Genomic DNA, 144,179 nt, shown 5'->3' with positions numbered 1-144,179 from the left:
GCAAAAGACATCAACATGAGTTAATGGAAAAATAAAGAAGAAACAGAGCTTATCAGGATCAAGGAAAAAATCAATAGAAATGATCAATATGAGGGTTGGAGTGACAGTACAACAGGTAGGGTGTGTTTGCCTTGCACACAAACAGTCTAAATTCTAATCCCTAAACCCTATATTGTTACTTCAGCACAGAGTCAGATGCATACCTTAAATATGGAAGTGACCCCAAAAAACTATGAATATATTTATAAAAATATGGAAATATATAGTCTCTAAGACAAGAACAAGCTTGAGGTTGGAGATAGTGCAAAAGATTGGAGCACTTGCTTTACATGCAGGAAGCCCAGGTTCCATCCTTCACACCACCTGTTCCCACAGGTACCACTGGGGGTCATCCTTAAGCACTGAGCAGAAATAGCTAGCGAGTACTGCTATAGTGTGGCTGAAAACAAAAAATATATAAACAAAATTAAAAGAAGGAAGGTAGTAACCTGGGGGGAGGAGAGAGAGAGAGAGAGAATCAAAGTATCTTTTTATTCCCAACCTGCAGTGTGAAGTCTGCTTCTGCTGGGGGTTATCTGAGAGAGATAGGTAAATAGGTGGATAGAGGCAGGCCTATAGATCCCTGTTTGAGAAACATAGAATAAGATAGGGAAAAAGACAAAGCAGCATGTCCTAATGCTTTTATCTTCTGCCACCTGAGGATTGGCAGGTTCTGCTTCAGACTCTACCCTGCCCCCACCTATCAAAGGTTTTCCTTATATACCAGCCATTACAGGGGGACATGTCCAAGTCCAATTACCATTACAATGAAGAACAAAATAACTTTGTAAATTTAAAAATCTGACAGCCAATTTTTTTCTTTTCAGTTTTTGGGTTATACTCAGCCATTCTCAGGACTTACTCTGGGCTTTATGCTCAGAAATCCTAGGGAATTCCCTAGAATTCCTAGGGAATTCAGAGAAAGATACATGATACCAAGAGTTAAATGCAGGTCAGCTGCTTGCAAGGCAAGCATCCTACCTATTACACTATCTGTCTGGCTCCATAATCAAATATTTTTGAAAATAGGTATGTGATGAAAATAAAGTTAAAAAATATCTCCCAAATAGTTCTATTTTTTTTAAGGCATGAGAAAACAAAGTAAGTTAAGTTGTTGCTGGAACTGCAACAGCAAAATACTCAGATCCTTCACCCCCCATAAAGGACAAAATGAGTAGAAAGAAAATAAGACGTAGAAAGTTATCATAGAGAAAAAGAGCATTGAACTACAGGCCTGGTTCGCCAAGAAGAGCAGGATGGGATGTTTTGGGCTGAACAGGACAGGGATGAGAAGGTGTCCCCTGAACACTGTACTGCTTGGAGACCACCGTCCTTCTTAAAACACACACACACACACATACACATATATATGTATATATACATACATACATACATACACACTAATACCCAAAGACATAGAAGAAAAGTTTCTTGGATTCAAGTGACCAGTTCTCCAACTCTGGGTCTAGTGAATGCTCATGGCAATAAATCTTTACACCTGACAACCTACAACCTTCAGAATTAAAGATAAAATAAAATCTGAACATTTCATGAAGATCAGAACACAAAAAACATGGACTAATGATCTAAGTGATTATTATTCAGACTTCTAATGAGCCACTCTGGTAACAAGAAACAAATGAACACAACTTAAAAAATCTGAATAAAAGTAATTTTTAAATTCAGTAATCAAGACCTAGTCAAATTATCAAATGTGAAACTGAACTAAAGTCTTGGTGTACGTGGCCTGAAACTAGCAGCAAAAGCTCTATTCCATGCTACTTGCTGCTAACAATGGAGGTCTAAAGTTCGCATGACCCACTTCACGGTGAGCAAAATGAAATAACAGAAACTCTTGTGAGACAATGTCTTATCATCTTTGAACCAGACCAAACACTTATAAATAGCAGAACTTGTTTGAGGATTTTTTTCTTGATAGGGGGAGTGGTGTGACTGTTCAAGTCAGACCTGCCTGATGCAAGGGCAGCTCAGTTCTTACAACTCTCACTCCTGGACTCAGGTTATGGTAAATGCAACCATCTTTTTCACTGAAAGCAACATGAGTCTTGTCCTTGAACCTGAACCTCCATTCTCCACAAACCTCACTCTCCACAACTACTTTTAGGTTGGGGAACCCTGGGAAATAGTTCTGCTACTCTTCACCATTCCAGAAAGCTCTGGCTTCCTCCCCTATTTACTGCAAAGGTTTGAGGCCAGATCACAAATCTGGGCAGTCTATGGCCTGAGATAACCCCACCAAGAAAAAAAAATAGTCCAAAAGAAGAAATGGCAAATATTTATAGTGGCTGAGTTAACTAAGTGGTGGTGACATTATAGATTTATTGTATTGTTGTTTCTTTTATTTGTATTTCATTCGTGGGTTGTTGGATTTTTTCTTTTTTTTCTGGCTCTTGCTAAAGGTTGGTAAGCTTTGGGTAAGGCAGTAAGAACCCTGATCCCTGGGGCTGACCACTGCAGGCATGATCAGGAACTATGTTGCTCTGGCTCCCATCACTTGTATTATTGAGAAAATAAATAGTTGTTTGTTTGGTTTTTTTTTCATTTTTGCAAGTGAATGGGGCTTTTTAGGCCATATCCAAAAATGCTCAAAGCTTATTCTTGCCACTGTGCTCAGGGATCACTCCTTTCAATACATGGTAATGCCTAAAATCACACTGGAATCACACTTTCAAGACAAGTTCCTTAACCCTTGCCATATCTCTCATCCCCCAAAACTTAGTTATTTACATGTAATCTGCAGAGATGCTGAATAATTTACCAAATATCAAGGATGGAATCATTTCTATAGGATTTTTTTAGGATTATAGCCCTATTAAAATCTTTTCCTGTGGGTGCCCTTCCTGCAGGGACACCCCAGTTAAGATGTGGGTATTCTTTCTTGGAGGGAGATGCAAACACAAAGACACAAAGACAGACATGACGACAGACAGACGAAGACAGACAAAACTGGGAAAAGGATTTCAGCTAAGACTGAACCCAATTCCATTTATTGAAACTCAAGGCCTGACTTAAATACTATTTTGTGGGCACAGCTCTGCTCGTAAATATGTCAATAAAAGGTAGATATATTAAACAAGACGAATAACAGGATCCATTGGCAGGTGAGATGAAATGTGCAGATAATGAGCTCTATCTCCATCAGGTCTGGGATGTACTGATAATGGAACCTATCTCCACAGGTGGAATATACAGATAAAGGGATCATAAATGTTTACATTTACTTCTCGAGGCTTCCTGCTTTATGGCTCTCTGTTTGGTGCCCTTAAGTCTTGAATGGTTAACAATCAATTCTCAAATCTGCCTGCTTTAGCAAAATTCTATGCCTGCATTTTAATCCTGTATTTTCTGTTTGTTCTTAAAGGGGCTCCTTACATTTTCCCTAGAAAATATCTCATGACTTTTCTGTACACAGTGAAACAGTTACCAAAATGGGTGGTGAGTTTTAATCCGAACAGCCTTGCCCTTTGGGAAACATGTTTAAAACACAAAGAAATGGGGGCCAGTGAGGTGGCGCTAGAGGTAAGGCCTTGCAAGCGCTAGCCAAGGAAGGACCACGGTTTGATCCCCCAGCATCCCATATGGTCCCCCCCAAGCCAGGGGCAATTCTGAGCGCTTAGCTAGGAGTAACCCCTGAGCATCAAACAGGTGTGGCCTAAAAATACCAAAAAAAAAAAAAAAACCCACAAAAAAATTAAACATAGTTCTTCCCTTCTGTCCACAGGGATATATTTCAAGGCCTCTAGTGAATATTCCAGAAATAGAAATATGTTTAATCCCACATATACTTTTCTCATTCATACAGACCTGTAATAGTTTCACTTACAACTTAATTACATTAAGGCATGACTTATAATTAAAATAGATATAACAACATACTTAATAAATGTTTTAAGACCATAGTCTCTCTCTTTCTCATAATATTTTATAGACAAATATTTTCAAACTATAATTGACCAAGGTGGGAAACTGAAAACATCAAAAATGAAATGGTGGAGAATAGTGATTAAAAAATATATGAACATAATTTTCTTTTCTTTCTTTTTTTTTTTTTTTTTTGGTTTTTGGGCCACACCTGGTGATGCTCAGGGGTTACTCCTGGCTATCTGCTCAGGAATAGCTCCTGGCAGGCACAGGGGACCATATGGGACCCCGGGATTTGAACCAACCACTTTTGGTCCTGGGACAGCTGCTTGCAAGGCAAATGCCACTGTGCTATCTCTCCGGCCCCTGAACATAATTTTCAAAAGAGCAGATATAAGAAAATTTATAAGGAAGAACTAAATATCAACATACTCCTTAAAACCAAACTTTAAATAAATTGTATTTTAATGTTTCACTTGGGGAGGAAACTGGAGACTGGATATGCTGATTTGTGCTTTCAGTCACAATTACTCCTTAAAATCCAGCCCACTTTTCTAGCATTCTATGAAATCCTCTAAGGTCAATTAGGATCTACTAAAAAAAACCCTTAGGGTTTGTTACTATTGATAAGTATCAAGACATCAACATGTTCAGTTAATTCAAGATAGAATCTGCTCTGGCTGGGAGGCGGACAGGGGAAAAAAAAAAAAAAAAGAATCTGCTCTGGCTGCGTAGTTGGAAAAATGATGCGCCAGTGAATCTACATGGAGTGTGTCACTGAAGAGATTCTAAGATAATGAATTATCCACTGGTGTTGAGAAATGTTTTTACACCAAAAAACTGCATCAAATTATAGCAAAAAAGTCACAAACTCCATAAAATATATGGTCCATTCAGTAAAGCCATGGAAACTTAATGAGAACAATTCCCAGGATAGATCTAATTTCAAAATGGACTTGATCATATTCTCCCCACAGATTTACCATATCATGAATATAGAATATGGACAGTAGATGAACTTTCAACCATGTATATGATCTAAACAAAACAAAGACAAACTACTATTAGAAAGTTCTCCTAAAGTATGTGATCTGTAAAATGCAGTGGCAAAACTAGTCATTTGAGAGGTCACACCCAGTGGTGCTTAGCGCTTATTCCTGGCCGCACACTCAAGGATCATTTCTGACAAACTCAGGGATTATAAGTAGTGTCAAAACTTGAATCTGAGTCACCTGTGTACAAGGCAAACCCCTTAGCCACTATACTATCTCTCCAGCCCTCAAAAGAGTGCATATTAATTCAAATTTTGGTCACATGCCTTATTCAAGCAGTACCCATGTTCTTCCATAGAGAATTTCTTGAGTGACACTGATTTTTTTTTTTATATTTTTGGTTTTTGGGTCACACCCAGCAGCACTCAGGGGTTACTCCTGGGTCTACGCTCAAATCACTCCTGGCAGGCTTGGGGACTATATGGGATGCCGGTATTCGAACCACCGACTTTCTGCATGCAAAGCAAATGCCCTACCTCCATGCCATATCTCTGCCCCAACACTGATTATTTTAAGTGCGATTCACAAGGGACCAGAGAGACAGCTCACAAGTTAAGAATTTGCTTAGAATGTGGCTGAGATCACAATTGTAGTGAATCCTTGCACTGCCAGACATGTTCCTAAGAACCACTGAATGTGGCCCAAAAAGCAAAAGATATTAAGTATATTCTACAAATTTGTTTTACTCATATGATTTTATATGAACTATAGCCTCCTTGCATTTGATGCATATGGTTGATATCTACATTTTCATCACATTTAATAACGGTTCAAGATGTCATTTAGATGTGCTTGTAAATGTTAACATTGAAAACTATCAGTCTTTTCATCTATACAATAGAACTCAAATACTATAGAGATTTAATAGCACCAATATCTATTTTAAAGACATATGTATAAAATATTTTATAGTCATATGTCATATTATTTAATTTATTTATTTATTTTGCTACACCCAGTGACACTCAGGAGTTACTCCTGGCTATGCGCTCAGAAATCGTTGTTGGCTTGGGGGACCATATGGGACGCTGGGGGATCCAACCATGGTCTGTCCTTGGTTTAGCACGTGCAAGGCAGATGCCCTACCACTTATGCCACAGCTCTGGCACCCACATTATTTAAATACCCCAACTCTTTACCGTCAAAGTTTTCCATTTCTTTTTTTTTTTTTTTAGTTTTTGGGTCACACCCAGCAGCACTCAGAGGTTACTTCTGGCTCTATGCTCAGAAATCGCTCCTGACAGGCTTGAGGGGACCATAATGAGATGCCAGGATTCAAACCACCATTCTTTTGCATGCAAGGCAAATGCCCTACCTCCATGCTATCTCTCTGGCCCCAGTTTTCCATTTCTTGACTAGAGAAATTAACATATGTAAGTAGAAATGTTCATGTTTTTGTTTCCTGGGATCATTGTACTCTAAGTGTTAATATTCTTTCCTCGGGTTTAATGACCTTTTCATGAAATAGCACATACTTTCAATCAAAGCAGCACAAAATTTTTTTCAAATTGTAATAACTATAATCCTGAAAATAAAGTTGCATTGAAAGTGCATCATTTAACAAAATAAATGTGACTATTTTATTGTTAAATTAATTATCCTTAAGATAAATTCATTTTGGGGCTGGAGAGATAGCATGGAGGTAAGGCGGTTTGCCTTGCATGCAGAAGGTTGGTGGTTCAAATCCTGACATCCCATATGGTCCCCTGAGCCTGCCAGGAGCGTATTCTAAGCATAGAGCCAGGCGTAACCTCTGAGTGCTGCCGGGTGTGACCCAAAAACCAAAAAAAAAAAAAGGGGGGGGGGTCGGGAATGGGCGCTAGAGGTAAGGTGCCTGCCTTGCCTGCGCTAGCCTTGGACAGACCATGGTTCAATCCCCCGGCGTCCCATATGGTCCCCCAAGCCAGGAGCAACTTCTGAGCGTACAGCCAGGAGTAACCCCTGAGCGTTACCGGGTGTGGCCCAAAAACCAAAAAAAAAAAAAAAGATAAATTCATTTTAACTGAACACATATCAGCACCTTGCCACTTGCTATTTTTCTTATTAAAGGTATAAGCAAGAAAAATACTTCATTTACATGGAAATAGAAGATATTTCATTATCACAATGTTATTCAAGTCTTTGAATAGCCTTGGACAAATATGTCATGAACATCAAAGTTACCTCTATCAGCTAAAATATCAATTCAATAGTTCTCATTTTTCTTAGATCTCTTAAAACATATTATCCAGATGTTATAGTCCAGCCAGATGCCAATCTATGGGGCTCTTCTTTCATTGGTTTCTCCCAGAGGTGTTTTGCACTTGTGGAATCTGTATAGATGAGTGGAAGACTACTATCAGTGGTAGCTAGCTGCTTCCTCTGCAGGATTTCGAGGGGGAAAAAAAAAGACAAAAATCAAGGAAACATAAAAGAATTCCCTGAAAAATTATCTGGCAAAAATCCTTACACTTTCAATTGGACCTTGAGCACTATATCCTGCAGTCTGAGAACTACTGGTCAATAATTCGGAACTGCAGGTTCCTGTAGGATAACAGCCTGCTAAGAAACACTGTTTAGATAGGATGCTTGAAGAGACTTGGATGCGATCCATCTCTCCAGATGGGGTTCCCAGACCACCTGCATCCAATGTGACCTGAATGTTTATTTAATATGTTTATATGAAGATTCCTAGATGCTGTCCAGGCCAAGTGTATATTTACTGAGAGGAACCCATGAAGCTGTTTGTTTAACCAGCAGTCTGTGTTTCCTAAGCACACTAAGGTTTGAGAAAAATAGTTGTGGTAATCTGCTTTGCTTTAGGAATCTAATTGAACTGGCAGAAGGGTGGTTAATTTTATTTTAATCTGCATCTTAATGATCACTTATTAACATTTTGACCATACCTGTCATTACTTAGTTTTTATTTTTTGTCCTGGTATTTTGTAAAAGTCCCCAACGGATAAATACCTGGTTCATTATGTTTATGTTTATCAAAATGGCATTGCGCATATTGGTATTTAGATCAGTATCTCCTACTACAAGAATGCTTAGGAAGTTTATTTTATAAAATTAGGTCTAGAAGCATAGTCTTTCCATATTGATGTGGTATGAGAATGGTTACACATTGCAGTGACATTTACGCTGATCCTGATTTTCCTTTTGTTTTGCCAGAAGCTCATAAACTAATTTTGTTTTGCTTTTGGAAAAGCCAAACCTGATACTGCTCAGGGCTTCCTCCTGGCTCTGAGCTTAGGAATTACACCTGGCAAAGCTCAGGAAACCTTATGTGCTACTGGAGATTAAACATTTCTGCATGAAAGACAAGAGTTTTAACCACTGTACTAACTCTCTAGGCCTGATTTAAGTTTTAATCACAACATCTAGGTTAAATATTTTCATAAAAATTTATATTCTCATTTTTATAAATCCTGACCTAATTTTAAAAAGTTGAAGAGACAATGCTTTTCTAATATGCTATACTTAAATCTCAATCATTGATGTAATTTCTGCAAGCAACTTAGGCCAGAAATTTCAATGATATTTTTTGATATTGTATTTAATTTATTTGTTTGTAGATTCACATAATCTAGGCTAACTTATATAATTTTATAACATTTGATAAACATTTAATAAAGAACTAACCTAGAATTTACTATTTTAAAAATAGTCATAGCTAATATTTTGTTTTTATATATGCAGATATATTCATAAATATATAAAGTTCATTTACAAAATTTGAATAATACTGTGCACTTAATTTTAAATTCTGCGGTTACTTAACATGATATCTATTAAAGTCATTAAATAGTCTTGATAGATACTATTTTTTAATTCCTTTTGGGTATGTCAAAACTTTATATCTTTTGGTCATTTCTACTTGCTTTTTAGAAATATTCTGATAAGCATATCAATCTTTTTATACTTATTTATTATTACATTGGAAAAGCTTGTAGACATAAAAATGACTGGATCAATGGGTAGAAAGACTCAAATGCTCCTGTGATATTTAACTAATATTTATTAATATTTTATTAATGTTCTCTAAATCTATTCACTCTCCTTCTGCCCACCCTCAATTCATGCCCTACATCAGTTTCCTTCCCCAATCTCCTTTTCAAACCCTGACGTGCTCATTGAAGTCCTGGCATCTCTTACCTTGGCGGGCAGGAACATTCCCCAGCCTATGGTCTTCCTCTCCTCTTCTCTTCCTGTTTCATTCATTCCCTTTTTCTCCTCTTCTTTCCTCTTCTATCTTTCTTTTTCCCCTTCTCCATGGAGATGGTATCTTTTTTAGCATTTGTACCTGCCATGCCATAAATAAACTTAAGGGGAATTTAGCCTACCAGATGTATCCCCAGATTTCCCTGGTGTAGAGAGCTGAAATAACCCCCAAGGGGCTCCTCAAAAGGCCCACTGTGGATGCTTCTTCTGAGGGGACAGTTGAGGAATTCTGAAAGAGATATTTTTAAAGTTCATGATATGGTATCGACATTACATTTTCTGTAATGTTTGGCTATCTCTCCCCTGACAAATCTCAGGCAAATTTATGGCCTAATCAAGTAATTTGGCTCAGAAATTCCAGCACCAAAGATTACTAAGAGAACCCATTTTCTGGATAATATTTAGCACCAAAATCAAAGACAATATTTTTTCTCTTTTTCAAGTACATCCATGTTGCTTCGGTGACTGGTAATTAAGGGTATAGCCAGAATGCAGATCTTGAGCTATTGATTCTTCCCAGAAAATGTGAACTACACCTCAGTGGATTTAGCTCTTTTCTTTCCTTTACCTCTAAAACAATGGAGCCATGTCAGCGAAGATCATGTTCCTAGATTTTTTTCTACTTCTTAATAATCCCTTATTTTGCATTTGAAGTTAGCTTGTAAGGAGCTGCCTTAAGTTGTGACCTTCTCCTTCGTAACTCAGAATTTTTATGGCTCATACCATAGCTTAAATATTGTCTACTGTTAAACTTTGCTTTGTGATTGTAAACATTCTTCTCAATATCTATAACTAGTTTTATCCCTTATAAAATCCCCTGCTTAAAAATTAAACTTGTAGCACATTTGCCAGACGTGAGTTCCCATACTTCGTGTGAAGTAATTATTTCTTCAATATCTTTTCTTGTGCCGGCCCGGGGAACCCACTCTCCCTGAAGTGGATTCATTGAAATCCCACTGGCGCTGTAGGACAGAAGGTACCTTCAGCATGCATTTTCCTTTGCTCATCTTATCCTTTCACTCTTCTTTGTCATTCCATGGGTTATGCTTTTCGGAGCAATTTACTATGATAAGCAACATTATATGTTTCTAATTTAAAATGTTCCTATTCTTTCCATTACTGAGTAATAATTTTGAGTTTGTCTGTTGGTCCTTGTTCCCTAGAGTTGTTTCTATTATAGATAAACATAAATCCATGTTTAGTGCATGCACACACAAAGTAGAATTGTGTATCTTTTTTCATAGATATAGTCTTCTAAAACTTGCTTGAAAACATTGCAGAACTAACCAGAGTCTCCCAGACCTATTTGATCTACTTTCCTTTTCCTAGACACAGAAAAAAAAATTACTCATTACTAGGGCTAGAAAGATAATACAAGAGGCATTTATCTTGTATGCAGTAGACCTTGGTTCAAATATGCAGCATCAAGCATTGGTCCTATAGTACCACCAGGAGTCACCCCTGAGCACAAAACTGTAAATGGCACTCGAGTATGCCCACCCTCTCCACCCTTCAAAATTTGTTGTGGCCCCTGGAAATGTACCTTATTTAAGTAAACAGAATTGCCCCCCATTGTTCCAGAGGCGATTACCATCATCCTGCTAGAAGCATCAGGACCACAAAAATCATTCCTTAGTCTCACTTCAAGTGTCCTTTCATTTGATCTGCCTCCTGAAGACCTGCCTTGATCAGTGAACACAACTGGTCTTGCTGAAAAGGTTCCCAGTCTAATTTCAACCTTTGATTCATCTTTCCTTTATGATTTTATTCTTTGATTTACCTTTCTTTTAGTTCAAATTCTACATATATTTCAACATCAGCTTAGAAAACAGCCCTCCTCTTCTTAGAAGCAATTGCTTTTGTCATCAGCACTCATAGAATCCTGTATTTTAATGTTTCAAAATGTATTCCCCTGCCTCTTGCACAATTCTGGTGAACCCTGAAAATAAAGGAACAAGATTTGTATCTCAGCCTTTGCAGCCATGTCCTAGGTGAGGGACTAGCATATACTCAGGCTCAACAAGTATGTGCTATATGAATGAAGTAATGCTAAGTGGAGACACAAAATAAAGATGAAGGGAAGGGTAGTTGAAAGTACCAGCCCCCTAACAGAGTTACCACTCAATTTTATACCTATTGAGGTAGCCTTCATGTCATGCCTGTCAGATTTTAGATGCCATTTGTTTCTTAAAATTATGAACTAGTGGTCTGAGCGATAGCACATCAGGTAGGGCATTTGCTTTGCATGTGGCCAAACCAGATTCAATCTCCGGTATCCCATATGGTCTCCCACACCTGACAGGAGTGATTTCTGAGCGCAAAGCCATTAGTAACCTTTGAATGCTGCTGGGTGTGGCCAAAAAAAAAACCAAAATAAAATAAAATAATGTACTAAAGGGTTTACAGTGGGAAAGGCAGATTTATAGCATATATGACTGCTAGACCTTCAGTATAGGGAACTGTGAGATACTAAGACGGAATACTTGAAAACATATTTGCTGAGGACTATGTGACCTACTTAGAAACAGGGCCAATAATTTAGAAATATTTGTTGAGAGATTGGAGAATTTAAAATATATGATCCACATTTGGAAAAACTTCCTACTACCTTAGAGGAGAAGTAGAAATCTCATGGAAGAACAAAATTCCTGTTAATTTGCAACTCAAGTTCTCCATGCTCAAGGTCTTGGAATTCACCTTACGTCTTAAACTAGGATTAAACTAAATCTTAGTATAGGATTAAACTAAAATATCCAAGTGATCTTTTGGACAACTCATGAGCAGCTGAAAATACCAGTGCAAGAATGTTACTCATCTCAGTGAGAAGAGCATATACCTGAACGCAGACAAGGGACGCAGAAAATCTCGTCATTGCTAATAATAACCAGCAGGTGGCGCAGCAAAACTCAACACTCAATAGTTCATTCAGTAGGGCAAACCCACACCTTGCTAAAATGAATTCCAGCATCGATATCAGTGACTTCCACCTCAATTTTCACTTCATTATTTATTTTATTTTACTTTATTTTATTTTATTGGGGGGGGGTAGTCCACACCCTGCGGCGCTCAAAAATTACTCTTGACTGTGCTCAGTTATCGCCCCTGGCAGGCTCGAAGGACCATATGGGATACTGGGAATCGAACCAAGGTCCATCCAGGATCGGCCGCATGCAAGGCAAACTCCTTCTACGACTGTGCTATTACTCGAGCCCCCCATCTTCAACTTTTAAAGTTATAATGATATTATATAAATTTAAAAATAGGTAGATTATATTTAAAACAATGCTCATGCATTCTCTGAACGTATTGCTGTTTAACTGATATAAATGCTGTGTAATAAGGTATTACAATAAGTTTCTTCCAAACATCATGAAGTTCAATTTAACAACATCAATTTAATTTGAAATTGATCAGAGGAGTAAAATTTACACTACGGAAATTAGTAAATACTACAAATCAGTACTGCAGGGAGCTATTGCTACAAACATTCACCAAATGCTAGAAGACAGAGGAAGGGGAGCCTTCCTTTAAATTACACAGGAGGCAGAAAGTTAGATCGCCACCATTTCAATTGGCCTTTAAGTATAATGTAGACAACAGCAGTATGCAGTAACTAAAAGAAAATGCACTTTGTCCTTAGCACTGAGTCTGAATAGATGCTCTTCAATTTATTAGATATAGATTTTGGGACGACTCATGGTGTCTGTTTATTTGTCAAATAATATGTTTTTAAAGAATACCTACTTCATATGACTATTGTAAGGATTAAACAAATTTATATATGTACATCACCATAACAAGCTATAGTGAGTTGGCTGTTATTATTGCTAAAAGGTTGTGTGGGGTATAGGAGAGATAATACAGCAAGTCAGGCACTTGCCTTGCATCAACTGACCTAGGATTGATGTCCAGTATCCCCATGTGGCCCCACACACTGCTAAGTGATCTCCGAGTATAGAACCAGGAATAAGTCTTGAGCACATCTAGATGTGGCAAAAATTATTAAGTACTTAAACAAATAAATAAATCTTAGATGGTGGGAATATAATGCTCATGAGAGAGGTATAATACCGATGAGAGAGGTTTGATAAATAACAAATATCTACATGAATTCTAAGATTTTGAACCCTTTATTAGTCATACTATTCTTTTTTGGGGGGGAGGTCATACCCGGTAGCACTCAGGGGCTACTCCTGACTCTACACTCAGAAATTGTCGCCGGAAGGCTCAGGGGACCATATGGGATGCCGGGATTCAAACCACCGTCTTTCTGCATGCAAGGCAAACACCTTACCTCCATGGTATCTCTCCGACCCCCCATACTATTCTTTTAAAGTTATTTGCACTTTAATTTAAATTTTATTACATATAACTTAAGGAGATTGACTATTGTCTACATATCATTTTTTACTAGTTAATATTGTGTAGAAATTTTGATGCAACTAATTGTTAATAAGAGAAAGATACAGGAAATGAAATAATAAAGTCTATAAAATTTAAAAATGTTTATTTTCACATAAATAATGACAGATTTTATTATATTTTGATACAAAATAACAAGTGTGTACTGCTATACATTCCTTTGGGAAATAAATCATCATTTTATTTAATTTTTTTAAATTTCCAAGATTTTTTACCCTGACTTCTTTTTGTTTTTTGTTTGTTTGTTTTGTTTTTTGGGGGGTCACACCCAGCAGCGCTCAGGGGTTACTCCTGGCTTTATGCTCAGAAGTTGCCCCCTGCAGGCTCAGGGATCATATGTGATGCCGAGATTCGAACCACCGTCTTTCTGCAAATGCCCTACCGCTGTGCAATCTTTCCGGCCCCGATCCTGACTTCTTAAATGTTTTTGTAGGTATCAGGAAAAAAAAAATCAATTGATAATTCCTATAGAGCATAGTATTTAATACAAGCATATGTTGACTTGTTTGACTCAAACAGATTGTTACTTTGTTCATCTAAGGTTAGGAATTTCCCCCTATATTTGATTAACATGGTTTTAGAATAAATTCAGGGAATGATCTCTCAGCGTGGCATAAAGGAATGAGAAACATCTAAAATAATGAGATGTGTGATTCATTCAGAAAACATGAGCTAAACGCCCAGAGTTGATGTATTAGGAAGGTCTTGATCTGTTGGATCTAAACTTGGAGTTATACATAATTTAGGGTGTTTACTGTTTTCTTCTTTCTTTCTTTCTTTCTTTCTTTCTTTCTTTCTTTCTTTCTTTCTTTCTTTCTTTCTTTCTTTCTTTCTTTCTTTCTTTCTTTCTTTCTTTCTTTCTTTCTTTCTTTCTTTCTTTCTTTCTTTCTTTCTTTCTTTCTTTCTTTCTTTCTTTCTTTCCCTTTCTCTTTCTTCTTTCTTTCTTTCTTTCTTCTTCCTTCCTTCCTCCCTTCCTTCCTTCCTTTTCTTCCTTCCTTCCTTCCTTCCTTCCTTCCTTCCTTCCTTCCTTCCTTCCTTCCTTCCTTCCTTCCTTCCTTCCTTCCTTCCTTCCTTTCTTTCTTTCTTTCTTTCTTTCTTTCTTTCCTTCTTTCTTTCTTTCTTTCTTTCTTTCTTTCTTTTTCTTTCTTTCTTTCTTCCTTCCTTCCTTTTCTTCCTTCCTTCCTTCCTTCCTTCCTTTCTTCCTTCCTTCCATCCTTCCTTTCTTTCTTTCTTTCTTTCTTTCTTTCTTTCTTTCTTTCTTTCTTTCTTTCTTTCTTTCTTTCTTTCTTTCTTTCTTTCTTTCTTTCTTTCTTTCTTTCTTTCTTTCTTTCCTTCCTTCCTTCCTTCCTTCCTTCCTTTCTTTCTTTCTTTCTTTCTTTCTTCCTTCCTTCCTTCCTTCCTTCCTTCCTTCCTTCCTTCCTTCCTTCCTTTCTTTCTTTCTTTCTTTCTTCCTTTCTTAATCTTTCTTTCTTTCTTTCTTTCTTCTTCCTTCCTTCCATCCTTCCTTCCTTCATCCTTTCTTTCTTCTTCCTTCCTTCCTTTCATCCGTTTTTTCTTTCTTTCTTCTTCTTTGTTCCTCCCTTTCTACCTCCCTCCTTCCTTCCTTCCTTCCTTCTTTCCTTCCTTCCTTCCTTCCTTCCTTCCTTCCTTCCTTCCTTCCTTCCTTCCTTCCTTCCTTCCTTCCTTCCTTCCTTCCTTCCTTTCTTTCTTTCTTTCTTTCTTTCTTTCTTTCTTTCTTTCTTTCTTTCTTTCTTTCTTTCTTTCTTTCTTCCTTCCTTCCTTCCTTCCTTCCTTCCTTCCTTTCTTTCTTTCTTTCTTTCTTTCTTTCTTTCTTTCTTCCTTCCTTCCTTCTCTTCCTTCCTTTTCTTCCTTCCTTCCTTCCTTCCTACCTTCCTTCCTTCCTTCCTTTCTTCCTTTCTTCCTTCCTTCCTTCCTTCCTTCCTTCCTTCCTTTCTTTCTTTCTTTCTTTCTTTCTTTTTTTCTTCCTTTTTTTAAATTATGCAGTCAAGTTTTCCACATTTGGGGAAATCGCAGGGGTCAGAACATCCAGGGTGCAATGGATAAGCCTCACCCTGGGAAAACCACCTTCATGATCACGGTATCTCCCCTGCCAGATAAGTATTACTGTTTTATTTTTTAATGTTTTGGGGTTTTTTTTGGGGGGTCATACCTGGGTTGTTTGGGGACTAACTCATGGATTTACACTTGGGAGTTACTTCCAGAGATACTCAAAGGACCATAAGATGCTAAGGATTGGATAGGGGTTGGTAGGGTGAAAGGTAAATGTCCTATCTGCAAATACCCTTATCTACCTATGGCTCCAACACCTCTTTTTAAGTTTCAAGTTGCCAAGTATTTTCTGGAAGTTTGACAGAACACAGGAAAGGCTCCCCTCCATGATCCTTTCTCTTAAATAATTTCCTGCCTGAGGTCAGAGAAAAACTCAATGACCCACTAATGCATTTATAGCTGCAGAAAGCTTTGGAGCTCTGAAGGTGATTGGTCAGGGATGGACAAGACATACACTAGGGAGAACTCTAAAACTGGACACAGGTTCTCTACTTATTCACCAACTTTTAATTCATTCCTTAATTATAAACATGGGTTAATACCTATTGTTTTTTATCTATGCTTTACATTGTAGGTAGTACTAATGAAACTTTATTTTAAAAGCTAAAGGAAGGGTCAGACTCAGGGCTTAGAGTATATGCTTTGTATATGTAAGGTATATCCATAGTACCATCAGAGTGGCCCTGGCAGGCCACACAGCCCTGGTGGGGCAGCAACCGCATCTTTCTTAACCTGGCCAAATATCTCTGGGAGTGATTCCCCCAGGACCCCTGGGCACTAATTGGGAGGTAAACCCATCCAAAATTAATATTTAAAAATAAAAAGAAATGAATACCTAGATACCTCAAAATTAAGCAGCCATGAGGCAATCTATCATAAATAATAGTTTGCATGAACAAATCAAGTGACTAGCAACAGAGATACTCTGCCAGCTGATCACTGATGTTCCAAGTTCAGCAGAAAGCGCATTGCCATTTTTAGAATTCCTCTGTCATACAATATCTTTGTTGCCTCAGGGGAAAAACATGTGATACTCATAGTCATTTGAGACTACAGCTGCCTGACTGCCCAGTTCCATTCAGAACTATTTTGGCATTGCCACAGCTGTGGTTGGGCCCAGATGGTTAGAAACTTGTGGAGTCATAAGAATACAGCCAAAGACTAACACAAACTGACAAAGAGACTGTCAAACTTAACTGAGTGCTTCCTTCCCCTACTCCTAAACTAGCACCACACCTCAGGCTCTTACAGATGTAAATAAATGCATTTTATCACACACTCTCACAGCTGTCTGTGCTATTGTAAAATGTAAACGCATTAAAACACTCATTTTATTTTTGTTTTGGTTTGGTTTTTGAGCCTCAGGACCTACTCTGGCTTTGTGCTCACAAGTAATTCCTGGAGGGGGTAGGGGAAAGGGCAGTGCGTGTTGGGGTAAAATATAGGGTGCTGAGGATCAAACATGGTCAGACACATGCAAGACAAATACCCTAAACCTAATCTTTCTTTTTTTTATTTATTTTTATTTTTTTTTAATTTATTTAAACACCTTAATTACATACATGATTGTGTTTGGGTTTCAGTCATGTAAAGAACACCACCCATCACCAGTGCAACATTCCCATCACCAATGTCCCAAGTCTCCCTCCTCCCCACCCGACCCCCGCCTGCACTCTAGACAGGCTCTCCATTTTCCTCATACATTCTCGTTTAATTTTTTATTTTTAATTATGAGAAAAATCATGCAAAGAGGACAAGGTAAAGTTACAGTGAAAGGACAATCGCCCATAAACAGAGTTCTCAGAAGAAATCCCCTTGCCTAGATATTGAACTTACAGTAAAAGAACATTAAGAAAAATAAGGCAGAACCCATGTACAATTACTTTGTCCACAAGTCCCCAGATTGTAGTACATTATAACATTTCTTAGCAGTACACAAAGCAACCTAAAACCATGAGATTTTTGTGACTCCTTAAACATTGAAGGCATAGTATTTTTTAATATTTTCATGCGCATACATATTAGTTTAAGTTAACATCAAAAGTTTAAGAGGTTTTTTTTTTAAGGGTTGGTCAAAAGGGCACAGTAAAAACGGTGTTAGAGTGGCAAATATTCTTTGCATAGGCCCACCAAAATATGGGGACATGGAAAGGAAAAGCCTTGATCTAAATACAAGGAGACATCTACCCCTGAAGTTTCCTGGCATAAGACCAACTTTAGGCTCCAGGAAAACTAGTTTATTCAATCCAAGTCATTGTCTGTAGAGCCAATACAGTTTTATTTTTCATGCAGTCCTATTGTTGGCATCAGGTTTCTGTATTAAAGATCCTGGAATCTGCACATCCTACATTGAAGTCAGGCTGGTGTGGAGTATCCTCTAGTTTCACCTCTCAATTAAGGGGCAATACAGAAAGCCCTAAACCTAATCTTCCAATATGCAAATCCACCATCAAGATAAAAAAAAATCTAAACTTTCTTCATACATATTTCTCCTCAAGGATTTTTTTCCTGCTTTTTATATTGCGTTTTAAGAAATGGTTTCAGGTTTTCAAAAGTTGCAGAGATGGTACAAATAATTACATTGGGGCTGGGTAGTACAGCAGGTTGCCTTGCTCATGGCCAACCTGGGTTCAGTTTTTGGCATCCCACATGGTTTCCTGAGCACCACCAGGAGTGATTAAAAAAACAAAGCCAGGAATAAACCCTGAGAATTACTGGGTTTGGCCTCAAAACAATAAAATCAACAGTAACAACAAAAAAAAAAAAAAAAAAAAAAAAACCCACAAGGCATTCTTCATTCAGATTACCAAAATATTAACATTTTTCATTTTTGCTTCACTCCCTTTCTTAAATGCATATTATCTTTTCTATCAATTGTCTCAGAAAAAATATATTTATACAAACTAATGTCAACTAGACTAATGTCTCATATCCAAATACTTTTTCTTATATTTTGACAAGTCATATCAGCACTGTACAATGAACTATGATGTTATTGTATAATTCAATCTCTAGAACTTCTTTTTTTCCTTCAACTGTCTCCCAATTGCTTCTTTAGCACAAGAAAAACATCTGCATAAAAAAAATCAACATATATTTACTCTCTCAGAAACTTTAATTTGGGTAAAATTTTAGTCTTTTTTCCTCTGGCTGTGGTGTTTTTGTCAAATATTTCAGGCCAATTATTTTGTCACCATGTTTCTGAGTGTATTATTTTTTAACTTATGATAGGATTCAGAGTATGCTTCTTAGACAGTAAAAGCAAGGTAGTGAAGCAGAACTTTCTTCTTTGTTCTTGTTTGGTTTAGGTTTTAGGCCATACACAGTGATACCTAGGAGTGACTTCCGGATTCTGCACTCAGGAATTACTCCTGGTGGTGTTCAGGGAACCATCTGGGATGCTGGGGGTCAGTGTGCAAGTCAATCATCCTATCCACTGTACTCCAGACCAGCAATACTTTTCTCTAACAGCATGAAATTAGGGGTACCTAATGTTGTGTATAACTGGCACTATTGGTGATGGTGTGGCTTACTTTCATGGCCATGTCTGGTGGCACAAGGTGTCCACTTGGGGCTCAGCAATTGTTCATGGTAGTGCATGGGAGAGCATGCAGTGCCAGGGATTAAAATTGGAGCTCCATAATGAAAAATTTATGCATTAAGAATGTTAACAGGGGGCCAGAGAGATAGCATGGAGGTAAGGCGTTTGCCTTTCATGCAGAAGGACGGTGGTTCAAATCCCGGCATCCCATATGGTCCCCTGTACCTGCCAGGGGTGATTTCTGAGCATAGAACCAGGAGTAACCCCTGAGCACTGCTGGATGTGACCCAAAAACCAAAAAAAAAAAAAAAAAGAATGTTAACAGGTGCTATCTATCATGTGTAAAATATAAATATTACCATTTTACTCTTTGCAGTTAAAAACTCTTATGGGGAGATAACTTAGATGTTATGTAAATACCCTATTAATCTTTAAAAGTTGTCTGTAATCTTTAGCATCTCTTGAGGTTTTTTTCCTAATTCGTAACTATTATTTACTTGAGAGAGGTTTCCTCGTAGTATTTTGGGGCTTTTCTTGGTTCTGTGACCCCAGAATGTGCCGGGGGGGTGGGGAGGGGATCTTATATAGTGCTAGAGATTCAAACCTGGGTGAGGATGATACAAGGTAAACACCTTAATCCCTTTTCGGTCTCCAGTTTTTAATCTATTATTATGATGATGATTACAAAATAAGACTTTTTTCTTTTCTATTTTTGCACACACATATAAGATTTGTGCTTTCACACTTAGTCGTATCCCAGACCCCAAGTGACAAATTTATAATTCTGCCATTTTTTATTCTAATTTAGAGAAGTACCTTTTTACTTTCCCTTTTACTTATTCCTAATTCCATCACTCTCTAGTCAGGGATTCTCATTAAGTTATACTTTGTTGTTCTCTTTGCTTTGAAGCTCACAAAGTCCACAGTTGATCAGTGGAGCCCTACAAGCTGATTCCGGTCTATGTATGTCCCCAGTTTTCTCTGGAGTATTTTCTTTTTTACCAACAAGGTGCTCCAGCCTTGCAAAGAGCCGCTTCTCCAGAGAACTCTAGCTGCTATTTGTGGGGAGTGGTATTTAAATCCTAGATATGGGAACTGAATGTATTCATTGCTACAGAGTTGTCTTTATTTTTATTTTTATACACTCTCCACAAACAGCCCCAGGATATATCTTTGTGTCATGAGATCATGTTGATTTCTATATATTTAAAAACCATCTCTTGATACTAATATCACCACAGGCTATGTTCTGTCTCTGTGCTTGCATAATGGTAATTTTCTTTAATAGTGAGAAACATAAATCCCATTGTTTGCTTAATCCAAGAATGCCTATACTTTTTCTTTGAATTTGCTAACATATGGAACTATGCAAAACAATCTACTACAATCATTGTTTATACTTTTTGTCTTTAGCCTGAGGGTAGAAATTCAGATTACTGTGTCCAAAAATTACTTGGTAGATCTACCCAGGTCTCTTTCTGTGTAACTGTTGTTTATTTTAAATGCTATTAGAATGGTTTAAGTTCACATGCTATTTGTCTTTTTTACCCCATATCCTCTGATTCTATTTCTTCATGTGTTAGTTTATTTATGCTTTGAGTATGTGAACATGATTCTAAAAGTTAGAGCTATAGTCAAAGCTTATTCAGAAAGAATTGCTCCAAGCCAGAGGAGTTATTCAACAAGCTGGAGCACTTGCTTTTCATGTAGGAGGCCCAGAATAAAACAAACACATGAACAAACAAACAAAACTGTTATTCCACCCATTCACTTCACTCTGTTTCCAGCCATGTGCCCTGAAGGTGAACACTTTTGCTTATTTCTTATTTATATTTTTAGTAATTCTTTTTGCACAAACAAGCACATAAATGAGTAGTTGATTTTAATTCTTTCATGTACAAAAGGTAGTAAATATTACATACCTTCACCCCAGGTCTTCCAATAATGTCACTTGGTATTGCATTGACACTGGATAATTTATTCTCATCAAAAATATTCAGAAATATTGGTGTTCAAGAATGTGCAGTGTAAGACAGTATAATTGACCTGCTGGCTGTAGGTATTAGCAGTAATATTAGGGCCCTTAAAGGTAATCTATTCTTTCCTCCCTTTCTTGCTGAGTTATACTCCAGGGTAAGGGTGTGTAGCATTATTCAGTGGTAGGCAAGCCGTGGCTTGCGAGTCACATGCGGCTCTTTACACTTTTTTTTTTTAATTTTTATTGTGACTGAAGTTCATTACACAAAATTATTTATGGTACATAGTGACAAGGAATGAAGGGCATTGCCACCACCAATGTTGTCCTCCCTCCACTCCCATTCCCAGCATGTCTCCCATATCCCCCTCCTTTCCCCCCCCCCCCCCCGAGAATACTACTGTAACTGGTCTCCACTTACAGCTTGTTGTAGGTTGGGTATCTATTCTGTTTGGTGTTCCAGTCTGGTCATTTTTTTTATTTATACTACATGTTCATATGACTGGTCCTGGTATCATCCTTTTCCCCCCTCAATTTATGTTTATGGTGTTTCTTAGTCTATTCAAGCTGATATAACAAAATATCCAGTTTGGGTGGGTTATAAAAGAGTATGAAAGTACTATGTACTTGCCTTGCATACTGCCACCTTCAACACCCAGAACTACTATGGTCCTCTAAGCACCACCAGGAGGCACTCCAGGACACAGAATAGCCCCTGAACCCTGGGCTCACATAAAAAAAGAATATAAAAAATACAGATTTAATGTGGTCCCTCTAAAAATACCCATGACATTTTTCAAAGAAGTGGATCAAACACTTATGAAGTTCATCTGGAACAATAAACACCCTCGAATAGCTAAAGCACTCCTAGAGAAAAGGAAAATGGGAGGCATTACTTTCCCCAACTTTAAACTGTACTACAAAGCAATAGTTGTCAAAACAGCATGATATTGGAATAAAGACAGACCCTCAGATCAGTGGAATAGGCTTGAGTTCTCAGACAATGTTCCCAAGACATACAATCACCTTATTTTTGACAAAGGAGCAAGAAATACTAAGTGGAGTAGGGAAAACCTCTTCAACAAGTGGTGCTGGCAGAACTGGTTAGCCACTTGCAAAAAAGCGAACATAGACCCCCAGTTAACATCATGTACGAAGGTAAAATTCCAATGGATTAAAGACCTTGGTATCAGACCTGATACCATAAGGTATAAAGAACAACATGTAGGTAAAACACTTCATGACATTGAGATTAAAGGCATCTTCAAGGAGGAAACTGCACTTTCCAAGCAAGTGGAAGCAGAGATAAACAGATGAGAATACATTAAGCTGAGAAGCTTCTGTACCTCAAAAGAAACAGTGCCCAGGATACAAGAGCCACCCACATTGTGGGAGAAACTATTCACCCAACACTCATCAGATAAGGGGCTAATATCCAAAATATATAGGGCACTGACAGAACTTTACAAGTAAAAAACATCTAATCCCATCAAAAAATGGGGAGAAGAAATGAACAGATGCTTTGGTAAAAAAGAAATACAAATGGCCAAAAGGCACATGAAAAAATGCTCCTCATCACTTATCATTAGGGAGATGCAAATCCAAACAATGATGAGATACCATCTCACACCACAGAGATTGGCATACATCACAAAGAATGAGAATAATCAGTGCTGGTGGGGATGTGGAGAAAAAGGGACTCTTATCCACTGCTGGTGGGAATGCCATCTAGTCCAACTTCTATGGAAACAGATATGGAGATTCCTCCAAAATCTGGAAATTGAGCTCCCATTCGACCCAGCTATTCCACTCCTAGGGATATACCCTAAGAACACAAGAATAAAACACAAACACCCCTTCCTCACACCTATATTTATTACAGCACTATTCACAATAGCCAGGCTCTGGAAACAACCAAGATGCCCTTCAACAGATGAATGGCTAAAGAAACTGTGGTACATATACACAATGGAATATTATGCAGCCGTCAGGAGAGATGAAGTCATGAAATTTTCCCATACATGGATGTACATGGAATCTATCATACTGAGTGAAATAAGTCAGAGGGAGAGAGAGACACACACAGATAGTCTCACTCATCTATGGATTTTAAGAAAAATAAAAGTCATTTTTGCAACAATCCTCAGAGACAATGAGAGGAGGGCTGGAACTTCCAGCTCACTTCATGAAGCTCACCACAAAGAGTGGTATGTGCAGTTATAGAAATAACTACACTGAGAACTACCATAACCATGTGAATGAATGAGGGAACTGGAAAGCCTGTCTAGAGAACAAGTGGGGGTGGGGTGAGATGGAGGGATATTTGGGACATTGGTGGTGGAAATGTTGCACTGGGGTGTTCTTTACATGACTGAAACCTAATCACAATCATATTTGTAATCAAGATGTTTAAATAAAGATATTATAAAAAAAAGAATAGAATTTTCTTTCTCACAGTTCTGAAGGCTTAGATATTCAAGATCAAGTTGTCAGCAGATCATTTTTCTAGGGCGAATCCAGTCCTGTATAGTTCACAGGCAGTTCTTTTCTAGAGGAACCCTAGGTGGCAGAAGGGACAAGGTGACTGAGTCTCATAAGGATGCTAATTTCATTCCTCAGGGCTCCTCTCTCTGGAGCAAGAATGTTTTTTCAAGACTAAAACAAATGCATTTACTTATGCCTTTAAAAATACAGAATGTCAAAAGTATTTTTTGAATGAAGTAAACAGATTCCTGCACAGTCCTAACTTGAAAAAAGGGTAATAAAATATAAGGAACCAACCAATCACTGAGAAAATTCATTCCCACTTCTATTTGTAAATGAAATAAATCTAGCTGTGTTAACAAATATTTGTCCAGAATCCAAGTAGGATTTAAACATATGCAAATAAATATGTCATTTTCTTATAGTATATGTAAATTAGTTTATTATAAAGCAAATAAACGATAAAGAAAGGGATCTAAGAATTAGTACAGCAGGTAGGGTACATATCTTGCACACAATCAATTGAAATTTGATTCCTGGTGCCCCATATGGGCCTCTGAGCCTATCAGGAATGATTCCTGAATGCAAAACCAGAAGTAAACTCTGATATGATCAGGTGTTATCCAGAACCCACAGCCCTTACTTCAAAAGCAAAGAAAATACTAACCTTTACCCTCTTCAAAGTGTTCTCAGTGCATTTTTATACATATCCCTCAATTAGGAAGTTAAAAATAAAAACTTTTTTTTTCCCATTTTGAGGCTACACCTGGCAGTGCTCAAGATTTAGTCCTGGGTTTGTGCTCTGGATCACTTCTGGTAGTGCTTGGGGAACCAAATGTAGTGTTAGAGATGGAATATGAGTTGGCTGCATAGAACGAAAGTACCTTAACCCATATTCTCTCTAACCCCAAATTCATATAAATGCAGTATATTCAGAAAGATTAGAAACTATATAAAAGTATTACAGTGATAGTAACACCAGAAATTATTTTATTATTCAGAGATGTTAATAACCTGAATACTATCCTACCAGACTCAGAATGTGTCTTTTCATATGGGTTTTTTTTATAAATTTTATATTTTATTTTATTTTTATATTATTTATTTATTTTTTTGGTTTTTGGGTCACACACCACACTGCTCAGAAATAGCTCCTGGCAGGCACGGGGGACCATATGGGACACCGGGATTCGAACCAACCACCTTTGGTCCTGGATCGGCCACCTGCAAGGTAAATGCAGCTGTGCTATCTCTCCGGGCCCCATTATATTTTATTTTTATTTATTTATTTTTGAGACCTCAGACCCCTCTGATCTGTGATTTCATCCCCAGTTTTAGCATTTCCAGTGTGATTTTTCCCTCTGCTGTGTCACTTGCTAAGTACATTTGGGATTATCCCCTAAGAAGAAGTTTGGGGGAAAATATTTTGCACTATACATGACCCAAAAACCTAGGGTTTAAAGTTTCTTCTTTAGTTTTCTTAGTGCTATCTTGACTTCTCTTAGAATGGATAATTTTAAGGGCTAAAATGCTTGAAGCATCCTTGAGTTTGGAACTGGGCCCATCTAATCTGTTTATGTCTTGGGTGCTGCTTAGAATATTAATAGCCATCCATAAATGCTCAACCCTTTGTGTTATGTTGTTATCTCCAAAGAAATCACTTGAAAATAGATTGGCTACTATGCACCTGGCCTCAGAGTTTGCCATTAAACCTCTACTATGCCTGTGGCCTTTGTAATCCCCAGAAAAAAAGTGAATTCTGAGGCTTTGAACTTCTCATTTTTGTAAGTATCTGATGAGAAAAGGGGACAGTAGTGAGATGAGTAGAGGGACAAGGCAGCCTCAAAAGAGTCAGGGAGGACCAGCTAAGGGGTACTCATTAATTTTTTCAATGATAATATGAGCTCAAAATAATGCTTAAGAAAGTTAAATAAAATGTTAAGAGAGAATGTAGTCACTTAATGCTTCCAAACCAAAGTTTTTTCCCTTAGCATTTGGTCTTATGTAGTCTTATCCATTTACCTTCATATCTGCTGTAAAGAATGTTTTTGACAGGGCCCGAGTGATGGTGCAACAGTAAGGCATTTGCCTTGCACGCAGCTAATCCAGGATGAACTGCAGTTTGATTCCCTGGTGTCTTATATGGTTCCCCAAGCCAGGAGAGATTTTCTGAGAGCATAGCCAGAACTTAAGAACTTAAGCATCACTGGGTGTGGCCCCAAATCCAAAACAAAAAAACAAACAAACAAAAATGCTCGGGAGCCGGAGAAATAGCATGGAGGTAAAGCATTTGCCTTTCATGCAGAAGGATGGTGGTTTGAATTCCAGCATCCCATATGGCCCCCAGTGCCTGCCAGGGGTGATTTCTGAGCATAGAGCCAGGAGTAACCCCTCAGTGGTGCTGGGTGTGACCCAAAAACCAAAAAAAAAAAAAAAAAAAAAAAAAAAAGCTCTTTGTAAGATTTTCAATCTTATTTTACCCTTTAAAATTGCAACAAAAATGCCATTTTATAGATTATAAAATATTCTTAGAACTATCATTTTAATATTTCTCCTCTTATAGTTTTTCCTTACTGATTTATTTCTTCTTTGTAGATTTACATTTTGTTCTAGAAATACTCTACACCGTTTGTTTTATGAGCATACCTTTCTGATATTGGGATGCATTTCCAAAGGTAAAGTTGCCTTTGGTTATATCTGGTAATTATTTCCTATTGCTTTCCAGAGAAGTCTAACACTCACTATCATGTCCTCTTTCTTGGAGTGCAAAAAACTGCATGCAACTCCATACCTTGGTATCTCTCATAGCTCTAGGAGGGACAAGGTGTAAAGAATCAGGTGCAATGATTCATTAACATGGACCCTCACCATGTCTTCAATTTCCAAACTCAATAGTGCAACACAAGCCCATTGCTGAGAGTCTGGCTTCAGAAACACCTCTCATTATGCCAGTTTCAAGATCTTGAGTTCCAAAATTAGAGTTCTAGAGCTGCTCTTGGGTTAGGGGTACGGTGGGCAGGTAGGGATGTGTGAACATTTCTGGCAATGCTAGATTGAGTTTTTCTTTTTGCTGTGTTGAAGATCTTCTTCATTTTGAGAAGGGATCATTCCCTCACAGAAATACATCACTCATCCAACCTCTCCACTTAAGAACTTGAACATTCAGTTCTTTTCACTTGGGTTTAAAAATAATACTGTGATTTAAAAAAAAAAGTCCTTGAAGGCCAGTGATCACATGAATTGGTTTATTCACTGTTAGACTTTGCTGCTAAGGAAACAGCAGTCCTAGACTCCGTGCCTTGATACCATGTATGGGTAAAAAGACAAGCATCACAGTTTGCCAAATCCCATTACCGGGGGCCCCCAGGGTGACGGACTGAGGCTGAGTCACAAGGAAAAGCAGGTCAGTAATATGTGGATCAGCACAGTTAGAGCAATGACCCTAACATTGATGGGTCAGCTCTAGTCATATTGTAGGTGTGGGACAACAGTCTAATGATCTGGCAGAGTTTCAATAAAAGTGCAGAAGGAAATGAAGCAATTGAGAATTGAGCATAGAAATTGTTAATTGAAGGCCTAAAGGAAGCATGTCCCTGGGGACATGCTTGAGGTTTCATGGATAGAAGGTTCTTGTCTGATCTTCAACCAGGTCTCCTGAGTTTTTTGGCCCCAAACCTGAAGGTGCTCACAACTTACTTCTAGCTCTGGGCTCAAGGATGCAATCACTCCTAGTGATGCTTGTGGAATCATATGTGGTGCCAAAGATAGAACGTAGGTGGAGCATGTACAAGGCAAAGCCCTTCCTACTGTACTATCACTCCAGTCTCTAGGCCTTATGATTCTAACCTTAGTGCTTTTTGTACAACTATGTATCAGCTTGGGTCCATACCTTTGGAAATCTTGGTAAGGTCAACAGGGCTCAAAAGAACTGGAATGAGAGGAAGAAGCTTGGATAAATGAGAAGAGAAATGTTATTATTATTATTATTATTAATTATAATTATTATTACTAGAAGTACTATCATTATCATCATCACCATCATCATTATCATGTTTATAATTGCTATTATTGCCATTATTATTTTGGTTTTTAGGCCACACCCAACATTGCTCAGGGCTTGCTGTTGATTGAGCTCAGCGACTCCTCCTGGTAGTGCTCAGGGGACCATATGTGGTGCAGCAGATCAAACCAGAGTTGCTCTTGTGCAAGGCAAGCATCTTAACCTTTATATTATCTCCCTGGCCAAGAAATCTTATTATTATTTATGCCACCCAGCATATTGGCAATAGAATCTTTCGATGGCAATCTTCATAGTCATTGCTAAGGAAGTAATAAGATGTGCTTAGGAATTAATTTCCTCAGACCCTTATTGCTAGTAAGCTCCCTTTTAATCAAGCATTATTTTCAAATCAAGATTATTTTCTGTTAAGCTACAAATGAAGCTGCTGTGAAGCCTGTAACCAGGGAACTATAATTCCTGACTGTGTTATCATGAGTCCTGGGCAATGCTATCATCACATGAACTTGTGTTGTGTTATTGCATAATCATGGTGATGCTAGCTCAAAGCACTCAGACGCATTTATTATGTCTCCTTCCTAATTGGGTAACACTGACTACAGGCTAGGGCTGAAACATGACTTGCTCAGCTGAGAAGAAAAGGGGATCTGGATTGGCTAAAAGGCCATTATATTAGAATTTAGAGGCACTTTACTTTTAATTTTACACCCAAGTGTTAAGGAGATAATGAGGAATTGGTGGCTAGGTGTGTGGATGTGGAGGCAGGAAATAATGGACAGAGTTATCTGCTCACTTCTCCCTTCCTACTACTGAATGCATTTTCATTAAAGGGATCTCATGTGGAAGGTTCAGAGATTGGCCTTTAGAGAGAGGAGAAATTGGGTTCATTTTCTGTTCTAAAGGAGTGTAAAAGATGATACAGATTTCTAACTTTAACAATGAGACAACAGACAGAGATATCTTGATGGTCACAAAAGGAGTAAAAATGGTTACAAAAAAGAAGGTCCAGCTCATGACATGAAGTTCACCACAAAGAGTGATGAGTGCTGTTAGAGAAATAACTACATTGAGAACTATCGTAACAATGTGAATGAATGAGGGAAGTAGAAAGCCTGTCTAGAGTACAGGCGGGGTGGGGTGGGGAGGAGGGAGATTTGGGGCATTGGTGATGGGAATGTTGCACTGGTGAAGGGGGGGGGGTGTTTTTTACATGATTGAAACCCAACACTACAATCATATTTGTAATCACAATATTTAAATAAAGATATTAAAAAAAAAGAAAACTTATTTTCCCTGAGAGATTGTGGAAGGCCCCAAGCAGGGGAAATCTTTGAGTTGGTTCTGGAAGGAAAATAGTAGATAGCAAGAGAAAATAATCATATAAAAAAGAACCACTGCTCAAAGTGAGTCGAAGTCATATGGCCAGTGGTTGAAAAGAGCAAGGCACAGGACTGGAGTGAATCATCCAAAGTGAATACTGAACATTATATCTCTGGTCAGAGGAAAGTCAACTCTATGTAGAGACCTGTACTATCTTGACTAGTATTGAGTCTACTGTGCTTCAAATGCCACTCAGTACATATGGCATGGGCAACAGTTGAGTAGAGGAAGAGATTGCTGGTAGAGAGGTATTGCTTCAGCCTGGCTTATTTTTATAAACATTCTGGTATCTATTTAGAATGTACCTAACAGAAGGTAATGAATAATCCATTCCCCTCTAGGGAAGTGGGTTATTTAAAAAGGTATTTGGAAATGAAATTATACAATGTGCTGCTATATGGTGGATCTGGAGGGATCATGCTGAATGAAATCAATCAGAGAGAGACAGATACAGAATGATCTCTAATGTGGGATATAACGAGACATAGTATGGAATAACAAATGGTCAAAAACAACAGAATATGAGAACTGGTTTGCAGAACTGAGCTTACTAGAGTAGGGAGGCTGGGTGTTGGTTGGAAAAGACCCCTGGGACAATGGAGAAGGAAGTGGATACTCTGGTGGAGGGAATGGTGTTGGAATTCTGTAGGCACAAAATCCAATCATTAGTATGCCATGAATCATGGTCCTTCAAATAAAAATAATAGAGTCACTATCAGTTTGCGTGTTGCTTCACCAAGATCTCTGTTCCAACTTGACATCACTTAAATTGTGGTAGATTGTGTGCAAGGTCAATCCCTTCACCCCTTAATTTTTCTCTGAATCCCAAAAGTCAAGCCTATTTATTTTTATTATTTTTCTTTTTAGAGGGCAAAGGTTTTTTTTTTTTTTTTTTTTGGCCCATATTATAGTGGTACTCAGTTTGGGAGATGATCCCTTTCATGCTTGGCAGTACAGATGATACTGGGGGGGCCATCACACCAATATTTGACACAGTTTCTCTGGCCCTAAAGTGCTCAATCTTGTGTGACTCTGTTTGACATTTGAAAAAACTGTCACACTGTTTTCCAAAGCATCTTTTCCATTTAAAATCAGAAATGCATTGGGAAACCTAATTTATCAGACCTTCACCTACATTTATCTTGTCTTTTTGTTGTTGTTATTGTTGTTGTAGCCATCATAGTGTGTATATATTGCATGTAGTATTTTAGGTCCCTCATAACTAATGATGTCCCCTCTTCATGTGCTTATTAAACACTTCTGAAGAAATGTCTACTCAGATCCTCTCCACACTTTACTTTTATTTATTTTGTTTTGTTTGGGGGCCATGACCAGCTATATTCAGAGCTTACTTATTCCTTGCTATGTGTTTAAAGATCACTCCATGAAGTGCTCCAGAAATCATATGGATACAGTGGATAGAACTCAGTTAAGCCTCATGTGAGACAAGTGCTTTATCTAGGCCCTTCTTTTCCCATTTTTAAAATAAGTGTTTTAAACATTCTTTATTACTACTACTACTATTACTACTACTACTACTATTATTATTATTATTATTACTATTACTTTGGTTTATGGGACACTCTTGGCTCTGCTTAGAGATTAGTCCTAACTCTGTATTAGGAGATTAGTGTAGTGTCAGGGATTAAACATAGGTTGGGCATATGCAAGGCAAGCACCCTATGCACTGTTTATTTATTTGTTATTCCTGAATTATAAGAGTTCTTAACATAAATCAGACATCTTGGGTATCTGATTTATAATTTTTCCCTCATTTTGTGAGTCATACTTTCTATTTGTTTAGAACTTAGTTTGCTTTCCTCCACCAAATTTCTTAAGGTGAAGATTGTTATTAATTTGAGATCTTTGTACATAATATAGGCTTTTACTGCTCTAAATTTCTCTTTGTATTGCCTTAGCTGCATCCTAAAAGTTTTGGAATATTGTTTCACTTTCAAATATCTTGAAGTATTTTCTAATTTCCCTTGTCTTTTCTTCTTTGATCCGTAGTTACTTAGTATTATGAGGTTAATCTTTACTAAGTTGTTCATTTCTCAAATTTCCTGTTCTTCCTGATGGATTGACCAATTTCCATAATGAAATGTCCTCTTTATTTCTAGAAACACTTAAATTATTAATCTCTACTTGGTTTTACATAGCCATCCCATCTCTATTACAGTTAGTTTAGTTTTTGCGCAGCACATCTTATTCTGTCTAATTGTATCTTTAACTTTAAAAAATGTCTCAGTAGAGAGAATGTTTTTAATATAATCAGATAATCAGTAATCTCTTTTTATTGTATTGTATGATCTGTTCCTTTAATGTTATTGATATTTAGTTTCATCTGCCACATTAATTTTTGTTCTTATATGTAATGTCCTTCTTGTTCCTCTATTCCTCCTTTGTTGTGTACGTTTTCATTAAGTGGCTTATTTTAATGTACTATTTAAATTCTCTGTTCACTCCTGACAGGGCTCTCTCTGCCCTAGTATTGCACAGCCTCTGACTGTCAAGACTGAGTTTAACAGTCTCAAGCCAGTCTCTCTAGATACAGCTCCCATATGGGTTGTTCACAGGCTGTTATTGAGCTGCCGTACCAGTTAAGCTTCTGCCCTGTGATGATGGGTCTGTGTATGTCTTGGGGTGCTTCCTTGTCCTACTCTGATTACATCTGGGAGCAACCCAAGCATCTCCACACCTCTCTTATCCCAGAGGAGGTTTCTTGGTTCTTTTCCTGGCTGCATTTTTGGCAGCTCTGCTACGGTACTAGGGTTACAGGAAAACTAGCCTTTCCTCTGGACAATTCCTGTACTCCCTGCCCTGGAACTGAGGACAAGCACCCTCTTTTTCTAGAAATATCATCTATGCTCTGTCAGTCGGCACTAAGGGAGAAGCAATTATTTGTTTTCAGGGCTTGCTTCTCCCAAGGTGGTAGCTACACTCAAATGTAACATTACGGGCTAAGTAGGCAACCTAATTCCCATATTCTTGGTTATCCCTATAAGTTGAAAGTGAACAATTCTCTCTGGCACTCTTCTGAAAAAAGAAACTTATGCTAGAAAATAGTGGGAAAGATGAGACTTGCAAACAGGTCCTCTTTCTCAAGGGCTGCTGAAGACTTAGACACAGAGTGGAAGGGAGAGAAGATTTCCATTTCGGAACCATCTCTGCTCAGAGCAGGGAGTCTGGGAGCATTCAGAGCAGAAAGCTGTCAGCGAAAATGCTGACTCCAGGGCACAGAATGGCAGATCTAATATTTACTAGCTTTGCTTGAATGGGCATTTCTCCACTTGCTGTATATCCTTAATTTTCAGAGATTCGAAATGATAGTTTGTGTTTTACTGTCTTTAAATTCCCGAGTGAAATTCTTTTTCTGGGGAGGGTGGGATTTCTACTGAGCTCCTTTCTCTAGCTTACTAGAAGTATCACTCATCTGCCATCATGACATGTTTTTTGGGGTTAAAGAAACAAGACAGAATATTTGCATCTTGAGGGCATGAGGTCTGCTCCTGGATACTGCCAGGCACATGATCTGTACATAGCTGATTTCTGGACTATGATTTCTCAGGTAATAAGGGACTAGAAGACAAACCCAGCCAATGCCTTATCTCCTGTGTGTTCCAAACTGGTGGGAAGGCTATGCTTGCTGTATGAGATGTGTAAACACGTAGTTTCAGTCTAAGTTCAGTAAATATTCAGAGATGAAGTGTTATTAAAGCTATTTCCATGAAATATAACACTGATACAATGTCTATTATCACATTGAAATCGTAAGGTTAGATTTAAAAAGTCTATGGCCACAGTAAGACATAAAGGAATTAAAAAGTTGGTGCCTAGAAGATATTACAGTGGTTAGGCCATGTTTTTATCATGGATCCTTGGCATCATATGGGCACCCGAGTGCTTCTGGACTTGGTTGTGCCTGGAGGTCCTGAGCAGTGCCAAAGTGAGGGGCAGTCCTCAGCACCACAGCATCAAATCTGCCTCAGCAGAAGTGCCCTCTTCTGCCTTTGGCAGAGACCCCTGAACCACCCGTAAACAAAAATGATCTTAAGTATTTCATTTAAAGATATTTTAAAATAATACAAAAATTCTTCAATAATTTTCCAATATTTTTCTGCAAAAAATCATAAATTAAAACAAGTATCTTTTTTAAAGCTTTGGAGGTTCTCAGCCATATGAAAACATTCAGACGTCCCTCCATGACTGTGCTCACTTATGATGGACCTATGCCGTGCATTCATCTTTTCTGTTGTATCTGTATACTCTATACATAGTCACTAATACATTTCTATTGTTTTTTTGCATTCATTTTTAGTTCTTAATTTATTTTGAAAACTTGGTTATAGAATCTAGTTATTTAGTTATAGGGGTTAAACTGTGGCCAACCCTGATTCAATCCCCAGCTTTGCATGGTCCTCTAATCATCTGTGGGAACATCACCAGGAGTAGCCCCTAAATATAGTTGAGTGTATTTAATGTATTTTAACACTCCCCCAGTTGTTAAAAGTATTCTTAGTCATGTAGGTCAACTTGGTGATGATGAGGTGCTGAGAACCAAACTCAGGATGCCACATATGCAAGACATGAGTTCTTGACTCCCTTTTCTCCTCCTAAACATTTTCATTTTTAAAGCAAACATTTCATTACCAGTGCAAGAAACTAAGTATAATGAAACTAAATATAATAAAAATAAAATTTTCTAAATTCCAGCTACATACTATGAAAGATTAGAGCTGGAGGTGAACTTTTTCAGTAAAAAACGGGGGACAAGAGAGAGAGAGAGAGAGAGAGAGAGAGAGAGAGAGAGAGAGAGAGAGACAGGGAGAGAGAGAGAGACAGGGAGAGAGAGGGAGAGAGAGACCTAAGCTGTATTTGAGCTGTATTTATTAGTACTTGCCATGCCAGGTATTGTCATAGCATTTTACATGTAGTGACTTATGACATGCTCCTAATAGCAGTATGAGGCATCACAATTCCTCCATGATATGTGAGAAATCCTTGGTACTAGCTGATCAGATGAAGGAGCCAGGAGTACAGAGGCGAGGCTGAGCTTGGTGCTGTGCACATGGGCTCTGTCTCCTCTTGGCACTGAGGATGCACAGAGAAGAGAGTCCATCTGACACTGGGCTGGTCTCCCACTACATACATACATACATACATACATACATACATACATACATACATACATACATACAAGCAGGGGGTCTCAAGGGTTAGTCTGCACCCCCTGAAATGCTGCCCATCCTTTGTGTCCACTGGGTATTTACTATTTCTATCTTAGAGGCTTTCAGAGTCCCATAGCGAGAGATTTTTTTTTTTTTTGGATTGAATTACAATATTCCTTGAATTAAACAAAAATAAATTTCAGGAAAGGGCATTTTTAAATGTGTTAATGTGTTGAAAGATAAATGTTCCAGGCAGCAGTTTAGTAAACACTGAAAATGTATTTATTTAATAGGGGGTAAGGGCTGGTTCACTCCATGATGCTCAGGGCTCACTCTGGATTGTACTCAAGGATCACTTCTGATGGATCTCGGGAGACTGTAAAGGGTGCCAGGCATCCAACCAGGGTAGTTTCTCCAGCCCTTTAGTTAATATTTAGAATGAAATTCCTTTGAAAGATGAATGAAAACTATATGAAAACTGGGAGATATATTTCTTACTTGGCTTAAAGTTTCATATAGTTTCTTTTTTTTTTTTTTTTTTTTTTGGTTTTTGGGCCACACCCGGTAACGCTCAGGGGTTACTCCTGGCTATGTGCTCAGAAGTTGCTCCTGGCTTGGGGGACCATATGGGACACCGGGGATCGAACCTCGGTCTAGCGCAGGCAAGGCAGGCACCTTACCTTTAGCGCCACCGCCCGGCCCCTCATATAGTTTCTAATACCAGTTAGACTTGCTCATGTTTCTCAAATCTTGTAGCTTCAAAGGGTCACCTTAAAACCCTTTTCAGAACCCCAATTCCCCTCCCTATTGAGGACCTCGGCCATTGGCATTTCTCCAGATGGACCCTTTCTGATTTTGGGGACCAGAGTTATAATAAGATTCACAGACACAAGAAACCCTGGGCTTCTGAGTTGAGAGAGTGAATAGCCATCCTGGGACCAGGCACTTGGTACTCAGTCAACTTTTCCGGCGTATAAAACGGCCTTTTAAACTGAAAATCTGAGTCATCTTATCCGCTGAGTATATTCCAAAAAACATTTCAATATGCCGCTAAATGAAAATGGTCTGGATATTGCCACAAAACGAATTTTCCAACTCGATCCTGCACCAATCACTGCAAGGCTGCTTGGACCGCCTCTCTAACTTAGCCAATCCAAGCAGGCTTTTGATGCATGCAAATTAGACAATGTTCTGGACCGGAATCTACACTGTCAAAAGCCTGCTCAGATTGGCCAGAGTCAGAGAGGAAGTCTAGTACAGTATAACCTTTGAACCTTTGCTTGTTGTGATTGGCTCACTATGGTACATACAGTTGCAGCACAGGAACGTTCTGTCTGATACAGCGAATATAGGCCTAAACCTATGTTTTAACTGTAAAATTAGGGGATCGTCTTATATGCCCGGTCGTTTTATATGCTGGAAAATATGGTAAATGTTCTTCAGCCTCCTGAGGGAATGAAATTCAAACTCAGTAACGCCCTTCTCTGTCAACAGCAACACTTGCTTCACTGTGACTTGCTCAGCACATTATAAAAATCTCACTCATCTGTGGGCCATAAGAAAAATAAAAGACAGTGTGGGGATGATATTCAGAAACAACAGAGATGAGGATGAGGAGGACGAATCTATGGTAGGAAGCTTGTCTCCAAAAGCAGAGAGTGCAATTAGAGAAGGGTCTACTATGAAAGGGACATGCATGGCACCCCTTCATCTAACAGTAGTACAAATCACAATAGCAAAAAGAAAAGAGGAGAGGGAGCTAGAGAAAGAGAAAAAGAAAGAGAAAGAGAGAGAAAGGGAAAGAAGTAAAATGCCTGCCAGAAGCAGATGAGGGAGTTTAGGTAGGAAGGAAGAGGGCATCAGTGAGGGTGATTAGGAAACTGTTGACATTGGGGATGGGAAATGCACACTGGTAAAGGTTGTTGTACATTTATGGCTGTAATTCAATCATAAGAAAACTTTATCTATGGGGAAAAAAAACTGTAGTATGAACAGCCTTATAACCACAGTGTTCAAATTAAAAAAAAAAATACCAGCAGTTTCCTGTTAAAGAAGAACTCCACTCCTGGGGGTGACCTTGATTCCTCAGCTCTGCCACTACAGATATCACATCCTTATCTTCTTTCTGCCTTACCGGGCCCCACACTGAGGGGTAGGGGCAGGGAAAGGAGCAGTGTTGCTAAGTAGAGTTCACATGTTTTTCCTGAAACTCCTGCAGTTCCTATGATGTGGTCTGCTGCCAGCAGAGCTATGTTTGAATTCCAGGAATTCAAACAGCACCTGCTGTTCCCGCACACCGTCTGCAGTCTTACCTGTGGCTCTGTTGGATCAAGTGTCTTTTGAGAAAGGCACAGCTAGAGAATCTCAGGTCTTAATCCTGGCTTTGCACTCAGGGATCACTCAAGGCAGTCCTCAAGGAACCTTACAAGATGTCCGGGATCAAACCTGGGTCAGTTGTGTGCAAGGGAAGTGCTCAGCCCATTATCCTGTCTTTTTGTAAGTACCCAGCTGCAGTCCTATCTCTTCTTTGTTTCAATATCTGGGGCAAAAGTCTATCGATCCTTTTGCAGAAGTTGTTTTCCTGCACAGAGCTATCACATCCTTTTTCTTTCTTAGTTTTCAGTGATCCTTTTGAAATGACAAGAGGATTGGGACACAGGACCTGACATTGCAAAGCCCCTCATTTCAGCTTGGATCAGTCTCTTCCCCTTGACTTCAGATAGATTGACGGGATTTTTCAGCCATCTGGACACGAGGGCACCCACTCCCTAGAGGAGCTGGGCAGCCTTAACAAGCTCAGGTGCCCAGTCAGCACTTTCCAGCTACTCTATTTTCCACTGACAATGCGTTTAGCAGGAAGGTGATTCCTTCCTAACTGTATTTACTTGCTGTTGACAAGGACTTCTACCAAGAATCTTGGGGGGAAGGGGATGTGTGACTTTAAACCTATCATTAATTAAGGGTTGTTTTTTTTGGTTGTTGTTTGTTTTGTTTTGGGGCCATACCCAGTGATGCTCAGGGATTACTCCTGGCATGGGGGACCATAAGGGACACTGGGTATTGAACCCAGATCCATCCTGTGTCAGCCGTGTGCAAGGCAAATGCCCTACCACTGTGCTATTGCTCTGGCCCCTAATTAAGGTTTTGACAGAGAAGTGCAGCAGGTAACTAAAAAAGAAAAAGTTTTATTTTCAGTAATGCTATTCAAGAGTAGAATTCCCAGGTGCAGAAACAGAGACAGGGTTTTAAACTGAGACCACTTTAGTTTAAATCTGGGGATTCATCCCCAAACAAAGCTGCCACCCCTCACCTCTTATTGCTCAAAAGCAGCATGAAAACTGAAAAGGTAAAACTGTGACTGATCTTTAACTTAGGGATGGGCAATGCCTGGCCATAGAAGGCTTGTGAAATCCTGGGTCTGGACTTGGTCCAGGAGGATAGACATGAAAGCTCCTCATCGTTGCTCTTGGCCTGTCTGTATTGTGCGACCTGCAAATGATGTTATAAACCTCATGATTGCCCTTGACATAAAAAAGATTCCCCATCCTTGTTCTGCTAAAACTGCAACAGAAATCAACAACAATAACAACAACAACAACAACAACAGAATGGAACAGAAATAACTAAACCCTGGGAACATAGCTACATGTCTTTGTATTTTTATTCAACTTTTGAAGTTCCTCTTTTAAAAATTTCTGCCTGATTATGACAAGTAAATGAAAAACCACAATTACAATTGACAAATAGTGGCATGAAAAAGAACACATACTCCATGAGGAATTACACCAAACCCTTTCCTTTTTATTCATTCGAAAGAGTCCAAGACACAAGTGTCAAATATGATCACTGTAATTTTTTTTCATAGAAGGGGAAAACATTTATTTTGGCTGCACTTTTACAATTCTGGAAGTGGTTTTGATAAGTTGCAGATATAGAAACCATAACAAACTTGGAGGGCGTCTGTGAGGTAAGGGACTATTTGATTGGAAAAGACTCCTTTTGTGCTTAATGAATTGCTTGCCAGCTTCAGTGAGTTGTATCTTCCCAGGTATTCAAAGGGAAAAATTTATTTTCCTGCATCAACAGAATTCCTCTGGAAAGGAGTTTCCTGTGTCTCTTATACTCCCCCATCTCTCATCCTGAGGCTGTTCTGGAGCTCTCTGGGTCCCAGAACCCCTGTTATGATGAATTTTCTGCTAAAGCACACACAATACCATAAGCTCTTTTTCCACTGCTTCTCTAAGGTTCAGATGGCAGCACAAAATGTCACTTGTTAAAAGAAAAGAGCAAATACCAAAAACTTGGGCATGTATATCCTAACAAGGGTAGATCTTTTAAAGGGTATTTCACCCCAAGGAGCATTTTTGTTCTCATTTAATTGACTTGCCTGGGGAGTCTGAAGTCAAACACAGATGAACGGGTCTTTCCAAAAGATGGGGCAAAGTCAGTGAGTTGAAGGGTTTAGAAAATGCTTTATGCCAATTGAAACACCTTTATGCCCAACAATTCAATGGTCCATAATCAAATGTTACCATTCTATTTATACATACACACACGCATGCACACGCACGCAAACACATGAGAACTGTGACAAAAGGGACCACCAGATACAATTCTATGAATGTGTTCTAAAAAGAAAATGAAATACCAAAGTTGAGGCATTGTAGCCCAGTACCCCAAGTGGCAAAACTCATCTTCTCCCTGGTGATTTTATGAGGAGAGAAATGAGACTTATTTAAGTAAGGGTTCTGGGGTCTGGGAAGACTTCTGGGGCATACAACACTCTACCCAAAATGAGTCGTGATGTTTTGCAATGCAGCCTAAATTGGTAGTTGTTGTTGTTTTGTGGGGTAGGATTTTGGAACCACACTCAACAGTACTCAAAGCTTACTTCTGGCTCTGTGCTCAGGAACCATTCCTGGAGATGCTCAGGGTACCTGGTGTGGTGCCAGGGATTGCAACAGGGTCAGCTGCATGCAAGGCAGGTGCCTAAACCTCTATACTCTTTCTCAGGACCTTCCTAGTTGATTCTTTGCTTAAGAAACATGTTGTGACTCTCTTGTGACATTCTAAGAGTTAATACTTTCCAAGAGACTGTGAAAATAATACCAGCTGACTCCTGTTTCTTGTATTAAACTGGTGAGGAACAACTTTACTCGGTTTCCATCAGCACTCGTGGAGCTGGCAGGTGTAAAGAGGGGCTTTTCATTCTCTGGAGAATGTGTTACTACAGCAGCAGATGCTGTTCAGCCCCAATTAAGAGACTGGAGAGATTTTACTTCATGGAGATGCCAAAGCCAGGGTTTGCCCAGAGGTGGCAAGAAGCAGTCCTATTGAAGAGTCAGCATTTATAAACCACCTGGGTGGGATTATGAGCTCCAAGGAGGTCATCCCCTTGTTTAGGTACTGACAGATGTGGAGAGACTTCAAAGTGCTCTGCTAAATTTCAGACATTGGAGGGGAAGGGCTTCCTGGCAAAGCTCCCGTATGCCTAAGCCTCACTTCTGTCTGTCCTCACTACCAAGACTTGACACCTCAAGGACAATTTGATTCATTCCTGGGGAGAATCCTAGCCCATGATCAATGCCAATATGTCACTCCAGAGAGACTCCAGAATTTACTCCTGGCTCTGTGCTCAGAGATCACTCAAGGTGGAGCATGGAGGATGATATGCAATGCTGGTATTGGCCACATACCAGGGAAGTGCCTTTCACCCTGGAATATGTCTCTGGCCCCTGAAGTGCACATCTGAAGTGTTAGCTGACTATTGTAACCTCTGAATTAACACTTAATCCACTGGTTGAGTGCATGCTGGATGCATAGCTTTTTGTTTTGTTTTAATCTAAAAAAGAAAGAATAAAGGGAAAACCAAGAGGTCTTCTGCTAAATCACCCCACCTTGGCACAGTTCTCATGCAAAATATTGCACCCAGTGTTCACTAATGCTAGAAGCTTCCCAAGGTATAAATTTAAATGTATTTGCATATTATAAAAATAAAGATAAACATATACATATTTTACACTCATTATGGAACAGCGATGGACGGTCAGTCAATCCCTCTTTCACATTGAACAGAACTGAAATCTGAGTGCTCTCAATACTGCCACCTGGACCAGAGCTATGGCTATATGTGCACAGAAAACAAAATCCCTGAGAAGCCATTCGACTTTTGTTTTGCTTTTCTTCAAGTAGCGCTCTCCTTGGAGGATCACAGTTCTGAGGTTCAGGTTGTAAAACATTTGCTCCATATTCTCTTCCCTGATCCCCTGCCCAAACCCATTCCCCCCACCCAACTCAGTGTGCTCCCTCCCCGAAAGCACTGAACAAATGGACGATTCTTCCCTCGGGTCCCTGCAGGTTACAGGTCACTCTGGGGGCAGGGAGGGGGCAGCGGTAATGCAGAGGGGTCCAGGCTTCTCTCCAGCTCTCTTCTCCATGGAGATGGCCCTGTCTGGCCAGTCACTGGTTCCGGTGCTTCTCACCCACGTTCTTCCTGGAGGGCAGAGAGAAAGAAGACATAGAAATAACAAAGGGCAGGAGGGAAGGGGAGTCTCCAGGAATAGAAGGGGCAGAGGTAACTGCTCTAGAGTTTGTGCACAGGTTTTCATTTCTACCCCTAGAACTCTTGGATGTGTCCATGGCTGGCCACTAATGTTTCTACAGAGAAACATGTCTTTTAGCTAAGAACTTGCTAGAGTTTCAGAGGGGATGTATGCTAATTATCACATGGATTAACTAGTTCCTGGTTAAGAGCCTAAACTTTTTGTTTGTTTCTGAGTCACACCCCGGCTATGCTCCTGGCTCTGTGCTCTTATCAAATCCTGTTGCCCTAGAAACTGCACACTGTGCTGGTGGTTCTCAGCTTTTTTTCCTATGGTGGCTCCTTTCTGATCCTGCTCCCTTCCTGTGCCCCCCACACTTTAGTCTTCTGCTATGGTTCTCTATTTATATGATTTTACACCAGTGGCCCCCTTGGAACAACATTGGCAAACACTGCATTAAGCAACTGTCCTAGAGTTGGAGGAAGTACTAAGAGGTGAGGATGCACTCGGCTGGCATTGGATGGATATAAAATAAGAAACAGCTGCATTTCTAGGTACTTAAACCAAGCGGCAAAAACCAATTCAGACAAAATAGAGCACAGGAATAGAAAATAGCCCTCCCCTCATTTCAATTTTCTAATAATGCCATGAGATCATTTTCAAATAGTCTCAGCAACATTTTTTTAAAGACAATAAGGCCAAGAATATGATCTAGTGGTAAAAGACATGTTTCATTTCTGTAAGGCCCTGTGCAGGATTCTCTGAACAGAAAAAGCAAAGAAAAAGAAACAGAGGTGAAGTGATCTAGCAAAAGACCTGTAAAAAGATGTCTAGCACGAGGGGCCAGAATGGTGGCACAAGCAATAAGACATCTGCCTTGCCCATGCTAGCCTAGGACAGACCATGTTTCAATCCCCTGGCATCCCATATGATCCCCCAAGCCAGGAGCGATTTCTGAGCGCATAGCGAGGAGTAACCCTTGAGCGTCACCAGGTATGGCCAAAAAGAAAAAAGAAAAAAAATGTTTAACATAAGTTTCCATTTCAAGAGTGTGGCAGACTGATATCTGCCTTGCTATGATAACCAGCTGTTCCAGGCAGGCACCAGAGGCCCCACCTTTACTCCATTCTGCCCCACAGTTCCTAAAACTGGCCAGGGCACCCCTGCCTAAGCAATACGGCCCAGCAAAATTACACACATTCAATGCTTTTGCCACTCACATTTCCTAGAATTGGTCACACTACTCCCTTCCTGGGATAGGATAAAATTATTCTATGTACATTTTATTATTGTTATATGATTGGCTCCAAACATTATGTAGTTGGTAAAATTATTACGTATGTATTTCTTATCAATGTTATGTAACTGGCTTAGAATATTTGATAAGCAATTTACTTTCTCCCCTAATGTTGGCCCCAGAGTCCTGCTGACCTGCTCCCAGGACTGACTTATCTATAGAAAGCAGATGTTTCCCACTGAAAGCATGCAAACATTATGCTGTAAGTATCCCCTTAAAATGCCAGGCAGATCTCTCTCTTTGGAGACCTCCATTGTCTTCTTTGAAACTGTGCTATATCCTCTCAAGAAATTTGCTTTGCTCTTGTTTAAATGGTCTCACTCTTGGTAAATTCTTGCACCAAGAATTCTGTGGCTCAGACCCAGTGGGGCCTGAATTCGAGTACCTCCACCCAATCCTTCTAAGGCCACTTGCTCTTACAGAAAAGGCAAGTTAGGATCCATGTCTGCATCTCATCAGTCTGCAAGAACTGTTGCAGCACCATATCCAGAACCATATGGTCAAAAAATGCACTTTCTACTTCTTAGCTATAGACTTTCTATAAACCAGAATGACACCTCTCCATGAGCACATCATTTGATTAATCCTAGTGACTAACAAGCTACCAGGTAATCCCCATCTTACTGTGCATTTTACTGAGAAAGAAAGATTCCAAGAAGAGTTTCCCTGAGGTCACATTCTCCTGTGTGGAGTCAGACTTTGCCAGACTCCACAGAAGGCTTAATGGAGAAAAATGAGGTTGGAATGTTTCAGGCTGAGGTCAATGCCACATTTTCATGGCACTTTGCCAGGAGGCTTTTCTGAAAGCATATTCATGTAGGAACCTTCTCAGCAGACAAGGCTAAGAGCCTGACTTCAAGTTCAGATAATTGACCAAAAAGTCTAATAGGGCAGCCAGGGGCCACCAGGCAGGCCAGTGTGTGGTATGAGGTGGAGCCACTGGGGCTGGCACAGGAGATGGAGTGTCCCCATTTCTCACTGATGCTGTCATTCCTGTGAAATGCACTTTTTGTTTTCCAGCCACACTGTTATTTTACACAAGCAGTAGCTACACAGCCATAGGAAATGAAGCAAAGTGGAGGTGAGTGAGGGACTCAGGCCTTCTCCTCTGTTCTATGACCAAGGCAGAAAATAAAAATATCCTTCCCTTAGACTCACCAATGCCACATTCTCTCAAAGAAACCCACTGTATTTGAAAACCTTCAGGTGGTCAAAAATCTCAGTGCTCTGGAGGGGAGTGAACTATTCTTCCCTCAGGGACCCCAAGCTAGGGAAAGCTAAGATACATAGACACCTTCTTTCTTCAGGCACCAGAGTGAAGCTACTTCTAATGAAGAGAGAAAGACTCACCAGCTTGAACTCTGGTCCCAAGGTTGACACTTTTCATATTTGAATTATTAGGAAAGAGCTGAGCAACCAATGTGCCAACATTATCTAATTCTGTGTCTTAAGAAGCTTATTCTCTCACCTGCCATGGTGTACCTCAAAGTACCACCTGACATACCTCAGGGAGGGGCACCAAATAGCTCAGGATGGTGCCTGAATACCAGAGCCAGCTGCTCACACAGGGTGGTCTAGGGCAAAGGGGTGAGGGTAGTGAAGGGAGCAGCTCAGTGGCAAAAGTGCCTGCTTTGAGAGTATCATCCCTGCTGTGCCCACATGCACTGAGCATAAACCTTGGTCTCTGCTGTTTTGGACCCCAGTGCACAACAGACAGCTATGTGTCTCCCACAACAGATTTGTGTGTAATCCATAGTAATCCAATAACAACTATGGAAAGGGAGAGAGAAAAAAGTCAAGCTAGCCAATCTAAAACCTGCTCAGTCTACTCTGCCCATAACCCTGGTAAAAACCCCATAAAAATCATCATGCATGGCTGCTAAAAATCACTCCTCCTCCTCTTCCCAAACACTTACCTGCATGTTCCCTGCCCCCAACAGAAGAATGTTCCCTATGTGGGAACTATAAGAAATTATTTGGTAGCTGGTTCCTGATCTTCTAGTCTGACCATAGCTCCAAATTTCTCATTCATCCCTGTTTTTCCTAATTTGTAGACCCAGGCCCTGCAATGTAACATTAATGTTATCTGTCAGTACATGACAATACCTGTCAACTACTACAGGGGAAAAGGGCATGGCCAAGAGTGAGTGATCTGAGCTAGCCAACTTACAAGGTTCTTAGGGGTTCACAAGGGCCAAGGGATTTATGCGGAGGGTATGGGCAGGCAAGGAAGGTGTCTATGACCCAAGGAAAGAACTGACCCCTTCTGTAGCTGCATGTAAGCCCCCTTTGCACTTCATGGCAGTGAAGAGAAGCCAGCATTCCCTCCACCTGTCCTGTACTCACCATTACTGTCCACTGCAGATACCTCTATGAAGCTAAATGTTGCTAGGGAATCTGGGAGTAGATTTTACTCTACTAAAATTTTATTTTGCATTTTAAAAATAAGATTACTATCTCTAAAGGTCATTTATCATGTACATTACTATTACTTCTAGTGTAGGTAAGAGTACCCAAATGTATTAAGTGTTAATCTAAGGAGCAGTGCTAAATGCTCTGCCAAGCCCATGGGCCTCAGCCAGTCTGAATCTGCACATGACATGCTGATGACAGCACTCACATCCTTAAAGATTAAGCTCAGAAACTAACTCCCGATGATCAAACTGCATTGAAAAATACATGCAAACACTTTTTTATTTTTTCAAAAGCAATCACTCACTTAGTCAATGCAAGGTTTTCCTGATGTATTCATGGATGAAATTAGAATACATTGTTTTGAATAACTTCTTTCTATTAACAGAAATCAACAGTCCCTCATATGTGCAAAATTACAGTCACTTAGCAAAAGAATCAGCATTTTTCTTATTTTATTTTTGATTTGTTTGAGGGCCACACCCATGGTGCTCAGGAATCACTCCTGGAGGGGTTTAGGATTGAATCAAACCAGGATCAGCCATGTGCAAGGAACGCTCCCTACTTCTTTTGTGTGTGTGTGTGTGTGTGTGTGTGTGTGTGTGTGTGTGTTTTGGGTCACACCCGGCAGTGCTCAGTGGCTCCAGGCTCAGAAATTACTCCTGGCAGGTATGGGGGACCATATGAGACGCTGGGATTCGAACTGATGACCTCCTGCATGAAAGGCAAAAGCCTTACCTCCATGCTATCTCTCCGGCCCGAAAGCTCCCTACTTCTAAACTGTTTTTTATGTTTTCCTATTCTTTTTTTTCTGTGTGTGTGGTTTTTGGGTCACACGCGGCAGCACCCAGGGGTTACTCCTGGCTCTATGCTCAGATATTGCTCCTGGCAGGCTCGGGGGACTATATGGGATGCCGGGATTTGAGCCACCGACCTTCTGCATGCAAGGCAAACGCTTTACCTCCATGCTATCTCTCCAGCCCATTTCCTTATTCATAATCTCCAAATGTGTCTTGATTCGGAATAGGAATAAGAAAAAGACTCATAATTTTTCTCCATCTTGCACATTTTCAAGATGAAGATGGCTTCATCTCCAACTCTGCCCCACTTCTTAAGCTATTCTCCCCATCCTCCAGCGTGCTATAACTGTGAGAACACTTTTTCTTCCCAGAGACTTACCCTTAAAACTTGGTGCTCCTAAAGTCACAGATTGAGAACAGTAAAAATGATGGCATTAGGGAAAGAAGCACTATCTTTTCCACTTAATTTTCCAAGAAAGTATGGAGATACCTAAGCAGAGAGGGAACAAATTCCAGTGTCAATGTGGCTGATGGGAGACTAGATAATGAAAGAAACAGTCTTCCTCCCAGCCTTTAAAGGCTACACTGCCTCATCCTCAAAAGAACCAATGAGTGCCCTCAATAGGTTCCACCCCTTAGGCAAGCTCCATGCTGAGCCCCCACACTCTGAAGTATATTTTTCCCCACTTCATGTTTCAAAATTCTAGGGTCCATGAAATTCTAGGGTCTCTATTGTGATTAAGCTCAATTCAACTCGCTATATTGCTTTAAGAAAATGCCATCCTGTCAGTACTAATCTGAAAGTAGTCAAATATACTTGTCTGAATAGCCTCATGCCAAACAATGTCACTGCCCAAACTCCTAGGGGGTAGAATCCCTGAAACTTTCTGGAAACTTGCTTGAGTGAAAAGATTACAGAATATAGGTACTACCGAACGTTGGAAAGGCAACTTAGAAACCAACAGTCTTAGATTTGCCTTTTCTTGGTAGTTGTGGTTTCTGGGAATGGTAGAAAATGGTTCGCCACTTAGCACACCTGCTCTGTTTTCTGATTCTGCATCACAAGATCTGTTCAAATTAATTTCCTGTTTCAGCCCCAGGCATTTGGAAGAATTTGCCTATGTGCAGACATGAGAAATGTCAAATGTCAGGAAGTAAGCATGACATATTTCCATTTCCTGTAGTTTAAAAGTTTGGTTCATAAAAAAACCCACAGGGAAAAATGTGGGTTGCATTCCAGGATGCCTCACAGTAAAATATTTTTATGTGCTAACCTGTTGAGTCCTCTCTTTTCAATAAAAATCAGTAAATGCTTTAGATTATATGGCACCTGACCAGAGTGGACACTTTAATTAGTGGGGAAGGAAGTTGGTCTAAAGCAATTTGGAAATAAATGTTTTCCAGCAAACTGAAAAAGAAAAATGGTGATTTGCCAAACAACATTCCACAATTCCTTTTTAAATTAGAATATTAAGTATTTCTACCTGCAAAACAACAGGAGGAAGCAGGAATCCACAGATTTTTTAAATATATTTTAAAAATCATCCTTCTACTCTCTCCTTTTCCCACTGAAGGTATATATTCCCTCATGATTCCTAATGTCCAAGGCCTAATGTCCACCACCTTCTTTACTATCAGTGAACCCAGTAGACAGCCACAAAGAAGTCTTGAAGGATAAATGTGGGAGGTGATGGATATGTTAACATTCCCATGTCAGATCACAACTGCCTTTCCTTTAGATCAACCACAATCTTGCTAATTACAAATCACAACAAGGCAAAAGGGGAAAAGATCAGTGGCTGTCAAAGGCAAAGATGGAAGGAAGAGAAGCCAGAGGATTTCCAGGACAATGGAAACAATGTGGATCGTATTATGGATGATAGGAGCACCATTATATATGTACACAAATTTATGGAATACTCAACATCAAAAACACTGTGTGCTGTGAGTGCTAATGTTGTATGCATGTACAGAAATTAACAAATGTGTGCTGGGGCAGAAGAAGGGGAGGGGAGGTTATAAAGCTAAGCATAAGAAGGGTCATGGGTAGACAGAAAGTCTCTACCATTTCAATTTTGTAAACCTTAAAGCCTATGTGTGTGTGTGAGTGTTATTTTTAAAATCACAACCTATGCTTTAAAAAATATTTAAAGCACTGCCTTTTTTTTTTAAAAAAATGAATGAGGCTGCTCTCTCCCCAACCAGCTCCACCCATCTGTTGCTTAGTAAGTGAGGTGCTGGCAGAGAGTGGGGAAGGAGGGAGCAAAGAGCAAAGTTGAGCAAAGTCGAGCAAAGTCAAATGCAGAGAACTCTACCTACTCTAGAGAATGACTACCTACTCTAGGCTAGTGATAACATGCATTTGGAAGAATTTCATAAAACTTAGCCATCTGGGGCTGCAATGATAATATAGTGGGTAGAGCATTTACTTTTTTTTTTTTTTTTTTTTGGTTTTTGGGCCACACCTGGTGATGCTCAAGGGTTACTCCTGGCTATGCGCTCAGAAGTCGCTCCTGGCTTGGGGGACCATATGGGACACCGGAGGATCGAACAGCGGTCCATCCTAGGCTAGTGCAGGCAAGGCAGGCACCTTACTTCTAGCGCCACCACGCTGGCCCCAGAGCATTTACTTTGCCCAAGGCTGATCCTTGATATCCCATATGGTCCCCTGAGCCTACTAGGAGTAATTCTTGAGCAAAGAGTCAGGAGTAACCTCTGAACACTGCTGGGGGTGGCCCCAAAACCAAAATAAAAAACAAACAACCTCCAAAGCTTCTAGCAATCTGTTTAATAGCAGAATGCTGGGTAGCAAAATCATTCCTGAAAGGGATATGGAAAATATTCATTGGCTGCATGGAACTGGGTTTTGTATTGGATGGTGACACAAGATTATAAATGGGCTCACTATAAATGTGGGGTGGGGAGGACAATGAAAATGTTCTAAAGTTAGACTGAGGGCCTTTTCACAGTTGTGTACAAACATGAACAATACCAAATGATGCTCTAGAAAATGTAGCAGACAAAAATCTGTACCCTCAGTGAATTTGAAATTTTATAAAGCAATCCAGAAAATTTACTACTATATTCATCTCTATTTTGAAATGGTTGAAAATCACCCCAGGATAAGCAAAGTACTGAAATTTTTAGAAATTTCTAGAATTTCTATCTGATAACCAGCAGAAAGGACCAGAAGGCACTCAGCTCCTTGGAGGGTGAAGCAGTGGGACAGTAATGGAGGGAGGGACCAATACTTATCTTTATTCTGTTTCTCCCCAGAGGTCAATAATATACTTAGAAATACTTTCAATGCAAAAGAGGAAAGTGTGAAACTCAGAAGGAAGAGCCAAGCAAATAACAATCATTGGCAGTTTCTCTTTGTTACCATGTACATGGTGCAAAGAGGGGTACTCAAATGCCAGATCTCTGACTAGATCAATATAGGAAAGGGGCAAAGTAGTTAAAAAAAGAGTTTGAATGGGGCCGAAGATAGCACAGAGGTAGGGTATTTGCCTTGCACACTGCCAACATAGGACGGACCCCAGGTTGATTCTGGCTTCCCATATGGTACCCTGGGTTTGCCAGGAGTGATTTCTGAGCGCAGAGCCAGGAGTAACCCCTGAGCACCATTGCTGCTGGGTGTGACCCAAAACCAAAACAAACCAAAAAATATAATAAAAAGAGTTTGGAATATCTTTGTTAAAACTAGCACAAGATCAATGCTCAGGAATACCCTGGTTTATTCTCACATGCCTGGACAGGTCTGGCTGATGCGTGTTGACCTGGCAACATTGAGTCTTTCTATCGCTTTAAGTCCTTTTCTGATTGAAGCAATTAAGTGTTCATTTAAAAAGGTAAACTGAGAGGCCACTGAGGTGGCGCTAGAGGTAAGGTGTCTGCCTTGCAAGTGCTAGGAATGATCGCGGTCGATCCCCCGGCATCCCATATGGTTCCCCCAAAACCAGGGGCAATTTCTGAGCACTTAGCCAGGAGTAACCCCTGAGTATCAAATGGGTGTGCCCCCCCCCCAAAAAAAAACAAAATAAAATAAAATAAAAAGGTAAACTGAGGGTGCAAGGGGTTGTATTGATCTGTGTAGCATTTATCAGGTTTTTTTTGTTGTTGTTGTTCTGTTTTTTTTGTTTGTTTTGTTTTTGGGTCACACCTGGTGATGCTCAGGGGTTACTCCTGGCTATGTGCTCAGAAATCGCTCCTGGCTTGGGGGACCATATGGGATGCCAGGATTTGAACCACCATCAGTCCTGGATCAGCTGCATGCAAAGCAAATGCCCTTCAACAGTGCTATCACTCTGACCTCAGCATTGATCAGTTTTACAAGGTGTTCTGAATAGGTTATAGACCAGAAAAAAGTCCTAGACCCAAAGATCCTTTGTAACCTGAGGAATTTGAGAGATTCAATAGACACAGAATCAACTTGGCTGCTAGTGTGTCCTGGCCCTGGGGATCCTGATATTCATGGTCATCTACCTGATGTTTATGCGATGATAAGAAAGACAAAGATAATCTGCAGTACCCAGTTGAAGTGGCAAATCTAGGGAGACCTCTCTCTACCTCCCATTCTACTGGAGGGATCCCAAGTCTAACTCTTCGACACAGATCTTAGCTGAACTGATATAGCAATCTTCCCTGATGACAGTTTCTTTCAAATCCCTTAGTTCCATTACTGAATCCACCTGGACTCAGCTCAGTGGCCACTGGTTTTCAGAGCCATGAACTGTGCGTGCTTGGGCAAGTAGTCTGTTCCTGTCAGACTGGATGCCAGGAATAAGAACATCAAGTTCGAGTGTACTTTTTCATAAATAAGAACAATGGACACAAGTTTTGCCTTGCTTCTCTATTTTTTTTTAAAAGGACAATTCCTAAGAAAAGTCTTGATTGATATGCAAAATCTCCTATTTAAAGTGTCCTCCTTCATTTCAAATTGTCACTTAAAATCCAAACCTGACTTCCACTTGAAGAGAGGCTTCTTTATTTTTCCTTCTCCATTTCAAAATAAAGCAATTCACACCAACAAGACAAAGCAATTTAATACCAGGCCACCTTGGAGCTCTGCAGAAGAGCACTTGCCTTGCATGTAGGAGGTTTTGTGTTCATTTGCAGTACAGAAAAAAAGTTCAATTCCTAGAAGTTTCCTTTAGCATGTTTGTGTCTGAGGCCATGAGGCTCTGATTACGCAAGATTTTAAAAGTTGCTTGTTTCTTTAGGGGTAAATTAAGTCTGTGAGGGCTGTGATCACACTTTTTCCAGGCTGGTATAAATGTCTTTCTTCAGTGGGTGCAACAAGAAACCGCTGAGAACACGCTGATCAAGCTGGCTCGCTGCCACTGTGGTCTCTTGTGCAAAGGGATATTCTCATTCCTACCTCTAGCTCGCCTATTAAAAGGCACGTGTCTTTGGCAAAACAATAGATTAATGTCTTTCCTGGCTTAGGAAAATCTATGCCAATACAGAGGGTACTAAACAATGGTCTCCCCCACTCCATTCTTTACTCCACAGTGTCCAGAATATTTCCTTGTCTTTATTTTCCATGAATTTGAAAGAAAGAGATCCATGTACTCCAATGCAAAGAGAAGCAGCATTTCTGTCATTTGATCCATTCATAACCTGGGGTGTGTATGTGGGGTGGGGGAGGGAATCTTCTGGGTAACAGGAAGTTGCTATGTAAGTCAACATTAATATTTAAGAAGTAATGTACAATGTCACCATGTCTGAGGGGCCCATCAGTGAGGGACTGAACTACATGCAAGTTCACTAGAATAGCCTGCTGCTGAGCCTAAGAGCTTGAGATAAGTATTTCCCTAGGGTGTGCATTGATATTTTCCAGCACCAGCAGATTAGGAATATCCTAATGAGTCTCGAGGCTGGAAGGAAACTCTTCTGATGAGGCTGCTAATGAACTGGAGGGTCCCCTCAAATCTCTGTGGAGAGCACACAGAGGACAGGCACTGAGGCCGATCCCAAGAGGGGAAGCCAAGGAGTAAGATTCTCAAGATGAAATGACAGCTCACCAGAGTCCAAATGCAAAAAACACCCCGACCTCCCAATACAAGCTTATACACAAAATCGACCTCTAATCAATCTATCAGCCTGCCTCACTTCCTCCATGCTCGGGGCTGTGTGGGGGCCCTGAGCACCATTATAAGACCTGCTCCAAGAAGATCTCTGGTTGCCACTTGCCAAAGTTGTAGGCTAAAAAGGATCTTTTCTGCTTAGGAGTGGCCTGTTTGGTTCTTACGACCACAAAACAATATAATACACATTATAATAAACAATACATCAAGATGTGTTTTTACTAGATAAAATATAGTAAACTTAAGTTTACTAGATAAAATATAGTAAATCTAAACACCCAATTCAAAAGTTTAGTTCATAGTCTCTGTGTCTGAGTCCATTTGGATGAAGGACGGGAGCCCACGCCACAGAGCCCAGATACCAGAAACGGACAGAGAAGCCAGTTAATCTGCTACAGATTTCCTGCAGTTTCCTTTCTTTAAAGGGCCCTGGATTGTTCTAAGAGGGATAGACAAAAACTCACCACACAAAAGCTTCTATATGGTTGCATAAATGTCATACTTTACAGGAAGGAATGACATTGTATATTTATTATATCATAGCAAAGTTGTCTGTTCTCCTGAGTCTACAGGGTTTGATTCCTGAGTGCAGTGACAAGGAATAACTCCTGAGCACCTCTGGTTATGGCCCTCAAACAAAACCAAGATTTTTAAAAAATGTTCTTTTGGGGGGCTGAAGCAATAGCACAACAATGGGTAGGGCATTTGCCTTCCACAGGCAATCTGGGTTTAATCCCTGGCATCCCATTCCTGAGAACCCTCAGTAATGTCCCCTGAACACAGAGACAGGGGTAATCCCTGATCACTAGCAGGTGTGGCTCCCTTAAAAATAATCTCTTTTGCCAGCAAATGTTCAAAATAATGATGATTGATGATGATGATGATGATGATGATAATAATAATAATAATAATAATAATAATGAAATATTTCTAGTTTGTGTGTAAATAAGCTAATGGAGTAAGTCTATTACTCCAATAGCAGGGGTGTCTGTCCTAGGGGACTGGGAGCTGCTCATGTTTTTTTTTTTCTGAGATGTACTTTAACTAAAACTTTAGTAATCCCAATGATGGAGACATGATCCAATGATGGGGTGAATGCCATATTCCAAACTTACTTTGAACAGGGGCTGATCACAGTTGGTGTTGGTGGGTAAACCAAGGCAACATTCACTCGCTCGCTGCCATTCTTGGGGCAGATGATCTCGGCTACTCCTTCTGGTCTCGGCTGGCTCAGCAACTCTCCTAAAAGCGAGAAAAAAATACATTCATGAGATCTGCCTTCAAAAGCAGTAGACAGAGAAATGTAGCTCATAAGATGGGAAAACAGAAAGGTCATGGACTGAGTAAAAAAAGGGGGTACCAGCCCATAGGGCTAAAAAACAATGTTCCCTACCTGCAACCTCACCTGCATCTAAGGAAAAAAAAAGAAAAGGCTACTGCAAGAAGGCCATCATTGGACAAGGACAAAGACAACATCTGCCACTAGTCCCTGACATCCTTCCTTCCCGCAGGCACACAGGCTCCAAGATCTTTATCTAGCTGTCATGCAAATTGAGCCAGGATCCCTAGAGCCCAGAGAAGCAAGGTTGCTGGGAGGTATTCATAATTAGGATTCAGGGCAGAACACAGCACTCAGCAGCCTTTCTACAAAGCCCTGAGCAAAAGCAGACTAAAGGTGTTATCAAGATAAAAGTTCCTACTGGCAAGGTGTCCTAAATTGCTGGGTCCACAGATTTGAACACAACAAAGTAACTCTATCTTGTGAACAAGGGGTTCAAATAAGAGAGATACTTAATGTTCTACCATAATACACTACTCAGCATGCCCCAGGTATCTCTTATCTCCAACTAGATCATGAAATCCCCAGGAGTAAGATAACTTCCAAGTCCGAGTTTCAATCCCCCAAAGTGCTTACAGTGGGGCCCAGTCCTTCTGTTCTTGCAGCCAGCACTGGCTCTAGTTCACAGAGCATTTAATCAAAGGCTCTTGCTAATGATGGCACATGGTTCCCCAGTTCCACCTACTTATAACTAGAAGGTAAACAAACCAAAGCAAGGGAGCAAGATATGACAAAGGGGGGAAAGAGGTGGTGTAAACTGTCACCCAGAGCCCAAAGTATGTGCCAACATATAATGATGCACCAAACCAAACCAAAGGCAAAACAAAGGAGACAAAATGCCTCAAAACAGTACTTAGAAATGCCTTCATTTTAGCAAGAGTCCCTGCTGATAGAGAATGCCCATGTGCCAGTGTGAAACTGAACTTTAACTGTATATCCATTTCATGTACTTTGCAGTCTTGACAATAGCCCAATGAGGATTATTCCTATTTTACAAATGAGCAAGCTCAGGGAAGAGCTGGGGATATACCCAGAGCCAAGAGCTGACAAGGAACAGACTCAGATGTGACCTTCAGGTGACCTCAGGGACCCATCTCTGAGGCACTTTGACCATGTCTCTAGTAAATCCCCAAATGAAAACTGCTACTTTATACCACAAGACATCATCTCTAAGGAGCCAGCTAAAAATATGATTTTTAAATTGGAAAGCTTAGCATTGACCTATTTGTATTTTGATGAAAGACTGGTTTTATGTCAGGCTTTGGTTATCTTCATTTGGCTTTGCCCAACAGGAAACAAATGTCACTGGAACTCCTTCAGAGATAGCGGTAAACATGAACCATTGTAAAAGTTCAGTTAAGCATCATTAATGTCTGTAGAATGAAGGTATCAGAACTGTACTCTGACACCGGCTAGGAAAAGATCCCACAAAAAATAATTAAAAATAAAAACCACGTGAGTTAAAATTGCAAACAGTAAATGTCATCTAAGGAATAAAATGAACCCAAGTCAGTGTGCGAGAGTGCACAAGGTCTTGGAAGCTATCCAATCCAAATGCCACCGGGTAAGCCAGAAGCTCTGATTTCAACAGCTCGGCTCATACCCCTCCCAGAGCTGTGCACCTCTAAACAAACTCACCATCCAAATTCCAGGGCTAGCACCAATGAGCAAGTTCTCTGAACACCCCATCTTGATGACACCCGGTCCCTGGACTGCCCTTCCTTTTCTCCTCCCCAGCTCTTTATTTCTAAGATCTGTCCTAATATTAACCCCAAGGCCTGAGCACAGACTACCCTTTTCTGATTTTCCCTGAGAATTCAGTCCTGGTTGGAATTTCCTGGCTGTGCTGGGTTTTCGTGCAGCAGCCTGGGTGTCTGAAATGATTACTGCCAATCCAGCACAGGCCCCAGCTCAGCATGATTAGTTTAATGTTCTGGATCTGTGGTAGGCTGCAGAGACCAGGTTGTCTGAGAATTTGAAATAATGGGCAGTTTACCAGAAAACATCACCTATTCCTATGAAATCTCTGCTGGTGCTTCCCAGGATCATACAGGAGGAGCAAAAAAAGTGAATTACTTTGGCTATTCTGCTGCCAGCCAAAGAAACAGCACACTGGTTGAAGCACCAACAATTTTAGACATCTAAAGAGTCACTTGATGTTTAAGGATTTTAAGCAGTAAGTAGTAGAAATGTCATCCGTCCTCTTATAAGACTGCAATGGCCTATAGCATTGTGTCAGTCTTTTTGGATTTAAAAAACACAAGAGTTGTTGGATAAGAAAAATAGGAGAGATTCCCCTCTCAAACATCATTTTTAGGACTAGAGTAATAGATAGTAGAGCAGGGAGGATGTTTGCCTTGCACACAGCTGACCTGGGTTCAATCTCCAGTATTCATTGGTTCCCTGAGACCACAAAGCTTGAATCCTAAGTATAGACCCAGGAGTTAACATTAATCACTGCCAGGTGTGCCCTTCCCCCCCCAAAAAAAATTTCTCTCTCAGCACAAATAGGAAAAGTGATGTAAAATATATATTATTTACTAAAATAGAAGCAGTCATTTAAAATACCCTTAATGCAAAGGGTATTGATCTCCAGAATACAGCATAGTTAGGCATCTAATTGTGGTGGTAGCACTAATGTGTGAGGCACTGTGGGACAGAAGTACCAGAGTGGAGGGTCTCATATCCCAGAAGACTTGATTTCATATCCAAGAGTGCAAAGAAGACTTGCAGGTTGGATGCCCCCAAAATGAGCTACATGAGTGAAGAGCAGATAAATGTTGATCTATAAGACTGGAAAGATTTCAAAGACTACAGAATATTTTTGGGGTTCCTCACTGGAAGTTCTCAGAGGCCCAAGGAGGCTCCAATGGCAATTCTTGGTCAACGTAGCCAGTGGTTCACTGCAAAAGCCAAGGATAATGGGTCACCCATTATACTCAGTGGAATATGTGGCGTTAGGCACTGACACTAGGTCAAAAGCATGCTAGTTGTATGCTCTAAGAATGCCCGAGGAGTGTGGAAATTGACTTTAAAGACCCAGTAACATTTATTACCAGTATGAACACCAGCAGCACATGCACTAGACTTCCCCAGCTGCTGTGATGTGTGTTGAACTCAGCACCACACCCAAACTAACCCCAGAAGAAAAAATGATGAGCGCAGCCACAGTGAACATCTATTGGCAGTTATGTGCTTTTACTAGAATGTGTGGTCCTAGTCCTCATGACAATCCTGTGAAGTAGATTCAGCGATTGTCTTATTAGACAGGGATAAAAGTGAAGCACAGAGCATGAAGTGATTCATTCAGGTTCACACGGAGGTGATGGCAGCACCAGAGTCTGACCCAGTATCACTCCTGGTGGTAGTTGCTGCCACTCCTTTGTGAACACTGCCACTCTCCTTTGCAGGCATCTCCTAGCCCATTGCTGTCTACACTACACCCACCTGCACAAGACAAAGGGATCTGACATGGTGAACCTTTGTTAAATGTGCAGAAGCTAAATCAGGCAGCTGAGGTTTCCTCATTCCCTTACTATAGAAAAAATTGCTCTAAAAACCTGAGACTCAGAAATCTATTTGGCAAACACATCACTGTTTTCTCTCCTGCCCAGGAACATAAGTTCAGCTTTTCGGATTGTGTTCATTAACCAAACATAAGTGCAATGCTTCCACCAACCAACTATTCAACTTCTTTTTATTTTATTTTATATTTTATTTTATTATATTAAAACTATTGTGATTTACAAAGTCCTTCATAGTTGGGTTTCAGACATACAATGAATGCGGAACATGGTCAGCAAATTCTAAAAGTGGATCTGGCTAATAGCCCACACCACAATATTCAAAGTGCCCAATTTTTCTAACAGCGGAGGACAAAGAAAGCTCACCTTCCCGATTACATGTAAAGATCTGTTACAACAAATATTCCTCAAAGCAGCATAGGTTGTCTGGAAATGAAATCATTTTTAGAGTAAACAAGTGCATACTTTCTATGAAATAAGGAACTACCTGGCTATCTTCTAGATTAATTTTTTTTTAAATAATTTTTAATTCAAGGTTGAGTTTAACTCCAATTTTCTAAAATTCATCCTGCTCCTCCAGTCCAAGGTCACAGCTACATTTGGATTGCATGAGGGACCACAGTAAGATACAGCCAGGTCTGTCTGTCAGTCCCCTCAGGGTAAAGGCTCTGAAAGTACTGAGCTGAAAGTTGCTACTCTGCAAATACCCTCAGGTGGCCAGAGACAGGAGGACATTACCACTGGTCCATAGAAGAGGACAGCCAGATGGAAAGTATATGTCACCTTGTCTCAAAGGAACCAAGTCCAGGAAACAGATGGAGAAAAAAAGACCTAACATAAATGTGTTCTTTTTGCTTGTTTGTTTGTTTGCTTTGTTTTTGTTTTTGTACCACATTGAGCAGTCCTCAGGGATTACTCTTGGCTCTGCATTCAGAAATCATCCCTGGTGGGATCAGGGGACCCATATAGGGTGTTAGGGATCTAACCAGGGTTAGATCCAGCACCTACCTGCTGTATTATCTCTCCAACTCCTAACAGGTTCTTAGGAAAGAGGCAAGCTCTCAATTTCTGTTCCTTATAAGTTGTGAAAACACAACCATTGGTGTCTTTAGTGTGTATAACCCATGCCCATGTGGGATGGGTAGCCTGATTCAGGGCCAGCCAGTATCTAAAGTCAAGCACTTGCTTGGGCACTGCTCAGAAGAAGGAAATTATATACAGCACATGTTCTTATGTGTAGTCTAGACTTAGGAAAAGAAATTCCCAAAAGATCTGGGGAGAGCTAAGTTGTGGGCCTGCCTGTCAGGTTAGAGACCTCAAGTTGGACTTAGTCCCAGCCTCCAAGTGTTGCTGTATGGGATCCCTAGTACTTCTGGTACACCACAACCAAGTTTATGCCCCCCCCCCCCGCAACAGCACAGCTGAGTGAGCCCCTATATTGTAACAACAAAGAGTTTCAATTTATAAAATGACTTTGCTTTCAGCCCTTTTAATACAAAGCATGTAACTGTGGGTCTAAGGGTGTGTGTTGGGTGTGCAAGTGAGTGAATGAAAAAGGATGAATGACAGGCGTGGAAGCCAAAGAAGAGACAGGAGCCAAGGACAAATTCTGGAAGGAAATACAGTGACATGCTATTCAGAGAAGACAAATAGAGTGGAAGTTACCCTTCCAAGGAGGGTGTGGGCTGAGAAAGCTATCTTGCCCAGTCCTCTCCACTATAAAAAGGGGGGGGGGCAAAATTATATGTCTGCTATTCAAACTATATCTTTTTAACAACTGTAAAAGCTGTCTAGAACATTCAAATCACACTAATCAAGGAACATTCAAATCATAGTTATCAACAGAAAATATGTGGAATTGCAACTCATAGAGTAATAATAAAACAGAATTTGAGGCTGGGAGAGAGGGAAGCAGTAGAGTAAAAACCTAGCATGCTGGCCCTGAGTCTAATCCCTGCAGCTGGAAGGCTTTCTGAGCAATGCCAGGTGTAACACAGAACAGTCAAGCACACACTGCACACTGGCCTCAGCCCATCAAGAATGGACCCTGAAGGTAAATACATAAGTAAAAAGCCTCTTGAAGTTGGGGTCTCAGTGTCAATCCTGGGTAAGATTTACTGCTCTGGGACTGAAGCGATAGTACAACAGGTATAGAACTTCTTTTGCATGTGGATGACCTGAATTTTTTCCCAATCACCACATATGGTACCCCTGAAACCACCAGAAGTGATCCCTGAGCACAAAGCCAGACGCGCACCACTGGGGCTTACAGTACAAAACAAAACAAAACAAAAAATTCAGTGGTCTGTGGGTCTGTCAGTCTAGCTAGGAGATGGAAATTACCATAAAACTTGAAACTAGACAGGAAGGGTGAATATAATAAATTATACAGCAACCAGAAAGATAACATAGCAGGTATGGAACTTGATTTGCACACACCAGACTGGGGTCTGGTCCCCAGTATTCCATAAAGTTCCATAAGACCAACAAGGAGTGAGTCTTGGGTACAAAGCCAGTACTGAGCCCCAAGTCTTGCCCAACCCTATATAATCTACTATTTACAGGGAACAAACTACTAGGTGCATAGAGGCATAAATTCTAAGAGAAACTATAAGGTGAAGGAGAATATTCTGAAGGAAAAACTTGGACATCAACCTGGAGGAACAGGGCAGGGGCTCAGAGCAACTGCTTTGCAAGAGGATGGTCATGAGTTCAAATCCCAGTATCCCACACATGCCGAGCACTATCCTTGTAGCTCTGTGATCTGTGATCCTTGGCACTGAGTGGATTCTGGCCTCAATGCAGCCTGGAGTTTGTATACACCAAAGAAAGGAATATGATTCTACAACTTGAAAGATGAAAGCCTCTAGAAGGACTCCGCCCATTTCCGGAGTATCTGATTCTTTTATTTATTTTTTTTCCTCCAGGTTATTACTTTTCTCTTCTTCAAACAAAACGCATAACTTGAACTATCTAGTTCTGCCTCCCAATTGGGGAGGGAGATAAGGGAGGTACCAAGACCAAATAGGTGAAGACCACTAAGTAGTAAGCTAGGCACAGAGGGGACCACTTATTCTAGCAGCCCCGGGGGAAAGGGAAGAGGATATGGGAAGAAGGACAGGAATGCAGATGGAGGGAGGACAATTCAGTGATGGAAATTCCCCTGATTTTATGTTAATATGTACCTAAAATATTATCAATGATATGTAAGCCATTATGATTAAAATAAAAATTGTATTTAATAAAAAAAAGAGAAAGATGCCTGAGTGCAATAGGCAAGCATTCATGCCACATGAAACACTTGATTTCAATACTTTGTTTCCATTGCTTCTCAATCTGGTCAAAGTGATGGCACAGGCAGCAGGACGAGGCTGCAGAATAGCCATACTTGCTGGCTCTGCTCTGCAAGTCCCACCATGACTCTAATAACATGGCCTCAATCCTCCTGGAACAGGGATGCTGGTAGTAGTGGCCTTGCAGGATCCTGTGATTTATTATTGATGGCTGGGGCTCTACCCAGGGCCAAAAAGCTCAACTCTTCTGCTCCCTTCTACCTCCTGACATAATAGTATATATGATGGTATGTAGTATATACCATGTAGCCTCATAGTAGTCAGACTGAGTGCTGTTTGAGCTCAGAGAAACCCACCAAAGCAGCCAATAGTCCTGAGTTTCCTTTGAGATCAGAAAAGGGTGACCCCAGATTATCTTGCCCAGGACAGAGTTCAGCTAAGGAAAAAGGATTGTGGACAGGATTTTTTTCTCAGCTCTCCACCAGCTCTTTGCCACTTCCCACACAATATACGTTAAGTTAGAGCTTCCATTTTCTAACATTTTTTTCCTTTTTAATCACACAGATCATCTTCTCCTTCCCATTTGGCATTCAGGAATTCCTTTTTCTACACCTCTCAATTCTATCAATCACTTGCTATGGAGCAAAGGTCCTCTCCCTTCTCCAAGCTCCCTTCTGCCTAGACTTTCTCCATTTGCTGAAAAATCTCAGTGTTCTCCAAGCTACCAGACTGAGTTCCTGAGTTAAGTTCCTTCCTCTCAGTGGTCAGTCTCAGTGTGGAGACAACACGGCTCATAAAAATTTCTGGAAGTTTCCACTTTAAAGCACAAGATGCTGACAGACAAAAAAAATTATTCCTGATGCTGAGCATAAACATCCCAAGACAGCAGGTGAGCTTGGTTCATGGGATATGTATTAATATGTACGAGAAATGACTCAGAGAAGTTGCAGGAAGTTAGAGCGCCTGCTAGGAACGCAGTTAAAATAACAATTAAGGAGCCAGAGCAATGGGACTGTGGATAGAGCATTTGCTTTGCATGAAGCAGACACAAATTCGATACCTGAAATTCCATATTGTTCCCAGGGCACTGCCAGGAGAAATTCCCGAGTACAGAATTAGAAATAACCCTTAAGGTGGTGTTTTTGAGAAGATAGTAAGTGCTCATGAAAAATTCACTATTCTGAAACTGGAAAGATAGTATAGGTTCTGGCACTTGCCTTATATGAGGCAAACCCTGGTTCAATCTCCAGCACTGAGTATGGTCCTGTGATCACCATCAGGAGTGAGACCGAATTACAAAGCCATGAGTATGCCCTGTGAACAGCTAGGTGTGACCCAAAATACAAAGAAGAAACTTATGCTCCAAGAAGTGGCACAGTCTCCTCAAAACAGTGCAAATTCCAATTGATAGACAGTGAGGCACAGTCTTGAGAAGGCCTAGGGTGAAGACAATGAATGGCTTTCACATCAGGACTCTCACAGAAAAAAAAAAAAAAATGAAATAAAGCACCCGTGCTGGCAGGGATGTGCTAAGAAAGAAGCCTTCCCTCACTGTTGGAGGGATCAGTGTCTCACTCAGGCTCTGTGGATAACAGTATGGAGATGTAATCAAAATGTCAATCTAGAGCTTTCCTATGACCCAGAAATCCCATTTTCTGGCCCAAGGACACAAAAATATTAATTCAATATGACATACTATGCACACCTATGTGCCCACAAAGCACATTTTTTTTCAATAGTCAAGGTCTGGAAACAACATGAATGGCCAATAGTAGATGAGTGGATAAAGAAGCTGTGATACATGCATACAATAGAACATTTCTCAGTTATGAGAAAAGATGAAATTTGGCCTTTTGCTACAGCTTGGATGGAACTAGAGAGGGTGGTGTTCAGTGAAATAAGTTGGACGCAGAGGACAGTGCTGGATCTCAGTCAAGCTGGGTGTATGAAGAAGCAAAGAAACGAACTGGACAATTGTAAAAACAAACTCTTAAACTCTGACAAGGGCACCAAGTTAGGGGGAGGGTGGTACAAAAGTGGACAGGAGAAGGAGCAGGCACTATCAACACAATAGTAGAAACAGATAAATATTATCCTTTCAAAAAAAGGAGACAGCAAAGGAATCATTCACAGGCAGACACACATCTTCTGCAGTATTTTCTATATCCTGGAGTTAACACAGGAGTTTGTGGGTGCACTGGCTTCGTGTGCACTGAGAACTGCCTTGCCTAGATTCAGACTTTTGAGAAAACAATTCTACAAAGGTTTGCCATGGTCAGGCCCAGACCCCAGGCTGACAGGACTGAAGAAACCTGCCTTATTCCACCATCCACTCACCCAATTCCTTTCTCTTGCAGGCGTGCACTGCCACTTGGCCCCATTTTCATCACCAAGGGTTTATATAAATACAAATCCACCCAAGAAAGGAAAACTATTTCCCCTTTCCTGCTCTGGATAAAGTTCCAGCAGACTTGGCTGAGGATTAGACATGCTTCACAGATCAAAGTGTGTTTGGGGGATTGAGGTGGGGGGGAACAGAACCCAAATCCAATGCGGCCTTCCCTCTCTCCAAAGGCATCAGGATTATAAAAAGCCTCGCTGCTGTGCTGAAGTGCTTTCAAAAAGTTCCTCTTTAGATGGATGGCCTATCACCTACTCTGCAATGCAAAGGGCCTAGGCTCAGGGATGGGAACACAATCACCTTCAGTCTCCAACTTCCTTCTTTCTCCTATTCTTCCAGATTAAAAAAAAAAAAGTCCCTTTAGAAATGGTGTACAAATCTGGAACCCTGTCCCTTGGAGCAAAACAGACTTGGAGGGCAACTGGCATTCCCAAAAAACAGAAAACTGCTCCACAAAACCAATTTGGGGAGCTTTGTGTAGACGGGAGGGGAGTTTGGGACACAGATGAAGAGAAGTGGTCTCTGGTGGTGGGTGCAATTTTGAAGGGGTGTATGCAAGACACCATCATTACTAGCTCTGCAAGAGACAGGCCTCCATACAGATGGGATTGGGGACTAGAAACCAGAGTATTTCTATTCTCCCAACAAGAACAATAGCAAGAATTTCTGTAAACTCTTTTCTCTCTGAGTTTTTGAAGGAGCAGGATTCTGGATTCCAGGTCAAGAGGAGGGGTCAGGAAGAGGGGGTGCCAACATTGACAGAGTTCCATTTCTTATGTCACAGGATGACATCTTCCTTGAACACAACCCCACCCAACCCAAGTTCCATTCCCCAAAGACCCAGCCTCTGGAAGTGAGGCCTGTGAAACAAGAGGTTTTTCTGAGGCTCCCTAAAGCACTGAGCTACATAGACAATGTTAACCCAGTACCCTTTAACCACTCTTCTCATTCGTTTTTATTTTTTAATATTCTAGTATTATTTGGAAAGGGTTTGGAGCCATACACTGAATGTGCAGGGTGGTTTTCACTGGTGTTTGGGGAACAAACAAGAGCTGACCACATGCAAAGCAAGTGCTATAAACTCTGAACCATTAATCCAATTTGTTCCCTTTTGAAAAATTGTATTGTGAGCAGAAAAGAACTCTGGGTTTCAATAGATTGCCACGTGCAAGCTGAGGTAGCAGGTGATACCAGAGAACAACGCCAATAGCATTGGCATTAAAGTTCAAACTGTGCTCTCAAAATATCACCCCCTGACTCTGTTGGCGTTGATATTGATTAGGATGATGGGTGGTAATGAGACTACACCTGCTTGGCCGTGATGCCTGATGCTTGCTGGGGCCTGTACTTCTGGCTGTAGTGATTGCACACTCATGGTGCTGATGGGGTAGGGGAAAGTCATCATCGTTAGGTGTGCTATTTGAGCCAATTCTGGTGTTCTGCTTGGCAAGGATCATTACAGTGTTTTCTAGGGGACCATAATATGTGATGCAGCATTCCATTTTTCAGGGATACTGCTTGCCAGACATCTCAGTCTTCACATTGTCCACACACCTGGATGTGGAGAACAGATATTGCTTCTGGTGCCTGGGGTCACAAATAGGCACACTGACATATAAAGTCACACACATACACAATCACATATACACTGGGATAGGAACTCATAATTCTGCATCTGCTAGGCAAGTGTTCTAGTTATTGTACAGCTCCCGTCAAATATCTCACTGTGGATCAGGCTGATAATGCAGGTATAGAGAATATGCCTAGATTTGATCTCAGGCACCTCATGCATGACCTTCTGAGCATTGCAGGTCATCATTTAGAGGACTCTTGGGCATATCTGAGGTGCTCCTGAGGGCCTCCAGTACCACATGACTTGAAAATAAAAATGGCCTGCAGGCCCTCTCATTAAACCACTAGTGAGTGGCTCCTAGAACCCCTGAGCACTGCTTTGATGACTCTCAACACACTACAATCAAATAGACAAAAACCAACCCCAAGTAGTAGTGACCTTAGGTCATGGTAACCTTAGAAGTCCAAGTCTTGGATAAGGAAGATCTTGGAAAAGGAAGATCTTGGAAAAGGAACAAGAGACAGTCAACACATTCCACCCAACTTCCAGGAGAAAATAAAACAAAGTACAAGAATAAAAAAGGCAGAAGACTCCTCCTGTATTGAAGCACAAAGTAATCCAATATCTGACTGACAAAATTAGTGCAACAGAGTATCACCACTTGTCTCCACCTAAATATAACATCATTTCTGATAAAGCAAACCTTTTTGGGGATGGGAGAGAGAGATTTCGGTCACACCCAGTGATGCTTAGGGCTTACTCCAAGCTCTGTGCTCAAGAATCACTTCCAGAAGGCTCTGGGAATATTTGGGGTCCTGGGGATAAAACTTGCATTGTCTGTGTGCTAGGTAAGTGCCTTACTGTACACTGAAGAATCTTTCCGTCCCAAATCTTGATCTCAGAAAAGATACCAAATTATATCTATGCTCTTTAATTGAAGTCTATTTGCATAGAGGCTGAGAAAGTCACATGAGGCAGAACAACAGACAACTGGCAATCTCAATCTGCAAGCATGTGCTTTCAAAGTTACAAATGGACTTGTCCCTCTAACCGGCTCTGACACAAAGGTCAACGGCCCCTGATGACCTTCCATTCTGGATCCCCACATGCAGCATCACTGCAGCCCTACACCTAGACTCCATTCCTCCCACTGACGGGAGCTCTGGTCTTTCCTGTCTCTTCCCATATCCTCAATGGATCGATCCTATTAGTCACAGTACCACTGAGTACCAAGGAAGGTCATTTAGCAGGATATTTCTAGATCACAAGGTTGAGTGAGTTTAGTGGATCATCCTGGATGCCCAATTAATACTCAAGCTATTGCTACTCCCACACTGCCTTCTCCTTCTGAGTTAGTGGACAAAACAGAACATTTTGGAACACAGCCCTTTGTGGTAAAAAGATAATCCATAGAATCTAAAAGCAAATGTTCTCTTTCTACCTCTATTAAGTTCTGAGATACAAGCGATGCCCCAGACTGAGGGCTTCTCTGTCTGGTTCATGCACTCCCAAATGGCCCCACAGGCAAGAGCAGCAGAAATTTCCCAAGAAGGAGTAAGTTTCAGAGATTCTTAGTACAATGACAGTCTGAGGGTTGGCTCAGCCAACACCCACCTCAGGGATTTCCTTGTCTCTTTGAGCCTCACAGTTTTTACTGTGCACTGGGACCCAAAAGCACCAGGAGAATGAACTAAATGCTGAGCTTTGGACTTTCCCTAACCCTGTGCCTGGCACAGAAGAGCGACTCATGGAATAGTTATTTCTTTTTCACACCCTTATTGATCTGAAAGATAAAAACCAAAAGTTAGTGGGAGAAAAAGTCTACTATGAAAAGCCAATTGGAAAAAAATCAATTCAAAGTCCCTAAATTTTCAAATGTTTCTCTTAAAAGTCCCTACTGCTTCTGTTCTATATTCAACCTCCAAGGCAACCTTGCTTTTAGGAAACCCTGCTGCTACTTACATTTCTGAAGGAGAGTTCAATCTTGAATCATTTCTTTGGAGGGAAATTGGCAATTAGAATTCAAGATATTTACTCTCTGGTCATATCCACAGATGTCAAAGGATATAGTTATAGGTATCTATTTTGTTATTATTTTACAAAGCAAGTCAAATGCTCATCAGTGGAAGTCTGGATCTACTTGCTTTGCACACAGTTAACATTGGTCTGTGTTATGCACCCCAATACTGAATATAGATTCCCCTAAATGCTACCAGGAAAGATCCCTGAGGACAGAGCCAGGAGTATCTCCTTAAATCTACCAGGTAATGCCAAAGGATCCACTCCCACCCCAAGATAAAATAATAGAAGCCTAGGTAAACAGGACTAGCCTATAAAATGCCAGACCATGCAACAAATAAAAATGAATCTCAGCTGTATCTAGGCATCAACAAGTTCAGGTAATATTTCTAGCTTAAAAAAAGAAAATTGTTGGGCCTAGAGTGGTGACACGAGTGGTAGGGCATTTGCCTTGCACGTGCTAACCTAGGACAGACTGCAGTTTGATCTCCCGGCATCCCATATGGTCCCCCAAGCCAGGAGCACATTGATTTCTGAGCACATAGCCAGGAATAACCCCTGAGCATCATCGGGTGTGCCCCCCTCACAAAAGAAAAAAGAAAACACACACACAGAAGAGAGTGTCCTCACTCTCCAAGAATCTAGGTTATAGAACGTACATAGGTTAGTGTGTGCAAGACAAATTCCCTATCGCTTGTGCCACTGTTCCAGCCCAGATATGATCTTCTGAGTCACACATATCAACACATATTTGTAAAAAACTGTATGCAGGGGCTGGAGTGGTGGTGTGGAGCAGTAAGGTGTCTTCCTTGCTGGAGCTAGCCTAGGATGGAACATGGTTCGATCCCCAGGCATCCCATATGGTACCCCCAAGCCAGGAATGATTTCTGAGAGCAAATCCAGGAGTAACCCCTGAGCATCACAGGGTGTGGCCTAAAAGATCCAGAAAAAAAAATAACTATGCAAGGATCCCTAAGAATCTGGCAAAACTGGATGCCTACAGGAGGAGGGAAAGAATGGAGCAGGGGATGTCCTGTGGGCAAGAGGAAGAAATTTCTTTTTCCCTATAACCTTTGTATCTTTTAAGCTTTTTAAAAATATAATTATTTAAGCACCATGATTACAAACATTTTTGTAGTTGTGTTTCAGTTATAAAAAAATGAAAACCCCCCGTTTACCAGTGCAACCTTCCACCACCAATAACCCAATCTCTCTCCTCCCTCACCCCTTGCCTGTATAAGAGAAAGGCATACTACTTCTCTCACTCACTACCATTGTCATGATAGTTGTCAGTATAGTTATTTCTCTAACTGTACTCACCCTTTTATCGTGGTCTGTCCTTCTAGCCCTCATCTCTATTATCTCTGGATGTTATTACAATAATAATGTCTTCTATTTTTCTTAAAACCCATAGATGAGTGAGACTATTCTGTGTGTATTTCTCTCCCTCTGACTTATTTCATTCAGAATAATAGTTCCCATATCCATACATATATAGGAAAATTTCATGACTTCATTTTTCCTGATGGCTGCATAGTATTATCCTTTAAGTTTTTTTTTTTTTTACTATTTACTATCCATTAAACACAAAACTTAAATATCTACGCTAATGAAAAGTTAAGGTTTCTCTCCTTTTCTTCTTAACTCTATTTTTCAACAATGAAAGTTAATATGTGCTTTCAATAAGTGAATGAACAGAAAATGTGTGTAGAGGAGGCACTATCACTCAGCCCATTCCTCCCTTCCCTGCCATATACTCAGGATCAAAATAGGGGGGTGTTGTCTCATGCACTTCCTGTTTAGGCATAGCTAGATCCTCAGGAAGGCTCTTCTACCAGAAAGATCCTGCCACAAGCATTGGAGCATTGCATAGTCCTGTGTGCTTCCACCTGACTAAACATTACGAGTGAGAGCTTTATTTCCTGTGCTCATCTAAACTCAATGTTTGCCCATGCCTGCCCATCCTGTGATAACATGGTTTTACATAGATGTTCACATGTTTTAAGGGATCCTGTTTAGTTTTTGCACCTCCCCTTACCCAGCTTCCCAGTATCCTGGGAAAGATAAGCTCAGGGGCCTGAGAGGTAGTAGAAGAATAAAGCACCTTTCTTGCATGCATGGATCTCTGACACCCAGCAGGAGTGATCTATGAGCCTAGAATGGGAGGGTGGGTGGAGAAGAGAGGGGGGGAGGTGGTGGAGGTCTCTTACAAAGCCTGTAGGCTGGTTCTGGAATTAAGAGCACCCTGGCATCAGCTGCAGCCCAAGGGGTCCCACAGGGAAAGTGGGATTCCTGATCTAGGTCCAGAGGTGCTAGTGTTGCAGGCTGTTCCATCCCCAGCACCTCTTAGGGTACCAGGAGCCAGGGGTCACTGCTGAACACAGAGCTGGGAATAAGCCTATGAGCACTGCAAGTTATGGCCTGCCACCTCCACCATCAAACAAACACTGGACTCAACAAGGTAAGTGAGGATGGAGGTGGGTGAGTGAGGGGAGGAGGCTGATGACTCCTAGGGCTGAAGCTCATTAAGGGAGGGCTAGGTTCTATCCCCGTTTTTATAGGTCCCCCCAACACTGGGAGGAAACATCATCAAGCACAATGAGGTGTGCTCAGAAAGAAACACAGGGGGAGAGAGAGAGAGAGAGAGAGAGAGAGAGAGAGAGAGAGAGAGAGAGAGAGAGAGAGAGAGAGAGAGAGAGAGAGAAGAAAACAGAGAAACAGAAACAGAGAGAAACAGAGAGAGAAACAGAGAGAAACAGAAACAGAGAGAGAGAGAGAGAAGGAGAGGAGAGAGAGAGATATGGATGAGCAAGCACCTGTGTCAGGCGAGTTGTCTGGGTCCTGGGTCTGAGTCACACAGTCACATTGGCCACCTGCCTACTGGGGTCCCAGGCCACTCCTCACAGGCCTCAGCTGTGGCTGAGATGGCTGGCTGGCTGGCTGGGAGATTAGCAGCTTCTGTGCAAAGCTCCTGGATGCCTCTGTGGCCTCTGTGAGGCAAGAGGGCAGAGGAACAAGGAGGGGCTGGAAATGGGAGGTCATTCCCGACTAAGCCTCTTTCCATCCCGATTTTCTTGGTACTTAGATTTTATCCCAGCAAATTTCACGGGATGCCAGAGTAAGTCCTTCCAGTCTGCTGGGCAAAGAGGCAAGGCCTGAAACTTGAGCTCTTCCACTACCATCCTCAGAGCTACACAGACTTCTACTGATGCTGGGGAAGGAAAGTCGAAGTCTCTCTTTGATTGACTGAGTGGTGAGTGACTTGGTTGCACTGCCTGAGTCAGTCAAGGCACCATGCAACAGCATTTGACATTTTTAAAGGCAGGGGGAGGAGCTTTCAAACACCCGCCACCCCCCAGCTACTAAGGCTGGATCTGCTGATGCCTTTCCACAGGATCTGACCTAGATCAAGAAACTCCTGCTTTGTTTCTAAGTATGGGAAGAGGGAGCAGACGGGTTGTGGGAGAGAATTTTTATGACATGAAAAGTATTACTGAATGAAAAGTCTAAATTCTGCTAGGAAGTCTGCACCTATAGCCTGGAAAGAGGCATTGGTAAGTAAGGGCAGCTTATAAAACAGTGCAGAGAGTCAGAACGTCTTGGTATGGGAGCATGTGACATCTTGGAAGTCCAAGGGGAGAGAAAGGCTGGGGCATCACTCAGGGAGTCTGAAAAAGGGACACAGACTGTGCCCAAATTCCAATTTTCCTCCCAAAGGCCTGTACTTGGTTTTCTTTCCTTGGATTCTAGAGTCTGCACCCTCCCTGTGTCATCATTCTGTTCCCCCAACCTCTTCACAAATAACCTTTAGAGCTTAAACTCCAAGATAACAATAATTACAGGGCTTTTAGAAGAGTACCCATTTTCACAACCTGAGTTACTGTTTATAAAGAATTGTGGAGCTCTAGTAAGTGATAGAAATGACTTGGAAGTCTTGACTGTAAGACTTATAACTCAATCCATAGCCAGAGAAATGTGCTACATGACCAGGTGAAGATTCATGCAAGAGAGAGCAAAGGAACAAGAGCAGACCTTGATCAGGTTCTATTTCCAGGGAGATGATACCAGCTCCCCCATGTGTCCCCACAAACCGCAACTTCCCTGGGCCTCAATCCTTTTAGCTGCAGATGGAGAAAACTGGGGTCTGTTATCTCCAGGGTCTCCAGGTTCTGCTGAAAATAGTCTGTTCCAGCTTAAAATACCCTGAAAATGTATTTTCTATTTAATTTTCTAGGCTTCTCAAGTTAAACTTCTTGCAAATTTAGCATGAAATAGAACACTGTATTAAATAGGCCACAGAGATGGATCCCTGGCTCATTTGGCCACTTTCACTGACACCCCCTTTCAGTGGCCACACCCCTCCACCCCAGGGACCTCTGTATCTGGCAAGGAGAAGACGCTTCAACAGTTCAATAACCCCAAGTGGCTGTGCTCAGTCTCAGATTTAGTGCAGAGAATAGCAAGTACCTAAAAAGGAAATTGTAGCTCTGTCAGGCTCTCCACTCTGAGCCACGCCTGGCCCTGGACTTCAAAATAACATAGCCACAACACACACACACACACACACACACACACACACACACACACACAGGCTGCTACACAATGCAGAGTACACACTGCACAATGCACACAACACAGCCATGGAACATGGCAGCAGAGCACACAGAAAATAGACACACAATGCACAGAATACAAATACAATGCTAAGAACACAGTTGCATAATACACAGAACACAGCTACACAATGCACAGAACACAGCCATAAAGCACACAGAATATCACTGCACAACTCACAGAACACAAAGCACAGAGCACAGAACCCACTGCATGGTGGAAGGAGCAGTTCTGTTTAAAGCCAAGCCACAGAAAAAGAGGCAGGTGCACCAATCTGTGTCCTCTTCATTCTCTACTTGGCCAAATAGCCCTTGCCTGAGCCACAGAAAGTATGTATAGCCAAACCTAAAGATCTCCACCTGTATGGCTTCTGATCTGGGACAGGCTCTTGGGTGGAACAGAGGGTCATGCTGATCAAGGGATCCCTGGCCATCCATGCTCTACGATCTGCTGAGAAGAAACCAGAGAAGGATCATACCTAGTGCAAGGGGTTCCTTGAGTTAATGGTCTGCTTAGGACAAAGAATGGACCTCTTATGACTTCCAAAAAGAGAGAATCTCCATTCAACCAGAACTGGAACACTGGAGGTCATTACAGATTCCTCTGGTTTGAACTCAGGCTAAGGTCAGACACAGCACAAAGCTGTGCAAGGCATGCAGGCCCCAAAGCTGTCTGCCTTCGTCTGAGTCTGTCTGTCTGTCTGTCTCTCTCTCTCTTTTTCTCTCTCTCTCTCTCTCCACCCCCCCCCCACACACCCTCCTTCCTGTTCCATCAGAAGTGGAATACAAGGGGACTGAAAGATAGTACAATGGTTAGGGTACATGTCTACCACACACATAAATCAGGTTCTTTGCCAGGCATCACATAATTATCTCAAGTACTGCTGTGTACATCCCTAGTGGCCCCTAGCACCACCAGTGTGGCAGTGGTGTATCCCTGCTACACACAATAGGGCCCAATTCTAAGACCCTTGTGTTGAATTGCTGGCCTTGAAAGTTGAGAATCACTAAGATGTTTTAGCATCACTCAGAAGGCACTCAATTTCCAGGGGCCAGAGAGCTAGCACAGTGGTAGGGCATTTGCCAGGAGAGACTTCTGAATGCAGTCAGGAGTAACCTCTTAGTGCCACTGGGTGTGACCAAAAAAAAAAAAAGCACTCATTTCTTAAAAAAAAAAAAGTAGAAATTTTTGCCAGTATAAAATATAAAGTAATTCTCCTAGCAGGATCCAATCATAAACACTACAACTGTATGGGTGCATTGGTTTGAAAGGGCAGTACTATCTGTGGGCAAGTCAGATTTAGCTATCAGAAATCAGGCCAGGAGAAAGCCAGCAGAGGCAAGGAAGAACATCATGGTTCTTAAAACCAAAGAAAGAAATGGGGATGAGAACTCACACACTCCTGGAGGTGATGCTCCAGCCCTCCCCTTATGTACAACATAAGGCCCCTGAGATGGGTTATGCCAACCACTGGCACTGCTTATTTGAGGGACTCTTGTTTGTCTGCATTGACCCAAGCTCACATTCTGAAAGCCCACTTGGGGACCAGTCTCCTCTGAAAAGGGGCTAACTTACTTGAGGGAGTAGCTTGGTTCAATTGAGCCTCCACTCCCTGAGATACTATAAACTAGAATTGTTGCCCCCAACAGTTAAAGAGAAAGGAAACTTTATTAGTTCACTGGGGAAGATGTGGTGCCATGAAAAATGAAAAATGAAAAATGCTTCTTCAGAGGCCTCTCTCATCAGCATGGAGACAGTTGGCCAGCTTCTACCTGGTACTCACTCTGCCTTTTTTCCGTGCAAAAACTGACTGACTGCATTCACTATTCATCAGGACCTCTCGTCACGGGACTCAAGATCACCCCAAAGGTCTCATTCAACCATATTTATGTCTTTTTATTTATTTATTTTTTTTTTTGGTTTTTGGACCACACCCGGCAGTGCTCAGGGGTCACTCCTGGCTGTCTGCTCAGAAATAGCTCCTGGCAGGCACGGGGGACCATATGGGACACCGGGATTCGAACCAACCATCTTTGGTCCTGGATCGGCTGCTTGCAAGGCAAACGCCACTGTGCTATCTCTCCGGGTCCCATATTCATGTCTTAAAACATCTCAAGTTCAGTCCCAAGCTTGAGGAGTGAATTAGGACTTCAGTGTATGAGATGTCCGGCCGGGGCAGGGAGGAGACGCACAAACTAGCCCCTACAATAGACTAAAGAACCACTTTAGAGTACTGGGTTTCTTTTGTGACTGACAGTCCAGCTCAATCTTTGGTTCCTGGAAACTGGATCACCAATTGGGGGATGCACAAATATCAGAGCCTGAGATAGCATCTAACCTTTCTTCTCACTCAGAGACTAAAACCCACAGACTTTGAATAATAGGGTGCACATCTGAACCCCAGGATTTCAGATAATGGATTGATGTCAACTTCCCATCAACTTCCTTCCTTGAACATGAACAAACATTCATTGTTTTAAAAAAAAATATCAGTGGGAAGGAACAATATAAAGTGAAAAATAAATATTCCTCTTCCTCCTGACTACCAATCTCTCCAGTAGAGTTAATGGTTGATACAGTTAATAACTTTATAAATATCTTTGATGGTTAATATTATTAGCCACTCCTCAAGCCCCCTTCAGCAAAGCTGCATCAAGCACAGAAGTGCATATGGATGTGTCACCATCTACCCCAAACCCCCTCTCCTTCCTCAATTATAGTCCCAAATATGAGAGGGTTTGTGGGTGAGCCTTATAAAAATTCTTGCCTCTAGACTCTCTCCAAGATCTAGGGCATTTATAGACACTGTAATGGATGCCAAAGTCTTCTGGGATTTCCAGGAATATTTTGGCTTTGTGAGAAGACAGAAGCCATGTCTTCTTTCTGCTCTTCTTTTTCTTACCTGGAAATGCAGTTGTAAAGCGTACCAGCCATGTTGTTGGGAAAAAGGGGAAACTATGAAGAGAGGAACCCCCACAATTATGAACTGAAGGTCACAATGAGCACATCTAAAGCATGATACAGGTATGGCCAACAAGCTTGCTAGGATTTCCTGTCACTTGTGGCAGGCAGTACTTTCCTGACTGATATACCATTTTTGTGAAGGGAGGATTTTGAGTCACACTTAGAGTTCTCAATGGTTGAACTCAGGAATGACTCCTAGTAGTCTTGGGGTGCTGGGGATTGAACCTGGTTGGTTGCAGCAAGGTAACAGTTCTACTCACTGTAATATCACTCCAGCCCCATAATATATCAGCTTTATAATACACTTATGCTACCAGAGTCCCATACTAACTTGGGTCTTCATTCACCATAATATCTTGGCTCTTTCATAATGATAGCACTGAGTTGCTTGACCAAAGTCTTCACAGAGCACTTTGCTGTTTGCCTTCTGACCTGCATAGATCTTGATCTCATTTACTTCTATTCTAGTTACCAACAGAGCAAGTACCTTTGTGGGTATTTGTGCACTTGTTGGAAAGTACTTGTAGGGTCATAAATAAAATCACTGAGTTCAAGGAGATACACCTTTTAAATTCTAGTAAATACTGTATCCATTTCTTCTAAAACATGTAGGACCACGCATATGCAGCCCTTCTTTGTGTTCTTGCTAATAATGGGCATCATCAAATGGGCCATTATCTTGCCTGTAATGAATGTTATCCATCCTCATCAGGTGTCCTCGTAGGGAGAAAATGCTATCTTATTATTTCAATTTTAATTTCAACCAAGTGTAGCATGATTTAATATGCTTATTTTGATCGATGGATATTGATTTGACTTAGTTGTTCATCTTTTTTATGACTCCTAGTAAATTTTTCACATGAAAAATTAGAATAGACATGCTACAACAATTTTCTTAGAATATTCTTTGTCATCTGATTTCATCTAGACTCGCAGGGGTCTCAAACTTGCGGTCCACAGGACGCAAACGGCCCTCTATACAACATTTTGTGGCCCGGTCCTAGAGGAATCTTTTTTTTTTGTTTTGTTTTGTTTTAGTTGTTTGGGTCACACCCCCCAATGTTCAAGGCTTACTACTGACTTTGCACTCAAGGATCACCCCGACTTTGCCTCCTGCGGCCCGCAGGTAAATTGAGTTTGAGACCCTGATCTAGAGTATTCTTGCCATTCACAGTCTTTTTAATTTTCACAGAAATTTTCTTTTTTGGAAAGTTTTTCACTTTCCATCTGTTCTGTGACATGAATGCCTACTTATATTTTTAAGGTTTTTACCTCCACTTAAAGATATATTTAAACGTATTCAAGTTTCTTATAATAATCTCTAAGATTCCATTGACTTAGAATTACACTGATTTATATTAACCTATGCTATATTAAATTTAAGTCTTTGAGTCACCTGTAACTGAATTTTATCTATGTTATCTAAATAAATATGCATGTTGGCCAGCTTTTTTTGGCCAACAGGTGCCCAACAGTCTTACTTGCCTACCAGTGGTGAGTTTATTTACCTCATTGATCAGAAGTGCTCCCATTTCTCATCTGGAAACCCAGTGCAGAGCTGTGTCCACCAGCCAGGATCCTGCCTGAGGGTCAGTCTTCATGGCATCTCAGTTGAAGACATATAGAAAGATGTGGAAGTGCTAACTAGTCCAGTCCATTTAAAACCAAGAAAAGAAGGAATCAAATCAGCTATTAAAAAATACATCCCTATGGTCTGGCACAGCAGGATATGGTGTTTAAGAGGATGATAGCTGGATGCAGAGAGATAGCAGCTGCAAGCAGAGTTTGGGAAATAGGAATGCAAATATGTGGCATTTTGTCAGCATTTGATTAGTGGTTCTCAAGGGTTGAAGCAATATGAAAAGAACTAAAGTTTGATCCCTATCTTATTGTATGAAAGTAAAAGTTTGAACTTCATGGACTGGGGTGGGAGTGTAGGAGTGGGGATGGTGGGAGTGGGGGTAACAATCTAACAGTCTGTATTTTCAGGAGTGCCTAATTCTGTCCAGATAAGGGCATCACCCTTGAAGGAGAATGCTGGCAGAATGGTGTTCACAACATTTCACCAACAGTGGCACCTTTCCCATTTTGTTTCTTTCCTGTGAACCCTTGTCCAACTTGTTGGCATGGCCCTTACATGTTGTTTTTTTCTGTATCCCCTTGGAAAAGCTCACAGGGAACCTCTTGGAAGAAAAGCTGAGTGAGACCATTTTTTTAGGAAAAGATTAAATGAAGGAAGACACTGAAAATTATGGCACATGTAAGAGACAAGCCTGAGATGTCCTTCACCTCCTCCAGTTGTAAAATTTTCAGGGTTGAATGAGCAAGGATTTGCTTTCTTTCTGTACATCCCCAAGTTCAGCAACATCTAGCCTCATGCACAGGACATGAAGAATAAGGAAGGAGGAGCGTTGCCTTCTGTTTCTGAGGGAGGGCTACTAGGGATGTTCTTAGAGGAGAGGTCTCACATACACACAGTCTGGTTCTCATCATCTTTCCTTTTGACCAAACACTTTTTTCCTTTTGACTAAACAGTTCAAAGTGCTCTCTGCTCCATCCACTGGCCTGTGTCCACCTTCCTGAAACACATTACGCCACATCTCACACTCTCGGACTGATTCTGTGGACCCTACAGCACAGAGCCACTGTGACCTCCTGACTCCTGACACTCTAACAATATTACACTTATTCATGGTCTTTGCCAATATCATGTCTGTCTGAGATACCTCCCACCTTACCCCTCTGTTTCTCTCTTTCAGCTCTGTTCAGTGTCTTCAGCTGGTACCACACAGCCATGCAACTGACCACACTATCCACCGGGGGCCTCCTCTCACCCCGAGTTTAATAGAATTACCAATCTTCCCACCTCGCAGGGCTGTTTCCCATTACTTAGACCTCTTGGCCTCAGAATTCTCAGTATCTATACCATCGGTGGTACCATCAGGTACAGGGAAAGAGTATATTTCAAACAGGTATAAAACAGCAGCATGACTAGTACTTTTTGTTGAACTGGAATGAACATAAACCAGCACTGTCTCTAATGTGTGAGGCTTAGAAGTGGGGGGGGGGGGCACGGACAAACTGGGTAGGCTGCTCTCTGGCTACCATGGTGAATCTTAGCCTCCAGCAGGAACAGCTACTCCTGGCTGAGACTGCAGCTGCCAGGACAAGGCCCACACTCTTAACAGCAGCAGGTAAGTGAACTCCTCTTCTCTTTAGGCCTGAGACTTATCCTTGGATATGAACATGAATGGCCCCAGTGCCTCTGGCATGAGGAGCCATTTACAAGAGTCAGTCATTTAGAATGGTTTAGAAATACCATGCTAAAAGACAAAGGTAGCCCTGATTATACAAGGTCCCACTGTGAACTAAGGAGTCTAGCTCCAAATCAGGGTTTTCCTGAAGCATTTTGACTGAGGGTACTAAGTTATTACTACTATTATGAAATGTCAGCCACTCTTTATGTTATCTGTTTTTTTCTGTCAGATTTTCCTGTCTCTCCTAAATCTAGAGTCACAGAAAAACACACAAGGTGGGGAGGAATGAGAGCATCTTTGTTGGAGGCAACTGGGTACCTAGTGGTGAATGTGGTGCTAAAATGATATCAATGTGAAGCTACCATTAACAGTATTATAAATCACAATACCTCAATAAAGATGAAAAATACTAATAAAAAGTAAATAAAATTGATCATATTTAATTCAGACTTTCAAAAATAAAGTATCAGCCTTAGATGGCAATGGAAGAGCAGGGAGACAATTGTTACAAGATTCTAGAGTAATATTCTCATTTCATAGGCAAGACACCTGAGGTCCAAGGTTATCCACGTAAGGTCCAAATATCAATAGAAACAACATGCTTACTTCCATTGTCAGAAATAGCTCAAATAGTGCATATGAGAAATCGGTTTGATAAAGGAACTTACATGTTTATCTTATTTCAAAATTTATCATAAAGCTGTACTAACCAAGGTCGTGTGGATGACGAAAGACCAATGGGACAGAATCAGATTCAGAAAATAACAAATACCACCACGTCAACTGGTTTTTGAAAAGAATTTAGGAGTCAAGACACTTTAAGAGGCTGTATAACTGAATGTGGGGACATGAAAATTGTGGCAACAGTAAAAGGTTTCTTAGCATGCATAACAAAATATTAATTCAAACTTAAATGTGTGATGAATCAAGGTGTTTTTTGGGAGCACTTGTTTTTGCATTTCTTAGGTGAAAAGTTGCTGTGATTGGAAAATGTTTATGTAGACTTAATGTTTAATCATCATTATCAAATTTTCTTCACCAAAATATGTTTCCACAAAGATATAAAAAATTGAATGCCAAGCTGTCTATATGATCTTTTTTTTAATGAAAATAAAATTTTATTTCAGCAGCTTTTACTATTTTCCAATACTTGTAAAGATTTTTTTCTCTTACTACCATCAGGGTTCTCTTGCCTACAGAAGGTTTCACATTAAAATTTTAAAACTATTTGGCGGAGGCTGGAGAGATAGCACAGTGGGTATGGCATCTGCCTTGCATGTGACTGACTCAGATTTGATTCCCAGCATCCCATATAGTCCCCCAGGCCAGGCACAAGCAATTTCTGAGTACAGAGTCAGGAGTAACCTCTGAGCACTGCTGGATGTGGATCAAAAAAAAAAAAAATCAACAATAAACTATTTTGGACATTAAAAATACCTACTACTGTGGAGAAGAGCACTCATCTTGAAACAGCTCCTATTATCTACGTATTGAGATTACACTTTCCACACACCCCTGAAATAAAAAACAAAATTCAAGCAACTCGACTTCCAACATCTGACATAATGAAAAGCAAGGACTTAAGTAGATATTTCCACACCTGTGTTCATAGCATCAAAATGATCAAAGCTAAAACATGAAAGTAACACACTGTCTATTATCAGAGAAATTGATAAGCAAAATGCAGTACACACTGGACTATGATTCAATCTTATAAAGGTGCCATAAGGCAACTCTGGAATATGGAAAAACTGGAATGGACCTTGACAAATACACTGTTAAATAATAAAAGAACACTGTATGTTTTCATCAACATGAGGTATTTACAGCAGTCAAATATAGAGAAAGAGAATGGGGGTGTGCCAGGGCCTCAAGTATGGAAGGAAGGGATGAGGAATTACTATTCAATGTAACAGAGTTTCAGGTTTGAAAACAGAAAGAGTTCTGGAGACAGATAATGCTGATGACTGAACAGCAATATGAATGTTGTCTGTATCACTTCACTGCATATCTAGAATGATTAAATGATAAATGATTTTCCACAATTTTAGAAATAGAAATAATGCTGGGTGTGGCTCAATATTCCCCCATCACCCTCCAAAAAAAACTTTAAAAAATGTGATTCAGTCAAGGACTTGCATCCAGCACATATAAAAAAGTTTCAGAAGTCAAAAAATATGAGTAACTTAATAAAAGTTTGCAAAAATTTAAACAAACATGTCAAAAATATATGTAATAACCAATAAATATATGAAAAGACACTCAACAGACCATTGGTCATGAAGAAGGTAAAAATAAAAATCACAGGTGCCAGAGAGATAGCACAGTGGTAAGGAGTGTTTGCCTTGCACACAGCTGCTTTAAACAGACATGGTGGTTCGAATCCTGGCATCCTATATGGTCCTCCAAGGCTGCCAGTAGCAACTTCTGAGTGCAAAGCCAGGAGTAACCCCTGAGAGCCACTGGGTGTGACCCAAAAACAAAACAAAAAAAATTAAAATCATATGTCTATTAGAATGTTAACAATAAAAAGATGTGTGCCTGAAAAAATAGAGCAGAGTTAGAGAAGCTACTTGCACATACACAGCCATGTGTTAAAATCCCCAGCATCCCATACACACTGAGTATAATAGTGGCATTCTGGTGTCTGGGAATCCCCATTGCCACAGTGATTTCTGGCTGCACCACTGCCAAGTGCACGTAAGCACCAAAGGGAGTGCAACCCCCAGCAAGCACTGAAGCTAACAATGTTTGATCACTATGACAAGAAAGTATGACCCCTAGCAAGCAACAACATGATTTATGTACCTCTACTAAGAATCTCTCCAAATAAGCTCGGATGCCAGCATCACTACTAATCTTTAAGAACACTGTGGGTGAATGAGCAAGTACCAACAACACATGTGCTAACTCTGATGAAAGTATCTCAGCTAAAACTAAAGAGTATCATTGTCAGGCACGTTGGCAAGCCATGGTCATCACAACAATGTCAACCACAACAGTGAAAAGGAGGGGGTGGAAGGGAATAACTAAAATAATAAATAAATACCAAGATAAGACCACAATTGAACTCACATACATTGCGAATGAGAATATAAAACTGTACAAACACTTTGCTAGGTTTGACATGCCAGATTTTTAGTACTCATAAGTGACACATACACTTAGTCCATAACCTAGCAAATCGGCTCCTAATAGATCAACTCAAGAGAAATGAAGAGCTACATCTGGCACGCAAAGACGTGCATAAATGGCATAACAACTCTATAACCATCAGAAGTTAATGACCACCTATGTGTGTCTCGGCAGTGAATGAATGGATCAACAAATTGCAGTGTAGACACACAATGGCATGTGCTCAGCAATAGAAAGAACTACTGAACTATTCAATAGTATCGCTGGAGTGAAAAGACATTACAGTAAGCAAAAAGCCAGAGAAAAGATTACCCTTTAGGATTCCATTTGTCTAAAACTATAGAGAAAGTAAATCAAATTTATAATGACAGAAAAACACATCAGTGGTTACTGAGACTCAAATGAGAAAGCAATGAGTGAGAGGGGTGGAAAATAAAACCTATAGGAGTGAGAGTAATGATCTATAATACAATTTTAATAGTAGTTGTGAATCTCACATGCATTGAACACTGCTGTAACTCTTTAGAGTACATTTAAAATGGTGTGTTTTATGTAAATCATATATTAATCATTTTAAAAGAAATTATCTAGGTAGAAGCTGAAGAGACAGTATGAAAAGTTAAGGCACAAGACTTGCATGCTTGTGATTTCCAACACATATCTGTGATCCAGAAGGGACCCATGTACCACCATGTGTAGCCCTGTAGGCCACCAAGCACAGCTGGGGTGACCCAGGGAATCCCCAGCACTATAGGGCCCGAGTAGCACCAAGTTAACAGATTCTCATATTGAACTCACGGCCTGATTTGGCTGAGAATCACTAGGAGGCCCCTCACGTCTAAAATTATTCAAATGGATACTTAAATTTTGAAAAACTGGAGCAATAGCATGGCAAAGTAAGGTTCTTGCCTTCCTTGCATGCTGGTAATCTTGTGTCAGTCTCCAGCATCCCTTACTTTCCCCTAAGAACCGCCAGAAATAATTCCAGATAGCAAAATCAGATATATCCTCTGAATATCGCTGGATTTGGCCCAAAACATGTAAATGTATACATGTAAACATGTATACAAAATATATGTATATATATATATATATATATTGGGTTTTGGGCCACACTTGGTGGTGCTCAGGGGTTACTCCTGGCTCTGCACTCAAGAAATTGCTCCTGGTAGACTCGAGATGCTAAAGATCAAACACAGGTCTGTCCCAGGTCAGTCACATGCAAGGCAAATGCTCTAAACCACTGTGCTATCAATCCAGCCCCTGTGTGTGTATGTATGTATGTTATATATAAAATTTTATATATGTAACATATATAAATATATCCATTATATATAGTGTTGTATATATATATGTATATAAACATATATTTGTATGTTTGTGGCCATTCCTAGCAAGGTTCAGCATTCAGGCATTGGGGATCAAATCTGGGTCAGCTGCTTGCAATCACTCTGACCCTTAAAAACATTTTTTTTTAAAGGGGAGTAGAGCTATGGCTCAAGTGACAGAGCACATGCAAGGATGTGCAGAGCCTTGGGTTCAATCTCTGATACCTGTCTCCAACATTCCATTTAACATTAACTTCAGTTACCTCAGTTTCCATCCTCAGTACTATTTTCCTAGTTTTGAGGACTCTCTGAGAACAAACAAGCAAAGAAAGGAATGCATTATGATACACAAAGGATTTGGTTGTTGCTTAACTCTACATGTGAGAGACCTTAACTCAATTACAATTTACTACTTTAGAAAGACAAATACTATTAAGAAATGAGAATAATATTGACAAACCAGAGCACTAAACTTGATGAGATCAATAAGCCCATTTCCTACAGGAACTATCTATTCTGGACACTAATTACCATTTCAATTCTCTCCTATTAAAAAAAAAGACATGAAGGAAAGAGAAAGCAAAGAGATATAAAGATTTGGGGACAGGAGGACCCATATCCAGTGATATTCAGGGATCACTCCAGGCTCTGCACTCAGGAATTACTCCTGGAGTGCTCTGGGAACCTATGAAATGCTGGGGAATCAAATCTGGCTCAGTTGTATGCAATGCAAAAGTAACTGAGAAACAGAAATATATAGCTACCATTTCTTCATCTGATCCAACATGATTTAAAGATACGTGAGTTAAAGAGCCTAGAAAATGTAGATCTATAGAAAATCCTGACTGCAAAGTATATATTGTTTACATTTTATTTTAGTCATCATAATATATGAAACTATTCAAAATAGGGGTTCATATACACAATGTTCCAACCTCCACCCTCCACTACAGTGTCCACTTCCCTTCACTACTGTCCCAGGATTCTTCTCACCTCCCTAGAACCTGCCTCTATTATTGTCACAACATAATAGACTCAGCTATGTATGTCAGTTCTCAAGCATTTGTCCATTTGCTATATTCCATCACTATGATAGAAAGTGCTGTACATTGGAAAGTTAATGTTCATCAACAAGGTGAGGACCTGTAACCTGGTATTAACACAGTCAGATAGAGGTGCCAGTTACTTGGTGATGGACTGAGTTAGAGATGCTCAATGCAATATTTCATACAAGGCACTAACTCTTCTCAACAAACTCCTCAAACACTGGGACTGGCTGAGCCAGCAGTCTAGAGGAGGAAGCTTATTATAGAATTGGTCATGCCAAGGCCCAGAGGGTTGGATGAGGCATTCCCTCTCAGTCTTCCCACTGCTCATTGTTCCACTGCTCTGGGCTCCTGTGACACCCCATCCCATCCCAACCCCACATTCTTGCTGTGTGGAGCAAAATAAAAATCCCATCTCTTTAATCTGCCCTCAGAATATATACCCCTTCAACAGTTTCATGACCCAGAGAAAGACAGCATCCCATTTTGGCCAATCTATGTCAGGTCCTCTGAATCTAATGGAGAGGCGTGCTGCTTCGGTACCAGAAATAAACACTCACTTCCTTGGTCTCTGCCAGGCATGCAGTTAAAAATAATCAGGGTGCAATTCTGCCATGATAACATGAAATGGGAGTCAAGCTTTGAGAGGCCGAGGGCAGACAGGCTCTTCATATTTAATCACCTGATCTGATTTATTGTCTGTTTTCTAATGAAGTTTATGTAGGATAAAAATACAGAAGAAGGAGGGAGAAAGAGAAAAAGGGGGAGGAGAAATTAAGAGGTAGAAAGGGGGTAGGATTGAGAAAGAGAGAGAGAGAGAGAGAGAGAGAGAGAGAGAGAGAGAGAGAGAGAGAGAGAGAGAGAGAAAGGCCTATAAAGTAAAGTGTGTCTCACATGGTTTCTTAAGACAAGGACTGGGGCCGGAGAGATAGCATGGAGGTAAGGCGTTTTCCTTTCATGCAGAAGGTCATAGGTTCAAATCCAGCATCCCATATGGTCCCCCGAACCTGCCAGGAACGATATCTGACTGTGGAGTCAGGAGTAACCTCTGAGCGCTGCCGAGTGTGACCCAACCCCCCCCAAACAAAAACAAAAACAAAACAAAAAGAAAAAAAGACAAGGACTACTCACCCTGAAGCATTTATTTTTTTGAGTCTGTTATTTCAGGTACTTCCTTAGTCCACAGTAAATCATTCAATCTCAGAATGACTTGAAGGCCTTGCCAGAAATTCATCACTTACCCACCTGCTAACTGGTATGGCCTGACCAGAACCCTGGAAGGTGTGAAGCGGGTGGGGGGTGCCGAACTTCAGATATTCCCCCAGAGACTCTGTATCAGCACCATCCTTGGAAACAAGGTGTCCCAGGATTCTTTTGCTTGTTTATATTTGTGAGGTGTGTGGTCTAAATTCTGGGATCCACTTACAGCATCTCAAAGGTAATTCTAGGATTTCAACTTGTACTGCAGCAGCTCTGCCAGCTAGAGACATTCCATCAGCTCCCTTTCTGCCATGAGTTTTGATCATCTGCATTTGTAATAAGTCTAGTGTGAGCCAACAGGGAACAAGGGAAATAGGAAAGAGAAAAGGGTGTCTGTGGAGGATGTCTGTGGTGGCTTGGAGGTAAGGAAGAGAAGAGGGTGTCTGTGGGACAGTGAGCAAATGCAATAAAAGAGACAGCAAAGTGGACAAACTCCAGGTTGAAATGGACCTGGCAGAGAAGAGGGACCAAGGGATGGTGTGTGTTTATGGGAGTCATTCTCTGTTCTTTTCACTCACCCTAACTTGATCCCCCAAACTCTCATAAGTTCAGCTATATTCAACAGGTTACACGAAAAAATTGAGTACTGATCTGATATATTACTAAGGCATTTATGAATGTCAGTGAGAACAGACCAAATAAAAAAGGTCAAAATTGAAGAATTATCAATTTTATAATTATTCTGGATAGCATTACATCTCAAAAGAGATCAATATCTACATAGCAGAGGCTCATTTTATCAATCATTGTCGGATCAATTGAATGTAGTTAAAAATGGATTCTTCTCTGGGCCTCTATCTGATGAATGAAACAGAGATACAGAGTTAAATGATTCGGAAAAAGGGATGGATCAAGGGGGAAAAACTTCTGGATAGCCCATCAGTCCTTCTACTAACAACATGGGCAGAGCTGGTCTCAGTTTTATTGTCCAAAGAAATGGGAGAAATCAGATGAGGTCTTGTGTAAAGGACCCGACTCAGTCCCCCAAAAATGATCTGATTCTAAGTCACCTGTCTATTGTGTCACAATAACTACCTCTAAACAAAATAGATGGGGAAGAGATCTCAACCAGCTAAGTGGATGCTTTCACAAAGGAGGCCCAGGTTGGATCTCTGGCACCGCATGGTCTCTGAGTATCTTTGGATGATGTACCAGAAATGCCTCACACCACTCACTGGCTGTGCCACTCAAAAGCAAAATAAAAAACAATAGCAGAAATGTTGGGAATTGGAAGGGAATAACCCACAAGTGTTTTAACCAGACCTAGGCCTCCAAAGCTATTTGTTTTTTGTTCATTTTAGAAAATAGTCTCATTGAAAACATGATTTTATTCACATTTAATAAGAGTATATAAATGCAAATAAAGTCAACTTATTTAAATTTTAATCTATACACATTAAAATGCAAATAAATCATAAGATCCTAGGTTCAACCCCCAGTATGCCTTCTCAAATATAAATAAAATGTGCAAATGTGCACGGGCATATATATATTTATATATAGTACTTCTATCATTGTTTAAATTTTGTGCTTAAATTCAGCATTTTCAAATTTAAACCTTGCACCAGCTCTTGTCTAAAAATGCTAAGTTTAAACACTATAATTTTCTTACTTCAAAGTAAAAGGATTCTGTACAGCAAAAAAAAATGTATTAAAATGAAAGGACTGGGTCCAGAGGGATAATACACTGGGGAAAGTGCTATGGCCAATGTTCCTTTTGCACATGGCCAACCCAGGTTCAATTCTAGGATCTTGTATGGTTCCAAGTATACCAGGAGTGATTCTGAATGCACAACCAGGAACAACTCCTGAACACTGCTGGTTATGGCTCTAATACAAACAAATATATGTGTGTGTGTGTATCTATATATATATATATATATATATATATATATATATATATATATATATATATGACATCCCATTGAATAAGGGAAATACTTGCGAACATAAGGGGCTAATAATCCAGTCATTTTTAAACTCACAAAATTCAATAATCAAGAAAAAGGCATAGACACTCCACTAAAGAAGACCTACAGATAGCCAAAAAACATTTGAGAATATATCAGTTTATTAGGGTAATGCAAATCAAAATGGCAATGCCAGAGTGTGAATGGTCTATATCAAAAAGGCCAGAAACAATAAGAATTGATGAGGGTGTGGAGAAAAAGCAACTTCATTCTCTGCTGGTGGGAAAGTAAACTGGTTCAGCCTCTATGGGAAACAGTATGGAGAATTTCAAAATATTGAAAATAGATCTATCTTGCAATCCAGTCATTCCACTCCCAGGCATCTAGCGCAAAAACACTAATTCAAAAAGAAATCTACACACCCTTTGTTCATTGCAACATCATTTACAATAGCCAAAACCTGAAAATAACCCAAGAATCCCAAATAAGGGGATAATGACAGTGTGAGGGACCAATCATATGGGATGCCAGGGATCAAACCCAGGTTGGCCGCATGCAAGGCAAATGCTATACCTACTGTACTATTGCTTTGACCCCACTAAGATTTTTTTTTTAATCTATGCCTGGCCCTCTTCCCTTTGTGGTTGTAATGATAGGGGGTAGGAAATGGTCGTGTTCACACACCAGGGCGGAGGTATCTACCAAGGGTTGCATGCTTTTAGTTTGGGTGTGCCCACATGTTTGTGCCAGGGGGTCACACCCCTTTGTAGCACTGCTCACACATTCCTGGCTGTGGTGCATGCAGAAATCATAATCACAGAAGCAGAGCTACCAGACAGCTACTTGGCATATGTGTGGGCACAGGAAGGGCAGAACTTGCAGTTTTATGCTTGTAGAAGAGGCATTTGCAGCTACTGACTGGTTTCTCTTGGCCCTGCTGCTTGTTTTGGAAAGAACAGCCACATAAAATCAGGATAACAAAGCTATCCTTGGGTAAAGTTAGAAGATAGAACTCAGTTTGGTTGTGATGAGGAGAACTTTGAGGACAGGCATAAAGCACTAAACTAGGTGTCTTGAATGCAAATATTTTCTTTATATCTTAAAACAAAATCAGAAAATTTCACTGGTCTATTCCCATCCATTAGCTAAGAAAATATATGTTTTATCTTTGTATTCTTCTTCAGTTGACATTGTTAGATATCAATAGAATGAATTTTCTATGTTAGTTTATATAAAAGAAACTTTGATCAAAAAAGAAAGCAGAATAGAAAAATAATACAATGGCTAGGGATCTTGCTTCGAGTTCAGGCAACCCAGGTTTGATCTCTGGCATCCCATATTGTCCTCTGATTCCACCAGAAGTGATTTCTAAATTCAGAGCTAGAAGTAATCCCTGAGCAACACCAACATGGCTCTTCCTTCCTGCAAAATGGGAAAGAAGCAGGGCCAGTAACAGTACAGGGATTAAGGCAGGGGTCTCAAAATCAATTTACCTGGGGGCCACAGGAGGCAAAGTCGGGGTGATCCTTGAGTGCAAAGTCAGTAGTAAGCCTTGAACATTGGGGGGTGTGATCCAAACAACTAAACCAAAACAAAACAAAAACAGATTCCTCTGGGGCAGGGCCACAAAATGTTGTACGAAGGGCTGCAAATGGTCCACAAGGCTGCAAGTTTGAGACTCCTGGATTAAGGTGTGTTCCTTATATGCAGTCAATGCTGGTTCAATCCTGGCACTCTTTGGTCCTCAAGCATTGCTGGATGCAGCCCTGGAGGTCCCCAAGAACAGCAGAATATAGCCCTGGAGATTGCAAGAACCTTCCCAGTGTCACAGAAATGCTCAGCACCACAAGGTTTGAGCAGTACTGTATCCATGGGCCTTGCTTTGAACCAGGCAGCCAATTGGCCAAGAGTCATTAGAAAGACCCCTTATTTCTTGAGCATTCCTTGGGAGATCCTTTGACTCAAAAATCTTTTCAGAGAATCCCATATTGGCCAGATTACAATTGGCTCATCTGTGAAGTAGCAGGAAATCTACCATCCTCTTGTGTGATAACCTCATCATTGTCGCTTCAAACAGCAAAGTTCATGCCTGATGCAGACCATTACAATGGACACAGAAATAAAAAGATGTCAAGGACATCAGTGACACTATGTGCAAAAAGGTGCTGTATTAGTTAGACCAGTCCCATTAATCTAACTAGAACACCTTCAACAGATCTCTCTATAGGTTTCTATAGAGTAGCATAGAGCTGCCCTGATACTGAAAAGTGTTGGGAAGAATGAATGAGGCAACAAAAGTTCTGAGTAACTTCTATAATAAAAACTGAACTGCAGGTTGAGGAGATGGCTCCAAGGGCTGGAGTGCCTACTTTGCATGAGAGGAGGCTAATGTTCAATCTGCAGCACTGAAGAGCCAGGAAAAAAGCCTAGACAAGGGAGCCAGGAGTAGCCTATGAGCTACCACCGGCTGTGCCTTCCACACAAACAACAACAAAAACCCCAAAAATAAACCACCACATAGTCAATTTTAATTTTCCCAGCAAAACTCCTCTCCCTGATAGTCACAGCCCTATAAATAGCAACACCATTCCAGACACTCAGACCAATATCCTTGATGTCTTTATAAGACTTCTTTTACTATGACACATTCCTTCAAAGAACACTCCTCTTCCAGCTTCCAAACAGAACATACCAACTTCTCACTGGTCCCTGCATGTGTGCAGTGCAGGGCACCTGGACCACGTGACAGTCCACCGTGACCTTCTTGCTGTCACCCTATGGGATTACTACTCACTACAGAAAATTATATTGGTTGACTTTTCCTTTTTTGTTCACTCTGATGCTGCCAGAGATTGATAACACTATACCACTCCAGCTCTGCTCCCTCAAGTCTCCAGATACTGCATTCCCAACTCTCATTGACTTGCCTTCCAGAGAGTTTATTTGATATTTTTTTAAAGCTCTCGTTTTCATTTTCATTCTGTCTGTGGTTTTCCACCCCTAGTACATAGTCTCCAACATGCAGGCATGCTGCTGACTCTGAGTCTTCATCTGTTTCTCCCAGCTCTTCTCCCCAGAACACATATTGCTCAGCCCCTGGCTTTATGCCTGGCTCCACTGATTTTCACTTGCCAAATAGGTTTTCCTCAGCTGCTTTATCTAAAATAGCATCTTCCCTTCTATTACTCTCACCACTAGTCTGTAAAGTCCCTAAAGGCAATGACTTTGATTAGTGTCTAGAGTCACCTTTAAAACACAGGGATGCTCAAATCTTTGTGGATGTATAAATGATCTTTTTAGACATCGCTGGTATGCAAAGAATAGTAGTAGCTGTTAAATGGTGGATAGAATACATAAAAGGAAAAATGAATTCTAGCATCACTCTCTCTAGCTCCATTTGGCCAAAGATAGCCTTTAACTTCCAAACTATCTTAGATTTCTCAGGGACATTGCTTATCAGCATACAGCTAAAGTTAATGGTTTTATTTTTAAATAACAGAAGGAAAAGAGAACTCCAGCCTGCTGTTGTAGGGAATACATAACAATCCATTGTCTTGAGAGGAAGCTTGGCAATATGAAAAACCTCAAAACATAGAAAGCCTGTCTAGAGCAGAGGCAGAGGTGGGGTGGGGAGGAGGGAGATATGGGACATTGGTGATGGGAATGTTGCACTGGTGAAGGAGGGTGTTCTTTACATGACTGAAAACCAACCACAATCATGTTTGTAATTGAGGTGTTTAAATAAAATATAGAAAAAAAAACCCTCAAAACCATGATGCTAAGAAACATTCTCCATAGATGCCCCCTTTTGGCACATCTTGCAAGCATTGGCACTAACAGTTTTTATTCCAGATTATCTTTTATTCCAGATAGTGAATATTCTTTTTTTTTTTCATTTTTTTCTCTTTATTTGAATATCTTGATTACATAAATGATTGTGATAGTGAATATTCTAATGTGAGCTAACAGGAAGCCTTAAAAGAGGAAATTAGGAACTCTTCAGAGCAGAGGACAGATCTACTACTTACTTCCCGGTGAGGGTGATGAGTAACATAGAAGAATGATTCCCTGCAGAGCCCTGAGCAGTCTGCTTAGTGCCCATTACAAGAGATCTAGACAAGACACAGGGATCTTCAAATGTAAAACAAGCCAGGGTGGTCATGGCCAGCATTTAGGTCTGGTTAAATGAAGGCATAGCCCAGCAATGTAATCAAGGCAGTGATTACAAGTAACTCTTTAAAATAGGTAATGGGGAGTTGCAAATTTTTAGTGTAAAGGAACTGGAAATAAGACAAGATGTAGATTAAGAATCTAATCTTGTTTAACATGGATGGGAAGGGGAAGGAAGGAAGGAAGGAAGGAAGGAAGGAAGGAAGGAAGGAAGGAAGGAAGGAAGGAAGGAAGGAAGGAAGGAAGGAAGGAAGGAAGGAAGGAAGGAAGGAAGGAAGACAGACAGAAAGAAAGACAGACAGAAAGAAAGAAAGAAAGAAAAAAAGAAAGGAAGAAAGAAAGAAAGAAAGAAAGAAAGAAAGAAAGAAAGAAAGAAAGAAAGAAAGAAAGAAAGAAAGAAAGAAAGAAAGAAAGAAAGAAAGAAAGAAAGAAAGAAAGAAAGAAGGAAAGACAAAGAAAGAGAGAGAGAAAGAAAGAGAAAGAAAGAAAGAAAGAAAGAAAGAAAGAAAGAAAGAAAGAAAGAAAGAAAGAAAGAAAGAAAGAAAGAAAGAAAGAAAGAAAGAAAGAAAGAAAGAAAGAAAGAAAGAAAGAAAGAAGAAAAAAAGAAATAAAGAAGAAAGAAACTAAGAAAGATAGAAAGAAATAAGAAAGAAAGAAAGAAAGAAAGAAAGAAAGAAGGAAGCAAGAAAGAAAGAAAGAAAGAAGAAAGAAACAAAGAAAGAAAGAAGAAAGAAAGAAAGAAAGAAAGAAAGAAGAAAGAAAGAAAGAAAGAAAGAAAGAAAGAAAGAAAGAAAGAAAGAAAGAAAGAAAGAAAGAAAGAAAGAAAGAAAGAAAGAAAGAAAGAAAGAAAGAAAGAAAGAAAGAAAGAAAGAAAGAAAGAAAGAAAGAAAGAAAGAAAGAAAGAAAGAAAGAAAGAAAGAAAGAAAGAAAGAAAGAAAGAAAGAAAGAAAGAAAGAAAGAAAGAAAGAAAGAAAGAAAGAAAGAAAGAAAGAAAGAAAGAAAGAAAGAAAGAAAGAAAGAAAGAAAGAAGAAAGACTAAAGAAAACATGGACGGATGGGTGAATGGATGGATAATAGGATACATAGATGATAGATAGATAGATAGATAGATAGATAGATAGATAGATAGATAGATAGATAGATAGATAGATATTTTAAAAAGAGATGATAGGGAAGAAGATAGTCCACCTGTGTTCAATGCATCCCACATGGTCCCCTGAGCACTGATAGGGGTAATCCCTGATCATAGTCAGAAATAAGAACTGAGTACTGCTGGGTATGGCCCAGAAACATTAGTAAATAAATAATGTTTTAGAAATTAATGAAGAAGGTTTTCCTAATTGTGTAAAAAATCCAAAATTTTTTTAAAAAGCACAGTAAGATTCTAATCTTGTTTTGTAAAGGATATGCACATATGGAAACCATTTAAAAATAGATTTCAACAAAATGTTTATCCTCCTGAGTGGTGAGACAATGAACACTTTTTAAAAAATTTTCATGCATTAATGATAAACATTTTGCTGTTTCTGGAGAGTCATGGAGTTTGGGGGGGTTGTTTCCAATAAACTAATAAGAAATATCTTAAGAGATAATGATTCTCAAAAGTAATAGCATCTGCTTAGCTTATAAAAAGAAAATATGAACCACAGTAGGAATTCATTATTGATAAGGCCAGTAGTTCTATATTAAGAAGGAAAAAAACCCTATATTTAACTAACTAGATTAGCTTTCGAATAAAATCATGCTACCACGAAGTCATACTACCACCAATAGGGAAAAAATTCTGTGATAAATTCCTTACATACTAGAACTCCAGAAAGGTATATTAACTGAAAGTCTGCCTTATGACAAATAATAAGCAGAAGTACTGTCCTAATCATTTCAAAGAACCAGTGCCAAAAGTCAACTCGTGCTTTCATGGCAAAGGTTTCTTGGCATGGCCAGTATTAACCCCGAGTCAACAAACTTTTTGTTCCCATCATATCTGGGACATGAGACCCACCTGCAAGAATGGAGCAGGAAGTTTATCTAGACTGACAGACAGATGAGATGGAAAGCTAGGCATAATTAACCTTTTCTATTTGGCATATTGTTCCCCATCTTCTCAGAGAAAAGCCCCAGTGCAGCCTAGAAACTAATTCAACCAACTGCTGAGACAGCCATGGGTTGTTTCCCACACTGCTTGCCTCAATGACACTGGCCCATCCCTGGACTTCCATGGCCCTCGGCTGGACCCAAGGGTGCCTCACCCAAAGGTCTGAATGGGCCCCTTGCCCTGATGTGCTTTTGCCATCACCAGTTCTCTCTAACATATGGGCTACAAGAGCAGTCTACTTCCTGTCTTCAAAGAAGGGAGATGGACGACCTTGACTGACACCTGGCGAGCATTTGTCCTTTGATGAAGCAACTCTGCTCTCTAATTTATAATTGTGAGTCAGGCTTAAAGGTGAGCAGCAGTAGCAAAGGCATCCAACTCCATCTCCCTGTTCAGTTCCAGCAAAGGAAGAAATGGAAAAGTCACTGAAACTTGAGCAAAGGCCAGAACAATAGTACAGGAGGTAGGATGATTGCTTGCAGGTGGCCCATGGGGTTTGATCCCTGACACCACATGTGGTCCCCTAAACCTGCACAGAACCTGAGTACTGCTAAGTATTCAGAGAAAGTAGAGACAGAGAGACTCAAATATCATAGCAATCAAATACCCAGAACTAAAGGGGGGGGGATGGGAGACTGAAAATCTCTTCATTGCTGACTCAGAAACCAAGATATTGGAATACCTGACAAGGTGCCAGAGGCAATATAGGTGCTAATAGGGTGCTTACCTTGCATGTAGGCAGTCACAGTTGGGTACCACAGGACTAAGTGCAGCCCTGGAGGCTCCCAGAAGTAGAGGGCTCAAGCAGCACTGTGTTCTTGGGCCCTCATGTTAAACTTCTGGCATGAAGTTTTGGCATGAATAGACTCCAGGCCTCCTGAATCTCACTTGGAAAGCAACTCACACTCCACAGACAACCCCCCCAAAAAATAAATAAATAAGTTTCTAAAGAAGTCACAGGCCTGTGCTCTAAGAACTGGGCCATTTCTGTTTCTTTGGTTATGGGGTTGTTTCAATTGTGCCCTGCAGTGCTCAGGGTACCTGTGACCTTAGGCATTGTCCAGGGTTTGCCCACAAAGCCTGCACTTGGCATGTTGAGCTATTGCTCTAGCTTCTAGGTAATTGTTTTTAAACAAAAAATAAAATATTCAGGAGAGTAGTAATTGAGCTTTTGTCCTAAAATTAGAGATTTTAAATGGAAAAGAAAAATGAACTACAACTGATTTGTGGCAAGGCCTCAACTGGCATGCCCCTCTGAAAACCAAAGGTCTACTTTACCCAACCTCACACAGGCCTGAGGAGAAAGGGTTCAATGCAGCAACCTTTTGTTCCTGAAGGTGAGGATTTACTTTGAATTTAAAACTACCATGCTAACCCTTTTCTCTTAAACCACTAACTGATTAAATATACATTCTTCCCAGATAAACTGGGAAAGGCTGGTTGGGGGGATAGCGCACAGAACGCTGAAGCCAACACATCTCAAGTGACTTCACTTTCCCTCCTCATTCAACCACACAAATTTGTGTGTTTGTGCAGGGGCATATATAATGTTCTCCTTCAGTAATCATTCCTGCAGTGACCACACAAGAATATAGAATGCCAGCTTGAATATATAGACATGCATAATATAGTTTTTGTCAGTAAGACCAGTTTCTTAAGATATGGGGGAAATTTAGAATCACAATAACCCATGACCCCCCACTCCATAAGTCTCCCAAATCTCAATGTTTTGCCCCATTTGCTTTGATCTTTTTCCTCTTCAGCTTTTCCCCCATTCTGAGCTATTGGACAGTAACTGGCAGAGAGGAAGCCACTAGGTCTGTAAACAGCTGTTGGTTTTCCTCCTCAACAAGACCACCCCCTTCCAACTCAGATTGGGAAATGAACTCGGATATAACCCACCAAATTGTCAAGTTGTATTCAGGCTTTGCTCTCAAATACCAGGTTTCTTTACTTTCTTTCCCTGAGAGGATGTGACCACAGGCACCCCCGAAAACAACAGGTATAAGGGGTAATGACCACATGAATGGCTTGCCCCTCTGGATGCAGGAGCTGACCTTTTAGCAGGAATGCCATAAAATGTGGGGGCATGTGTCCCATTCCTAGAACTGGTTAAGGAATTACTGGCCAGGATTCTCCTCCATAAAATGACCATCCTTTCCCTTCCTAATGAATATGTCTGGTGCAAACTTGACATTTCCTAAATTTCAAAACTACAACTTTCACCTCCCAGCTGCAGCTCCCATTGATAGTTCTGGCCTCACAGTTTTCCAGATCCAACAGAATGGGGTGATTTCTAGAGATATTTATGCATCACATATTTGAGGGAATCCCACAGTTTACCAGGGACCAGGGTTACCTCCAATGTTTCTTCGAGACTAGATGGGAAGTGAACAGGTCCTCATTGCATTGGCCAAGGGAACAGGCTTTGGCATAAGAAAATATTCCTTTCTTTAGACTGCAAACAGGTAAGGAGAGAAGCTTTACTTTCTAGCAAGGGCAAAAGTTATCTATCTTCTTCCCTTTCCTCTCAAAGTCAACTGAATTTGGGAGGCATTTTTTTGGCTGAAAGCCACAATAGCCTGGTGTGAGCCAGGGAAAATTCCATTTTGAGAAATGTTCTTTCCTTAAATACTCTGGGACAGAAAGCAGCCAGGTCTCGGAACAAACCACTTGACTCAAGATTATAGAGACTTCTAGAAAAGGAACGGAAATTAAATGACTAAAATCTAAAGAGAGTTTGAAATCTTTCTGAGTAACCTTTTAACTAACACTGAAGATTGTTTTTGTGGAGATTACCAATTCCAGACAAGGTCTGAGAATAACAACACTAAAACAGATCAATTGCAAACATTTAAATCTGCTGGCACCTATCATAACACAATCACTTCAAATTTTCTTCCATTAAATGAAAAGCAAAGAGGTTAATATGGAGGGAAGATATTTTTCCCAGGGCATAATAGTTAAAGCTTATGGGCCAGTTTCAGGTCACCAAGTAAATTCCTACCAAGAACTGTATAGCACAACTACTTACACATATCACATGTGGGCAGGGTTAATGTATGCAGCCAAGCCCAATTCAATGCCCAGTACCATATGGCCCCTGAACACTGCCAGACATGGCCTCGGAAGTGCACAAACTCTGTGGAGTTAGTATGGATAACCCCCCAACAACATAGGAATTGTATTCTCGGGCCCTCAATAGGCTGGCCAAGAATCTTCAGGAGAGACCTCAGACCTACCAAATCCCACTTTGGAAGCTCCCAAAATAAAAATCGATAACTGAGGTGAGAGATGGTGCAAGGGCTGAGGCATTTGCCTTGTACCTGGTTGACTCTGGTTCAATTCCCATTACCACATATGGTCCTCTGAGCATCACAAGGAGTGATCCCTGAGTGGAGAGTCAGAAGTAAGTCCTGCACAGCTGGATATGGCCCAAATATAAAACAAAATACTAAGGAATAAAAAAAAATCACACAGTGGGACTGGGGAAGTCGATCAGTAGTACAGAACATACCTCTTTGAGGACAGGGTATTATCCCAACACACACACACACACACACACACACACACACACAGAACAACCCTAACAAAGTTTCATAACAGCATCTGCTGGTTTGCTTCACTGGCTTCAAACCATGAGCACATTTTGCTTCTTGGCAGAATCTCTGTTCCCAGGGTTCACTGCCTTCATTAAGGCCAAGAGCCCAACTTTTGTGGCCAATTGCCACTGACGCTTTTAATAACCATACATTGATTTGGTTCTCAAGTCTAGAAAAGAAGCTTTCTATTTTTGTTTCCCTAATAGGGTACAGCCACAGAGCACACCCCACCATGGAAAGCTCTAATTTGGCTGACATGAGAACAAAGTCTACTAAATGGTTTCTCTATTAAGCTATAATTGTTGTTAACCCTAATGAGTAAAATTTACATTCTGGGAGAACACACTTTCGAATAGTTTAGGTCAGAAATATTTACATTTCCACAAAACCATTAATACCCGGGCTCACTATTCTAGAGTGTTACTTTACAAGTAGAAAGAGTGTGGAAAAATAAAGCCAACAATGAATCATTACACAAAGAAGGCAAGAGTTCTTGATGCTGCTCTCATTCTATGCCTCTGTCTGCTTTTTGGCTCCTACCTGATCCACTTCCTCCTGCTCTGAAACAAAGCACTTTCCCAGCCACTGAGGCTATTGAGTTCTGCAATGCATGAGCAAAAATCACAGACATTCACGATGACCAATGAGAAAGGGTGGCAAGCTGTCATTCATCGACTGCTCTGACGCCATCCTCCTAAAGTTGCAGGAGTGGCACTTCTGTCTGCCTGCCTCTGCCCACCTTCCAAGGAGGAGGAGAAAGACTTCCAGAGCTGAGCTTAGGAACAGAGAGAATGAGAAAAAGAAAGACAGTTACACTGGACTCTGTCCTAGCTATGTCATCCAACCAGTGAGTTCCGGGCTCTGGAGAGTATGCTTCTCCTTCACTTACATCACAAGCTGGGATAAGCAGTGCCTGAGAGGCACAAGAAGCAAATCATTTGGGGCTGAACCACATTTTTCATTCCCCCCCCCCCCACAATGCTGTTATAGATGGAATCAATGATCTGTGCTCACTGAGACTATCTCTAAAAAATAGTGAAATTATTCCTGAAACCCCTGTTGGATTTCTGAAATGCCTACAATTCCCAGCGATGCATTAATGTACTTTAATTGCTGTCATGTAGTCATATATATTTCAATAAAAAACTTTATTTCTAAGTCATGAACATTATGTAGTGCCCAATTTAGGGAAAAAAATCCATCAAATTAGAATATTGATGGACATATGTATACTTTAAGAAGTAATTTCTCCAGGTGTGACCCAAAAAATAAACAAACAAAAAGAGTATTTTCTGCTTACAAAAATTCAAATCTAATAATAGCACAGTAATAAGACATTTTGCCTTGCATGCAGCTGACCCAGAATGGTCCTGGGTTTGATCTCTGGTGTCCCCATTCGAGGAACAAATTTTGAGCGCATAGCCAGGATTAACTCCTAAGCATCACTGGGTTTGGCCCCAAAACAAACAAACAAAAAAACAATATGATGAGGAGGGTTGAAAAGATAGTGTTAAAGGCTGGGCTCATGCTTTGCATACTTGAGGATGGGGTTCAAGTCCCATAACCATATTGTTCCCAAGCTCTGTGGAAAATAACTCCAAGCACTGATATCAGAGTAGTCCCTGATCTTAGCCAGGTGTGGCCCCAAACAAAAATAAACAAATTAAAATATATAGGAATATATGGGGGGTATTCTTAAACTACTCAGGGACATGGCTCAAGTGGTAGAGCACAGGGCTTGAGTGTGGGATCTCAAGTTCAACCCCAGCATTTCATGGTCCACCAAGACATATCAAATTTGGCTCTGGTTCAGCCCTACCCTACCCCTTAATGAAAATTAAAACAGTTTTAATAATTGCCTGTCATTTATGTAAAATTCAAACACAATGGGACATCCTGCATTTTATTGGACTGTACAGCCATGCACAAGGATCTGGGAAAACAAAGTCAAATAAGAGTCAGTATTCAACCACCGAGAGCTCATAGCCTGGTGAGAACCAGAACAGGAACAGAGGATTAGTGGAGCTTACCAAGTGCTTTTTACCAAGTGCAAAGGGGCAATTAAATCTTAATATTGAATGCATACAAACATCTCCTCCTTCCACATCAAAGTAATTAAATAATAGTTATTCTAGATTGTTCTGTAAGCTATGCATGGATTCTCTAAACCTGATTTCTGATTTTAGTGTTCCAGGTGTTCTTTTCTGCCCAGAACTTACCCACCTAGTCCTTTTCAGGGGTAATAGCCTAAGAAAGAAGCAGACTCCAAGGTAGTCAAAAGTTTTCAGACAATCCAGGAATGTGTTTAAACATAAAATGTGCACTGATTTCAGAAAAACCCACTAAACAGCAAGGCATGGCATAGTCTGGACACAGCAGGGGCTCAGAGAGGGCCAGAGCTGACCTTCAAGGTCAGCCCCTACCCATCACAACTGTGAGATACACACAATACATGTTTTGCACCCTTGCCTGGGAAGCTACCATGGTCAATGTCATGAAAGGCAGTTAAAGAACAATAGCCACAAAGCTGATGTGAAAAGATCTGGAAAGGCAGGTAAGGAAATGAGCAGAGTGCTACATCTCAGGATAAAAAAAAGCCCACCCAAACCTTATAACTGTGGGTCAACAATAATGCTCATTTGTCTGGGCCCAGGTTTTACACAAGTTGTTTGGGAGGGTCAGCATTTACTCTCCCTTGCATTCAGAGAGCTGGCACAGCTAAATGTGGCTTGTTTCATATACAACTTATGGGATATATATAACACATTGCCACTACTCTGAGACGAGTGTGTTTCCCCTCTGCCCCAGGTCAGAACTCTGAAAGAAGGAGGGGAGGTAGATTTAGAAAACAAACTTTCCTGAAGTCAGAGAAATAGTACAACAGGTAGAGCACTTGTCTTGAATATAGTTGCTTCAATTTCTAACATCCCATATGGTCTCCTGAGTCCAAGAGTAACCCCCTAAGTGCAGAGGCAGGAGCCAGCCATAGGCACCAGTGGATGTGGCCCCCCAATTAAAACAAAACAAAATTAAATTTCCTTTGAAGTCTTCAGCATCTCCCCCCACTTTTGCTTCCAGCATCTAAGAATGTGTACCAGAGAACAACAGGGGCTGGCGAGGTGGGGAGGCACACCAGGACAGCACCAAGAATACCTATCTGGGCCAGCCTTAGTCTCTTTCATGGTACAGACATGCTCTGCAAAGGCACTCACAAAAACAACAGCTCAAAGTCATCTGAACCTTCTCAGGAAGAGCAATTTAATTTTCTTTGGCTTTTGAGTCCACAGTAGAGAGAGCACAGGAAGGTCAGGAGAAAAGGCAATGTGGGGATGGAAGACAGAGGGCCTCTAGACTGATCTAGACCACAGCAGAGAGGGGATGAAGATTGCCAAGGACAGTCTGGCTTAGGTACTGGTGGGAAAATTAGACCACATTTTATTTCATGTATTTACTTTGGTTTTAGGGTCACAGCTGGTAAAACTTAGAGGCCGCTCCCACACCACGCTAAAGGGATTGGGATTGTGTTACTTACGATAGAACTCCGAAAGCTCACATTCATGGCATGTGTTCCAGCCCTTTGAACTATGTCCCCTGTCCAATCATATTTTATAGCAAAAACAGCAATTCAAAGACATAAAACTGGACAACTGACAAAGTCTTATACTGAAGTACTTACAAATACTATTCCTGGGGCTGGGAGATAGTATAGCAGTTAGAGTACATGTCTAGCAAGCACCTGCCAGAGGTTCAATTTCCCCAGTTGTGTGAAATCCGCTAAGCATTGCCAGGTGCAGCCCTGGAAGTCCCCAGCAGTGCTGGGATGGCTTAAGTAGCCTTGGCAATGCAGGGCTGGAGCATCAGATCCACTGGCCTGGATGGCCAAGAATCACTCACTGGTGGAAATCCAGAACCCTCTAAGCACTGCTTGGAAGCTTGTCCCCAAATACTAATGCTTTTTAAAAACTGTCTCTTAATTGTTTTAATTTTGTGTTTGGGGACCCTGGCACATACATGGTACAGGGATCATTCCTGACAGTGCTGAGGAACCCTGAGGTGCCAGGGATAGAAACCAGGTTTCCTAATTTTAAAGCATGTACACTAGCCTAAGCTATCTACCTGACCCCAAATGGATTGTTTATAATGCCATTTAGTCTATTCATCTTTGCATGCCAGCACTATGCTTCAAAATGGCACAAAACTGACCCCCAGAAAGCATGATAAACTAATGAATTCAAGCATTATGTCCATGCACCTCCAACCCAACCTAAGAATCAACTTTACTACTGAGAGCACTCACTCTTCACTCATTTGTTATGGAATGCAGGAAGCTTTTTGGCAATATGGCTCTACTTAATATTTTTCTAACAGTCAACAGGATTCTCTAGGTGATAGGGCATTGAGTATGCCAGAGTTCTCATCTTTCAAGGCCCACCATATAAACAAACTCAAAAACCAGACAATTTTGCAAGTAAGAAAAGCAAAAACACTATTGCAAAACACACACATACACACACACAGCAACCTGTTTATAATTTGGGAGACAAGTACAAAATGAAATATTCTGTAGCATTGCCGAATTCTAATAATAACAACAAAATCCTAAAAAGCATAAAAACAAAATCAGTCCATTAAACACAGAGGAGAGGAAGCCTTTTAATGTGAGACAATAAAGACACAGAAATTTGATGGAAAATTAAGAAATTCCAGATGTGGAGGCAGAGTAATAGTACAATGGTTAGGATGCTTGTTTTGCATGTGGCCAACCCAGATTCAGTCTCTGGCGTCCCACATGGTCCCCCAGCACCTCCATGAGTGATCAGAAATCATTCAGGAGTGCTGGGCCAGAAATAACCCCTGGGCAATACCAGGTGTGGCCCCAAAATAAAAACAACAATTAAAAAATATTTCCAGACACACCTCATTGTTTAACTGTTCAACAGTCAGTTTAACTCTCATTGCTCAACCAGAAGAGAACTAGACCGGAGCTAATTTAATAGCTCTCCAGACCTGACTATATTTCAAGTCAAAACGTGCCAATTTCTTGCCTTTCCATAAAGATCTGAACATTCTGGGCTAAGGAGCTTGTTCTTCTTACTCAGTCACAATTAGACGAATATCCCTAGATGAAATAGATGTGAATATTTCTTGTCAACTGCCCAAAGCCTATTTGCCTGAATTGAGTGACCCACCAATGACCCTATAAATATCCAAATGGCCCTTGGCAGAGAAAAAAATGGTTCCCTATCCCTGATTTATATTAAAACAGTGAGTACAGAATACTGAAGTGAAATGTGAAATGACTAAGAAGAATGAAATCCTAACTTCTAAATACCCATAAACAAATGAATTCAAAATAAATTCATCTTCCATTTTGAAAATCAGGGAGTTGACTACAGCTTTTAACTGTTTAAAAAGGAAAAAAAAAGATGGCCTTACAATTTAACTTAAGAGTACCTAAAGGCTAGAGAGATAATACAGAGGTTAATATGCTTGCTTTGCATACAGCCAACATGTTTTGATCCCCAGCATCACATATGGGTCCCCAAACACAACTAGGAGTATCCTGAGCACAAAGCCAAGGATAAGCCCTGAGAACTACTAATTCAGGCCCAACAACTCTCCCCTTCAACCCCAAAAAAACTACCTAACAACTTAAAATAAGTTTGCCTTAGGTGATTAAACAAGTTCTATGGGTTTATCTACCCCCAATTACAATGATACACACTATTAATTGTTATCAATAATCTATCAACACCACTTTTTGGTGAAATATTTATAAGCTGACTGTAAAAAGCCCAGATGCCTCAAATATATAAGCTGTACCCAACAAGACTTTTTACTAAAATGACTAGTGTGTACTGACCTGGATCATTTTCCTACCTCTCAACCTGGCAACCCCAGCCTGACCAACTTCAGGGCTATATGTAGCCTGAGCTATCATAGCTATCATAGCTGAGCACAACTAGGAGGGGTGAGGTGCTTGTAGAACAAGTAATGAAAAGATAGGTCTTGCTTAGACTACCATTTGCCAGATGCTATTAGGTGCTTTTAAACGTATTCATTCTAAATTTTAAATTTTTTCTTTCACATTACTTTTTGCTTAGACCACCATTTGCCAGATGCTATTAGGTGCTTTTAAACGTATTCATTCTAAATTTAAAATTTTTTCTTTCACATTACTTTTTAAGATCATGGCAATGATTCTACAAAATCTTTGATCTGTCTTTCTTACTTTCATATCTCTCTCTCTGTCTCTCTCTCTCCTCTTTCACAAACAGTCACAAATACCACTAGAAATAAATCAGAGAATTCTTTATACTTTTTGGTATATAAGGAAATACTAACGAATGACCCATCCAGTTTTAGAGGCCAAGATTGATTCACATTAAATTGTTCCTTTTACTAGGACCTAAAGCAGTGCGATAGAGTGATCCTATTTCACTTAAAAGGATTAGATAATACAATGGTTACAACTACTGTATATACTAGAGTATAAGCCAACCCCCGAATTTAACCCTAAAAATTGGGAAACTTAGTGACTCGAGTATAAGCCAAGGTGGAAAATACTGCAGCCACTGGAAAATTTCAAAAATAAAAATATATAACAAAAACAATTACAATAATTGAGGAATCAGTAGGTTAAATGTTTTTCAATATTTATTGCTAAGAAAAACTGTAAACTATCAATAATAACTTTAAAAGTTTAAATAAAGTGCAGAAAACCGTAGCTTAACAGGTAATCAAGCTAAATCACAAAGGTTAAACTTCTTCAAAACTGGATTCCTTCTAATCATCATCTGTATGTCCAAACAGAGCGTCAATTGTATCTGATGTGAGGGTATCAGCATAGACATTGTCATCATCACTGAGTTCGCAGATATCATCATCACTGCTGTTGGTCTCATACAAAGTGCAGAATATTGTGGATTAAATTGTTCAGTGGCATACAGTTTAGTTCAGCCGCCTACCACTTCAGCTCAGCCGTGACTTGTGGACTAAGCTGAAGCACCACCCCCTCTAGCAGACGGCAGAAGATGACTGAAGACTCTGTGCATTTGATTTGATGCATGTGCACTGAGTCAAACATTCTGTATAACCCTAGTATAAGCTGAGTTCAGGTTTCTCAGCACAAATTTTGTGCAGGAAAAACTTGGCTTATACTCGAGTATATCTGGTATATCAAAAATGCCATGCTTAGAGTGATAAAGTTCTTTGTCTTGATTGTGTTGATGACCCCATAGCAAACACAATTTGTCAAATTGTGTTGAAATGTGTACAATTAATGATAGGTCAACCATACTTCAAAAAACTGTAAAATAAAAGAATAAGGAAAATATTCCTAACTGACAGAGTATTCTGAATTAAAAAAGTCATAAAATGAAGGTGAACAAGATTTGCCAACCAGAATCTCTCATAATATATTCTGTATAACATCAGCTCTGAGAAATACTTGGTATTTTACATACACAACACAAACGCACACACATTCTGCTGAAAAGAGCTCAGTTAAATAGGATTACATGTTTCTTTTCATTTTGCTTTGCTTTGGGGATCACATTTGGTGATGCTTAGAGCTTATTCCTAGTTATGTTCAAGGGTGATTCTGGGAGATTTTTGTTGATCAAAGCATTAGCCCCTAAACTATGTCTTTAGCATGAATCATTGTTTCTTAACTGGAACCATTCAAAGTTTTTGTTTATATATACCAAATTATTTGGTGTTTTTCAAAAACAGTTCTATAAAACATAGATTTTCTCACCAGAAATGAGGTTTCAGAGGCTCTCCTGAACCTAAACTTCTGTACAGAAGGAGCTGCTGCTCTAATGTAGTCTTCTGGCAGTGGCCAGGAAGTTTGAGATCATTGAGAACTTGGCTCAGTGCTAAGCCCAAGAACTGCAGTACTAAGAGGAGTCAGTGAGCAGAACTCAGAAATCTGAAGAGTAAGAGGACTTTGTTAGGGTCCACAGGCCAAGCCATACTGCCCAAACACTTACCCTTCTTTCTAGATTGTGTTGCAGGGCTGCCCCTTCCAGTGAGAGTTCGCTATGGGCACATATTGTCCCTCACACTTTAGAAGCTTCCAAGCCCAAAAACCTGTGGGTGAGTGGGTTGGTTCCTTCTGGGGGAGGATCTGATCTCTCCAGGGCATAGTCTCCCTGGGTTCTCTGTCTCCAATTACCCCCTTTTCAGAAGCCCACCCATCCTACTGAATGAGGCCTTTCTAATAAATACATCTGAATTTGATTACCTCTGTCAAGAATGTCTCTAGATAAGGTCACATCCTGAGTTGAGGGACCAGAATATAGAGTTTCAACGTGGAAATATGAGGAGGGCATGAGTCAAATACACACACACACACACACACACACACACACACACACACACCCCACACTACCATCATTCTCTACTGGATAAAGATGCATCAGAAATGCAATTAAAATATCCACTGCCCTGGAGAAGCTGAAACCTGACATAATTTATCTAATAAAAATTCTGAATATCTAATTATCTGGTTTGGTTAGGCATCTTTTTTATTAAATAGGCCAGTACCATATCTTCTTTTGCCATTGCCTATAGTCACCATAACTATGTACTAGATCTGTTAATGATTCACTGAATCCATGACTTCTCAGGCCAGGCATAAAAATCTTTGGGTTTAGGGATTTGAGAAAGTCTTATATTAGTCTTCCTTCTTTTTATTTACTATAGCTGAGATGGCATGGTGACAATAATTTAAGTTTTTGGTATACATAGATATTGTACCTTCACCACTACTAAAATGCTCAAGACCTTTAAGACCCTCCATTACTGACCTTATAGCACTCTGTCTTCCCCATCACTTGGTAACTTCAGTTTTATAGTCAAAATTCAAGAGCTTATTATCATTAGACATTGTCATTCCCTTTCTTTGTTTATTTACATACTGTATATGAGTGTGATCATTCGGTATTTTTCCTTCTCCTGCTGACTCAACATGACTTTCTCTCGTTCCATCCAAGTTATAGCAAATGGCTTGCTTTTGTCTTTTTTGCAGTTAAGTCTTAGTTTGGTCTTTTAATTTAGAATGCAAAAAAGCAATCCATGAATATTGTGGGGTTTTTTTTCTCAAAGACCTCTGGTTGCCTCCAAAGATGGAGGAATTTTAAAGACAAAGTGCACATCTGACAATCTGATTGGAGCTACTTTTAAAAAATGGCACAAAGTACAGTTTTGTTAAATTTTGAATCAATGTATACTTTCTTGAGAAAGAACCTCAAAGATGAGGAAGTTGTTTTAGGATTAGATTTTCTGGAGCTGAGTTTTTCCAATGTGCAGGAACATGTAATTATTTCCATATTCAGACTCTCAATCCCTTTTTAACAACAAGTGTTTGTGCTAGACAGGCTGATCATACAGGCACAGCAGAAGAGCATTTCCTGGAGTAACAGAGATTTTCTGTCTTCCCCATTGTGCTGGTAAGTACACAAATCTGGACATATTAAAAGCAATAAAACTGTACAGCCAAAAAATGTATATCTTATTGCATGATAGATTTTTAAAAATCAACATTTAGTTGGCCTCCCATTTTCAACAAATTTAAGCAACATCTGTTAGTCATCCAATTTTGTAGATAGAGAAAGTGGCAGTTCCCAATTAAATAACTTTCCCAGGATCATATTCTTTCAGTTCTAAAATATGAATCCATCTTCCTCTAGCTCTAAAATCCTGGAAGTAGAACTGGAGACATAAGACAGGGTTAAGGTACTTGCTTTGTTTGTAACTGGTCCTGGTTTTTCACTGCATAGTATCCTCCAAGTACTGCTAGAAGTGACCTTAGACACACAGCCAGGAATAATCCTTGAGCACACCTGAGTGTTGCCCAACCTTACCTACCCTCTCATACCTCGCCCTCCTTGTCAAAATATAGACAAAATCTAAGCTCTACTCTACTGCCTCAGAAGACAACAATAACAAATACTAAAATAAGTAATTTGAGTATGCCTGTTCCCTTGAAATACTGCTAACCCTTTTCAAGAGCAAAAGCCAATTGCCAGAAGAGAACACAGAAACCCAAAATTCCATAAAGAGAGATCACAGAACAAAACAGGGAAACCCATGCCCACTTTACATAGCATCACGTCTGGGTACAATCTCTACTGTGGCAGATGGCCAAAGACAACAGACTATGTTGCTGTGTGTCAAATATCTCATCTCTGACAGCTACAACCAGCTTCAGTCCATAGAATAGTGACCACCTGCCCTTTCAGGTCTCCCTTACTTAAGAAGAAAAAGAAGAAAGGAAAATATGGCTATTAGGAAGCAAAGTCTGTAGTGCTGTCTTTCCCTTTTGCTTGAATTAGTCTCCACTCAGAAATCTGAAAAAATATGGTGACAAATTGGCCAATGTAAACCTACTGCTGTATTGAATTTGTTGTAATATATCTTTCTTTTTATTGCCACCCTCAACTATGCTTGGGGTCCTGAGGCCATTTGTGCGAGCTACTAAGGAGTACTGGGGATGTTCAGACGGTGCTATATGGTACTGGGGATCAAACTAAGAGCTCGACATGTACTAGGCATGTGCTCTTAACTATTCTAAACTATCTTTCCAATTCAGAAATAGGTCTTTAAAGGGTTCTCAATGTCCTTCATTTTAATACTGAATGTAGCCCATCACTATTCTCAACTGATAATGAAAATGTAGCCTTCAGAGGAGGTGATAGCCACATTTCCAGTGCCTTTGTACTCCTAATAAAACACTCTGAAGATGCTCATAAGGACCAGTCTTTCAACTAATAGCTCTATACAATCAACCAATATTAAAAAGCTAAAGTCAGCATGTGGTCATCTACTAAGTAGTGAAAAACTATATAGGTTTCTCTTGAGAAAAGATTGAGAGGCCTATTCTTGGCAGACAGCTATATTTCATAAGCAAAATGAACTCTTCAGGCAAATAGTAAGAAAAACTCCATGGACATTAAGAGAACAATCCCATTCACATTAGTTCCACACAAACTCAAATATCTTGGAGTCAACCTGACTAAAGATGTGACGGATCTATACAAAGAAAACTACAAAACACTGCTCCAAGAAATAAGAGAGGACACGCGGAAATGGAAACACATACCATGCTCATGGATTGGCAGGATCAACATCATTAAAATGGCAATACTTCCAAAAGCATTGTACAGATTTAACGCGATTCCTCTGAAGATACCCATGACATTCTTCAAAGAAGTGGATCAAATACCTCTGAAATTCATCTGGAACAACAAACAATCTCGAATAGCTAAAGCACTCCTTGGGAAAAGGAATATGGGAGGCATTACTTTCCCCAATTTTAAGTTGTATTACAAAGCAACAGTTACAAAAACAGCATGGTATTGGAATAAAGACAGACCCTCAGATCAGTGGAATAGGCTTGAGTACTCAGAGAAGGTTCCTCAGACATATAACCACCTTGTTTTTGATAAAGGAGCAAGAAATCCTAAATGGAGCAGGGAAAGCCTATTCAACAAGTGGTGTTGGCACAACTGGTTAGCCACTGCAAAAAACATCTTCTCATGACTGCTGCCAAGACAATGACAATGATTAAGAGTTGTATTTCACATACTCTTATCATGGTTATGACAATCTGTGTGCATGTCTCTATTTCATCACCTATATTCTTTTGGCAACAGCAATCTCACCACTAGATCAATTAGTTGTCATTCTAGGTAGAATCCTCTGAAAGTGGTAGTGATCAATAAAACATCAACAGTAACTAATTAAAATAAAATGAAGCAAATTAAAACACACAACTTCAAACAAACAAATCTCAGGCTTCTTTTGTAAGAAACTACCTAATTATTTCCTAAAGTGGTGTTTTCAATTGACTTTCCTGCTGACCAGAGGAGAGCCCCAGATGCTATAAAACTTCACCAATACTTGGTATGGTGAAAATTTTTCATCTTAGCTCTTCTCAGGATTGTTGAGAAGTAATTCCTAAACAAAGTTCCATTTCTTTATGAATCTGCTAGCTTTTCATAGACTACTTGCCATTCTTGCATAATAATTTGGGAAGTAACTATCTTATTTTTACTCAACTTTGAATTGGATTTAATTATGTTTTCTTACTGAATTTTTTTGTGTGTCCCCTGCCATTACCACCCCCAATCATATACATGTTGTACAAATATTCTCTCCTGAACTATGAATTGCATCTTCACTTTTTTTCTTGTTTTTGTTTTGTTTGTTTTGTTTTGTTTTTGTGCAGCTGACTGTGTTCAGGGCTTACTCCTAGCTTTTCACTCAGAGCCCTGGTGAACTCATTAGATCATATAGGGAACCAGGGATAAAATTTTGCATGGTTGCATACAAAGCAAGCACTCTACCAGCTGTACTGTTTCTTTAGCCTCCTCTTCATTTTCTTAACCAATTTTTTTTTGGTCTTTCGGTCACACCTGTGGGTGCTCAGAGGTTACTTCTGGCTCTGTGCTCAGAAATCGCTCCTGGCATGCTCGGGGGACCATCTGGGATACCGGGATTTGAACCACTGCCTGACCTGTGTTAGCTGCATGCAAGGCAAACACCCTACTGCTGTGCTATCTCTCCAACCCCTTCTTGACCAATCTGTTAAAGAATTAAAGATCTTCATTTTCATTAACCTATATACCAAAAATTTTAATTAATTTCTATGCATTTAAAAAATACTTTTGTATGTGAACTTAGAAGTTTCACTTATGCTTTATTGAAAATACTTTTTTGGGGGGGAGGCACACCCATATGACACTCAGGGGTCCTGGCTTGGGGGAGACCACATGGGATTCTGAGGGATCGAACTGAGATCCGTCCTAGGCTAGCGCTTGCAAGGCAGATGCCTTATCGCTAGTGCCACTGCTCCAGCCCTGACAGTCCTTTTTTTAATCATTTTAGCTCTCACACTTACATCTATGGTTCATTTCAAATTAATTGGGTATAAAGTATGGAAAGATGTTGATTTTTATGCATACAGATGTCACTGTTTCAGCAACACTCCTTAAAGCTTTTATTCTTTGCTTATTGGATTAATTATGCTCTTTCATCAATAGCCAAGTATAAGGCCAAAGAGACAATACAGAGATCAGGGCACTTTGTATTCAACTTTGCATTTTGCATTCAACTGACAGGAGCCACGTGGTTCCCTGTGCATCATCAGGTACAGCACTGCAGGCCCCTGAGCCCCAATGGTGACCCAGATAATCCTAGGCATCACAGGGCTCCTGCAGAACTACATCCTCAAGGCTTTAGCACTGAACTACCAATATTATTGGCTCAGAATTGTAGGGAGTGGCCCCTGGATCTCCTGAGCACTACTTGGTAGGTTACTGCAAAAAGTTCATTGTGTATGTGTGTGCTCTGCCCACTCATCCATTTGACTCTCCTCCTACCATAACACCTTGTTTATGGTTCCACTTCTCCACCTCTCCTCCCCTCCCTCCCTCCCTCATTCACACATTAAAAGAAGGCCTCAAAGTAAAAATGATAAATGCAAATATTCTAATGCTCCCTAGACCAAATTTATATTCTAAGTATGATTATACAAGTTTTAAGGTGTTTTGACAGAAAAAAAAAAACAAATTCCAGTTTAAAATTCACAAAATATTCAAACATATTTTAACATACTCGAATACAATAGGTAGCTATTCCATTACAATAATTTGATTTTATTTGTTTGGGTTTTGGGGTTTTTTGTTTCCTTGTTTGTTTGTTTGGGGGCCGTATCTGGTGATACTCAGGAATTACACCTGGTAGTGTTCAGAGGAACATATGGGATGGTGGGACAGAACTCTGGTCAGCTGCATGATAGGTAAATATCCTACTCACTGTGATATCTCTGCTGCTCCTTCCTATAATTTGTACACGGTGATCTCTCAGATTGTTCTGAAATTTACTTTACGATACAGAGTAAAATATTCCCAATGGTATCTCACAATAAAAACCCTTGGACTTGGAATTTTCTGGGTAGTTATTTTACCTTTGAACAGAAAGGAACTATATAGGGTAGGAGGGAGGGAGGGAGGGAAGGAAGAAAAGGTGGGAGGGAAGGAGGGAGGAAGGAAGGAATGAATTAAATTATAAATCAATGAAATTTTCTCATCCAAAAGCTTACTGGATATTTCTTTTTGTTTTAAGTATGGATAGCATAATAGCCACTTAAAAGAGTATCCAATTTCGAAATAAATCCATTAAGTGTCCATCTTTAAAAATAAAAAAGTTTCAAAAAAATAAAAAAATAAAAAAGTTTCGAGGCCCAGGAGATAGCATGGAAGTAGGGTGCTTGCCTCGCATGCAGAAGGATGGTGGTTAGAATCCCAACATTCCATATGGTCCCCAGAGCCTGCCAGGAGTTATTTCTGAGCATAGAGCCAGGAGTAACCCTGAGAGCTGTTGGGTGTGACCCAAAAACAAAAACAAACAAAAACGTTTCAAACTCAATATGAAAACTTAGATGCTATTTCCTCAAATAAAAACCTTTTCCAACTCAGTTTAAGTAGTAAAACTCATAAGGTGAATGTTAGTAACAAATCGTTTTAGAAAGTAGTTTTAGAGTAATTCTGTAAATTTTGTTTTAAAGCAACTCTATCACTCAATTGTTTCTTTTGTATCACTCAAAGGTTGCTTGTTTGTTTTTTAAATGATTATCTTGCACTGTTTTTAGTAATTAGTGATTATATTTTTTAAATCAATTTATGGTTACACCAATTACTTTGTGTTCTAAAACTGGACATTCTGTCCTTGCACCAATGCTCTCCTACGTCATCATCATTTTTAGGAGATTAAAAACTCAGGTATTTAAATGGAAAGAATGATCTCTGAGCAGCCAGAGTCACTGTCAGAATTAATGAGCAGGAGAAATGATATTGAGTGACAACTGATTTTCTTCACTTTATCATGAAGTCTTACAGCTTCAGTCTTTCTGCAGAAGAAAGAACTGCAGGAATAGGATAAATAGAATAATGATCATAGCTCATTTGTAAGCAATTATTCATAATCTTCCAATTAAATCAGGGTAGGAATTAATGAATGAAGACTGAAGAGAGAGCAGTGGGTTTAGACAAGCACCTAAAATTAAAGGGTTACAGTGCTTTCTTTTTAACTGGCTAGGTCTAGTTTGATCTGTGACACTCATGTGGTCCCTCAAGTACTGCCAGAAATGATCCCTGAACACAAAGAATAATTCTTGAGAACAAATGGGTGTGTACTATTACTCACAATTACTAATTAAAGTGATTTCATTTTAGGGAGGGAGATTTGTTTGGTTTTTGTTTGTTTCTTTAGATTGTTTGTTTTTGATAACAAGTTAAAATGCCAGGGATTCAATGATCTGTCACTAAGGAGAGGGAACCCATTCATCGGCCTGCATTATTCACTGCCTACCTTTCTTACTACGAATAAATGGAAATCCAGACCCACTCAATTAGAAGGAATCTCTTTTTCCTCTGCCCAGATTCACTTTTATAATAAGTACTAAAACTTTCTCCACTTATGGACTAAGGAGGTCATTAGGAAGAGTTTCCAAGGAGGGGTGGATAGATCCCCTGTTAGTTGTCAACAGTGTCCTCACTCAGTGAGCCACAAGGCCTTGACACATTTCTGATACCTGATTACAGTATTAAGTGACAAATATCTCCCTCCCTTTTTGGTTTAGGTGGGATTCCATCTCTCCATAACAGCTGGGCACTCTGTACTGTGTCTTAGTTAGCAAACAAATGTGTTTCCTTGCAAAGAACACTTTCAAGTCTACTAGGAGTTAAACACCATTGCTAACCAATGGGAAGACCATCCCTCTATTTACAGCATTGCATAGAAGAGAACTCTGCCTTCTCCCTAAACCAGTTCTCAGGAGACTGGTACTCAGGAAGAAGTGGCCAGTTAGGGTGTGGCCTTGCCTGCATGAAGCCACTGCCAACTTTCTTTGGCTCATTCTTCTAAATGTTTCTCTTAGGAAGATGAAGCAGCCTCTCCAATCTGCCCTGAGAGACAAGGATGGAGCCTACTAATTCACTCCTGATGAGCCAGGCTAGACATCAGGGCAGGAGGTGCTACCCTAGGAGGAGGTGGCAGCTTCACAGACAAAGCAATGAAGGGTGACTCAGCTATGACTAAAGCTTGTGAAATTTAAGAGTTACTATCAACCTTCTACATCTGTGGACCACTGAGGCAGACATTTAACTATTTTATATATTCAAGTGTGCATAAATATCTTATAGCAGTGTTTTTTGTTTTCAACTGGGGGAGGGGTTTTGAGCCATACCCATTGATTCTCAGGAGCTATTCTTGGTGTCTCCCCAAGACTGCCAGTGGTGGAACCAGGACTGGAGGAATACAAGGCAAGTTGCTTAACTCCTGTGCTAATCTCTCTGGCCCCTGTGTATTTGCTTTTCAATTTAGCATTCTAAGATGGAAGTTTTACCCAGGCATGCCATGTGTTGAACAATAACTTTGTCTTGAACCAGCAGAAATTTTCTGGGGACTGGCATTGGTCCATGAAACAGCAGTTGGAAAAAAATCTCTAATTTGTACAGAACGTCTTATCCAGATCCTAAAGAATCTCTGGTCACAGAGGTAAGGGGAAAGAAAAAATGCTCAACCATTTGACTGTTTTTCAAATCTTTTAATTCTTTCAAATTGCACCTAGACACTAGAGAAAAAAAATATGTGTGAGAAAAGATGATAGGCCTGTTCTTACCAATTTATTCCAAAGTATTTTACTTTACTATAATTAGGCTAAAGAGTAGTGAAGCCTGACCCACAGATTATAAAGCTCTTCAGATTTAAAGCAGGTGCAGGGAGGAGGAAGAAGGGGGCAAAAGGAAAGGAGCTTTGGGCTCAAAATCTGAGGAGAGGCAGGGATGTGGCTGTTTTTGCTCTTGCATTAGCCTGACCTGCAGCTGTTAACACTGCAGGGGCTTTTGTTCTGAACTGTCCCTAAATCCCACCCTACTGTGACCAATTTGATAATGAATAAACAAAGCATGAACAAAAGCAAGTAGCAGAATAAGAAGGAAGAAAGAAGGGGAGGGGAGAGATCATCCTGACCCAACAGATCACTTTAATGCTTTTGCTCTGACCTCTCTTTTACAAGCACCACCACTGAAAATAAGCAGGAACAAAAGAAGATTCGCACAGCCATAAAGAACTTCAGGGCAAAAGGCATACATAATTCATGATTCAGAGCAAGCACTGCCATCAGCATCGCTTATCCTTTCAATATTTTAAAGTGGTAAAAAGCTATTAGATATTTTATAAAGTCTCTTATGCCTAGGAGACCCTTACAAATTTAGGAACACATAGGAAACTTGATTTCTCTGCAATTGGCATTACTCGCAAACAATGTGAGTCTATTCATTTCTAGAAACTATTTGGTATCCATCAAAGGTGGGGAGTAAACCAATCTACTAAACCAATTAAGTCACAGACATTGTCCATCAGTCTAGATGCTATTAATCTTCTCAAATAGCTTCTGCTTTCTGTTTGGAAAGCACACCCCAATTTTCTTCCTATTGGACAAGAAGTTGTCCAGTCCATACACCTGAATCAAAGACTTTCCACATCAAAGAACAAAAGCCCAAGGAGAGTAGGTACAGACCAGGCCAGAAAGAGTAAGCCTGAATCCCACTTCCTTGCCTGAGCCCCTCTTGCTTGACAAGCAGGAATCCTCCCTTGCTCCTCCAGCCCTTTTTGCACATCTGTCTTATTCATACTTATTCAGAACTACCTCAGAATGGGACTACCTTATCATGATGCTACCCTGAGTATTCCTATAGATTATGGGGTTGAAGCCTGGAGAGGTGGCTAAAAGGGCAGAAGGCATGCAGAAAGTCTACCTGGATTTGATCCCCAGCACCACATTGTCCCCTGAGCAGTGCCAGGAGTGGAAATGACTGATACCTCAACACTATGCCAGAAGTAGCCCCGACACCATCAGACATAGTCCCCATATCAAGACCAAAACACTGAATGGTGGGGAAATGTGAACTTGACATTCCCTACTTGACCCTTTGCCATGGCCCTCCAATGGGAGGAAGAAGGAAAATCATCCAAACAAAATATCTTAATTTTTATACTGAGTTGCCAAGAGTTCTGTTTTACCACAAAAAAAAAAAATGTTTACCTCACTTTTTTCCTTTTTTCCTTTGTTCCTTCTTTTTATTTATGTTTTGGTTTTGGTTTTTGGGTCATACCTGGCAGTGCTCAGGGGTTACTCCTGGCTCTAAGCTCAGAAATTGTTCCTGGCAGGCTCAGGGGACCATATGGGATGCTGGGATTTGAACCACCTTCCTTCTGCATGCAAGGCAAACGCCTTGCCTCCAAGCTATCTCTCCAGCCCCCTTCTTTTAATTTTTAAGGAGGAGTTGGGCCACACCAGTAATGCTTAGAACTTACTCCTGACTCAGGAGTTATTCCTGGTGATTCATACATAGTGCTGGAGATCAAACCAGAGAGAACCACACCAGACAAGCATTTTAACTATATTATCTATCTCCTGTTTCATAAACAAAAATTTAGCTGATCAGGTAAACTAAAAAGTATTTGCATGATATGCACATTAGTAAGCAAACTAGCTGCCTCTTGGCAGTCTGCAAGGCTCTCTTCCTTCCCTTCAATTGTCCTGGGGTTTGCAGAATGTTCTGAGGTTTGCAGAATGTTCTAGAGCCTTATGTTCTGGAGAAATTCCCCATCCATCCCATCCCCATTGCTGGCTCCAGGGAAAACACCTCCTGCACCCTCTCCTGCCCTGGAGGTCTTCCTGGCACTTATAAACAGCACTGAACTGTGCAGTTAGTATCCACTCCACCTCCTGGGAAGGTCTTGTCCAGCTGCCTCTCCAGGGCCTGACCAACAAGACTATGAACAAGGGAGTTAAGCACAACCCAGCTGAGTATCAGGGCATTTCACATTCATTGTTCCTTTTTCATGCAAACACTCATCTGAGCAGGTAGAAAGTTCTTGTCTACCCGAGAAGCAACAACAGTACAGATGGGTGGCTGAGTTCAGTGGTCCAGAAGGGCAACTCCAACATCGTGCGCCTTTCAGTTAGTTGTTCACCCACTCAACAGAGATGAAGAAATTCTGAGTTGGCATCTCTCAGGCACTAAATAGATGGCAACTGGATATATAACATCCACCTATTCATTTAATCCTCACAAGAAATCCTCTTAGGAGACTCTGAGGATGGAAGCAGACACTCAGGAACTTGTGAATTGATGTCACCTCATTCACAGAGGAAAAAACTGAATTGGGTTGGGGTGTTTGATGTCCCCAGGCACTCAAGCTTCTTTACTCTCTAACCCACTGATTTTGAAAGATCAAGTAGGTGGAAAATGTCTAGCCTGTGGACAGTATAAAGTATGAAAATCATGAGGTCTGGCCCTGGTCTGTGAAGGGACAAAAAAGATGCTTTTCAGAGGCTACTCTATTTTGCAAGTACATTACAAATATCTCAATGTCACATGGCAGAAATACATTTCTTTGTGCTTGAGTCTAAGACTTCTCTGATTGTAGGTTAGTAGACAAAGAGCAAGAGACTTAGGGCAGTTACACCTTTAGCTGGCACTAAGGGGGGACTTATCTAATAGATAGCTAGAGAGAGACACTTTATCTGGAACTAGGCAGGATCCTTGGGTGAAAATCTATTCCCTGGCAGGAACAAACACAGTTAGAGGAGGATGTGCCAAAGTTATTCATCTTCCAAATAGCTCCCTTCCAGATGCCAAGCATCACAAATTCATCTGTGAGACATGTGTGCTTGTATTCTCTGAGGCCTTTGCACTAGGATTCAAACAAAGCCTTGACACACCAGCTTCTTCACAAGCCAATATTTGCCTGTCACCGTGGCAGAACCAGAAATCTTCTAACAAAGAACAATGCACAACCTACTCATGCCTTCTTCCTCCTCATTGAGAGCAGGCTTGGTTTCAATAGCTTCCCCTTCCCTCCACCCCCAAGTGAGCGTGCATGGCATCACAAATGGCCCAATAAATCAGGAGCCTGATGGACTGTGCCCAACCTTCCCGTAGCACACCTGGGGCCTAGCAGGCAGCTTTTCAGCTCCAGGAAACAGTCACCTGGTTTTGTTATTATTGTTGCTAATTTTTCTTCCGAGTGCACAAGAGAATTTTCAACCTAGCAATCAACAAGATGCAATCAACCCTGTTATTGGGCTGAGCTTTGCTGCTTGCAACCAGTCACATAGCCACCCATTTGCTGGGCATAGGCTGGATCAGCTCTGGGAGGCTACAGAAAAGCCTCAAACAGCAGCCCAGCAGGCATATTCCTGAAATGACCAGAGAAGACTCCTCTTCCCCTCAGCAGAAACCAGAAGCCTTGGCCTGGGAGGAAGCATGACGAATGATGTAGTAACTGGACAGCAAGTATGTGTGTGTTTTCCTTGGGGAAAGGGACATGGTGTACACATTTGTTGAGGCTAAATAACAGAAATAAATTCAAAAGAACACCTGCCATTGGAGCCAGAACATTAGTAGAGAGGGTAAAGCACTTGCTTTGAACATGGCCAATTGGAATTCAATCCTGGCACCAACTAAAGTCCCCTGAACCCAGCCAGGAATGATACAGAGCACAGAGCCAGGAGTAAGTCTTAGCACAGCCATATGCAAGCCCAAAACAAACACAAGAAATCCTGGCCAATATTCCTGGTTAACCAAGGTACCTCGACAATGTGGCAGCTCTCTTCTCTTGTACTAATGAGGATAGGAGGTGGGAGATGTGATAGGAGATAGGAAGACTTGATGGATCAAATATTCAGACCTTGACTGGAGATTGCATTAGCTCAAAATAAGGTGCACAATTAAGTATTATTTGAACATAACAGCCACTATAAGAGGTTTTAATTACTTATTGTTCTACGGATCAAACGAGTTAGTCAGTCAGGTTAGACCCTTGTTTGAAAGTTCAATTACACACACAGAGGAACAGTGTGGAGTTACCACTTTGACTCTGAACTACTATACAAGCATACATTTCCCAGACACATTTCCTCTGCTTGACCCAGGCTTAGTTCTAGAAAAATACAATGATGTGGAACTATAGAGGTTAGTTAAAGGACAAAATAGAAATGTACATTCATAGGAGCATTCTTCTTTCAGTGTAAGAAAGGCAGACAGAAGTGCTCTGAATCCATGGCACAGCTCATTATCAAGTGTATTTTATTAACTTCTCACATGAGCACAGTCCTACTCTTGCTGCCACCATCTTATGATTAGTACAATATTTATTTATAGACATGTAAGATTTGCAATTATTGCTATGTCTAAACATCATGTCACATTACCATGGATGAAAAAGCTGTGAGATGCATAATTACAGAGAAGACAATAGTACTCCAATATGCATAACAAAAGCCAATTAAGAAGATTACTCTTAGTTTAAATCACAAAGTTACGCTTTTATAATTCCCAAGCCCCTTCCTAAATACCACCATTTTGACTCAGATTTGTCTTGTAATTGCACCTCAAAGTGTTCTGAGTACCAAGAAAAATCACTAGCTCTCAAAAAATAAATTACAAGGAGTGCTTCTGAAGAGAAGAGAATGAACTTAACCAACAAATCGATATAAAGACTGAAAATAGGTCTGGGGAACAGAGAGAAAGAGAAAGAAAGAGAGAGAGAGAAAGAACTAAAGAACATATCTTACTTGTAGGAGGTCTAGGTGTGATTCTCAGCACTACATAGTACTCTGAGCACTGCCAGGAGTGACACAGAGTACTGAGAAGATAGCAATTCCTGAATATCACTGGGTGTATCCCAATCCCAAAAAGAAAAACAAAGAAGAGTTCCAAACGATGGATTCTGCACATGGAGATGTACTGGTATGTTATTATGCTGTGCTGCTAAGGGTTTGATAGCTGCTCATATGTAAGCATTTCCAAAATATATTTTAAGAGACTAAAGCAAGATGAAAACAAAATATATAGCAGATTCTCTTTTAGGATAAATATGTAAATATGTGAAAATATGTTTCATTTCCTTGAATGAAATCTCACTAAACATTTTACAGGGGAAAAGGAGACCTCAGGAAGAAGACAATAAAGAGTAGGAGGGAAAGGTTGTATCTGAATTTATCATTCATGTGTAACTAACACTTTATTATCAGCGTTATTATCATATCATGTATGTTTTATTATTTATTATATAAATAACACTTTATTATCACTTTATTGTGGATTCACTAGGAAATTTCTTTTGTGCTTCTTTGTATTTAGAAAATGTTATTTTTTTACCACAAAGGAAGTCATCAATAATATATAAAATAAAATTGAAAATTCAAAACCATACTTTTTTAAAACATTTTCTAAACATTAAAAAAGGCAAACTAAAAAACGTATGTTTAAGTATAACTTCTAAAAAAGGTGAGTATTACGGCTGGAGATAGTCCAACAGTTAAAGCATTTGCTTTGCATGTGGCCAAAGCAGATTTGATCCCAGTATGATCCCTGAGCACGAAGTCAGGAATAAATCCTGAGCATTGATGGATGTTGTCCAATCACACTCACCAAACCAAGAAGAAAGAAAAGGCCATTATCTTGAAAATGTAATTATTAAAACTGTTACTATAAAAAATAATAAATCACTGTGATTTATACAGAAAGCTAAGATACAATAGATATTCTTTTTTTTTTTTGGGGGGGGGGTTTGGGCCACACCCGGTGACGCTCAGGGGTTACTCCTGGCTATGCGCTCAGAAGTCGCTCCTGGCTTGGGGGACCATATGGGACGCCGGGGGATCGAACCGCGGTTCGTCCTAGGCTAGCGCAGGCAAGGCAGGCACCTTACCTCCAGCGCCACCGCCCGGCCCCAACAATAGATATTCTTATGGAAGTCACAAAGAACCAATATAATAAATACCAAATATATTGTGCCAGATACAGTAAATAGCAACTATTTGGTATTTCTTATAAATAATACAATGAATAGCAAATCAGTATGTCAAACACCTGAAACAAATATGTTTTGTCAATTATTTCTAAATTAAAAATAAAGAAGCAGGGGCAGGAGCAATAGCGCAGCGGTAGGGCATTTGCCCTGCACACAGATGACCCAGGAGAGACCTCAGTTCAATCCCGGGAGTCCCTTATAGTCCCCAAGCCAGAATTGATTTCTGAGCGCATAGCCAGAAGTAACTCCTGAGTGTCACTGGGTGTGGCCCCAAAACGGAAGGAAGGAAGGAAGGAAGGAAGGAAGGAAGGAAGGAAGGAAGGAAGGAAGGAAGGAAGGAAGGAAGGAAGGAAGGAAGGAAGGAAGGAGGGAGGGAGGAAGGGAGAAAGAGAAAGAAAGAAAGAAAGAAAGAAAGAAAGAAAGAAAGAAAGAAAGAAAGAAAGAAAGAAAGAAAGAAAGAAAGAAAGAAAGAAAAAAGAAAGAAAGAAAGAAGAAAGAAAGAAAGAAAGAAAGAAACACAATGAGGAATGTTTAGAGAAACACATTCATGTTCAGAAATTTAAAATTTGAACAATCAGTGAAATATTATTTTCGTGCATGTTAAACATGATACCAACATTGGAGAAACACAAGGGGTCAATTCTGTGCCCCTTGCAGGTAACAGAATGAACCCTGCCCCCACTTCCCACCCCACTAAGTATTCTATACATCTGACCTCAATCCAAAAGCTCCTTTCTTGGGACAGAAATGTTTATGATGCCTGAAGCACACAAGACTGGAGCAGGGGCGAGAACTAAGCAGTGTATCTCAAGCTCTTGCATCTAAACCCAGTGCTATACTGCTTCTCCTTTAAAATACAACCCCAAACTCCAATGTTTTAAGTCAGCTATCAAGTAAAACCAAAGAACACATCAAGAAAAAGTTTAATATATCTGGTATATTCTGGAATTTCAATGAAAATGTTGTTATTATTTCGATAAAGTAAGAGAAAAGTAAAAAATCAATGATACTCAAAGACACAGGAACTGCAATTAGTGTGCTCATACAAATGAAATGCAGATTGTGGTGTGCCACGAATGTAATAATAATAATGATATAATAATAATAATAATAATGGTTTTGGTGAGCCGCAAAAAGCACAAAATAAAGACAATAAAAATTTTTCCACCAAGAAAAGCTAGGTGTGTTTTAAGCAAATCTACTTTCATGCAATATCTGACATGGTATGATTTAGAACAAAGAAAACTCATGTTCACAGGTACATTACAGGGACAAGCCCACACTTCTCCATTAAGACACAGAAAAGAGAACAAAGAAGACACATCACACGTGGATCTGCAACCTAACAATTCTTAACTAGGTACCTAAGTAAATCATTAGATAGGACACTTCTGTCCTCTCCCACCCCGAAATTCCTTCCTACATTTACAGAGTCCTGCCTAAGGATTTCCAGAATCCTAGTGGCCAGCCACAGCAATGGGCAAACTTTCATCAGTCCCTAAAAGCAACTGAAACAAAGAAGGCACTTCTTCATTAAATTGTCCCAGGAGAAACACTCTGTGCTCCTACACCTTGCTGTGCATAAGCATGGCATGTGTGACCCTGCACTTCAATGACTGGCCATCACCCTCTAACATGCAGCCAGAGACTGGTCCTTAATTTAGCAAGCCCTCTTAGAAACTCCATCTCACCTTCACAGCCAACCTGATTTTGCTGACCTCCATGTGGACAAAACCCATCACCAGAAGACCCTAGATTAGCAGTAAGAAGGTGTGCGTGTGCACCTGAGTTCATCAAACCTTCTAAACTTCATTCCTACTGGGCAAAATGACAGTGACACTGTGGCCCAGTGTCTGCTGAGAGGAGGAATCAGTTAGACTCCCTTAAACAGCCTTTATCACTGTCTCTAGCATATGTCGAGAATGCCTCTCTGTACCCCATTCTAGTATTATCCTCCAACTCTGGAGGATACCTTAGGAAGACTTACCCTTAAGTAAGACTTACCCTTAGGTACCCTTAGGAAGACTGGTGTGATGATGAATGCCTGCACCTTGTGGCATGAACAATAAAAATAAGAACAATGGTAAGTCAACCACCAAAACCTAGGACAAATGCAGTTTTTCTAATTTTACTTTACTTTTCATTGCTATGTTTTAACTTCATTTTTTCAAATGAAAAGAAAGGTAGACAGGAGGGGAAGAAGTTTGTTTTACCACTGCCCCATACCCCCCTCCCATTTCTTCCTGCTATAATATAGTACTAATGCAATGACAAGATCATATGGTACATTTTAGGAGCAGGGAGGATCTAAGAACATTAACTCTTTAATCCTCTCCCCCTTTAAATATGCCAGGAACAGAAAACACCGCAACAAAGCCGCCTTCACTTGGTAAGGAAATCTATAATTAGCAGCCATATATTTTTATTATGACAGTCAGCATTCAGCTGAATGTACAGCACCTCTGGAATCTGTGTTAATAATATCTTTGGTGTTCAAGTAACCAATCTCTCTCAAGTGAGATCCAGTCCACAAATGACTCTGATAATGTAAAGATGCCTGGAGAGGAAGCATTTCATTCCCTATTCCCCTTAAAGAAAGTTTTAGAAGCTTTAGAGAACCCTCAGCTATAATTCCTCTTTTTAAGACTCCTCTCAATATTTATTGCAAACAAATGTTACAAATTGAGTTAACTTAAAGGGAAAATGCAGGCATTACTTTCCATCTACACATCTATACCAAAGTTGTAAGGCCAGTTTTACTTAGAATGACATTACCAAACCCTCCCCCTTCAGAGGAAAAGGAAGGAAGGAAGGAAGGAAGGAAGGAAGGAAGGAAGGGAGGGAGGGAGGGAGGGAGGGAGGGAGGGAGGGAGGAAGGAAGGAAGGAAGGAAGGAAGGAAGGAAGGAAGGAAGGAAGGAAGGAAGGAAGGAAGGAAGGAAGGAAGGAAGGAAGGAAGGAAGGAAGGAAGGAAGGAAGGAAGGAAGGAAGGAAACAGTTAAAGAGAGATGCTGGAGCATATGCTCTGCACATGAACGGACCTAGATTTATCCTGTGGCACCAGATGGTCCCCTGCGAACCACTAGGAGTGAACTCTCCCACACACAGCTGGAGTGTGGCCCCCAAACAAAAGCAAAATAAGTCAGAAGCTAGTGTTCTTCAATAATGATTCAAACATGCAAATGCATTTCTCCATAGGTGACCAGACTTTTTATGTAAATGAATCGTCAAAGACATCAAAATCCCAAAGCTCCCCATGACCAAAATTATCAAATTTATACTCTAAAAATGCCTCTCATTCAACACAGAATTTTGTATCCAACAATTACTGATGACAAAATTCACCTTCTAGATTTATGGTTCACTTGTTTGCCTACAACTCCCTCCTTAGTCCTCAGTCACCAAAAGCCTTACCAGCCTCCAAAAATTTCCACTTAGAAGTGTTTGAGAAGAACTGTGCAAAATTAGTGACATGGAATAATTTGCATTTCTTTCCTGAGTAGTTTTTTATGCTAGTCTTCCTTAAAATCACGTATGTAATGAGAGATAGTATAGACGGGAAGATGCTTGCCTTGCATGTGGCTGACCAAGGTTCAATCCCCCACATGACATATTGTCCCCTGAGCCTGCCAAGAGTGATCCTTGAGTGCAGAGCCAGGCTAAGTTCTAAGCAGAGCTAGATGTGGCCCCCAAAACAAACAAATCACATATGCCACCAAATAGACAAAAGCCCACAAAATGAAACCTAATATTTTGGTTACTCAGCAATACCACCAAAGGATTCTCATCAAAATCAAGTTCATTGACATTTCAAGACCTGGCTTATTCTTCAAGTCACAAGAAAGGAAAGTTGTCACTAAATGACCTGGCAGAAGACTCCCTGATATGTACATTTCTTGCATGCATGAAACCCTAAAATCAAACCCAGTACTAAAAAAAATAAAGTTTCCACAGTCCCCCAAAGTCTGTTCAATTGAGATGAGAAAGCCACCAGCAAATCACTGTGAATGTACTAAATGCCATGGAATCGCTCACTTAAAGATGCTTTATTTCTTCAGAAGATGCACCATGACACCCCAGCTTCGACCTAGGATTTATGCAAAAACCAAGATCTCTAATTACAGTAGACTGATTGCGACAAGCACAACTGAGTAGAACTTTTCCTGGGACCATAAAGAAAGACCTTGGGGTTGGACAAATAACATGCCTGGAGCCTGTAGTCATTCTTATAACAATATGCTTCAAGGATAGAGACACTTTGTTTTTGGTTTTTGGTTTTTTAGGTCAAGGGTATTTCCAATTTCCCCAATGTTTACTGTGCCTATGCAAAAAAGCAAAACAAAAACAAAACAAAACAAAAAAAACCTGCCACACCTACCTCCCTCTTTTTATTTATATCTTGCACACAGTGGATTCTGATTCAATCCCTAGCACCATACAAGGTCTGCAGAACACAAACAGGAGTGAGCACAGAACTAGGGGTAAGCCTTGAGCACAGTCAGGAATGGCAAAAAAGAAAAAAAAGAAGGAGGGGTGAGTTATATTATGAGGAGGACGATGCTCCTTTGGTGTTACCTTGTTTCACCAGGTGAAAGTCAGCAGGCCTAAACAGAAAGGAAGAGGAGGAAAATGCAACAACAGCAACAGAGTCAAAGCCTGATCACTCTGCCCAGAAAGCAGAAGAACACATGCCAAAAAGGAACTTCGGAAGAGCAACTCCATCCCTCACTCCTCTCCCAAGTGCCCCAGTACACAGATTTGCACAGACAAGGAAACAGCTGGGTCAGCCTGGGCTGCCTGCCTGGAGCAGGAAGTTGCTTCCGGCTAGGGACTCTACCACAGTACCCCAGTGCCTCTATCCCACCATAGCCACCCCCCTCACCCCTGCTGCAGCCTCTTTCTCCTGTTCCACTTCCTCCTTCAGTAAGTTTTTGCCTGCTGTAAACCTATGGCAAAAGAACAAAAAATTTACCAATGGTTTTCTCACTCAGAAAAACTGCTGTACTTTTTTTTAGCTCAGAGATTATGTTGATGAAGGAAAAATGAAAACACATTTGCAAACAACTAATACCAAAACAAAAATAAACTGAAGTTTTTCTTCATCCCTCCTCCTCCTCTGAAAAAAGAAAAATAAAGTTAGCCCTGCTGTTGGTGGGTCTGGAGAGGTTTTATCTGTGTCTAAGCATTGTCTGGACATGATGCAGCCGGCGGCCACTCTTGTATGGGCTTTCGTGAACCCAAACCAGCAACATGACCCTGCAGGGAGCCCCTGAAGCAAGAATACAAGCTGGACCCTCTCCTGGGGTGGTGCAATGTCTCTTTCCTGCCCTTCTAAGTCTTCACTTTCCCAAATCTTTCTCTCCTTTCTGGCATTTAGAGATGCCAGTCAATGTCAATACCACAGGGGTAGGGGTGGGGAGGGTGTTGAAGTCCGTTAGGAAGAGGTAAGGAAATTGTGGGGTGGGAGGGAGAACATGTGAGTGAAGTCAGGTAGTGTGTGCCAGTTCCAGCACTGCATTCAGCCTGGCAGCCGAAGATCTGCCCCTGCCCACTCCTCCCCTGTATCTGGAAGAGTGGGGCTATGTAGATGGAGGGGAAGTATCTTAAAATATTTACTTTTCGCTTAGAGGGCATCATAAATGACTCCCCAAAAGTCTTTTTCTGACTCATCAATGAAGAAGCTTTGGGACTTCTAGAGTTCTTTAAAAAGAGCCAACCTGGGGCCAAAGAGATAGTACAGAAGGTAAAGCACTTGCCTTGCCTGATCCCTGGCATTGCCAGTAGTAATACCTCAGCCCAGAGTTACTATACCTAAGTACAGTCCCACATGCCCCCACCACTACCCAAATGTTTACACAGTCTCACCCATGGATGTTGCTATCAGAGTGCAGAATAAACCATACAAACCACAGACAGATCCAAGGTTGCATGATGCCAAAGCACTGAGTATGCAGCCCAGAGCAAGTCTCTTGGAAGTGAAGAGATTCAGCCTGAAAACCACCTCATAACAAGTTTTATTTGTTTGTTTATTTTGTCTGGCTTAGATTGGGGGCTACACCCAACAGTGCTCAGGCCTACTTTTGACTTAGTATTTGGGGGATGTTCCCAACTAGGTCTAGGGGATCAAGCGATGCTGGGGATAAACCCAAAGCCCTGCATGCAAGCATGCCAGCCTATTGAGCCATCTCCCCAGCCTCTGTTTGGCTTGGGGTGGGGTGTGCAGCTGGTGATGCCAGAGCAGGAGCTACTCCAAGTTTATTGTTCAAAGCTGTTCAAGGTGGAGTTTCAGAGCACCGTGCAGTGCAGGATTGAACCTGGGGCTCCAGGATGCAAAGTAAGTACATAGTCTTTTGGGCTGACCCATACTGACTTTAAATTTAGAGATGCTGAGCCTAGGAGAACAGAAGCCTGGCTGGATCTGCCCTGCAGTCAGTAGTCTACAATATTTTTCACAGAGCCTGGCAACCCAGAGCTAGTCTGTGCCCCCTCCTCCCAGGTACTGGAAAGCCAGGTTGTTGGAGAAAAGATGGCAATAGGCAAAGCCAGACCTGCCCCCCAATCCCTGTCAGCCTATTAGAGAAGCCCCCACTCAGGGGTTGAATAGTCAGATCCTGAATCACAACAGGGAGAGATGCAAGTCCTTGGGCCTAGGATAAAAATAACACACCCCAAAATGTGGGCCAACATGCAGGCCCCAGTGCTGCCTCTTAATGAAGCAGAACCTACCCTTCCTCTCTGCACAGGGCAAGAGACTGTTTTTCACCACCTATCCTCTCCCTGAGCCCAACACACTACTGCAAGAACAGGCTGTAAGTGTTTCAGGCGCAAAGGTGAAGTCAAAAGTGAGACCTGGAATAGTGAGGTGTACAGTGGAGTAAGATAGAGGTGCATGTGGCAGCATAGGACAGAAAACATCAGGTAACAAATAAAAAAGATTTCTCCAAGAATCCTAGAGGCAGGGAGCTGGTTTGAGGTCAGGGATGTCTGTCTTGCAAGTATAAAGACCTGAGTTTGATTCCTAGCATCACATGCCCCACTGACCACTGGGTATATCCCTAAAGCCCCCAGAACTACTGGTATGAGCAGAATCTCAGAACTGAGACTGAGCACTGAATCATCTGGCCAGGTTGGCTAAGTTTATCACCAGGAGTGGCCCCCAAAACTCCTGAGCCATGCTTGGAAATAGCCCGTCCCCAACCCAAAATAGAAATCCTAAACTATTGGTGTAAAGATGAACTTGTGATTATACTGCAGAATTTGGAGAACAGACACTTAATACTTAAAATAATATGAAAGTGCCAAAGGTCTTTCTCACCTTGGATTTCCAGGATGCAAAATAGTATAGTTCAGTTTTGGATGCTTATGTGAAACAAAAGCCAAGAGAGTTCAAAGAGGACCATCCATAAAAAAGCAGAAGCCAATATTATAGATGTGTTGACAATAATATAGCTAAACTAAAAAGATATTTAATAGCCTCAATGAAAATTAAAAAACAATGACTAATTCAATCCAAACAAGTAGGGCATGCTCAGATTCCAGGAACTCTAAAATTTAGCTGTAACAAGGTAAGAATTTTGCTCTGCTTCAGACGGGATGAAGGCTGTATTCAAAGGAAAGGGCAGGAACTCTGCACAATGGAAGCCCTATGGGAGCATGGGGAGGGGGGGCACAGAACAAAGCGAGGTGATAATATAGAACCACCTGGGACTCAAAAAGAGTTCACGAAGAACAAAGAAAACAATCGTTCAATAAACATCTGAGAATGCTAAGAAAAGCTCCAAAGCCTCCAGTGTGTCTCCTGCTCAGAGGAAACAAGTGTGAAACCCAGTCTAAGAGTTAGGACAGACACTAAAAAAACACAGCAAAATTCATGGGTGCTGAATGATATGCTCAGGGGCAAGAAATTGGGCACATGTATAAACACTGAACTTGGGAAGCATGGAGAGGCATGATTTGGAAGGTCGTTGTAAAAGCGTTTTTTAATCTAGTTCTGCTCAGTAGGACACACTCTTTCAGCTTGAGCATGCACAAAACTCATTCAAGCCACTTCAATGGTAAGTCAATAGGATCTAGCTGCAGACCTGCAGTCCTGGCCTCTACTCTCCTCAGTATGCCACATGTTGTCAGGGGAGTGTTTGACTTCTCTGGGTTATATGTCAGACTGGGGTGGGGAGGAGAACAGAGACATAGATAAATATTCTGTGAGCAGAAACTAACTCCAGGACAAGAGCAGTCAACCTAGGAAGACTGCAAGGAGATGGAAAAGCTGGAAGGAGAAAAGAAGGAAAGAAGAAAGTCCTGAGCTAGCAAGAGGATCTGTACCCACACTACCAGGGAGGCTTCTCTGAGTCTTCAAAGGTACCTCTGGCTGTTCAACCCATTCATCTGAATTTAGACCAACAGATCATTTCTGACAGCATGAGCAGATCGCCTTTTACAACGATTTTTAGAAGCCAAGTGGTTATTGGCAGAGCACTCTCCAAATGTTCCGTTTCCTTTGTAAAGCCAAATAAGAAAACTAAGAAATAAGCATTACACTTCCCTGGGTCAAATACATGCATGCAGGTCAAGTCCAAAATCCTTGTTGACATAGAAGAGGATCAAACAGGCTTGCACACACACACACACACACACACACACACACACATCATTAATGTTACTTTGAATTTGTGTTTCCTTTGATTATTTCTATGTCCCAACATTGAAACAATTAATAATCCAGTTTCATACAACTATATGTAAAATTACTATTGTTCATGTAATTTGAAACTTCAATAAAATGTAAAACTACATAATCGTCTTTTAATGTCTCTAAAAAGCAAACACCTAAAAAGACAAAAAAAATTTTTGCTATTCGTAAGTTACTGATGAATTGAAATTTATTTTAATGATCTAGGTGCTCAAACATATTTTTTGTTCTTTTGTTTTGTGGCTATCCTTGACTGTTTTCAGGGCATACTCCTGGGTTTACACTACAGGATCACTCTGGCCTGGTGGGCTTGAGGAAAATACTTGGTGCTGGGGATTGAATCTAGGTCAGCCATGTGCAAAGCAAGCATCCTACCCGCTATATTATCTATTCAGCCCATCAAATTTTTTTAAATATATGTCTTATAATTCAATACCCTAAATCATAATACTACTACTGCATCATTTTCTAGCTTTTTATTGATTTAGCTCTTCTCAAGTTGTTCAGAGGGTAGAATTTTGGCAAATACTTAAAACAATGACCATCAGAATACATAAAGTGAAAATAGTTTTCTTTCTATTCTTTAGTGTAATAAATACAGCATCATGACCTTTGTTCACAACTCTTTTCCACAACTCTTTGCTGATTTGAGGTGAAATATAATAGGAAGGAAGGAAGGAAGGAAGGGAGGGAGGGAGGGAGGGAGGGAGGGAGGGAGGGAGGAAGGAAGGAAGGAAGGAAGGAAGGAAGGAAGGAAGGAAGGAAGGAAGGAAGGAAGGAAGGAAGGAAGGAAGGAAGGAAGGAAGGAAGGAAGGAAGGAAGGAAGGAAGGAAGGAAGGAAGGAAGGAAGGAAGGAAGGAAGGAAGGAAGGAAGGAAGGAAGGAAGGAAGGAAGGCTGGTGTGCAGGTGTGGCCCAAAACTCAAAAATCAGAAAAAAAAGAAGAAAGAAAAGAAGGAAAAAGCAACCTATCTTTGGCCTTAAATGAAAAAGAAATGCATGCTATATATAAGAACAGAACATTCCTCTTCAATATATAAAATAATTTTACAGTTGTAAACACTGTATTGTTTATATTGAAATCATGTCTTCCTCAGAGCCCAGCCAGCTATGCAGGTGTGCCTCCTTTCAAACGCAAACAAGCAAAACAATAACTAGAGACTGGGCTTGTTCCTGCATCTCCTGGGAGCTTGTTTGCAAAATTTATGAATGTTAAAAGCAAAAATAAATAAATAATAAAGAGCTAAGGGGAAAGGAGGAAATTCCAGTCTCATTATTCAGTCATCAAATTCCTTGGAATTCCTCTACACAGATATCTTCTTGGTCAAGAACCTATATGTCTTTCCCCTTTGTTGTGAAGAACATCAGTTTTATTAATATTCTGTCTTTGGATTAGGAGTGAGGAGTCCCCACTTAGTACCCCATGAACATGTCAGTTGATTCAATTCAGTTACTTGATTCAATTCAGAGAACACAATAAGAAAACCTTTTGCTATCATGACTAAAATACTATAGCAAAAACAAAAAAAACAAACAAAAAACACCTTCAGAGTCTAGTAAGTCAGACAAAACACCAGTCAATACAGAATGGTTGGCTCAGGTAACTGGTAACTGAATATGGTGGCTTATTTCCAAGCCAAAGAAACAAACTCAACCTAAGATCTAGGGCAATGGTAAGAGGTTACCTGCGGAAATATTGGTATCAGATTTCTTCCTGAAATCCTTACAAATCCATTCAGATGAGGACAAAGGTCAGAGTAGCTGGCAGGCTACTCCATTTCCCCCAATGTGGTCAGGGGTGGGCACCCAGGAAGAAAGCGGTACTGATGCCATCAGAGCTTTGTCCTTAGGGAACTAGGAAAGTAGTTTCTCAGGTTGGCTCCATGAAAGCCAGCACTTTTAAGAGAACTAGACCTATTCTCCACTAAAGATTCAGGAGACCTCAATCAGTGAACTGGGCTCAACAAAGCCCAGCCAACTAGTCCTTGAATTCAACTCACTTATAATAGAGCCACTCTTGTCACTTTTTGACCTTCCTTCTCTTCTCAGACAGCTCTAAAAAGTCCCTTTCTCTAATGCTTACCAAATCTTAAGATGTCTGTGAACACACAAAATTGCCAGGAAATACCACAGGAAACTCCCCTCAGAAATCAGCAAGCTATCATTCCTACCCTTGTGTGCTGGGTGAAACTGATCCCAAGCTTGAGTCAGACTGAAATGTGTGTCTTTCCTAAATTCATCATTCACCCCCAGGGACAAAAATGCTCTTCTCAGAAACTTAAGAAAAGTGAGCAATCTCAGGCTGCTGCCGCCGTTGCTCTGAATTTAAACAAAATTTAAACAAAAACAAAAAAAATGAACAGAGACATTTCAAACTCCAGGCTGCCTGTCAGGCTGAGTCAAACAGGCATTCAACAAGGTTTAGGAGGAAACTTGGAGCAGACACTACCCGCTTTTGGTTACTGTGAAATGTCCTTCCACAGAGGAGGGTAAGCTAACTTGCATTGAAGGAGAAAAGGAGGTGCCAACTCTCCCTCTTTCAGTGAGCCTTTCCATGAGAGGGCATTATGGAGAGAGGATATCACTACATCAGCAAGTATCCCACCCTAAGAGAAACAGATCGCTTCCAAAATGCATCTTAACACACACCTCAGAAGAACCCACTTCCCTTCCCTCCACTTACCTGGGAAAGCGTGTGGATTGGGCGACCCTCTCTTAAGGCACTTAGAACAGAGAATATGCACGGTGTAGTGCAGTCCAGGCCATTCCTGAAGCAGCACGTTCAGTTCCTCCACCAGGGGGGTGATGGCTTGCCATGCTGTCCATATATTTGGTAATGAGGCATGGCTGGCAATGGACAGAGTGTCTGGCTGCAGGACCCCTCTGGCAGGTCTATAACTCACCACCACAGGAACTTTCCCCCGGTAGGCAAAGATCTGAAGTTTACCGTCGGACCTGTGCACCACGTGGCTGTTGATTTGGACACTGTAGCGCGCAAACAACCCAGGTGGAAACGTAAAGGGAAAACTATATTCAATCTGCAATTGCTCAGCCACAAAAGACTGCCCGGCTAGATTGGTCCCATTAATCCAGGCCTCTGCATGGGGCACTTCGTTCTGTACATAACAGGGGAACTTATACCAGGCTGTGGAGCCATTCAAAGGCTTACCCTTGGGTTTATTGAGGCAGTAACACAGTCCCATCTTCTCCAGCAGCTCCAGAAGCAGCTGCAAGTCCTGTTGGGCCTGGATGTGTGGCTTAAGCAGCAATCGGATGATGTGGGCTGGCAGGAGCCCATGAAGCAGAAAGCCCTCCACGTAGTGATGGAGCTGAGTGGTTCGGAGCAGGTCCTGGCTCAGGGAAGGCAGAGCCACAAGTGAGGAGCCCTCTCCGTCACCCTCGCCCTCTCTGCTGGCCCCCAGGAGTAGCTTGTGCAGCAGCAAGGATGCATCCCTCTGGAAAAAGACGTTGAGGATGTCGATGAGGCGGGTGAGGTTGTGGAAGACGTGTTCCTTGAGGGCCGGGCTGTCCTCAAAGTAGAGCAGCTTGCCACTCTCGTGCAGATAGGACAGTGCACTCTGCAACCTGTCCTCGGTCAGACCCGCCTGAAGGCCCAGGCGTGCAGAGTCCCACCAGCTCAGCCAGAGTCGCTGCGCCTGCGGGGCCTGGAAGTGCAATTCCTCCAGCACCTGCCAGGAGCGAGGGAGCACTCGGTGTAGATTGGGGAAGATCTCCCGGTGCTCGGCCACGGAGAGTAACTTGTCACGGAGACGCTGTAATTGGCGGGGGTCCCTGCAGCTGACAGGCAGCACAGGTGAGAGGATCTGCAGCCGGTGGTTGAGCAGGTACTGGAAGTGGGCCTTGCGCCTCCGAAGGTTCTTGTCTGAAACACCATAGTAGGCAGCATGGGGGCTGGCGGAGCGCAACTCAAAGTCCCGCGCCAGCGCTTCGTCCACCACCTGGGCCAGCCGACTCAGCCCCTCAGCATCGTGCTTCTCCTGCAGGGCGATCTGGCGGTGAATGTCCAAGCATTTCTCTTCCAGCTCCCGCTCCCCACACAGGTCCGCGTGGGTGCCCACGATGCACACCACGGCATGCGGCACCCGGGCCCCCACCCGATGCAAGAAAGAGCCCACGGTGGTGGGAAAGTGCAAGGGTTCGTAGGTGGCCAAGTTCACCACCAGCACATAAAGGGCTCCCGGGGAAAGGAAGAAGGGCTGGATCACCTCATAACTCTCGTCGCCAGCCAAGTCATACACGATGAACCGCAGGCCCCGAGAAGCATCTGCAGTCCAGCTGGTCACCTCGATGCCCTTGCTGGCGGAGGGCAGGGAAGCGAGGTAGTTCTTCTCCTTGCCCTCGACTCCGTGGTTGCCTTCAACTCGCTCCTCAGTCAGGCAGTGCCGAAGTAAGGTCTTCCCCGCAGCCTTGTGGCCCATCAAGAGCAGCTTGAGACGAGGCTGCACCGCCGGCTGGGAATGAGCCAGCTCCTTCTGATAGGCCGCGATGTAGGGGATCCCCTTCATGCAGACCTCGTAGGGGGGTTGGATCAGTGGGTTATCCTTGATCTTCCACAGGCCCACGCGGGAGAGCTGGCCAAAGTTGTCTGGCAGCACAGCGATCTGGTTCCCTTGCAGCACCAGTTCCTCCAGGCCAGTCAGTTCCACAATGGAGTCAGGCAGGTAGCGGATGCGGTTATTATCCAGCCACAGGGTGAGAAGGCGGCCCAGGCCAGAGATAAGGGATGGCACTGAGGTGAGCTGGTTTCGGCTAAGGTAGAGCTCCTCCAGGCCAGCCAGGGGCAGCAGCGCTTCGGGAAACTCCTCGAAGAGGTTGGAGGAGAGGTTGAGCATCTTGAGCCGCTGCAGACGGCTAAACTGGGCAGGCAAGGCCTGCAGCCCGTTGTTGTCCAACATGAGGCTCTCCAGACTGGCCAGCTCGCAGAAGCCACTGGGCAGGGTGCCAAGCTCGGCCCCACTGAGCCAGAGGATCTTGAGGGCACGCAGGGCACTGATATCCTCAGGTAGGCCCTGCAGCCGGTTACTGGAGACGTCCAGCTCCTCGAGGGAGGCCAACTGCAGCAGCTGTCGTGGGAACGTCGTGAGCTGGTTGTGGTCCACGTCGACGGTGCGCAGACGGGAGAGGCCGGCGAGCGAGTCCGGCAGGTGTGCCAGGCGGTTGAAGCTGACGTCCAGCTCCTCCAGGTGGGCGAGGGCACCGAGCTGCGCGGGGAGGCCCAGCAGCTGATTATGGCTGAGATTCAGCTTGCGCAGCTCGTGCAGGGCGCTCAGCACCTCGGTGCCCAGGCCCGTCAGCCGGTTGTGGCTGATGTCCAGCTCGGTGAGGTGGTGGCCCAACTCGGCCACCGCGGGGGGCAGCTGGCCGAAGCGATTGCGGCGCAGGACCAGGACGCGCAGGCTGCCCAGCGCCGACCCCAGCCCGTCGGGCACCTCCTCCAGTCCGTTGTTGCCCAGATTGAGCACCTCAATGTCCCCAAGGTTGGCAGGCAGCAGGAGCTGGGGCGGGGCGTCGGGGGAGTCCAGAGAGTCGCCCACCCCCTGGCAGCCCCCAGCCGCGCTGAGTGTCAGCTGGCGCAGGTTGCCCCGCAGTTTCCTGGCGCGCAGGGCGGCGTCCCGCCACAGTCGCACCGTCTTCAGGTTGCCACTATCCTTCCCCTCCATGGCGGGGCGCCCCGCCGACACCCGCACGCGGCCGAGGGGGCCCGCAGCTACATGCCGCGGGGCACCAGGCTCCCGGGTCCTCGGGCTCCCGCAGCTCCCGGCTTCCCACCCGCGGTGGGCGAGCGGCGGCCGGAGGTCCTAGCGCAGCCGGTGGCCAGGCGCCTGCAACTGGGGGACGGCGGCGTGGCGAGCAGCTCCGGGGGGCGCCGAGCTCAGGGCGCGGGGGCAGGCGGCAGCCAGCGGGTAGCGCCGCTTGCATTCTCTTTCCTCCCGGGCCATGGGCGCGCCGCGGGCAGCAGGGCCGCCGCCCGCCTGCCGCGCCGCGCCGCCGAGGCTGGCCGGCTGCTCCTCCTTCGGCTCCGCCCGCCTGGGCGCCGATTCCGGCCCCGCTCGCTAGCCTCGCCGCCTCGGCCCCGCGGCCCGCAGCTTGGTCACCCGGGCGAGCTCCAGGTGGAGATCGGCGCTGCTCCCCGCTGGGGGCATGGTGCGGCCGCCGATCCCGGGCGCAGCTGGCCGCGGGGGGCGGCGACGCCTCCTTGTCTCCGCTTCCCCGGACTCGGGCACGGCGAAGGCGCGCGATCAGGGAAGCGGCAGCGCCGCCCGGTGGAACCAGCCGCTCCCCCACGTGACCGGCGGGGGCACCCCGTGTTCCCGGCACCGCCCCGGGGGCGGGAGCCGCCAGTGGGGTGTGTTGGGGACTCCTCGGCGGTCCCGGCCCCGCGAGTTTCGATGCCCCTGGTGGGAGGGAAGCGCGCCCAGAGCCCGCCCTTACTGCCCTTGGGGGTGCCGGGGCTGTCCGGGCTGGGTTCGCGGCGTCTGACTCTTTGTCGGCCTCGTCGTGCCCCCAAAGGATTTCTTTTCCTTCTCTCCGGAGCCCTTGCCCACCTGATCCCCCCAAACCCCTGCATTAATTTCATTCACCCTGCCCTGCACCCACGCTAGAATGGAACTGGCCCGATTCGAGGACCTAGGCTCCCTTATAGGAGTCTTAAACCAAAGTGGAGCTAAACAAAAGGAAGAAAGCAGGCCACTGCTCATTCATTGGTAAATATTTATCGAGGTCCTATTCGGTGACAGACCTGCTGTGGGTGTTCTTAGCTCCCCCCCCCCCCTTGAAAGGCTTTGAGCCTGCTCCTTTCTTGGCTGATTAGTGGTCGGGGGTGGTGGTACAGGGGGATAGGCAATCAAGGAGTGCAGACTGGGGTACCCCCCATTTAGCCTCAACAGATCCCCAGTTACCACCTGCCTATACTTTGAATACTGTAGAGAGCAAAGAATGGCAGCTCTCTTGCTCGATTCTAAGGCCTTATTTTTCCTCTCCAGGAAGTATTTTGTATTTAACATCAGGTTTAGATGTTACCCAAACCATGAAACTAACGAGTCTGAGGGTACCACCTCCGTCGCAGTCCCTACATTGGTTAATAAAAACACAGCATTCAAAAGTTGTGCATAGAGGGAGAAGGGAGACAGACAGACAGACAGACAGACAGACAGACAGACAGACAGACAGACAGACAGACAGAATATGTTTGCCATAGAGGCTGGTTGGGGGTTCTGGTGGGCAGGGAGAGGAAACTAGGGAAACTGGTGGCGGGAAGTGTGTACCGGCTCAGGTATGGATTTTGGAACATTGTATCATTGAAGCTCAATCATAAATAAGTTCATTCGTGTTCGGGGACACCAAACTGCATCTCATGGGTCAAATCAAATACATCAGATCTCATTGTGGCTCTCCAGGGCCCCAGAATCCTACTTTCTTTCCAGGACCTATTTCCAGAGCTGTTGCTTTGAGGGAAAAATTATTTATAGAGAGCAACTAAAGTCTCAGTAATTCATCTGCTTAGTGATGGATAAAAATCTCGGGATCCTGAGTGATAATATAACTGGTAGAATTTTGCCTTGTATGCAGATGTCCCCAGATGGATCCCTAGCACCCCTATGCTCTCCCGAACCCTCCTGGAATGATCCTGGGTCACAAAGCCAGTCCATAGTGAGCCCTGGGTATTGCTGGATGTCAACACACACACACACACACACACACACACACACACACAATCAGAATCCTACATACTGAAACTAAAGGGCATTTATCCCCCAGAAGTAGGGCAGGTGTATTCCCGAAACATGCACACCTCAAAAGAAATGTGGGTGTCAGGAAGAGCTGATGTGTTTTTCTTTCTTTTTTTTTTTAATTTTGTTTTGTTTTGTTTTGTTTTGTTTTTGGGTCACACCCGGTGGCCCTCTGGGGTTACTCCTGACACTGCACTCAGAATTCGCTCCTGACAGGGGACCATATGGGATACAGGAATTCGAACCACTGTCTGTCCTAGATCGGCTGTGTGCAAAGCAAACGCCCTACCGCTGTGCTATATATCTCCAGCCCTGATCTGTGTTTTTTCTGAAGGTCTTTTTGGGAGATCAAAGAACTCAAAGATTCCCCTCAGCCCCTTTATGTGTGTATGGATATATACATACATACATACATACATACATACATACATACATACATACATACATACAGAAAGGGGGGGGGAGAAGGAGAGAAGCAAGTGCAAGGTAAGTATGTTCACAATCAACCAGCTAGTTAAAGGGCAAAGCTAAGTATGCTAACTTCCCATCATGTGGCCTTATTTGCCTAGCCAATCAGCTTCCTGCTGTTTTTAAGTCAGACCCCAAAGCCTCCACCCTTCAATTCTTTCTAACCCAAAATGGTTCAGCCAAGAAAGGAAAAGGAATCCACTCTCTGCTGACCTTAGTATCCTGAAGTCCACAAGGCTAGTTGGTTTAAATAACCTTTGCCAACCCTCTGCCTTTGTAGGAGTTATCAGAAAATTATGCTTTCACTTTCACTGACTTTGAACAGTTCTTTGCAGGTCACCTGTAATTTTCTCTCTAAGAATCTAAAGATAAAGGAAGCTGCCAGAGAACAGTCCCTGGAAGGCCTCTCACTCAGAGAGGACACAGTCTCCTATACAGAAATGGTTCCTTGTACATGATTTTCTTTTTTTGTTTTTGTTTTGCAGCCACACCCATTGGCGCACAGTGGGTACTCCTGACTTTGTGCTCAAAAACCATGCCTGGCAGGCTCAGGGGGGCCCTATTGGATGCAGAGGATAATTTCTGGGTCAGTTGCATGTAAGGCAAATGCCCTACCCTCTGTGTTGTCAGTTGGACCCCTGTACATGACTTCTTTGTAAGAATTCTTGTTCAAGTTTTGGGTTTACCTTGTTATTAAAGTAGCTTTGCTAAAATTCTCTCCAGAAAAGTTACATTGTAAAGAGTTGAAAAATGGGTGGAACATAGGGGGGGGGGACTGAAAGAGCTACAAGTACAAAGTAGCAAAATAGAAATAGAGGCAGATGTAAAAATCCTGCTGAGGATGTGGTGAATAGTTGTGGATAGTTGAGGTACAAGAATTTCCGGTGAACTCTTATTTTCATATCTATGAACCTTATTTATGCAAAAATGTCCATTCCTAACCCCTCACCCATGTCATCTTTCTCTTAACCAAAATAGTTTCTCCTACTTTCTATTTTTTCTTTTTCTTTGTTTTCTCTGATCTTTGATCATTCAAAGTTTTCTTGTCTGGGCTCTTTCACTGAAGTCCTGGACCTAATCAAGACATTTTCAAAAGCTTTCATTTGTTCTGTTTTGGTTTTTTTTAGGGGGAGGGGCATACGCAGTGGTGTTCAGAGGTTACTCCTGGCTCTGCGCTCAGAAATCATCCTTGATTTCTGACTCAGGGAACCATATGGGATGCTGGGAATTGAATCCGAGTCCATCCCAGATTGGTGGTATGCAAGGCAAACAACCTACCTCTGTGCTATTGCTTCAGCCACATTTGTCCTGTTTTATTTTTTTGTGGGGGGGGGGGACAGACCCGGTGACACACAGAGATTACTCCTGGCTATGCACTCAGAAATCACTCCTGGCTTGGGGGACCATATGGGACACTGGAGGATCAAACCGTCCATCCTAGGTTAGTGTGTGCAAGGCAAATGCCTTACCACTTCCATCACCGCTCTGGCCTATGTCCTGGTTTTTTTGATCTTACCCTGATTCCACTGCAGCTTCTGCCATGGACTGACTTTCTTCCAGAGTGCAGACCCTCTGCTAGAGCTCAAATTCTCTTCTTTTAGCATTCTGGGGAAAGTTTAACACCAATTCTTGAGCTAAGTACACCTGCAAAGATGTGACTGAGAGATGGGGGTCTGACACTCTGATAGAATACATGACTAGCGGGGCCAGAGCAGTGGCACAAGCAGTAAGGCATCTGCCTTGTTGGCACTAGCCTAGGATGGACCGCGGTTTGATCCCCTGGCATCCCATATGTTCCCCCAAGCCAGGAGTGCATACAGGATGTGGCCCAAGCAAACAAACAAACAAACAAACAAAAAGAATACATGCCTAGCATGTAGGAGAGCTGAGTTAATCACTAATATCACACATATAAAAATTTTAATTAGAAATAAAAATGTGGTCAGGAATCAGGTGCCTTGGGCACTTTGGTGGGTTTCACATATGGTATACACATGCATATATATATATATGCATTTATATGTGTGTATATATATATTATATATATAAACTACAAAAACAGCAATACAGAAAGCAAGAGAGCCACACTACAGCAACCTAACTTAAAAAATGTACCTGTCAAGGAGGCAGGCTGGGGGTGGGAGGGAACCCAGGGAGTTGGTGCAAAGCACAAAACCTTGGATATTTTTTTATATACATATATATATTACCTTCATTTATTATTGTTATTATTATTTTTATTTACCTACCTATTTTGGTCGATTTCTCGGTTTGGATGTGATTATTGAAATTGTTGTCCCCAATTATTCTTTTTTTTTTTTTCTCTTCCTTTCTTTTCTTTTCTTTCATGTGCTACACCATGTTTCTTATTTCAAGACCACGGCGAGTTTTTTTGGTTTATATGTTTGTTTGTTTTTGTTTGTATTTTTTTTATCAGTTTTTTGTGGTGCTTATCGATGTAACTGGAGACCTCACTGGATATTTGACACTTCTTTTGGTACTGATGGGGTGTTTCACCTTCTTTTTCTCCTTCATTTCCCAAATCGATGAGGAGAACCCCTAGAAGGATTCTGCCCATTTTTGGGGTATTAGACTCTTACCCCAGTTTACTCATTTTCTCTTTTTCAGGCAAAACCACCCAACTTGAACTGCTAGCCCTGCCCCCACTTAGAGGGGGAAATAAGGGAGGCACCAAGACCAAACTGATGCAAGACTACTAAGTAGTAGGTCAAATACAGAGGGGATCACATATTCTAGCCACCCTGGGGGGAGGAAGAGGAAATGGGAGGTAGGACAAAAACGGAGGTGTAGGGAGGACAATTTAGGGATGGGAATCCCCCCTGATTTTATGTGAATATGTACCTAGAATATTATTGTCAACAATATGTAAGCCACTATGATCAAAATAAAAATTATATAAAAAAAAAAAAAAGAAAGCTGAAAGTGGTCTAAAGACATTAGTGTGAAGCAACCCCTGACAGTCAACTGGGAAAACTATATAAATTGCAGTGCTTTAATATTTATATTTTTTAATATTCAAAATAATAAAGATATAGCTGGCTAATGAGAGATTCCTGGTAGTAAGTCTTTCATTTTAATGAAAATCAATATAGGCTGAAGGATACAGAAGGAGAAATTACTTGGCTCTGAGGCCTCACTAAGACCAGTAACAAATTCCAAGTGAGCTCCCATCCCTGGTTTCTTTCTTTTGGGGGAGTGGGAGTCATGTTTGGGGCCATACCCAATTCTGCCCCAGGAAAGTTATGCCTGTTTGAGTGCTAGTTTAGGCCCTCTCTGAGTGGTGCTCTGAAACCACACCAGGCTAAGGTCTCCTCAGGACTTCTGTGTGCAAAGTACGTGCTCTGGCCTACGTTCTCCCCTACACACACACACACACACACACACACACACACACACACACACACACACACACACACACACATACACACCAACTGTTGGCTTCTTTTTCTCTCTTCCTCATACTTGAGTTTCCTCCATCTTGACATTTTTCTCTTGACCTTGCTAACCTCCTGGCCTCCGGCTCATTTCTTAACTTCCTTGCTCTGTCAAACATGTTTCCTTAGTGGTAAAGGACAAATCTGGTTACTCTCCACTTATTCCCTCCTTGACTTAGGAATCAGGCTTCCATTCTCACCATTCCATCGGCATTGCTTTCTGAAGGATCCACTCACACTTTAGCCTCTCTTGATTTCCCATTACTGAAAATGTAAAGAAACTTTGGAAACTCTCTTTACTTTTTCTGCAGAATATTTTGATGTCACTTAAGGTTTGCTAAAGGAACTCTATATGGCTAATAATTTTATTCAAGATTCAAATTTGCAATGAGATTAAATGCTATTAAATGACAAAGACAAGCTAATCAGGAATTGCCTAGGTATGGCTAGGAACATATCTAGTCATAACATTTTTTCTACTTACATTTATAAACATTTTCTCTTTATATTTATGTTATTCTTTTATTTAGAGATGCATTGTTTTATAATCTCATAAAACCAGTGTTACATTCCCTCCAACAATTTCTCACCCACCACACCATCCTGCCCCCTTGTAGACACAAATTTACTTCATATTAATCATAACAACACAAAGGCAAAAGGAATTATTAGATCTTAGATCAGTAAAAGTCAATTTGTGACAATTGTTATATCTCACAGTGGTTTTAATAGCCATTGTCTGAGGATCCTCTGTGCTGCTTCATGCCAGTTAAGCCTTCAATGTTTTTGTCATTGAGCTTGGTGGTATTCTATGTAACTTCTCTATCAAAATTGCTGTGATCCTACTGAACTGACAATACTATAAAATTTGGAGGTATCCATATGAACATTTGGAGGTGTTTCATATATATATATATATATATATATATATATATATATATATATATATATATATATATATGAAACAATTTAGTGACTTGGCAGTTTGATAAGGTTCAATTGTGGAACTGGGCCATTTCTATCAGAAAGTGTTGGGTGTGGCTGTGGGCTTCTATACCTTTGCCCTTAGGGAATCTGCCTGCCCCTATTCCAAGAAGATTTCAGAATTATCAGTCCAGACCAGTCTATTGGGAAGATTCAGCAGCAGCATACTCTTTTGGAAATTAGCTGTGGAGCTGGGCCATTTCTCTACCAGCAAAAGGATCCAAGCATTTTTTCCTTCATTAAAATTTTCAACTATTTATATTGGGGAAGAATGGTGGACAACACCTGGGAGTGCAAAAAGGAACAAATGTGGTGCCAGATATTTGAATTTGAACTCCCACTGAGTTTTTATTTTATCAGCTACAATTTAAAAAAAGTCTTCATTGCAGGCTATCAATTGTTCCTGGACTGAGAAGAATTCCCAGATTTGGAGACACTTACAACCAAGGCCATTCCAGAGAAGTCCTACAACTTATTCACCTATATGGATTATTTTTATCTTGATTTAAAAACCTATCCTGCTCTTCTTCAGGACCTAGGAAATCACAGCTTCTCAGAATGGTGGGAATTTTACATTTGGGGAAGTTTTCTGGCTTCCAAATAGTTATGATTTTATTTCCTTGGCTGCTTCTATCTTATCAGAGAGAAAATTCAAGGGCTTGAGGGTAAAACTAACTTTGCAGTGTAAAAGCCATTTATATAAATAAGCATATACATGAATGTTATATATACAAATATATGTGTATATATAGTCTTGAAAGGAAAATAATTTCATGGCTTATTCTATACAAATAAGATTCAGAACTACAGTCTATTTTATAGAAAAAAATTAATAGTTTTCTCCTGTAAGTCTGGAGTACATGTTGAAACTATCACCAAAAAAAAAAAAAAAGGAAAGGAAAGAGAGGATTTAAGACACCATGCACGTAGCTGATTCTGGCTTGATCCCCAACACTGGATATGGTCCCTAAATACTGCCAAAAGCGATCATTGAGCAAGAACCATGTAAGCACTACCAGATGAAACAAAAAAAAGAAAAGAAAAGAAAAAGGGGGCAGAGCGATAGCACAGTGGTAGGGCTTTGCATGCACCTTGCACGTGGCTGATCAGAATGGACCTGGGTTCAGTTCCAACATCCCATATGGTCCCCCAAGTGATTTCTGAGCACGAGCCAGGAGTAACTCCTGAGTGTCACCGGGTGTGGCAGAAAGAAAGAAAGAAAGAAGAGAAGAAGAAAAGGAAGGAAAAGGAAGGAAGGAAGGAAGGAAGGAAGGAAGGAAGGAAGGAAGGAAGGAAGGAAGGAAGGAAGGAAGGAAGGAAGGAAGGAAGGAAGGAAGGAAAGGAAGGAAGGGGGAGAGAGAAGAAAGAGAAAGAAAGAAAGAAAGAAAGAAAGAAAGAAGAAAGAAAAAAGAAAGAAAGAAAGAAAGAAAGAAAGAAAAGAAAGAAAAAAGAAAGAAAGAAAGAAAGAAAAAAGAAAGAAAGAAAAGAAAGAAAGAGAGAGAGAAAGGAAAGAGGGAGGAAGGAAGGAAAGAGGGAAAGAAGAAAGGAAGGAAGAAAGGGAGGGGAGGGAGGGAAGGAGGGAGAAAGGGAGGGAGGGAGGGAAGGAGGGAGAAAGGGAGGAAAAGAAGGCTTAGAGCAGGGGTCTCAAAGTTGTGGCCCATGGGCCATTTGCGGCCCTCCATATAACATTTTGTGGCCTGCAGCCAAACTCAAATATCACAGTATTTGCGATTATTCGCTTACCGAATAATTGCAATAAAAATCGCATTAGTAAAAAAAAAATTGCATTAAACATTTGCATACCCGAGCAGTTTCGTTTGGGGTATGCAAATGTTTAATGCAATTTTTTGCGATTTTTTTCCTTACTAATGTGATTTTTTATTGTGAATATTCAGTAAGCAAATAATTGTGAATACTTTGCACCTAGCACAGACGTCATTTCTGCTGCTCCTGCCTGCTCTCCCTTGCATTATCGAAGGCCTAAGGGACAGAAGTTTATTACAGAATTAGATTTTGTCATACCTTCATCATGACTTCATCAAAGCCTGCAGTGAAGAGAAAGATTGATGATGAGCACAGACAATTTCAGGAAAAGTGGGAGATGCAGTATTTCTTTGTTGAGCACAGGGGCATCCCCACATGTCTTATTTGCTCAGAGAACATTGCAGTGCACAAGGAATACAACTTGAAACACCATTATTCAACTAAACATGCTGAGGAATGTGCAAAATATCAAGAAAATGAGAGAGCCAAGCAGGTTGCCAGTCTTAAAGCATGTCTAATGAGGCAACAAGATTTCTTCAAGAAAGCAACCAAAGAGAATGTTGCATCAGTTGAAGCTAGTTACATGGTTAGTGAGATGATTACTAAGGCAGGGAAACCATTCACAGAAGGAGAGTTTGTTAAAAAAAAAATGCATGTTACAGGCTGCAAGTATTATCTGTCCAGAAAAGAAAGGTCAGTTGAGCAAAATCAGCCTTTCTGCCAACACTGTGGCAGAGCACATTTCTGACATGTCAAGTGACAGTTATCATCAACTGTATGAGAAAGCCAAATGTTTTGATGCATACTCAGTCTTCACAAGGGCACAGATATAACAGACACTGCACAGCTCACAATTTATGTCCGTGGTGTTGATGGCAATTTTGAATTGACAGAAGAGCTGCCCACAATAATTCCAATGCATGGCCAGACCACCGCTAATGAGATAGTTCGGCATCTGTATGATGCCATTGAGAATGCAGGTTTGCCATGGAAGAGGTTTGTTGGAATAATAACCGATGGAGCGCCATCGATGACAGGGAGGAAAAATGGACTGGTGGCACTTGTTCAAAAAAAAAAAAAACTTGAAGAGGAGGGTGTAGAAAAGGCCATTGCTCTTCACTGCATTATCCACCAGCAGGCCCTTTGCAGTAAATGCCTGCTGTGTGACAATGTGATGTCTGTTGTTGTGAAATACAGCAACCAAATCAGATCCAGGGGCTTAAAGCACAGGAGGTTCCGTGCTTTTTTAGAGGAAATGGAGTCAGAATATGGAGATGTGCTCTATTTCACCGAGGTATGTTGGCTCAGCAGGGGAAATATCCTGAAAAGATTTTTTGAGTTGAGAGAAGAAGTGAAAGCCTTCATGGAGAAGGATGGGAATGCTGTTTCTGAGTTGAGTGATCACAAATGGCCTGGGGAAGCTTATCAGTGCTGCCTATGACAACGTGAGAGCATTCTCCACAAAACTTGTGCTACGGAAATCCCAGCTCTCTCAGACAAACATTTGCCATTTCCCAGCGTGCAAGAAACTTGTGGATGCAGGCATACCATTCAGTGGTGAGAAATATGTTGATGCTATTTTTAAGCTAGAGAAGGAATTTGATCACAGATTTGCAGACTTCAAAAAGCACAGAGCCACTTTCTAAATTTTTGTAGACTCCTTTTCCTTTGATGTGCAAGATGGCCCTCCTGTGCTTCAAATGGAGCTCATTGACCTACAATGCAACTCTGATCTCAAAGCCAAGTTCACGGAGATTAGTGGAAAAGCAGACATGCATGGGCAGTTTTTGAGAAAATTGCCCCCCAGCTTCCCTGAGCTTTCCCAAATGTTCAAGCGCACCATGTGCCTTTTTGGGAGCACATATTTGTGTGAAAATTTATTCTCCACATTGAATTTCAATAAGTCAAAGTACAGGTCTAGACTTAATGATAATCATCTTCAAGCCATACTGAGGGTCTCAACTGCTTCCTCTCTAAAGCCAAATGTGGTTCAGATTTGTGAGAAGAAGCGCTGTCAAGTCTCTGGCAGCAAGGAATAGGCAAAAGATGTCATGTTCAGAAGAACTGTTCATGATCTTCACTCAGTGTTCTATTCATGTTCAGAAGAAATAGTTAAAACTGTTAATAATGATGTTTGAGGACTTTTTTTTTGTGAAATCCCTTATGTGACCCTGCCTCACCCCGACGTTGCCTCTTGTGGCCCCGAGGTAAATTGAGTTTGAGACCCCTGGCTTAGAGAGAAATGAGAAAAAGTGAAAAGTTCCACATTTTTCCTTTCTTATAATCATTGATTTAGCTACTATTTTGCTTTCAATAAATAACAACAAACGTGCATACTCATTATAACCAAAGTAAATAAGAGAAAAAATGCACACCTCTATTACTTTGTTTAGGTTACACACTTCTTTACATGGTTTTATTGAAAGAAAAGGGATAAACTACAAAAAACAATAAAAGAAGAGATGTCTTTTTTTGTTTGTTTGTTTGTTTGTTTGTTTGTTTTTGGGCCACACCCAGCGATGGCCAGGGGTGACTCCTAGCTGTCTGCTCAGAAATAGCTCCTGGCAGGCACGGGGGACCATATGGGACACCGGGATTCGAACCAACCACCTTTGGTCCTGGATCGGCTGCTTGCAAGGCAAAAGTCACTGTGCTATCTCTCTGGGCCCAGATGTCTTTCTTAAAATATTTTCACCTTGTTCTAAAACTTAGAAATAAAGCCACAGGAGTTGACATATGGTAGTTTATTTAGCCAATAGGCATGTTCAAGGTCATGTCAAGTGAAGTTTATTTATTAGAAATAATTAACTGAACTGAAAATAATCACCAGTGATAACAACTAATATGCATTAAAGGTTTCCTCTGTACTGAGCAGGTGATCCTCCTGTAATATTTTCTTTAATGTTGCTTAATAGACTCACTTATTATCCTCCTTTCACAAATGGAGGGGAAAAGTGAAGGCCAAGCTATTAAGTGACAGATTCCAGACTGAAAATAGACAGAATATAACATTTATATTTTAATGTCATGCTCTAAATAAAGGGAATAGGTGACTAGTTTATGGAGGGGAAGTGTGTTGGGTTCACTGAGCAGACTGCATCTTTTAACTGTTCACAAGCTCCACCAACTGTGGAGCAGGGTTGACACTTGGTGCAGAATTAAACTTTGCCCTTCCCACAGTGCAGAATGGTAGTGTAAGCAACCCAGAGCTCTAAGCAAACAGCATCCTCAAGCTACAAGAACTAGATTTAACATCTGTTATTAAATGTTAG

The 144,179-nt window shown here is 41.2% G+C and overlaps 1 protein-coding gene and 1 pseudogene across 2 annotated transcripts; both read right to left on the bottom strand.

Moving 5' to 3' along the window:
• Positions 1–15,589: 15,589 nt before the first annotated feature.
• LOC126008083 (uncharacterized) lies at positions 15,590–15,720 on the bottom strand (annotated as a pseudogene).
• A 24,217-nt stretch (positions 15,721–39,937) lies between these two features.
• MFHAS1 (multifunctional ROCO family signaling regulator 1) lies at positions 39,938–132,215 on the bottom strand. Of its 2 annotated transcripts, XR_007494881.1 has the most exons (4): positions 129,169–132,215; positions 52,490–52,616; positions 45,665–45,775; positions 39,938–40,727 (listed from the first exon to the last, which is right to left on the bottom strand). XR_007494881.1 is itself a non-coding variant. In XM_049772337.1 (3 exons), exons 1-3 carry the CDS (start codon positions 132,164–132,166, stop codon positions 40,694–40,696), a joined length of 3,159 nt encoding a protein of 1,052 aa, XP_049628294.1. In that variant the 5' UTR covers positions 132,167–132,214; the 3' UTR covers positions 39,938–40,693. The 2 variants fall into 2 exon arrangements, 1 of the variants encoding a protein (XP_049628294.1); XM_049772337.1 differs by lacking the exon at positions 45,665–45,775 and having other exon boundaries at positions 129,169–132,214.
• Positions 132,216–144,179: the final 11,964 nt, after the last annotated feature.

This window comes from Suncus etruscus, chromosome 4 (assembly GCF_024139225.1).
Source record: "Suncus etruscus isolate mSunEtr1 chromosome 4, mSunEtr1.pri.cur, whole genome shotgun sequence".
Lineage (NCBI taxonomy): Eukaryota > Metazoa > Chordata > Mammalia > Eulipotyphla > Soricidae > Suncus > Suncus etruscus.
This window is presented reverse-complemented; position numbering and strand designations above follow the sequence as displayed.

Excerpts from the sequence above, each read along its gene's own strand:
- MFHAS1 (XM_049772337.1), bottom strand. The coding sequence starts at position 132,166 with ATGGAGGGGAAGGATAGTGGCAACCTGAAGACGGTGCGACTGTGGCGG. Across the intron at positions 52,617-129,168 it reads CAATCCACACGCTTTCCCAG|GAGAGTTGCTGAGCCAGCCG; the intron begins GTAAGTGGAGGG and ends TCTCGCTTTTAG. Across the intron at positions 40,728-52,489 it reads GTGATCAGCCCCTGTTCAAA|GAAGAACGTGGGTGAGAAGC; the intron begins GTAAGTTTGGAA and ends TCTGCCCTCCAG.